At 44.9% G+C, this 144,179-nt stretch overlaps 3 protein-coding genes across 3 annotated transcripts in view; 2 read left to right on the top strand and 1 right to left on the bottom strand.

Moving 5' to 3' along the window:
- The window catches only part of LOC137334066 (copine-9-like), a 346,820-nt gene extending 289,528 nt beyond the window's left edge, over positions 1 to 57,292 (top strand). Inside the window, exons 13-21 of the mRNA XM_067998520.1 lie at positions 9,465 to 9,518; positions 13,840 to 13,901; positions 14,014 to 14,060; positions 14,427 to 14,608; positions 31,322 to 31,449; positions 32,698 to 32,800; positions 35,790 to 35,847; positions 56,243 to 56,316; positions 57,101 to 57,292. Of these exons, the coding sequence (XP_067854621.1) occupies positions 9,465 to 9,518; positions 13,840 to 13,901; positions 14,014 to 14,060; positions 14,427 to 14,608; positions 31,322 to 31,449; positions 32,698 to 32,800; positions 35,790 to 35,847; positions 56,243 to 56,316; positions 57,101 to 57,292 (900 nt within the window). The remainder of the gene's footprint in view (positions 1 to 9,464; positions 9,519 to 13,839; positions 13,902 to 14,013; positions 14,061 to 14,426; positions 14,609 to 31,321; positions 31,450 to 32,697; positions 32,801 to 35,789; positions 35,848 to 56,242; positions 56,317 to 57,100) is intronic.
- Positions 57,293 to 79,400: 22,108 nt separating this feature from the next.
- On the top strand, positions 79,401 to 93,786 carry tma7 (translation machinery associated 7 homolog). Its single transcript, XM_067999094.1, has 4 exons — positions 79,401 to 79,516; positions 82,478 to 82,533; positions 84,942 to 85,029; positions 93,580 to 93,786. The coding sequence occupies exons 1-4, from the start codon at positions 79,501 to 79,503 to the stop codon at positions 93,612 to 93,614; spliced, it is 195 nt and encodes a 64-aa protein (XP_067855195.1). The 5' UTR covers positions 79,401 to 79,500; the 3' UTR covers positions 93,615 to 93,786.
- An 8,072-nt stretch (positions 93,787 to 101,858) lies between these two features.
- Positions 101,859 to 141,781, bottom strand: dnase1l4.1 (deoxyribonuclease 1 like 4, tandem duplicate 1). The gene is made up of 9 exons (XM_067999093.1): positions 141,627 to 141,781; positions 139,400 to 139,509; positions 135,790 to 135,878; positions 132,195 to 132,278; positions 116,471 to 116,583; positions 113,476 to 113,588; positions 110,277 to 110,434; positions 108,387 to 108,483; positions 101,859 to 103,790 (listed from the first exon to the last, which is right to left on the bottom strand). The coding sequence occupies exons 2-9, from the start codon at positions 139,478 to 139,480 to the stop codon at positions 103,734 to 103,736; spliced, it is 792 nt and encodes a 263-aa protein (XP_067855194.1). The 5' UTR covers positions 139,481 to 139,509; positions 141,627 to 141,781; the 3' UTR covers positions 101,859 to 103,733.
- Between the last annotated feature and the right edge of the window lie 2,398 nt (positions 141,782 to 144,179).

Raw genomic sequence — 144,179 nt, 5'->3', positions numbered from 1 at the left:
GGACCCTGTGGCGAGGGTAGTGCCCCCTGCGACGCATCTCTCTCTGCCGTTGCCCTCCCTCCTGCTGTGCAGGTGGATGTGTCACAGCACTGTGTTGTGGAGCTCCACGTGTCAGAGGTGGACGGCTTGGCCGGCGAGGCTGGTGATGCTGTTCTCCCTCCGAGGAGGTCATGCCTGCAGCTACGGCAGCCCCGATCCGGAAGATGTACATCTGAGGGGGTCCGCAAGGTAGGTACATGTCTCTGGACCCCGGGGTAAGTGTGCAAGTTGGTGAATTTGATTGTCAGGAGGAGGGTGGTGGAGGCCAAAGTTTGTCCCAAGTGACAGAGTGGCCTCCTGCAATGAGTGAGGGTCTCCCTCCCCCACCTGTCAAATGGACCTTTGCAGCTGCCACAGGCTGATGGCTGCAACACGTCCATTTCAACTGGGAATGTTTCCCCCAGTACGGGAAACAGTCCTAGTTGTTTCTAAAATCCCACCCCTCCTGACATAATCCCTTAATCAGGTCTGTTAATGACCTGAAATAGCAAGGTAAATATTCTCAAGTGGCACCACGCCGTCTTTAATTGCCTGCGGAAGTCCCACATGCGGGGGCTGCGCGCACACGTCGGCGCGTCTGTGGGGAACCCGGAAGTGGGCGGGTTGGAGCCGGGCTCCCGAGCCGCTCCGGGATTCCCCGATTTTCGGAGACCCCCGCCCGGAACGCACCCGATAGCGGGTGCTAAAATGGAGCCCTTTGTCTCCGATGACTGCTTCATCCTTCTTTTAATTGTCCTGTTAGTGTGATGGGTCAGGAGCACTGAATACAGGCAGGGTAAAAAAAAAATAATTTAATAGAAATTTCACCCTAGAAAACTAGCAAAAGATGACCAACAGCTTGAAAAATGACAACTCCAAAACAGCCCCAAATGCAGGCTTATGACTTGTAAAAACAAATAGTTACACTGAAAATGCTATGGGCTACATGTTTGTCTTAACTTAAACTGCAGGCATACCCGTTATTGCGTTGCAAATAAAAAAGCCTAAATGCATAGTTTGTAGCAGTGATGGATTTATAAACTCTTAAGGAGGATGTGAACACTGAAGGCATGAGATTTATTTTTATGAGGAGAGGTGGTGAGTTCTGGTCTATTATCCTCCTCCCATGAAAAGTTTGATCTTGGCACTTTATTTGCTGTGTGCTTTCCAACATTTTGAGGTTTGTTGTTTAAGCTGAAAATTAAACATCTTTACAAGTCCTGTTTCTTCCACTGGGAATTTAACCCCAGGTCCACTATTTTGAATTGAAACCCTTTACCACACACACACACAATTGACCCAATTCAATTAAGGTGCCTGAAAAATGCTGGAGCAAGTAGTATTAGGATTAGGCTGATCCAAGCTCCATTGCTAACTCTAACATGCCTGCTGCATGTATATGTGTAAAAGTATAAAAGTGTCAATATACCTGACGAAAGACATTGGGCCAGAAATCGCTCCTTAAATAACGGAGAAGCTCAACAGCGCTCTCCATTTTTAGTGGTGAATTGAAGGAGCAAGTTCCCTCATTTGCATAGACGCAGTGAAACGCAGAAATCGTGAACATGCTCCAAGTGGTTCGCTTGCGATGTGACAGCTTCGGATTAAAGGGCCATCGCACGCTGCAATCAGAGAAATCATTGAAAAATCGCAAATTTGCTTATCTGCCCAGCTGGAAAGTAACTAATTACACCACCAAACAGGTAAGCTTAAAAATACCAGGTCTAAACTAAGTTTTAACAGCACAGTAAGTCTTAATAACTGCCAAACAACTAAAAATTAACTTTTAAAAATGTACAGACTCACATTATCCATTATTTTAATAGTTTTTGGTCATTAAATTTTTTTTTTAATTAAAAAATTAATTTTTTTAAAACTTTTCCCTTCTGTCTCTTTAATGCAATTATTTCTTTAGCTTTTTATAAAAAAAAATTAATTTTTTTATTTACAATGACGTACAGAATACTAACTTTAAATGAATGAAGTCTGCTTGCCTGCTTGAGCAATGCCGCCTGAATCTCTGGGCGTGTCTTCTCTCCCTGACAGATTTTGTGGGCGTGTCTTCTCCTCACAGACTTTTCCAGCCGTGCGGCAACTCACGCTGCTCAGAGGCTGGGTTGATAGCGCACATTTTGTTTAAAATTCAAATTCAAGCAATTATACGCCACAGAGTAAGTATTTTCGTTAATTAAATTCGCAGGAGCTGCGGTGAGTGTTGCTTTTCCGTGCAGCGCTATTTCTGGCCCATTAATATTATTGGCTGAAGTACAGCTGGAACTGTAAACTGGAAGTACCTCATCGTTTTGGTTTATATACTGGCATAAAACACCAAAGATTATTTTTCCATATTAATATCTGTTCCATTTAAGCTGTAAGCTCAGTAGTAGCACTCATGCCTATGAGTCAGAATGTTGTGGGTTCAAGCTCCACTCCGGAGACTTGAGCACATAATCTAGCCTGACACTTCAGTGCGGCACTGAGTGAGTGCTGCACTGTTGGATCCTCCTCTCCCTGTCAACTCCAGAGTCTCCCAAAGATCCAATCTTGCCCCCTTCTCTTCCTCATCTCCAAGGGTTAGATTATGAGGAGAGATTACATAAACTAGGCTTGTATTCCATGGAATATAGAAGGTTAGGGGGTGATTTGATTGAGGTTTTTAGGATTTTGAAAGGAATTGATAGGGTAGATAGAGAGATTTTTTTTCCGCTGGTGGGGGAGTCTCGGACAAGGTAACATAACCTTAAAATCAGTTCCAAGCCATTCATGAGGGAAGCTAGGAAACACTTCTTCACTCAATGGGTGGTAGAAGTGTGGAACTCTCTCTCACAAAAAACAATAGATGCTCGCTCAATTGATAATTTTAAATCTGAGATCGATAGATTTTTGCTAGCCAAAAGTATTAAGGGATATGGAGCCAAGGTGGCTAGATGCAGTTAGGATACAGATCAGCCATGATCTCATTGAATGGCAGAACAGGCTCAAAGGGCTGAATGGCCTACTGCTGTTCCTATGTTCCTATTTACATGCTGTCCATTGGCAACATCATCTGAATCAATGAAGTCAGCTCCCATATATATGCTAATGACACCTAGTTCTGCCTGTCCACTACCTCCCTCAACCCCTCCACCCCAGTCTTGGATTAGTCGTATGTTCCTCCAGCTAAACAGTGGGAAGAACAAAGCCAATGGGGGTTAAATTGGTTAACCCCCGAAAACGGGCGTGAGGATCACAGTACACGATTACCCCGCGCCTGGTTGTTGAGATGCAGGCAGCGTGTAACATTCATGCTGCCTGCTGATTTCTATGATTGCTGTGTGCAGCCAGGCCTACCTGCAGTGTTGAGTGGCTGCTCACTAGCAAGGGGCCCACATATAGCAAGTGGCTAGCACCACTTAAAGGCAGCCTGCACCTCTTAAAGGGAAATGGTGGAAGTCAATGGTGAAGTGAATCTGTCAATATAGTGAAGCACTGTGATGATGGGAACTCTGGAATTTTTAATGAACAACAACCTGGCTGCTTAAAGTTTGTAGGACTCTTATATTCTCAAAATATAAGATATGGATCTGAACGGAGTCTGAATGGAGATCAGAAATCGCACATATAAAACACAGATGCAGGTCCCGTCCTTATGTTTACAAACTGTTGAGTCCCTTCAAAACATTGAATAAAGGTTGCTCAGCACTATACACCCCCATCACCCACGTACCAACAAACTCTTTCAATCAGTACTCAACTCTTCCAATCACATGCTTCCTCTCACCCTCACACATTACCACTGTTGAAAGCCACACACCCACAACTCACAGTTCATGCACACTGGCAGCTATTCAAGCATGACAGCCACATTACCTAAACATCTTGCAGGACACTCATCGGCACATGTCCCGCTTTCTTGCAGGAGAAGGCGCATCACAGGAGGCAGCAACTGGCAGTGGTTCCATGGAACATGAACCTGTTGTCCTCTCTCAGGATGACAGCATTCCTATCCACTCCGCCAGTGCCCTTGCTATTGCCTGTCAGCTAGCCAGCCCACTCCCTGTAGAGAATTGAAACTTTATTGTTGGAACATAGGAACAGGATTAGGCCATTTAGCCCCTCGAGCCTGTTCCGGCATTCACTGAGATCATGGCTGATCTATGACCTAACTCCCTATACCCGCCTTAGCCCCATATCCCTTAATACCTTTGGTTAACAAAAATCTACCAGTCTCAGATTTAAAATTAACAATTGAGCTAGCATTAACTGTCGTTTGCGGAAGAGAGTTCCAAACTTCTACCACCCTTTGTGTGTAGAAGCGTTTCCTAGCTTCACTCCTGGAAGCCCTGGCTCTTATTTTATAGGCTTTGTCCCTTCATCCTAGTATTCATGTATAGGAGACCTCCAAAAACAGGTACAAATGCATCAGCAGCCAGAAGCAATAATCCAGCAACTAACCTGTAACTCCTGCATGATCCCTTTAAATAGCCCTGTTGGGGGTCCTCCATGCCGTTTAAGACCTGTTCAGCCCTGTTTACCCCTGTCCTCAGTGACCTATATTGGCTCTTAATCCCACCTCTCCACCCCTCGCACCCCTCCCCCCACACCAATGCCTCAAATTTAAAATGATCACCCTTGCGTTTAAACACCTTCATGGTCTTGCCCTTCCCTACCTCTGTAATCTCCTCCAGTACTACAACCTCCTCTTCCCCCTGTACTCTCTGTTTCTCTGACTCTGGTCTCTTGTACATTCCTCCCTCCCTTCACCCCACATTTTCAGCTATGCTTTTAGCCGCCTAGGTCCCACATTCTGGAATTCCCTCCCTAAAGCCCTCTGTCTCTCCACCTATCTCTCCTCCTTTCAGTCCCTCCTTAAAACTCATTACTTTTGGTTACACTTCCCATTCTCTCCTTTGGCTTGGCAGCCTTTTCTCTTATGCCTCTATGAGATTCTTTGGGGCATTTTTCTACATTAAAGGTGCTATATAAATGCAAATTGAGATAATACTTTCTGCTGGTGGCTGCGATCAATGTCTTGTACTAATCCATCTCTTCTCTAGAAAGAAAATGACTACACTTTAAAAGGACTATAAAGTTCAAGAGGCTAATGTGGCTGAATACTTAATACTTATAATGGCATTTTACGAATAATACAGGAAGCAAAGATTTATCTAAATATAATAAAACCCATTACTCTCACAGCATCAATTGTTAAGTTTTCAATAACTTGTAAGTGCAGCTTCCCCAGTTGCAGTGTGGAATGTGTCAGAGAATAGGGAGGGACAGAAAAGCTGGATTTGACTGTATCCACCCTATTTTCAGACCTGCTTACATTATATGATGGAAGGGACTGCAAGTAAGTGCACATTGTTTTTTGGGATTGCTGCTATCGTGGCTGCATTGTTTGAATTTTAGGCAAGAAGATTTTTAGTCATGATGTAGGAAAGCAAATGGGCATGCTGCTCATCCCCACACATCTTTTGCCAGATCTATATAGCTTTACCACTGTTGGTTCAGTGAGGTAGTGACAGCCTTTTTCTGGGTATTTGGGGGTAATCTTTATTTTCCCTTTTCTGAGTGAGTGCACTGATTTTTGATTGACTAGGCACGATGCAAATTAACCAACTCCATAAACTTCATTTCTGAAATAGACTTCTATACTGCTACCATCGCAATCTGGAAGTTCCTGAAACTTCTCCGTTATTAAACTTACTGCAAAATAGCTAGTTCGACACCTTAGCTACACTGCGGAGTTTAATTTCCTACTCCCTTTCCTCGTTGATAGGAAAATCCCCACCTCTTGTTTTATTCTACTACTCCCTGATGACATCTTCCGTGGTGGAGGATCCGAGATCCCAAACTAAATGCCCTAGTGTCTATCCATGGCCAGTTCTCCAGACTTTCTTGATGGATTTACAACTTTTAGGGTTTTTCCAATGGAAACTCAGATCTCTTCCCAACACACTCCAGTTACTTTTTGGTTCTCCCAACATTAAAGCAGCGATCTGATCTTGCAAAATAACTTGAACTATTACTTTATGACAAATAGCTTAATCTCATAGGATTATCTCTTAGTAAAAGTGAAACATAGGTTTGAAACAGCCTGACTGAACCAAGAAGTCAGTGCCAGGCAGTGGGACTTGATCAGTAGCTAATAGAAATGAACAGGTTTTATTAATGCACCATCCATGGTGTAACTTCATGGGGTTGGTATATTCACAAAACTTTAAAAACATGGTAAAGGCAATCCAGCAGTGTGGTCATAGGTGAACTAACATGCAATGCCACAGAATGAGTGGGCATAGATTTAAACCCATTGAGATCGCAGCCCCTCCAGGCAATCCAAATAAGGTGCTAAGCAGATGTGCTTCCTCAAAAGGAGGGAGGGTGAGTCTTCTAGCATCCAATTACAGAGGTGGCCATGGCCTGTTTGCTTTGCTGGGGAATGGTGCCTTGGTGCAAGACACCTAAAAGAGGTGAGAAAATAATTAATGCTTACGGCTCATATGTAACTATTGTGCTTGTGAGCTGTAAAATCATTTAGCCTTATTGGCATTTTAGCAGAGAAGATGATATTTAAGAATAGGACAAGCTGTGTTAGTGTTGGAGGAATCAATGTTCATTTATTTCAGCATCCCAGCTGTTTACAGCTGCTCAGTAAATGTTGTATGTCTCCCATGCCCATGCCTTGTATTGACAGTGGACACCTCCTGTATAATAGATATGCAAACTTTTACACAATATCTATTGTATTTCAGTTAACTGGCTTGGATGTCAGATGTTTTCATTTCAGTGATTTAACGTATCTCTGTTTGGGAGACCCCTCACGTAATAATAACAGTAAGCAACAAACCTCATATTCATCACAAATTATATTGGCATCTGCCAGGTCTGGTGACAGAAACTTGTGGGACAAACCCAGTGCATTGTCCAGCACTCCAGCACTGAGTATCAGTTGTGTTCCCATTTGCCAAGTCAGGGACACTGCTTATTTTTAACACAGACCATATTGTCTTTCCACCCCTCCCAAAAGCTCTCCTTGCCATTTTCAAAATAATGTTGGTAATAGGTCAAGTAGTCTCTGGATCCCCCAGTTAGGAACCGTGTGGTGCAGCGAGTTAGTTACCTTTCCCTTCACCCCTAGGGCCTGGGTTTAAAACCTGCCTAAACTGATAAGCTGAAAACTTTGTCCCTCAGTCGACTGTGAGGATCTTATGTGAAATGAGGTTGGGCAATTGCAGCCTAGTTCCTAGTGAGAGTGAACCCACATCTCAAAATTACCTATTATTAGGTAACTAATTGGCACAAAACGGACAAATTTATTGAGAGGTCATAAGGTGTAGGAAGTGGAAAAATTCACATTGGTGCAATAGGAGGTGCGTTTCTGAGAAAGACAAAGTTGCTGTCATCAAACCCAGTGTTTAGGCATGGCCAGTCAGGCTAGGAGAATCCATTGGTTGTTTGACTCCACTCCAGCTTTTTGGGTGCACATACAGTTTGATCAAATAACAACAACTCAGCAAGAACATGTAGTCCAAAAGGCCTATAATCAAATAACATTAGATTTGATTAACCTGCAATGAACCTTCACATTACTGAATCCTCATGAGCCAGCATTAACACCCAGCAATGCAGAATCCTCACTAGCATCCGATCGAATGCTGATGGGTTTAAGTGCTGTCCATTTTAAAAAAGGTGAATTTGCAGACTGATGGAACGGAAATGGAGATAGGATATTAGGATTCTCTGATCTGCCTGTTGATAGTATTTAAGATTGGAGAAAAGGACTCCAGTGCTCTTTAGCTGTGTGCTGAGGATTGCTGATCACGCTATAATCTACAAGAATTAAACTGATTTAATATCTTAGAGGAGCACTGTCCCCACACAGCAGAGATTTTCAATTCCTGGGACAGACTACTTTGAGACCTCCATGTTAGGGAAAGTTCAACATGGCAGACTGGTCAAAAAAGTAGAAGCCCATGGGATCCAAGGGAAAGTGGCGAGATGGATCCAAAATTGGCTAAGTGGCAGGAAGCAAAGGATAACGGTCGACGGGTTTTTTTGTGGCCGGAAGGCTGTTTCCAGTGGGATTCCGCAGGGCTCAGTAATAGGTCCCTTGCTTTTTGTGGTATATATTAATGATTTGGACTTGAATGTAGAGGGCATGATCAAGAAGTTTGCAGGTGGTACAAAAATTGGCCGTGTGGTTGATAGTGAGGAGGAAAGCTGTAGACTGCAGGAAGATATCAATGGACTGGTCAGGTGGGCAGAAAAGTGGCAAATGGAATTGAATCCAGAGAAGTGTGAGGTGATGCATTTGGGGAGGGCAAACAAGGCAAGGGAATACACAATAAATGGGAGAACACTGAAGGAACAGAGACACCTTGGACTGCATTTACACAGATCCCTGAAGATAGCAGGACAGGTAGATAAGGTGGTTAAGAAGGCATACGGGATACTTTCCTTTATTAGCCGAGGCATGGAATATAAGAACAGGGGGGTTCTGCTAGAACTGTATAAAACACTAGTAAGGCCACAACTTGAGTACTGCGTACAGTTCTGGTCACCACATTACAGGAAAGATGTGATTGCACTAGAGAGGGGCCAGAGGAGATTTAGGAGGATGTTGCCAGGGCTGGAGAATTTTAGCTATGAGAAAAGGTTGGATAGGCTGGGGTTGTTTTCTTTGGAACAAAGGAGGCTGAGGAGAGATTTAATTGAGGTCTATAAAATATGTGGGGCCTAGATAAAGTGAATAGGGAGGACCTATTTCCCTTAGCAGAGGGGTCAGTGACGAGGGGGCATTAATTTAAAGTAATTGGTAGAAGAATCAGAGGGGAGCTGAGGAGAAATTTTTTCACCTAGAGGTTGGTGGGGGTCTGGAACTCACTGCCTGAAAGGATGGTAGAGGCAGAATCCCTCAACTCATATAAAAAGTACTTGGATGTGCACTTGAAGTGCAGTAACCTACAGGGCTACGGATCAAGTACTGGAAAGTGGGATTAAGCTGGATAGCTGTTTTTCAGCCGGCAAGGACACGATGGGCCGAATGGCCTCCTTCTGTGCCGTAACTGTCTATGATTCTATGAAAGTTCATGTTGCAGCAGACGCCAAAGAACTGATTCTTCAACCAGGCACTCCTGGCAAGGAATGGTAATTACGGGGGTCACTGGTCAGAAAATAATGGGCTTACTGCCTGTGATTTACCATCCATTTAAATTAATGGATGGGAAAGCAGGTGCTGCAAGCCCACTGTTGTGAGTGCAGCTTCTAGCTGGGAGTGCCCGATCAGGCATCAACCCCAACTCTGCTGTGGTATGTTTTTACACAGTACGGTTTTGTATTTTTTTAAATCACATATAGTATTGTAATTAAAAAAATTAAGAAGATTTACCAACAGATGAGACATCGCACCCCACATCTCTACTATCATCACCTGAGAATAAATAATCTTTTATCATCTCCTTTAGGTTTTAAATCCAAGGAAAAAAGGGAAAAAGAAGAAGTATATCAATTCTGGAACGGTGAGTACCATCACAAATAGGTGGCTGAAGCAGGGCTGGAAATGAGTGTGGCCAACACAATAGTGAAGCACCTTAAAACTTCAACACACTTGGGTTGAAATTGTATAAACTAGAAAGCGAGTAAAAACTGATAAAAGGCTTATAATAACATAACCCTGCTTGACTTGTCCGACCTCTCCATTGCCTCTCTTGACCCCACATCTGCCTCTGTACTGTCAGACTGCCTGTCCGACATCCTCTTGGATGAGCCGCAATCTCCTTCAGTATTGGGAAGACTGAAGCCATTGTCCTTGTCCCCCATGACATTGCTGCAGGAGTTCCTCAGGGCAGTGTCCTAGGCCCAATCATCTTCAGCTGCTTCATCAATGACCTTCCCTCCATCATAAGGTCAGAAATGGGGATGTTCGCTGATGATTGCACATTGCTCAGTTCCATTCGCAAGCCCTCAGATAATGAAGCAGCATGCAGCAAGACCTGGACAACATCCAGGCTTGGGCTCAGAAGTGGCAAGTAACATTCGCGCCAGACAAGTGCCAGGTAATGACTATCTCCAACAAGAGAGTGTCTAACCACCTCCACTTGACATTCAACGGCATTACCATCACCGAATCCCCCACCATCAACATCCTGGGGGTCACCATTGACCAGAAACTTAACTGGACCAGCCATATAAATACTGCAGCTACAAGAGCAGGTCAGAGGCTGAGTATTCTGCAGCGAGTGACTCACCTCCTGACTCCCCAAAGCCTTTCCACCATCTACAAGGCACAAGTCAGGAGTGTGATGGAATACTCTCCACTTGCCTGGATGAGTGCACTCAAGAAGCTCGACACCATCCAGGACAAAGCAGCCCCCTTGATTGGCATCCCATCCACCACCCTAAACATTCACTCCCTTCACCACCGGCGCACAGTGGGTGCAGTGTGTACCATCCACAGGATGCACTGCAGCAACTCGCCAAGGCTTCTTCGACAGCACCTCCCAAACCCGCGACCTCTACCACCTAGAAGAACAAGAGCAGCAGGCACATGGGAACAACACCACCTGCACGTTCCCCTCCAAGTCACACACCATCCCGACTTGGAAATATATCGCCGTTCCTTCATCGTCGCTGGGTCAAAATCCAGGAACTCCCTAACATCACAGTGGGAGAACCTTCACCACACGGACTGCAGTGGTTCAAGAAGGCGGCTCACCACCATCTTCTCAAGGGCAATTAGGGATGGGCAATAAATTCTGGCATCGCCAGCGATGCCCACATCCCATGAACAAATAAAAAAATATCTCTGTACCCTTGACACCAATTCCACCCCCCTCCCCATCCATTGTATCAGGCTAAACCAAACTGTTTGCAAGCTCAGCACCCTATTCGACCCTCAACTGAACTTCTGACCCCATATCCTTTCCATCACAAAGACCAATTACTTCCACATCCATAACATTGCTCGCCTCCACCCCTACCACATCCAATTTGCTGCTGAAACCTTCATCCATGCCTTTGTCACCTCCAGATTCAACTTTCTAAAGCTTCCCTGGGCAGCCTCCAATCCTTTGTAAAGTTCAGCTGATCCAAAACTCTGCTGCCCATATCTTATCTTGCAGCATCTCCTGTCCTTGCTGACCTACATTGGTTCCCGGTCCCAGGACACCTTAAATTTAAAATTGTCCTCCTCATGTTTAAATCCCTTCACGGCTTCACCCCTGTCTATCTCTATAACCTCATCCAGCCCGACAAATACCCCCACCCCCTCCAAATACCCCCACCCCCTCCAAACTCTCCATTCCTCCAACTATGACCTCTTGTGCTTCCCCACTCTCTTCAGCCCACCACTGATGCTGTGCCCTCAGTTGTCTACAACCCATGGTCTGAAATTCCCACCCTAAACCCTTGCACCTCCCCCACTCCATAAAATCCATCTCTTTAACCAAACTTTATGTCACCCCTCCTAATATCTCCTTCTTTGCTTCAGCGTTCATTTTTAAATGATGCTTCTGTGAAGCACTTCGGGATGTTTTATCTACATTAAAGGCACCAGATTCTTTACACAGAGAGTGGTGAGAATATGAAACTCACTGCCACATGGAGTGGTTGAAGCAGATAGCATTGATGCATTTAAGGGAAGGCTTGATGCAAATAAAAGGGAGAAGGGAATTAGAGTGGGAGGAGGCTTATGTGGAGCATAAACACTGGCATGGGCCAGGTGGGATGACTGGGCTGTTTCTGTGTGTTAGATTCTACGGCATTCTATGGAATCTATGTAATATAGAAATGCAAGTTATTGTTAAGCTGCAGATATACCCAACATTGACTCACTTACATAAAGTATACAAAGCCACAGTTTGTAGCAGTAGAAGACTTTAAAAATTACTGAAGGGGAAGTGAACGCTGAAGGAATGAGATTTATGTTCTAGAGGAATGTTGGGGCATGGTAGACCCCACCCCAAGGAAATGTTGTCTTTTGATTCTTTATTTGCTGCATTTTGGAACCTACTGTAGCTCTACCTTTCAAGCCAAAAATAATTTCTCCCAGAAGGTTTACAGATATTTTAAATATGAAAATGAATGTAGTCTCATGAACTTCTATATTATTTTATAAGGTGAAGCTCAAATGAACAGATTAATAATGGATAGAAGAATGCCAAACGAACACATTAGCTGTTCATCCACTATTACAATCAATAGTAATTTGCAGCCTATAGTGCTCTCTTATACCTGTCAAAAAGGTTTATTTTCTGCCGCTGTGAACTAAAATCATTGCCTACTGCAGCTGCTGAAAAAAGAAGTACGTGAAAACGTGATTTGCAGCAACTGGTTTACAGAGCTGAATTTTGTGCTCTCAGGTCCAACTGACTGACGGCCACCAGTCTGGGATTTGCAATCTAGGAATATCGGAACAGGAGTAGGCCATTCAGCCCCTCGAGCCTATTCCGCCATTCAGTTAGATCATGGCTGATCTGTATCTTAACTCCATCTGTATCTTAACCTGCCCTAGTTCCCTTAATACCCTTGCTGAACAAAAACCTATCAATCTCAGTTTTAAAATTTTCCATTGAGCTTCAACAGCTTTTTGGGGGGAGAGTTCCAGATTTCCACTACCCTTTGTGTGAAGAAGTGCTTTCTAACATCACCCCTGAACGGCCTAGCTCTAAATTTAAGGTTATGCCCCCCTTGTTCTGGACTGTCCCACCAGAAGAAATAGTTTCTCTCTATCTACCCTACCAAATCCTTTCAACATCTTAAACACATCTGTTACACTCTTTACCAATTATTAATGTCACTGCACACATATCCTGGTGGATGTTCATCACTGTAACACAAGAAGTGCAGCTCTCTCCCCAGCTATTCCACTGTAACAAAGGGACCTCCACCACACGTACGCAAACTCAAAACCGCTTTCAAAGTTTATGGAACAAGTCTAGGCACTGTGACTCATACACAACCAAGACAACAGCCCACATTATAGATCATAACTTAGCATTTCGACATACTTGGGTTAAAATTGCATGATTGCCAAAACTAGATAATAAGCAAAAACTGATAAACCGCTTCAAAGTAGCTGACAAAACCCCAACTAGCTGACAACTCAAAACCGTCCTGAATATGACAAATGAAGACAAGGAGTTAGCCTGAAAGTAAAGTGGGACACTGTAGTGAAATGCTATATATGGGAATTTCAGTGTTGCCAATAACAAGAGAAATTAACTGGAGAAGTTGTGTCTGATGGTGAAAATTGCTAGATTTATCGCAGGATGGTGCCTCAAGAGAAATCACTTGCCCTAACAATGGTATTCAGTGCTTCCTGATAATCAAGGTTATACTAGACCTTGATTATCAGGAAGCACTGAACAGATTGATTGTGAATAACAGTTTCAGAGACTTTGTGACATACTTATTCAAGTTGGTGTCCCGTGTGTACTAATTCCCCCTTTCTAAACAAGGAGTAGCATTGCCCAGTTTAGTACCTTTTATTATACAATGCATGGCGTATTACATGGTATAACACTCCTCTCAGTACAAAGCATCATAAGATAGCTTTTGGGAGATTGCACTTGCCTTACCATTAATGGATGAAAAATGCTGACCTTCACATCTAAATTCCTGATTTGTACTCCTGGCACATGAAAATCTGCGCAAGGAGCACGAATCCCTACAACCTACCCTCGTATCGTATCGCAATGGCATGGAAGATTCACTAGTATTTTGTAATAACACCATGTCATTAGGGGTGTAATAATATCATATAATAATGCTCTTTATGTTACTAGTTCTGTATTAACGTCAAAGCTGTTCTCACTGACAGATTATTTTTCTTTTCGCTAGGTGACTCTCCTTTCTTTCAAAGTGGAATCCGATTTCACATTTGTGGATTACATTAAGGGCGGGTATGGATCAGACATGTACTGTAATACACAGGCTGTTTTATTATGTGTTCTATTGATTGAGTCTGAATTATTTCTTCAGCGTTGAACATCCCTGTTATTGACCCTCTTTCAGAACCCAGCTAAATTTCACAGTGGCAATAGATTTCACCGCCTCTAATGGTGAGTTTGGGAGGGGAATTGACCTCTTAATGCTGTACTTGTGTATTGGAGGAGTGCAATTACATAACACAATGAAATGCAGAAATTATACTTTTGATAAAATGATTTTGGGAGGGGAGGAATGAAACCAGAACAATCAATTTGGGAGGAGGAATAAAACTCTGTACTGCACTAATTTTGTTTGGGCTAAAGTAGAATTCTGTGACATAATTGATTTTGAATAACAACATATATACAATATTATACCTACTTATTCAAGTTATATGATATATATATTATATATAAAGACTTCATTATCCTTGCCTTTATGTAGAGTGTGTTATTTGGCATGGTTCTTTAATATAACATGTTTCTTTCCTCCTGCAGGAAACCCTTCGCAGCCCACCTCCCTTCACTACATGAACCCATATCAGATGAACGCATATGCCATGGCATTGAAAGCAGTCGGCGAGATCATTCAGGACTATGACAGTGACAAGCTCTTTCCAGCATTAGGATTTGGAGCTAAGCTACCACCAGATGGGAAAGTATCTCACGAGTTTCCACTGGTAGGTAAATATTACACTGGAAAGCAACAGTGAGGAAGCTCCATGGAATCTGGAGATACTTTAACACACACTTTAGCAAATAGTGCTCTGAATGCCCAAGTAATCCTGCTCTTCTTCACTGGTGTTACTTTTCACCATTCAATGGAAGAGATGCAGAGTATTATTGCTACATTTGGAGGAAGAACCCTCTTGTTCTCTGTGAATGAGACTCTATGGGGGCAATGCTTGTTTTACACCCCACCTGGTTTAATTTTCCTTGAAGTCAATGGGGAATAACATTGGGCAGGGTGTAAAACCTGCATTTCACCCGATCCTGTGGGTTTCCTGTGAGTTAGGTTAAAATGACCCCCCCCACCATGTTCCCCATCTAGTACCGGACTGAACTTGCAACGTACAATTGTACATGCCATGCAGAGCTTAGCGTTTAGAAGACATTGTAAGGAATACTTTCTTTCTGTCACACTCTATCTCGTGCACTCATGCACTCACAGTTTTATAGCCATGTTAACCCCACTGCTAGTTTTAGAATGCAGTGATGATCCAGGCTCAGGCACGAACTGCTCCACTACTCCTGCTTCTCTTCCCAGAATTTGGAGCAGCAGGGTCTGAGAGACTATTGTGTTCTGGCTGAAAGAACTCCTGTTTTTTTTAAAGGATATCATTGACTTAGCTGAGAATAGTTCATTACTTTCTTGAGGGTTAAGTTCACTGACTTTTGTAGACCTATTTTTTTTAAAAATCCAGTGACTATTTCAGCAAGCTATCAGTAACACAATGGGGGAAGATTTCCTCTGTGCGCAATCTGTTACAAAATCATAGACCACTTTTATACAGATTTAGTTACATACAGCACCCAGAAGAAATCTTCCCTCCGTGAGACTGAAACTCACAATAGTCAAAATTACCACGCTCTGGCACAGCAGCAGAATCTCTATCCTTTTCAAGGCAGTGACTAAATAGCTACTAACTCAGCTCATTTATGCTGTAACTTAACACGGTTGCGTTGCATTCATAGAGCTCAGAGGAGGATGCATGATAAACAGGTCAGTGATGATTCTGCTAAGCTGCTGTCAAAACACTTATCACTCCTTAGCTAATTGTTTGAGTAAATCACATGTATTGAATCTTGTAGATTTATTGCTGTGCCTTTTGTTCTAGTTGTCATTCTGAGTATCCTGTTCTATCACAGTTGTCCTGCTAACCACCCTTAAATCTAATGCCCAATGACTATACAGTTCATCCTGTGCTGAAATTTCATCCCCATAGACACGTTTGCACCGAAAGGAAACCATTTTTAAAATTAGATAATTGAAGTTGAACAGACAGTGGTGTCCCTTTCTCTAAGCTTCATTCTTGATGGGCACAATATGAAGATACAGCTTCTTATACATGATTTCTCTACTTTGTATTATGATTTGGCCATGCCCTTGTAGAGAAAGGTCAGGCACTCGTCCAGAGATAGGCAGGAAGAGTCCCTCCAAGTTATGCTTCTGCAAGTAACCAGCCACTGAGTGGCATTGGCAGAGATGTGGGAACAGGTTGCTATCTTGCCCTGGATGGCATGGAAGGACCAGCAGTGGGGTACTTCTGGAATAGGTACCAATGATATTGGGAGTGGTACAAGTGCAATTCAACTAGCAGTGATGGCAGGATAGATGCCTACAATTCTAGGACTGGCATAGATCCAGTTGTACTACCTGTGATACCAGGACTTTTACAAGTTCAAATTTAGTGACTAGATCTACCTCTCAAGCAAATCATACTAAGATTTATGCAGGTCTCATTGAGTACTAATTAACCATTTGTGTTACTAATGGAAAATAAAATCTTTGTTGTCTGGGGCAGTGAGCTAGATAGCACCTTAAAGAACCAATGAAGTTAAACAGGGAGATGGAAATCAAAAAGCCAGTTAGAACTGGTCAAATTGAATGTCTCGAGGAAAAGGAACCCCAAATTATGCTGCGCTAACAGGTGCAGAATTGAATGCATTTAAAACCAATGCAAGTGGATCCATGTTTATACTACCTGCTTGCATCACTGTTGATTGGAGGGAGGCAGATCTCCATGCATGCAGACTCAAAACATGGCACAGAGCTGAATAATGGCCTTTGCCAGTCAAATTTTTAATGATAGAAGAGAGCTGACGGGGTTAATATTTTCCATTATTAGAAATTGCAAGTGAGAGTGTGAGACTGAGAGTCAGCCAGGTATGTGTGAGTGAGAGCAAGACAGTTAGCCTGGTGTGAGTGGGTGAGAGCTTGAGTCTAAGAGTCGGCCAAAATAGAGATAATGATGCTTAGTTTGAGAATCGCCAAAAGACATAGTTTGAAAGAGTGAATCTGTATGTATTTGTAAGTTGTGAGTTTGTGTGAGTGAGAGTGTGATTAAAATCAAAATTGGATTAATTCCTCTCTGGTGTAATATATACTAACAGATGGAATGGAAGAAGCCAATTAAATTATAAATCCTCATTGCAGTTTGCTTTACCTTCCAAATGTCACGGCACAATCATTGGGATACAGTAATTACAAATAATTACAGTTAATGTTCCCCATGACAGAAAAAGAAGCAATAACATGGGTTTATCAATGCATTATATTCACCCTGAGGAGAGAAATGGTGAGGTTCTATGAAACAGTACTACCACTAAATTAATTTTTGCCTGTGCAATCATTGACAGAATTAATTTCTTTAGAACTTGATAAATTAATCACACTTCCTCCATCAAAACTGTAACATACTGAATTGTAAAAAAATATTATGATTTGAGTCCTCACAGGAAAAAGCAAATTGGAACGCATGAATAATAATTGAAATGATCAGCAATTTCAAAAGCTCGCTAGAGCCCTGCCGACCCTATTTAATCATTCTAGTGCAGTAGCTACTTCAGGGGAATGGAACACTTTACATTTGTTGAACAGCCAAGCCTTGTTAAGCTGCCCCCCCACCCCCCCCAATCCCCCCTGACATAACTCGAATGAATGGAGGTGAAACTTTGTCTGGAGCCATTCTACCAACACCCTACTTTCCCCTCCCATTGCGGGATCTCCCGCTGGAGGTGACGGCGAATTTACAATGCGGCCAATTTTCGTGATGTTTTGCCCACCCCCATTTCCCATAAAAGGGGGCGGAGACTCATTTGCCTATTTTTAGGTGCCTTTTCTTAACATTAAAAAAAAATACAACCTTACCAGGCAGCACAGAGTCCACCGGCCAAGCTGTGCTGTGACTGGCCTTCGGGTCTCCCACAAACTGTTCCTCTTTTTCCCCACAGGCCAAATTCCCAGCCTCTGTAAATATTAATGACCCTGATCATGTAAAAGGAGCCACAGTCAAGGACGCATCCTTGTGATGGTTGGACAGCCCACTCTGCTGAGGATATGCCTGGATTCCGCTATAGAGAAAAATCCGAACCCCTGTGTTTTTTTTATTGTTGGCTACAGAGGCTCAACACTAGTCTCTTGGTAGTTGTTTCTGCTAGGTACAGGAATATGTATTTTGATCTTGCAGGCCGAAGTCAATTAATGTGCGCTTGAGTCTTGGTTTCTGTCAGACAAAAGGGAGATTAATATGTTAATATCATCTGAATACAGACTCATTGGCATTATTCTGATGAATAGTGTCTTTAATAGCTGGGCTAAACAAGATATAAATTGCCAGCCATCGCAGGTATTCAAAGTACTTGGGAGCTATCTTTGTAATTAAAATTGCTACAGTTTGTTACTATCTTTTGTTCTGACATATTTCCGAAAGACCTTTAAATGGGTCAGTCAAATCCTCTGACACAGGTCAAGCATCCTGGGCTGATGATTTTAATTGACAGCTGTTTCTGAGAAGGTGCAGAATCCCTGATTGACTATAATCCTTTGATGGACAGGGCAGAATCCCTGATTGGCTATAATCCATTGATAGACAGGCAGAGGGGCCCAGATTAACAGTTAGTCTACAATCAGCATAGGGTCTGTGTTAACTTTGGCACATTTTCAGGGATCTAGTTATGTTGAATGTTCGCTCAGGAAGAATCTTTGTTGCTTTATATTGTGAAGGATAGTAAACTGCTGTAAATATACTATTTTGCATTGAGTACCGTTCGTTTACCTGTTCTATCGTTAAATAAATTTGTCTCCAGCGAAACATTTCTCCAGCTAAACATTGGGAAGACTGAAACCATTGTCCACCACGAAATCTATACCCTTGCCAATTACTCCATCTCCATCCCTGGCTACTGCCTTAGGTTGGACCAGACTGTTTACAACCTTGGCATCCAATCAATATTGAGCTGAGCTTCTAACGCCATATCCTCTTCATCACAAAGACCACCTACTTCCCATTCCATAACATCACTTGCTTCCATCTCTACCTCAGCCCATCTGCCACCAAAACCCTCGTCCATGCCTTTGCCACCTCCAGATTCAATTATTGCAATGCTCTGCTGGCCGGTCATAAACATCAACTCATCCAAACTCCACTGCCTGTATCCTATCCCACACCAAGTCCCGCCATCCACCAAGCCTGTCCTCGCTGACTTACATTGGCTCCAGGTTCCCCTATGCCTCATAAATAATATTTTCACCTTTGTGTTTAAATCCATCCATGACGTCACCCCTCCATACCTCTGTAATCTCGTACAGCCCTATAATCCCCCCAAGAACATCATTCCTTTACCTCTTGCCTCTTGTGCATCCCCCCTCCCTTTGCCCCACGGTTGCCTTCAGCCACCTAGGCCCCATGCTCTGGAATTCCCTCCCTAACCCCCTTCACCATCAACCTCTTTGTCCTCCTTTAAAACCCACCTCTTTGATCAAGCTTTTGGTCATCCATTCCTAATGTCTCCTTCATTAGCTCGCTGTCCACTTTTTAAATTTTTGCCACCATTCTGATATGCTCCGAATTTCCTAGTCCTTTTCGATTGTTGTGTTTTTAGAATTTTATGCTCATCAAGGCAAAGAATAACAGTGCTGGGTAAATGGAACATTTTTTAAAAATTCGTTCATGGGATGTGGACGTCGCTGGCAAGGCCAGTATTTATTGCCTATCCCTAATTGCCCTTGAGAAGGTGGTGGTGAGCCGCCTTCTTGAACCGCAGTAGTCCGTGTGGTGTTAGGTAGGGAGTTCCAGGACTTTGACCCAGCGACGATGAAGGAACGGCGATATATTTCCAAGTCGGGATGATGTGTGACTTGGAGGGGAACGTGCAGGTGGTGTTGTTCCCATGTACCTGCTGCCCTCCGCCTTCTAGGTGGTAGAGGTTGCGGGTATGGGAGGTGCTGTCGAAGCTTTGGCAAATTGCTGCAGTGCATCCTGTGGATGGTACACACTGCAGCCACGGTGCGCCGTTGGTGAAGGGAGTGAATGTTTAGGGTGATGGATGGGGTGCCAATCAAGCGGGCTGCTTTGTCCTGGATGGTGTCGAGCTTCTTGAGTGTTGTTGGAGCTGGAATCAGGCAAGTGGAGAGTATTCCATCACACTCCTGACTTGTGCCTTGTGGATGGTGGAAAGGCTTTGGGGAGTCAGGAGGTGAGTCACTCGCCACAGAATACCCAGCCTCTGACCTGCTCTTGTAGCCACAGTATTTATGTGGCTGGTCCAGTTAAGTTTCTGGTCAATGGTGACCCCCAGGATGTTGATGGTGGGGGATTCGGCGATGGTAATGCCGTTGAATATCAAGGGGAGGTGGTTAGACTCTCTCTGGTTAGAGATGGTCATTGCCTGGCACTTGTCTGGCGTTAATGTTACTTGCCACTTATCAACCCAAGCCTGGATGTTGTCCAGGTCTTGCTGCATGCGGGCACGGACTGCTTCATTATCTGAGGGGTTGTGAATGGAACTGAGCACTGTGCAATCGTCAGCGAACATTCCCATTTCTGACCTTATGATGGAGGGAAGGTCATTGAAGAAGTTGCTGAAGATGGTTGGGCCTAGGACACTGCCCTGAGGAACTTCTGCAGCAATGTCCTGGGGCTGAGATGATTGGCCTCCAACAACCACTACCATCTTCCTTTGTGCTAGGTATGACTCCAGCCACTGGAGAGTTTTCCCCCTGATCTCCCCTTTAGCACACACTGTCAATATCAAGTAATTACAGTCAAGCAGAACACAGCTGGATTTGGCATAAAGCTTCATCTACATATCCTCAGCATCATCCTTTATCCTCTGTCTCAGAAGAGCCACCCTTTGCAACCCAGGAATGATACTAGCCACCTTGATACCCTCTGTAGCCATTAGACCTCACAGTACCATTATTGTACCTCAATTACCTCCAAATTAACCCCACCCTGCCACCACAGATTAAATAGACACAGCATCTGACACCTTGGGCTCGATTTTAAATGAGCGGCAGGATGGCAGTGGGGGAGATCAATGGGCGCGCGACAAACCCGACTAATAAAAACTTACAGTTCCCCATGCGATCGCGACTTAATTGGCGGCCATTAATCTTGTTTCCGGTTTTGCCATCCGAAAGTTGCGCAGTGGGCAGAATGTGCACCTCCATGACAGGCTGTCAGCTGGAGCATCTGGATTGAAAGGGCCATTGCTCCAAAGGCTTTTGCTGGAGCAAGGAGCAAGAAGACCCAATGGAACAGCATAGGGGCAAGGCTGCTCCAAGATTTAGCGATGCCTCACTTCAGTTGCTACTGGCTGGGGTGAGGAGGAGGAGGGAACTATTTTACCCGGCCGACAGGAGGAAGCGCCCTGCCTCTGCCACCAAGAAGGCCTGGCTCGAGGTGGCAGAAGAGGTCACCAGCAGGAGCAACATATCCCGCACTTGGGTCCAGTGCAGGAAGCATTTCAATGACCTGACTAGGTCAGCAAAAGTGAGTACACTTACTGATTCTCCTGCATTCCATGGTGCACATCAACTCCCCCCAGCCTCCCAACTCATTCTGCACTACACCCACTTAAAGCTCAACCTCAACCTAGCTGCACTTCTTGAACACTTCCTCACCTCCCCCTTTGTGACCCCACCACTACCACTCACCCCATTCCTCATCCAACGTGATATCCCTGTCTTATGCCCTCTGATGCATCTCTTTCATGGTCAGCCTCACCCAAAACAATGCATTCATCAGCTGGCCACTTCAATATCACTCACTCACACATCTGTTCTTTGTCCCCTTCTAGGAGAAGAAAGCGCAAAATGCACACGAGAGGACGAGGACTGGAGGGGGGCCACAACAAATAGTGGTACTCACAGAGGAGGAGCAGGAGGCCCTGCAGATCAGCCGCACCCTCGAGTGCCTGTCCGTCGGGGACGCCGGGACTGGCACCCCACAAACGTCTGGTGACACAACTTTAACATTCATCACACACAACATGAATTAATGTTAACAGTGCTTGGCATGTTGAACGCCTCAGTATGCTCATCGCAACATGACACATCTGTGATGATGCTTAATATTGCCTTCTGTTCTCTTACAGGCCCTTCAACAACCGCAGTGACGGGAGAGGGCGATTCCTCAGAGGACCTGCCGGCCTTTGTGGGCACACCGTCACATCTTAGCAATCCATCCATCAGCATAGATACTCGCACCTCGGTGGGTCCTAGTAGTCAGTTAGTTGGGTTGACACCCGGTGAGTCACCACACACAAGTGAGCACGAGCAGACACTGATGGCAGGGGCAGTTGTGGAGAGTCCGCGTCGATGGCCGCACTCCTCTCCAGGTTCTGCTCAGCTGGTTGCAGATGCTAAACCCCGGGCGCCATCCTTTAAAAGGAGAATGATCGAGGGACAGCAGCACATTTGCGAGGTAATGAAACAGGTGCCACGCACTCTCTACTCAATAGCGCAGAGGATGGAGGACTCCAACTCCTGCATTAGTGGAATGGTGGCACCGGTACGGGAGGGAATCTCTGAGATAGTGTCACGGAGACATGAGTGAATCTCTGAGAAAGTGTCACAGGGACCATGGGTTTGTCCTCCTCCTCCTCCTCCTCCTCCTGCTCCTTCTCAATGTGGATGGCGGATGAGGGGATGGGGCCTTCTCAACCGGTACCCCTCTCTGTTGCGCTATGTTGTACAGGACACAACACGCTACTGTAATGCAACCCACTCTCGCTGGTGCATATTGAAGTGCTCCCCCAGAATGATCGAGGCAGTGAAATCACATCTTGAGCAGCCCCACCCAATGTTCAGTTACAGACCTGGTGGCGATGTGGCTGTCATTGTATCGATGCTGTTGCTCGCTGATGGGGTTTCTCAGAGGTGTCATGAGCAACGTGTGCAAGGGGTATCCCTTGTCCCCAAGGAAGCAGCCCTTAAGGGTGTTCAGTGCATGGAAGAGGCCCGGGAAGTTGGATTCCTTCAGAATGAATGAATCGTGGCAGCTGCCAGGGAATCCGGCGCACACATGGAGGAATCTTTTGCGGTGGTCACAAACGAGCAGAGCATTAATGGAGTGATACTCCTTTCTGTTGATGAACAGTCCTGGCTCGTGTGGAGGTGCTCGGATTGCTATATGGGTGCAATCGATTGCACTCTGTACACGTGGGAAGCCAGCCACAGAGCGGAATCCCACTTCCCTCTCCGTCTGGCTGAGATTGTCCATGGGGAAGATGACGTATTGCGAGGCTCTGCGAAACAAGCCATTGGTGACCTGCCTTATGCACTTGTGTGCAGACAACTGAGAGACCCTGGCGATGTCACCGGTGGCACCCTGCAATGATCCAGAGGCGAAGAAGTTGAGGGCAATGGTGACTTTAACACCGACGGGTAATGAGATGCCACCAGGCCCAATCGGGAGCAGCTCGGCATGAAGGAGGCTGCAGATGTCTACAACCACCTGGAGACTCACTCTCAGCTTCCGTATGCAACGTTCCTTAGAGAGGTCCAGGAAGCTGAGCCTCGGTCTGTCGACCCTCTGGCGAGGGTAGTGCCTCTTGCGACTTCGCACCCTCTGTTGTTCCCCTCTGTGCTCTTGTGCAGGTGCCTGAGGCGCAGCACTGTGTTGTGGAGCTCCAAGTGCCGGAAGTTCACGCCGTGCCTGGCGAGGATGGTGATGTTGCTCGTCCTCGGATGTGCTGGTGAATGCAGCCATCACACCCCCCATCCAGATGGTGTCAGTTTGAGGGAGTCCGGAAAGTTGGTGAATATGTGTAAACAGAAGAATTCTGAGTGGAAACCAAGAATTTTCAGTCTGAACACAAAGATCTCCCAGCCAAAAGTTTGTTGTAGAGAACTGAGTGCCCAGCTGCAATAACTCACCTTTTATCCCCATTTGTCAAACAGGCATTTAAATGTCCAAATGGCTGCCGGCTGAAACATGGCTCCTTCACCATGGCGTGTTTCACACAGCACAGGAAACACGTTCAGGCAGCGTTGAAATCGCTTGCCTTCATTGTAAATTGCATTCATTCATTCTTAAACTACTTTAAATAATTTAATTGCTTGTTTAAATATTGTCATTAAATTCCGGGTTCGGGAACAGCGCGCGCACCCAGATGGCTCTGGGTCATGCGCGTCCCACGGCGTCTTGGAGCGGGGATTTCTGCCCGCTCCTCGAAAAGCCGATTTTCTTTGCCCCCCCCCCCGCAACCCCCGTCCCCAACGCACCCAGACTTTTGTTTTAAAATTGAGCCCCTTGTCTGCTCTTTTCTAGTCTGCAAGTAGTCATTTGAGTCATTAATGGTCTCTTCAGGGAATCCATCTGTTGCCTTTTTCCAAAAAATAACTCCTACACTACTCTATCATTTTGAAATACTGTGTTTCTCACAGTCATAGCACTTACCTACTTTCTAATCCATTACACTAACACACTGTGCCACCCAATTCCCCATGAAAAAGCAGAGTAATTTCCCTGAGTTAAAGCCATATTTCTGAGATAAAAAGACATTCTGAATCAAAGTACCACTTGGTTGCCTAGGGATAAAAGGTCTATTTTGGTAAATTGGAGTTATTTGTATTCTGCAAATGTTGAAGTGTCATGCTTGAATTAGAATTCCTACAGAATGCTCTACAAAATTCTAAAATATGCAGTATAGGATTAAGGACAGTCTTTGTATTGGAGATGAAATTATTCTGGAACCGCCTCCCCGGAGGTGTGGAGACAATTTTAACCTAACCCGCCCATCGAGAAACTGACTGGATTGGGTGCTATGCTGGTTTTACATCCCGTCCAATTTTACTCTCCATTGAAATCATTGGAGAGTAATATTGGGTGGGGTGTAAAACCAGCATTCCACCCAATCCCATGGGTTTCCCATCCAGCGAATTAGGTTAAAATTACTCCCACAGAGTGTACTAGCATCAGACTGGTAGTCTGAGTATTGTATTACAGGGGAGATCTGCGTGTATTTTAAAGGGTTTTGTATCATAGTATCAGAACATGGTGCAGCACATGAGGAGGCAATTTGGCCCATCGTGTCTGTGCTGGCTCTTTGAAAGAGCTATGCAATTAGTCCCATTCCCCTGCTCTTTCCCCAAAGCCCTGTAAATTTTTTCCCTTCAAGTATTTATCCAATTCCCTTTTGAAAGTTACTGTTCAATCTGCTTCCACCACCCTTTCAGGCAGTACATTCCAGATCATAACAACTCGCTGCATAAAAAAAAGTTTCCTCATATCACCTATGGCTCTTTTGCCGATCACCTTAAATCTGTTTCCTCTGGTTACCAAACCTTCTGCCACTGGGAACAGTTTCTCCTTATTTACTCTATCAAAACCGTTCATGATTTTGAACACCTCTATCAAATCTCCTCTTGACCTTCTCTGCTCTAAGGAGAACAACCCCAGCTTCTCCAGTCTCTCCACATAACTGAAGTCCCTCATCCCTGGTACCAGTAAATCTCTTCTGCACCCTCTCTAAGGCCTCGACATCCTTCCAAATGTGTGGTGCCCAGAAGTGAACCCAGTACTCCAGCTGAGGTCGAACCAATGTTTTATAAAGGTTGAGCATAACTTCCTTGCTTTGTACTCTATGCCTCTATTAATAAAGCCCAGGATCCCAAATGCTTTTTCAACTGTCTTCTCAATTTGTCCTCCCACCTTCAAAGATTTGTATATATACACCCCAGGTCTCTCTGTTCCTGAACTCCCCTTTAAAATTGTACCATTTAGTTTATATTGCCTCTTCTCATTCTTCCAACCAAAATGTATCACTTTACACATCTCTGCATTAAATTTCATCTGCCATGTGTCTGCCCATTTCACCAGTCTGTCTATGTCTTCCTGAAGTCTGTTACTATCCTTCACATTGTTTACTACATTTTTGAGTTTCATGTCATCTGCAAACATGCTCCACTTGCCCCAAACCGGTTTGTGAGTGCCACACTCCCATGGGATTCCTGCACTGCCTGCCTGTTCCTCCAAGTATGTCTTGTGGTCAAACACTCTCTCTCTGCCTGAACTCTCTGTAGCTGCAGGTTGACTTGCTCCTGAAACGTGCGATGCACAAAACTCTCAGCTTCCCGTATGCACCGCTGGGACGTCAACCACCCCTCAAGCTCAGAAACTCTGAACTCGAGCAGTTGACGGCACTTCCTGCATGAGTGGCTTTTCAGGACACATGGAATGTTCTGGAGTTCCCACGTGGCACAGGATGTGCAGGCGACTGACCCCAACTGACCCCCCCATGTTAGCTAACAGTTATTTAAACTGTTTGTTTAGCTTTAAGGCTATTTACTGTTTAGCTAACACTAAAAGACTAAACACTAAAATCTCTAACCAATCACAAAAAACAATTGTAAGGAGTCTTACAACACCAGGTTACAGTCCAACAGTTTTATTTGAAATCACAAGCTTTCGGAGGCTTCCTCCTTCGTCAGGTGACTCACCTGACGAAGGAGGAAGCCTCCGAAAGCTTGTGATTTCAAATAAAACTGTTGGACTATAACCTGGTGTTGTAAGACTCCTTACATTTGTCCACCCCAGTCCATCACCGGCATCTCCACATCACAAAAAACAATAACCACTAAAAGCATTGACCAATAATCTAAATACTTAACATTCCTCCTTGTTTGTGACTTTATACTGTGGGTCTCCGCTCTCACCGCTTCCCCTTTACACTGTGAGCCTCCACTCTCACAGCTCCCCCTTTACACTGTGAGCCTCCACTCTCACAGCTCCCCCTTTACACTGTGAGCCTCCACTCTCACAGCTCCCCCTTTACACTGTGAGCCCCGCTCTCACCGCTCCCCCTTTGCACTGTGAGCCTCTGCTCTCACCGCTCCCCCTTTATACTGTGAGCCTCCGTCCTCACTGTTCCTGCTTTATGTTCTGAGCCCCCGCTCTCGCCTCTCCCTCTTTATACTGTGTTCCCCCGCTCTCACTGCTCCCCCTTTATATTGTGAGCCCCCGCTCTCACCGCTCCCCCTTTATACTGTGAGCCCCCTCTCTCATCACTCCCTCTTTACACTGTGAGCCTCCATTCTCACCGCTCCCTCTTTATGTTGTGGGCCTCTGCTCTCGCCAATCCCGTTTTATACTGTGGGCCTCCTCTCTAGCCGCTCCCGCTTTATGTTTTCACAAATATTCAGCACACATACACACCCTAGACCCTCAGCATAAAGCGGGAGCGGCAAGAGCGGAGGCCCCCAGCATAACACTTATAGTGGGCAGAATCCGAAGGATATCATCATCTACCCTCAGCCACGTGCTCGTGTACTTTTGTGGAATCTGATCCTCTGAATTCATGTTCGTGCAGAGGGGAGATCCATTTTTCTTTTTCCTATTACTTTTCACCAGTCACCTTCCCCATTCTCCTCATAGCCTTTAACTCACACTATGGTCGGTGAGGTAGCCCTACATTCTGTTGTTTTCTGCCACCGTAATAGGGAGAGGGACCAATGCTGCACCTTGGCATCAATAGCTGGGTTGGAATGGGTTGCAGAGAGACTGAGCTGGGATTGGAGCAGAGAAACAGAGCGATAAGATGGACAAGTCAAAAAATGGAGTGTGGTTGCTGAAATAAAAAATGTTAATTTAGAATCATAGAAAGGTTACAGCACGGAAGGAGGCCATTCGGCCCATTGAGTCCGTGCCAGCTCTATGCAAGAGCAATCCAGCTAGTCCCACTCCCCCGCCCTATCCCCGTAGCCCTGACATTTTTTTACTTTCAAGTACTTACTCAGTTCACTTTTGAAGGCCATGATTGAATCTGCCTCCACCACCCGCTCGAACAGTGCATTCTGGATCCTAACCACTCGCTGTGTAAAAAAGTTTCTCCTCATGTCACCTTTGGTTCTTTTGCCAATCACCTTAAATCTATGCCCTCTGGTTCTTGACCCTTCCGCCAATGGGAACAGTTTCTCTCTCTATCTACTCTGTCTAGACCCTTCATGATTTTGAATATCTTTACCAAATCTCCTCGCAACCTCTCTGTTCCAAGGAGAACAACCCCAGCTTCTCCAGTCTATCCCTGTAACTAAAGTCCCTCATCCCTGAAATCATTCTGGTAAATCTCTTCTGCACCCTCTCTAAGGCCTTTAAATCTTTCTTAAAGTGCAGTGCCCAGAAATGGACACAATATTCCAGTTATGGCCGAACCAGTGTTTTATAAAGGTTCATCATGACTTCCTTACTTTTGTACTCTATGCCTCTATTTATGAAGCCCAGGATCCTGTCTGCTTTTTTAACTGCTTTCTGAACCTGCCCTGCCACCTTCAATGATTTGTGCACATATACCCCCTGATTTCTCTGTTCCTGTACCCCTTTTAGAATTGTGCCCTCTAGTTTATATTGCCTCTCCTCATTCTTCATACCGAAATGTATCACTTCACATTTTTCTGCATTAAATTTCATCTGCCACGTGTCCACCCATGCCACCAGCCTGTCTATATCCTCTTGAAGTCTGTCACTATCCTCCACAATGTTCACTACCCTTCCGAGTTTTGTGTCATCTGCAAATTTTGAAATTGTGCCCTGTACACCCAAGTCCAAGTCATTAATATATATTAAGAAAAACAGAGGTCTCAGCACCGACCCCGGGGGAGCACCACTGTACACCTCCCTCCAGTCCGAGAAATAACCATTCACCACTACTCTCTGTTTCCTGTCACTTAGCCAATTCTGTATCCATGCCGCTACTGTCCCCTTTACTCCATGGGCCGCAATCGTGATGATAAGCCTACCATGTAGTACTTTATCAAACGCCTTTTGAAAGTCCATATACACCACATCAACAGCATTGCCCTCATCTACCCTCTCTGTTACCTCATCAAAAAATTGTATCAAGTTAGTTAAACACTGTTTGCCTTTAACAAATCCCTGCTGATTTTCCCTAATCAATCCACATTTGTCCAAGTGACCGTTAATTCTGTCCTGGATCATCGTTTCTAAAAGTTTCCCCACCACAGAGGTTAAACTGACTGGCCTATAATTGCTGGGTTTATCCTTACACCCTTTTTTGAATAAGGATGTAACATTTGTAATTCTCCAGTCCTCTGGCACCACCCCCGTGTCTAAGGATGTTTGGAAGATTATGGCCAGCTCCTCTGCAATTTCCATCCTTACTTCCCTCAGCAACCTAGGGTGCATCCCATCCGGACCAGGTGATTATCTACTTTAAGTACAGCTAGCCTTTCTAGTTCCTCTTCTTTATCAATTTTTAGCCCATCCAATATCTCAACTATATCTTCCTTTACTGAGACTCTGGCAGCATCTTCTTCCTTGGTAAAGACAGATGCAAAGTACTCATTTAGTACCTCAGCCATGCCCTCTGCCTCCATGAGTAGATCTCCTTTATGGTCCCTAATCGGCCCCACTCCTCCTCTTACTACCCGTTTATTATTTATGTGCCTGTACAAGACTATTGGATTCCTTTTTATGTTAGCCGCCAGTCTATTCTCATACTCTCTCTTTGCCCCTCTTATTTCCTTTTTCACTTCCCCTCTGAACTTTCTATATTCTGCCTGGTTCTCACTTGAGTTATCAACCTGACATTTGTCATACGCCCCTTTTTGCTGCTTCATCTTATTCTCTATCTCTTTTGTCATCCAGGGAGCTCTGGCTTTAGTTGCCCTACCTTTCTCCCTTGTGGGAATGTACCTAGACTGTATCCGAACCATCTCCTCTTTGAAGGACGCCCAAAACTCCTAACCCTCTTTGCCCCGTATATTATTATTATTATCCCAGTATATATTAGGATAATTGAAGTCCTCCGTTATCACTAATCTATAGCTTTTGCACCTCTCTGCAATTTCCCTGTAAATTTGTTCCTCTATATCCTTCCCACTAGTTGGTGACCTATAGAATACACCCAGTAGTGTAATGGTACCTCTATTGTTTCTTAACTCTAACCAAATAGATTCTGTCCTTGACCCCTCCAGGACATCCTCTCTTCCAGCACTGCAATATTCTCCTTAATCAATACTACCACCATGCTCCCTCCTTTCTTTCCTTCCCTATCTTTCCTGAACACCTTGTATCCAGGAATATTTAATACCCTATACTGCCCTTTTTTGAGCTAGGTCTCTATTATCGCCACAACATCGTATTCCCATGTGATTATTTGTGCCTGCAGCTCATCAACCTTGTTTACCACACTTTGTGCGTTTACACACATTTACTGCAAACCAGTCTTAGACTTTCTTGTACTCTCTCTTAGTCTGGTCCCACCTAATACCATACTATTTCCAAGTCACACACCATCCCGACTTGGAAATATATCGCCGTTCCTTCATCGTCGCTGGGTCGAAATCCTGGAACTCCCTTCCTAACAGCACTGTGGGAGAACCTTCACCACACGGACTGCAGCGGTTCAAGAAGGCAGCTCACCACCACCTTCTCAAGGGCAATTAGGGATGGGCAATAAATGCCGGCCTCGCCAGCGATGCCCACATCCCATGAACGAATAAAAAAATATTTCTTGCTCTAGTGCTATCTTACTCTCCAAATCCTTTGTGCTCCTTGTTTCTCCTTTCCAATGCAACATTCTGGTGCCCATCCCCCTGCCAGTACACATTAGCGCTTGCATGCAAGTAACTTGTTTAGAAACAAACAAAATTGTATTACAGATGAAATGATTGGCTTGAGAGTTCAGGAAACTAGCACACAAACAAAATCCTTTATGCACAAGCAAGTTGCTTGCAAACGGGCATCACTGTATTTTAATTAGCTGATTGTGAATTGTATCATAATAAATCCCTCATAATTTAAATGTGACTGGCAAATTCCAGATTCTGGCAAGGTTTTAGAATCCAGTAACATAATAATCACAGGTTTCTAGATTCCAGTACACAGAGCAATCACGTCGTTCTGGAACTCAGCATACATGGTTATCGAATGCAATGCACAGACTATTCACAGGGTTCCAGAATTTGAAACACACAGTACTCAGGAGTAATCACCGGGTTCTAGAATCCAGCACACAGAATTCTAGGGGATTTTCCTGGGCCTTCTCCTAGGCACGCTGGATCACTTGGTTGTACCTAAAATTGAAAAATCAGGCGGATTGGAATGCACGCCTGTAAAGGAACCTGCCCAATTTTCCTACATTTAAATTAATGGGGGGGGGGTGGAAATTGGGTAGTTTCCTTTACAGGTGGGTGTTCAGACTCATCTGATTTTCCCATATTCACCGACTCAGTCGATCCAGGGCGCCTAAGCATAGACCCAGGAAAATTTTACCTCTAGAATCAAACATTTCCTGCAACCACAGCAGTCAAGAATCCAATACACAGTGCTGATAAACTCGCAGACACGTTCAGTGTTCAGGTGCTCTCTGTTAGGATTCTTACAATTGCTGTCCTGTCTTAATATGACTGTCCTGTCTTCCTTCAGAATGCAGATGCAGAGAACTCAAACTGCAATGGGATTGATGGGGTGTTGGAGGCATATTACCAGAGCCTGCGCACAGTACAACTTTACGGACCAACCAACTTTGCACCAGTCATCAATCAGGTTGCCAGGTAGGGATGTTAACCCAATGTCCTGATCATAAAACACTCCATGTGTTACTGAAATGAATTCTTTACCCTCTCTGGCACAAAAGAACAGAAAGTCTTCATACACCAAATAAAACTCCAGCTGTTAGTTATCTATTTTTATTTATTTAGAAAGTCAAAATGAATGTGTGGTTCAGTCACAGACTTTATTCAGCATCAAACTGTTTTGAGTTTTATTCTGTTCATGGTGCATTATAAATGACTTTCTCAAGAATCCTGTTGTGTAACTGGGAGCGAGTACTGATGCTGTGTCTTTTTTCACTCCTACCTTGATCACACTCAAAGTAATGCTGGACACTTCCCTCGAGCAGAGCAGGAAGGAAAGTCTATCTTACACATGCAAATAATGAAAAAAAAATACATATTTGTAACTAATGATGTTGGTACTTCCACTGCAGTAATTCAAGGTCTAACACTGACCTAGATCACATGAAGTCTCAAGCCATTGCTGATTGGAGGCTCTGTAACAACTCAAAGTTGTTTGCCATCAGTACTGTCCACAGCTACTGCTTTTTGCTGTACACACTGACTAGGATGTTGCTTCTCTGCTCCCTGATCATTCTGGGTGACAGTAGCTGGCAGTAGTCACTTAGTTTCCATCAGAGCAGGCGGTCCTGGCAATGCTGCAATCGCCCCACTTACTTCAGGTGCTGCCGTGACCCTTCAGGTCACCTTTTCTCCAGGTGGTCAGGCATGTGCGACATATGATCCAATCACCACCTCTGACTGAGTAGTCCATGCTTTGGTGAATGATGTGGAGATGCCGGTGATGGACTGGGGTTGACAATTGTAAACAATTTTACAACACCAAGTTATAGTCCAGCAATTTTATTTTAAATTCACAAGCTTTCGGAGGCTTCCCCCTTCGTCAGGTGAACGATGTGAAATGAAATCCTCGAAATGAAATCGCATTTATAATTCACAGAACAATGCTTGGTGAGTATTTCAAAAGGCAATTGGACATGTACTTGGTGAATGATAATCCACTAACCTAGTACTATTCATAACGTAACCCAGAAGCTACTAGTGAGCCACCTTCCCCTCACTGTGACTTTCACGTTGTCTGTAAGGCTCCATCACTGTCTGCCAGCTCTGGGATGTTTCTGGAGCCAGGATACACAGTATGTCAATAGAGGCTCATGTTTGGAATGTGGCTCTTGACAAAATGCTAGTAAGTAACCATGCTCTAACCCACATGTGCTTGTGTTCTAGGTGTGCAGCACCAGTGACCGATGGCTCTCAGTATTTTGTGCTATTGATTATCACAGATGGGGTGATCTCAGATATGGTACAGACTAAAGAAGCCATTGTTAATGTGAGTAGTAATTACTAGGAAAATAGATATAAAGACCTGGAACGCACTGCCTGAAAGAGTGATGGAACCAGATCCCATAGGAACTTTCAAAAGGCAATTGGACATGTACTTGAAGAGAAGTCATTTGCAGAGTTGTGGGGGAAAAACTGGGTGTGCGACTAGATTGAACAGCTCTTTCAAAGTGCCAGCTCAGGCACGATGGGCCGAATGGCCTCCTTCTGTGCTGTAAGATTCTACGATTTTATGATCGAGGCCCCGTCTATCTGTTCAGGTGAACATAAAAGATCCGATGGCAATATTCAAAGAAAAGCTGGGAGTTCTCCCAGTGTTCAGGCCAACACTCATCCCTCAACCAACATCACCTAAAACAGTTTAACTGGTCATTCATCTCATTGCTGTTTGTGGAATCTTGCTGTGTGCAGGTTGGCGGCCACGTTTGTCTACATAACAACAGTGATTACACTTCAAAAGTAAACAATTGACTTTAAAGTGTTTTAGGACATCGTGCCCCACCCACCATATTGGATGCTAGGCGCCCATTTTGTGCCTGAAAAACATCGAATTTCTAGGCCCTTGAGAATGCAAGACTGCCAGATTATTAACTAAGAGACCTGAGTTTGAATTCAGTTTCAACTACCTCTACATGGAGCTGTTCCATCCCTAGCCTGGCTGACTGCATTGGCCTTCCTCTTTGGGAGGTTGGAGTGCTCATTTGATAAACCTCAGGTCAATCATTTAAGGTTGTTAGAGAAAACTAGATGGGAAGGAGGTCTGTGTCATAATACTAGCATGTGACTCAATCCAGGAGTGCCATTATGGATGCCATGGACTGTTCCATCTCCAATCAAAGAAGATAGAAGGGAGGAAGAAAAAAGTCAGTTAGAATTAGTGAGATTTGTTACTGATACCATAGAACCATCAGAAAATATATAAATTGCCATTGTGCAACTTCTGCATCTGAGCCAGATGAGAGCATAAGGCCTGTGATAAACCGAAATTCAGTCAAGGATGTCTTTCACTGCACACTAACCAAGAAGTCACTCCTCTTCAAGACACAATGAACAGTAGGAAGAAGGAAAGACTTGCATTTATACATCACCTTAACAAGTCATTCAGAAACATCTCCGAGCACTTCACAAGCAATGAATTGCTTTGACATGCAGTGACTGTTGTTGTATTGTCCACTGAAGCTTATGATTCTCATCTTAATGCCACACTTTTTCCCCTGGACAATTTCCATCTTCCCCATTTTCCTTCCCTTTGCTAAGTTGATAGGCAGAAACTAAAATCATGCTTGGAAAAGAAAGGGATGCAAAAAATTATTTTACAAATCTGCAATTTTGTTTTGCACAATCAAAAGTTGAGTCAGCATCTGTTTAGGTATTTGTTCTTCACAGATTTAAGCATTGAAACTAGTGCTATGGAGTTTATTACAATCATTCAAGGACACTGATAAATATGGAGACCGAAAATACTTTAATTAATTAGACTTAAAAGAAAAAAGATTGTGAAGAAGTTGTTTATTTGGAATAGAAGGAAGTAAAGCCCTAAGCCCTGATTTTAACCTAACACCCCCAGCGGGAACGGGGCAGGTTCAGGTCAGATGCCCATTGACTTCAATGGAGAGTAAAATTGGACATGATGTAAAATGGGTGTTCGATCCGAACAAGCCCCTTGCCGGGTACGTCAGGTTAAAATTGGTTGTACGGGTTCTAAGCCACATGGGTGGTTTCATTTTCAGGTCGTCACCCCAATGTCTCCTGATCCATTCCTACATTGACTTAACCCTCCTATGGGTGTTTTTCATACAGCTACCACCCGCTTTCAGTTCCTTGTTCTGGGCAAGGTATGTTGATATGAGCAACTTGAATAATAAATTGCACAGGCTGGAATCTAATTGACAGGTGCAGGTGGCTTATATATAGATTAAAGGATATCTTGAGAGTGAATTGTAGCCTGGGCTCTATTTGAAGGATTCAGATGGTTTAAATTTAGAATAATAATAGATACCTGAGAGTGAATTTCAGGCTGGAATCTCAGGCTGTGATTCTGGAATCACCTGTGATCCAGGAATCATCTCCTGCAATTGTTTCTGTGATGTCGGCTATTTTGTTAGAATATATAATGTGGAATTCATGGTTGGCAGTAATCTTTCTTTAGCCCGTTTTTTGCTATCTTTGGCTGTCATGGCAGATGCAGATAGTCATCATACTGCAGGTCATCGATGCATGATAGCGCCCTCCTGAAGGATGGGCGATCGTGAGGGAATCACTGCAAGTTTATTAAGTGATAATTCACGTTTGATTATTGGGAAATAAGGCATTCAGGGTATTTTATAAGAAGAATGGGCATCATGAACTGATGATTAATGCAAAATAAACCACTGAGGGACATCAAGCCAATACTCGTGTGCCAGAGGGCCAAGTTTTAAAAAATTATTTCCCGGGATGTGAGCCTCGCTGACGAGGCTGGCATTTATTACCCATCCCAGTTGAGAAGGTGGTGGTGGGCCTGCTTCTTGAACCGCTGTAGCGGTTTGATACAACTGAGTCACCCACATTGGTGTGGGACATTGGAGTCACATATAGGCCAGACCGAGTAAGAACAACAGGTTTCCTTCCCTAAAGAAAATTAGTGAACCAGTTGGGTTTTTATGACAATCCAACAGCTTCATGGTCACTTTTATTGGTACCAGCTTTTTATTTCCAGATTTTTTAAACGGAATTCAAATTCGCAAAGTGCCATGGTGAGATTTGAACTCATGTTCTCCGGATAATTAGTCTAGGCCTCTAGATTACTAGTCCGTAACATAACTACTATGGTACCATACCTGTAATTTTAAAATTATTTTTGGCACAAACATTAAAATAAACAAGAATCAAGTTTAAAAGATTAATCAACTCCTCGCCTATCTGCGGTTTGTATAAGAAAGCTGCATAAGATTGGATTAATTATACTGCCTCATCTTCTACTACTTTCTTTTAAACAGGCCTCAGTCCTTCCAATGTCAATAATTATTGTTGGAGTGGGACCTGCAGAGTTTGATGGTGAGTATTCCTTCAGTATTGCTAGAGTTGGGAATCACTTCAGCAAATGTCCCAGGATCACTTGTTGTTATGGATAGGTTCAAATCTGTACATTGGTAGATCAAATCAACTGAACACTCAACCATTGTGTTTGGCAGAAGCTTCAGAAGACATTTCCAGGGGCAACGTGGTATATTGTAACATACTGCCATACTGCCACATTAAAGTTTTCCATCAGGGTCATTTTTAAAAAGATGGTAGCCATCCATCGATCAGGAACCCTTTGAAAGACAAGTCTCAGAGAAAGTTGCTTCTATGGGGGGGCGTCTGAACAATAAAGCTCCTTTTATAGAGGGTGTCTCACCATTCGCTCTCCACTAGAAGGTGCCTCACCACTGGCCCTCCTTTTATAGACAGTGGAAGTGAAATTCAACGTTGGTAGGTGTGCAAAACAGGCAGTAGCAGATCGGCTGCCCGTTATACACCACGCCCGATTCTCCTTTCCATACTTCAGTGGAGAGAAATTCTGGCATAGTGTATAACAGGCAGTCTATCCACTATGCACTAATTTGAATTTCACCCCCGGTATCCCACCATCTGCATCTTTTTTATAGAGGGTGTCTCACCATTACCACTCCTTTAATGAAGGAAGTCTCACCATTAGCCTGCCTGTTAAAATTCTTACAGTTGCAACAAAATATCCTGATTAACTTAAATTCTTTTTCCTGTTTCCATTTTTAATATATGTGTTTTTCACTTTCCCGATTTTCTCTCCGCCTTCCCTGAAGTGTGAGGTAATGCATTTAGTGTGCATTTAATGTAAGAAGTGTGAGGTAATGCATTTGGGGAGGGGAAACAAGGCAAGAGAATACGCAATAAATGGGAGGATTCTGAGAGGTGTAGAGGAACTGCAGCAACTCGCCAAGGCTTCTTCGACAGCACCTCCCAAACCCGCGACTTCTACCATCTGGAAGGACAAGAGCAGCAGGCACATGGGAACAACACCACCTGCACGTTCCCCTTCAAGTCACACACCATCCCGACTTGGAAATATATCGCCGTTCCTTCATCGTCGCTGGGTCAAAATCCTGGAACTCCCTCCCTAACAGCACTGTGGGAGGACCGTCACCACACGGACTGCAGCGGTTCAAGAAGGCGGCTCACCACCACCTTCTCGAGGGCAATTAGGGATGGGCAATAAATGCTGGCCTCGCCAGCGATACCCACATCCCATGAACGAATAAAAAAAAAAGAACAGAGGGACCTTGGGATGCATGTCCACAGAACCCTGATGGTAGCAGGAAAGGTACATAAGGTGGTTAAGAAGGCATATGGGATACTTTCCTTTATTAGCCGAGGCATAGACTATAAGAGCAGGGAGGTTATGCTAGAACTGTATAAAACACTAGTTAGGCCACCGCTTGAGGACTGCATACAGTCTGGTCACCACATTACAGGAAAGATGTGATTGCACTAGAGAGAGTACAGAGGAGGTTTACAAGGATGTTGCCAGGGCTGGAGAATTTTAGCTATGAAAAGAGATTGGATAGGATGGGGTTGTTTTCTTTAGAACAAAGGAGACTGAGGGGAGATTTAATTGAGGTGTATAAAATTATGAGAGGCCTAGATAAAGTGGATAGGGAGGACCTATTTCCCTTAGCAGAAGGATCAGTGACCAGGGGGCATAGATTTAAAGTAATTAGTAAAAGGATTAGAGGGGAGTGGAGGAGAAATTGTTTCACCCAGAGGGTGGTGGGGGTCTGGAACTCACTGCCTGAAAGGGTGGTAGAGGCAAAAACCCTCAACTCATTTAAGAAGTTCTTGGATGTGCACTTGAAGAGCAGTAATCTACAGGGCTATGGACCAAGTGCTGGAAAGTGGGATTGGGTTGGATAGCTCTTTATCGGCTGAACGGCCTCCTCTGTGCCATAACTTTCTATGATTCTGTGAAGACTCTGGCTCTGATGTTCAGGTCCAAGGGCACCACCAGCCCTCTGGTGCCTTGCCCAAGTGGTCATTCTTGATTGATCCTGGTCAATGAGTGTTGGCAGACTACTTGACCTTGGGGAACATTATAATTGAACCCAATACTATTTTCACTCAACATGTGCACTTTCCAGCAGGAACATTTCCCCTTCCTAACTCAGGAGATACCAAGGCCAGTTGTCGCACATGACTACTGCCCTGAAATCGGCTAACAGCATAGACCAGGGATTGAATCTCGGACCCTAATTGAGGTGTGTGGCTCACTACCACACCAAGTGATGCATTGACCTACTTAGCCATCAGAAAGATCCTGAATATGTTTTGTTATCCTGTAAGTGGCAGTTTGGCTCAGTAGTAGCACTCATGCCTCTGAGAGTAGGTTGTAGGTTCACTTGTAATCTAGCATGTAATCTAGCTGACACTTCAGTACAATACTGGGGGAGTGCTGCTTTGTCAAAGATGCCAGGGACGATTTTCATCTGGAATGCACATCAGACGGGCGGTGCGCAAGGTATATGCTATGCCCGCCCGATGGCTCTATCGAGAGGCCCCAACCATTTTCATGGTTGGGACTTCATCCAAATATTTTGGGCGAGCTGCCAGCATTCAATGATCCCACATAGGCAGCTCGCCACTGGGAATTGGGGTTGGGTGCAGAGAATCCAATAGCTCCTCCACGGAACCAGCTTGAAATCAGGCCACGAAGGGGGAGAACAATCCGAGGGGTGGTTACTGAGTGTTCGTCAGTGGGCCTGAAGGTTTTTGTGGGGTCAGGAGGAGCATTCAAGCTTCACCTGGCCCTTCAAAAATCGCTGTCATAAATCTTTTGCACCTGTTTTCTAAGCAGCCTCCGGCACGACCTTTAAGGACCGTTGGCTAGGCTGCTCAACGCCAGAAGACAGAGCATGCGTGACGCATCCGCTGCCTATTTGTACACAAAAATGTCATTGGGGTCCTACAACCAGCACAGGACCCTGATTTAAATAAGACTCCCGCCTGTTTCGGGCAGGAACACTGGAACTCATTTTGAGGCTAGTCTGAAAATCGCGGATGAGATTACGAACTCACCATGTGGACCTCTGCAGATGGAAACCTATATTTTACAATTTGATGAGGAAGTTCACTTAGACTCCAACATGCTATTCAAAGCACCTCCCTTATCAGAAATCACAATACAATTCCATTCTTAGATTACCTCATCATATTATAGACCTCACAATATGTAATAGTAACGAAATATGAGCCTAGAAATTGCTGTTTGGGATTTTACCATTTGGACTTAAAACATTTGTATGACATTCTGCAGTGCACTATTTTAATGGAGGCTTTAACCCATTTGAAATAGTAGCTGTGGCATGGATCGATGTCTGGAAGCAGAAATTGGATGTCCCACCAGTACTCTGCCCACTTCGTGCACAGTTTCTTGGGGTGAGACCAGTGGCAATGGAAGCCTCGGACTCAACCACGTGAGAACTTTATTTTAAGTATGAATTTGGGGGCATATCCATCCTGCATGCCATTTCTGGCCATTCAGGCATGCAAGGTGTCAGCTGTAAATTACACTTGTGAAATAAATGACCGCCGTTACTAGGAAATAATAACTATATAGAAGATATAGAAGTTATGTTAAGTTAAACGTATTTCAGCTATTTCTTACCTGTTTCTCTGTTTTCTCTTTCCTGCTGGCACTTAGATTTCTCTGAGCAATTGCACCAATTGTTGTAAATGAATTATTTTTCCCCTTGCAACGTTATTGGTATCAATAGGTTTTCCAATAGGAATTCATCTATCTGAGGTGTTTGGAAGAAGAGAAGAACCAATGGAAGATGCCAGGCTGCATGAGAGATGATCAGTGTCCAACGCACCAATATCTTCAGACACAGGAGGCCAGACCAGGCTTTTGCAGATGATTGGTGATGGTGGAGGCTCCTCTTCCTAAAGGAAGCAGGGACAGCAGACCCAGTGGCACCGCTAGGATATGTGAATGCCTAGCTCAATGTTGGCTGGTTCTTCGGAAGCACCCCAATCAGAGTATATCATGCTTTCTGTGAAAGAAAGTATGCTAGGTGATCAACAGCCAATGTGGCCTGATGCAGAACTTGGGATGTCTACCCGGCAAGAAACATGAGGAATTGTCTTTGTCCGCAAAGAGGCAGATGCATAGTGGCTCCATCTATTGCAAGGACACCTGAAGCTACCTTGCAGCATAACATAGCACAGCGCTGGCACATTCAGTGACAGTAACAGTCAGCTGTGCCCTGAAACTTAGCTCCAGCTTCTTGCAGACATGCTGCAATGCTGACCTACGGGGATGGTGGTGTGATGTTTCACAGAGGACCACCACCCTCGCAATCCCATCCATTTCAGCTGCCATCCAACAGGTAATTGGGTGCTGGGCTGCTCCATTACTTGCCTGCAGGCTCATGCCCGTACATTAGGTTTCCTTAACCTTCATTTTGTCTGTTTTTTCTTAATCTCCCGCCCCTTCAGCCTTGATAATGGGTTGAGATACCTTTTGAGGTGCTCCACAAAGGCTTTCAAAATTTTTGTTACCCTATTGTCACAATTCCCTTTAATTGTTCTCCATTTAAATTTTGTTTACAAACAATGTTCTCCTACCACGCGTGTGCTCCTATCTGTACCTAAGTTATGCTAATGAGCTAACTATGGAAAATTCAGTGCGAAAAAAACCCTTCCATTTGGAGTCTTCCTAAAACTCACCTAGAGCCAATGAGCTCTAAACTATGCCAAAAGCAGAAAATTTAGGCTTACAGCTCTTGTTGGAAATCCTTGATCTGTCCTCCATAGGGGGAATGTTTAACCACAGATTTCCTGTCACTTTTTGGATTTTCAGCTGAGTTTATTGATAACTCTGCTTATCATTTTTAGCCATTTTTTAGAACCAGTGGCCAGCCACGACTTCCAGGCCTCCCCTGTCATCGCTCTTGCTCAATATTTTTTCCTTCTATCTTTGCGACTCTTTCTTTAATTCTTCACCTCTGTTTCTGTCACTCTGTATTTCTTTGTCACTTTGCATCGATTTGTCACTGTCTCTGCCTCACTGCATTTCTTCTCACCCTTATTCTAATGCTCCACATGTCTCCCTTTTTCTTTGTCGCTTTATCTCCCTCTTATCCTTTCTACACTGCAGTATTCTTTCTGTAACTTTCTCCTTCCTATCCATTCGTATCTCCTGTTTCTCCATTAATTTGTCTCCCTCCTGTTATTCTACATATAGTTCCCAACTTCCCGTGCATTATTGCCTATGTAACTCCTCACTCTACATTTCTACTTTCAGTTTGGAACTGGGGAAGAATATAGACCTGCCGGCCTTTTTGGCTCGCGCTTTATGTCAGTGAGGGAAAGCAGCCTGTTTTTGAAGTTCACTGATAGCCTGGAAACAAACTCTCTGTGCAGAGTATTTCTCTTCTCTCTCAGAGCAGCAGGTGTAATCAGCTGGTAGCTCTCGCACAAATAACAACCATTTTTAGACATTTTAATTCGATTTGTTGGCTCCCTGTCTGGGGCTGCTGTACCATTTTAGTGGCAGCCTTCACATGAGAATGGAGCAGCAAGCTGCTATTTTTTTGCTTATCAATTTTGTGTGACTGTTTTGATGAAAGAGTAGACAGTTTGGCTGCCTTCCAGCCAGACTCTCTTGTATCACAGCACAGAAGGAGGCTATTCGGCCCATCTTGCCTGTGCCGGCTCTTTGAAAGAGCTATCCAATTAGTCACATTCCCCTGCTCTTTCCCCATAGCCCTGTACATTTTTTCCCTTCAAGTATTTATCCAATTCCCTTTTGAAAGTTCCCTATTGAATCTGCTTCCAACACCCTTTCAGGCAGTGCATTCCAGATCATAACAACTCGCTGCGTTAAAAAATGTTCCTTCATGTCGCCTCTGGTTCCTTTGCCAATCACCTTAAATCTGTGTCCTTTGGTTACCGACCCTTCTGCCACTAGAAACAGTTCACTCTTATCAAAACCGTTCATGATTTTGAACACCTCTATCAAATCTCCTCTTGACCTTCTCTGCTCTAAGGAGAACAACCTCAGCTTTCCCATCTCTCCACATAACTGAAGTCCCTCATCCCTGGTGCCGTTCTAGTAAATCTCTACTGCACCCACTCTAAGGCCTTGACATCCTTCCTAAAGTGTGGTGCCCATAATTGAACACAATACTCCAGCTGAGGCCTAACCAGTGTTCTATAAAGGTTCAGCATAACTTCCTTGCCTTTGTACTCTATGGGGGTTAAATTGGGCTGCGCAGCACCTGTTTTGTAGGCGCTATGCGGACAACTAAGCCCCGAAAATGGCGTTCAAGATGCGCGTGCATACTTCCGGTGCGACGTGCGCAGGATGCCATCTTGGTAAAGGTGGCTGCACCTAACGAACACCGGAAGCATGTAGAGTAGGGGGATTATGACGTAAATCAGTGTGCAACGCTGATTTGAAGCAGCCGGCTGCATTTTCGAACTCCCTGCTCCAGCCAATGCACTGTCCTAACTTCCCACAGCTGAACAGAGTTAAAGGGCATGAAGGACCCCCTCCACCAGCACCATTTAAAGGGAGCATGCAGGAGTTACAGGTTAGTTACTGGATTAGTTATTCTGGCTGCTGGTACAATTATGGGTGTTTGTAGAAGTTTCCTATACTTGGAGAAATTTGCAATATTATATATAGAGTGGTCTGGGTGGTCATGCATTACTGTTAGTGGCATTTAAAATAGTGTGCTGAACAAAGTTGCTTCCAGACGTGGGTGTCCTGCTAGGGCTTCCGCTGGGAATTGAACATGACTGAGAGCATGCAGAGAGACCACGCAGAGCAGGACAAGCAGCTAGAAGAGGGAGGAGGAGGAGGAGGCGCAGGGTACTCAGCAGGAGGCCATATCCAACAAGGGCCTTCAGGGACCAATTCTCTTACCCCAACTTCAGTGACGACCAGTGCATCCGACGGCTGTGGTTCACTAAAGAGGTCGTGACTGAGATTTGTCAACTGTTGCAGCCACAGCTGCAACCTCAGAGCAGGGCAAGGACAGCATTGCCTGTGGCTGTCAAGGTAACTGTGGCGCTTAGTTTTTATGGCTCTGGCTCCTTTCAGGCTGCTGCTGGAGATATAAGCAACATCTCGCAGTTTGTAGTGCACTGCAGTATAAGGGAGGTCACTGAAGCTCCGTACGCACACAGAAACAGATTCATCATGCCCTCTTGACAGAGAGAAGCAGCAGGAGCGAGCACAAGGGTTTGCTTGCATAGCAGGCTTCCCCATGGTGCAGGGTGCCATTAACTATATACATATTGCCATGCATGCTCCACATCTGGACTTGGCCATATTCATGAACAGAAAGGGATTCCACTCCCTCAATGTGCCGCTGGCGTGCAACCACACGCAACACATCATGCAGGTCAATGCCCACTATCCTGGCAGCAGTCATGATTCCTTCATTCTGCGGCAGTCCAACCTGCCACCGATATTTCAACCAGCATGGCAAGTCGAAGGCTGGCTACTGGGCGACAAGGGTTATCCCCTCGTGAAGTGGCTCATGACTCTGGTCCAGAACGCACGCACACGTGCACAGCAGGTGTACAACGAGGGCCATGCTGCCACACGGAACATCATCGAGCACACCATCGTACACCTCAAGCAACGCTTCCATTGCCTGGACCACTCTGGAAGAGCCCTGCAGTACTCAACTGAGCGGGTATCAAGATTTATATGCTGCATGCTGCACAACCTCGCCATTTAAAGGGGACAGCCTGGCATTGACCCCATGCTTGTCTTCCTCCCACTGTCTCTTGAACATATGTCTGGAGGGCCTCCTGCCCCCCGCGGATAAAGGATGTCCTCCATCTGTCCACCTCTTCCACCAAGTCCTCTAATGCACCGTCCGAGAACCTTGGTGCACGCTCTCTCGCAGGCGCAGCCATTCCTCACTATCCTGCAGCACAGAGTTAGTTGCCAAATGAATTCTAGCTTTTCCTGCAGCCACAGTGCACCTCCCCTTTAAGAGGTGCAGGCTGCCTTTAAGTAATGCTAGCCATCCCGATATCGGGGTCCCCTGCTGGTGCGTGCAGCCAATCAACAGTGCAGGTAGCACTGGTTGCATGCAGCAATTGTTTAAATGATCAGGCAGCACGAATGTTACATGCTGCCTGCATCGCAACCAACGGACGTGGGTTAATCGCGTACCGCGATCCCAGCACCCGTTTTCGGGGGTTAACCAATTTAACCCTGTAAGTATCTTAATAAATCCCAGGATCCCATATGCTTTTTTAACAGCCTTCTCAACTTGTCCTGCCACCTTCAAAGATTTGTGTAGGTGCACCCCCAGGTCCCTCTGTTCCTGCACCCCCTTTAAAATTGTACCATTTAATTTATATTGTCTCTCCTCACTCTTCCTACCAAAATGTATCACTTCACACTTCACTGAGTTAAATTTCATCTGCCATGTGTCTGCCCATTTCACCAATCTATCTATGTCCTCCTGAAGTCTGTTACTATGCTCCACACTGTTTACTACATTTCCGAGTTTCGTGTCATCTGCAGATTTTGAAATTATACCCTCTATACCCAAGTCCAGGTCATTAATGTATATCAAAAAGAGCAGTGGTCCTAATACTGACCCCTGGGGAACAGCACTGTATACTTCCCTCCAGTCTGAAGAACAACCGTTCACCACTACTCTCTGCTTTCTGTCCCTTAGCCAATTTTGTATCCACGTTGCCTCTTTCCCTTTAATCCTATGGGCTTTAATTTTGCTAACAAGTCTATTATGTGGTACTTTATCAAATGTCTTTTGGTAGTCCAGGTACACAACAGCAACCACACTCATCAACCATCTCTGTTACTTCATAAAAGAACTCAATCAAGTTAGTCAAACACAATTTTCCTTTAACAAACCCATGCTGACTTTTATTTATTACCTCATACTTTTCCAAGTGCCAATTAATTTTTTTCCGGATTATTGTCTCTAAAAGTTTTCCCATCACCGACGTTAGGCTGACTGACCTGTAATTGCCAGGTTTATTCCTCTCCCCTTTTTTGAAGAGGGGTGTAACGTTTGTAATGCTCCAATCCTCCGCTACCATCCCCATATCTAAGGAGGATCAGAAGATCATGGCCAGCGCCTCAGCAATTTCTGCCCTTACTTCCCTCAGTAACCTAGGATGCATCCCATCTGGACTGGGTGACTTTTCTATTTTAAGTACTGCCAACCTTTTAAGTACCTCCTCTTTATCTATTTTTATCTTATTACTGCTATTTGTACATTTGCAGGTACGAATGACAACTGATACAGGACTCCAATTAATCTACAACTCTAGAAGGATAACCCGTCTCTCCACTTAATCTATTTTTATTGTCCTTTATATACGCAGTTGGGTGGGGTTGATCTATGGGGCATTCTGCTAAAAAAAAATGTTTGACTCTTACAAATGTAGATGCGAGCTTTCACCAAGCAACAGGTAAAAACATGAGTTCTAGAAAACAAGAGCATTCACTGTTTGTTGGTTATGATGTTAGAAACATGCCGATCCATACTCACTCCAGCCTCGATTGTGAATGTGACCCTCGATTTTCATCTGTTTTTGGGTGATAAAAACAGGGCAGAATGTGTTCTTAATGGCTAGTGCCACAAAAAAAACTGTACTTGCACTCTTCTATCCCCAAAAAATGTCTGTTCCCTTTAAGGCCTGCTCCGTCACATTAAGTGGAGTCAAGAGGGCGTGGCTAGCCCGTCCATCCCATTCCCTACCATTCTCACCCCAAAAACTCCCCAAATAATTACTGCCACTATATCAAAGGTGGGAAGGGCTGCTGCAATGTATCCCTGAGGCAGGTACCTCACCTAGAAGGCTGTTTTCTGTGCTTCTACTGAAGTTTGGTGTTTCTTTGCCTGCCTAAAGATCTTTTTAGTACTTCGGGTTTTGAGTCAGGATTTTTGTTGCTATTTTCTCTCGGCTCTGCTCAAAGTATTGCTGTTCACTCTAGCCATGGATTTCTCAGTGGGAATACCTTTATTTTCATATTATGAAGAGGAGAAGGGGGAAGACATGGAATGGAATAGGTAGGAGGCTCTTAGAGTCAGCCATCACCAAAGATATATTTTTCCTTGATGTAGACACTGACTCACCAAGGTCTACAGATCAAGAAGGCATCTCCATAGCACGAGGAGGGTGTACAAGAAGGACAAGAAGTGGAATAGGAGATCCAACAACCAGCTGCCAGAGCAGGGGGAGCACAACTGATAGCCCAGAATTTTCAAGAACTAAAGGTTGACTCACCAAATAAATTCACTGCGCACCTATCTGTTCTCCCCTCCCCAACTCCCCTCACAAGTCCCTCAATTTCCTAGACTTCTTCCAAGGTTCTTCCCTTGCCATCATCCAAGTCCCAAAATTTGAAAGCGTACACATAAATGGACGCACAACTCTGTGTTTACTTAAAAAAACAACATTCACCAGAAAAGTCCCAACAAAATCCATTCTCCTTTTCTACAGCTACTTGACACTGTGACTGCCCTTGTGCCAACTAACTTGCTTATTCTAGTTCCTAATCTACCACTCCTATAAAGTGCTCCCAGAGTGAGATGAGGTTGAGCGATGGGTGGCTGGGATGGTTCCCCAGGAGCCTCTGAGACCTGAAGTGACTCATCCCAGGTTAGCTGCTATTCCAGAGGCGCCAGCTGTCAGAAGTCTGACACTTGTAGTAGCAAGGGGAACCTGACCAATGTCTGAAGCTCCCTCACGTGAAGGCATTGGAAAGGGTGTTAAGGAAATGGGTCCATTCTAGAGAAATAGTGACATCTGCACCCACTTCTTGCAGCCCACTTTTGCTGGGCAGAGGCTTAGAGGCAGTACTGGTCAATGTCAGCACAGACTGAATAGTCCCAATCTGGTCTTTGAAGCCCTGTGAAAGTATCCCGTTCAAAGCATCTGTTGCAGCATCGTTAGCTGTCACCCCCAAAGCCATAAGTGATGTTAGAAGCTCTTCCTTGCATCCTGATGCTGCAGGAATCGCCCAGGCTGTCACAGTCGCCAGGGTGTTCTGCAGGTCGTGGGAAACTTCCTGCAATGATTTGCAGATTCAGGTAGAAGTGATGATGCTCTTTAATTGGTTCAGTCTTTTAAAGGGTGCACCAGACCTGTATTTCCCTCCCTTCCAGCGGCATTAAGCCGATGAAGGACAATGTTTTGGCCTCTAAACCCACCCTGCATTGATGAATATAGCAGCGGGATCGCAGCGATTTCACATTGGCAGCAGTTAGGACCATCCAGCCACAAACCCCCCAAGAAGGGGAATCCAGGCTACGAGTGTAGAATTAATTCAGAGCACGCTGATCCAGATTCACTTCAGATTTGATTAGGAATATGAGTTTAGATATAATTAGGGACATGCTGATCCAGATTCAGTGCAGGCCTGATTGGGGATGTGAACAGGAAGTGAATTAAGTTTTTATTTTCACCAGATCATGATGAAACCGGAGTGGTGTTCCACTGCACATCAGGGCCAATATTTCAACCGACCTCAAAGCTGCTGTATTATCCAAAGTTCAGAATAACTAAGACACAAGGAGCACACTGATCGAGAGCCAGTTCAGGTTTGATTAGGAATGTGAGCTGGGAGTGAATTAGCAGCACACTGATCCAGAGCCATTTCAGGTCTGGATGTGAGCTGGGAGTCATTTATCAGATGAGCAAGTAATCTCTTTCCATTGGCTCAGCGAAGTTTGGAAACACAGCAGGTGTGGGCTGTGTGGAGCAGTGTGCTCACATAAAGACATTTGCAAAAAGGCCCCTTCGTTGGCTCAGTGAATTTTTCCCGTAACGGAGGCATATAGTGTTTGGAGGTTGCAGGTTTAGTACCTCATCTGCGCTGAATTAGCTGAACTCAGTTATAACTGGGGTCAAATCAGCCAGAAATAAAAACAGAAAATGCTGGAAATACTCAGCAAGTCAGGTGGCATCTGTGGAGAAAGAAACAGAGTTAATGACCCCGATATTAGGAGGGAGGCGGGTTGGCAGCGGGGGGTCGACGGGGCGTGTGGGTAACGCGCCCAGTGAATTTGGTGTGCTCCCACGCGATCGCAGCCTAATTGAAGGTACTTATGCGTGCTTCTGGGTTTCCCGTTCCAGACCTGCGCAGCAGGTGCACTGCACACCTGCATCACAAGCTGTCAGCAGGAGGAGCCCTATTTAAAGGGGCAGTCCTCCAATGCTCCTCCTGCAGCAAAGAACCAATTTTGGAATATGGAGCAGGCCCAGAGGCAAGGCTGCTCCAAGGTTCTCTGACTCCTCACTCCAGGTACTGCTCGATGGGGTGAGGAGGAGGAGGAGGGAAATTTTTTTTCCATCGGATGGGAGGAGGTGGCCTCCCTCCGCCACCAAGAAGGCCTGGCTGGAGGTGGCCGAGGAGGTCAGCAGCAGCGGCAATGTGTGCCGAACCTGGGTCCAGTCCAGGAAGCGCTTTAATGACCTAACCAGGTCAGCCAAAGTGAGTATACTTATGCATTCTCCCACACTCCGTCTTCCACATCACCTCCACCACCAAACAACTCCTTCTGCACTGCCACCACAACATCACTTCTCACATCCACTCAACCATCATCCTCACCTTGCCTGCACTTACTCACCGCCTCAGTTCCCATTCGAACACTACCACGCAACCCAATCCTCATACAATCTCATGGCTATGTCTCACACGCACCCTCCCATGCATCTCCCTCACGCTCACCCCCACCCACACCAATGCATGCAGCGGGTAACCAAGCAACCATCACTCAATCACGCTTCTGTGTTTTGCCTTGATAGGAGAAGAGATGCCAGCAAGCCCAGGAGAGGGCAAGGACCGGAGGGGGCCCTCCACACCAGGTGGTCTTAACAGACGCGGAGCAGCAGGCATTGGAAGTAAGCCGGACACTGGAGTGCCTGTCCGTGGCGGACGCCGAGACTGGGAGTGCATAAGCGGCTGGTGACAGAAATCTAACACTCAGCACTCATGATAGCGAATAATCTTAGCATCACTTGGCATCTGCAGCACCTCAACATCTGTCCACATGCTTAATATTGCTTTCTGTTCCCTTGCAGGGCCATCTGTGAGTGCCATGATTGCAGAGGGCGATTCCTCAGAGGACCTGCCGGCCTCTGAGGAATCGCCCTCAGAGGTGCCAGTACATGTGAGCACGAGCAGACCCTGGTGGCAGGGCAGCTGTGGAGAGTCCGCGTCGGTGGGAGCACTCTTCTCCAGGCTCTGCTCAGCTGGACCCAGATGCTGAACCCTGGGGGCCAGCCATGAAAAGGAGAGTTATCGAGGGCCAGCAGCACATTGCCGAGGTATTGGAACAGTTGCCACACGCACTCTCCACAATCGCACAGAGGATGGAGGAGTCCAACTCCTGCATGAGTGGAATGGTGGCACAGGTACAGGAGGGTATCTCCGAGATAGTGTCACAGGGACGTGAAGGCATCTCTGAGATAGTGTTGCGGGTAGCTGCGGGAATCTGCGATGGAGGAAAGGCTAGCCTCTATCGAGCTTCAAGCACGGCTCAACAATGTGTCCATTCAGGCCCTGACAACGGCCGTTCGGATTCAGGGTGAGCAACATTCTGCCGCCTTAAACAGGCTGACAGATACCTTACAACTGGCCTTCCAAGGCTTCACACAAGTCCTCCAAACTGTCATCCAGCAGGGTGGAATGAGTGATCTGGGCCTGGGCCAGGAGAGGGATGATGGGTGAAAGGGGACATGGAAGTGGGGACGCCACTCAAAGTACTCCCACGTCTCACCCGTTGCCCCCCTCTCAACCAGTTCACGCAATGCTGCCCCCTCTCCAGGTGGCCGAGTCTGCCCCTGCACAGGTGCAGGTGGAGCAGTCTTTGGAGAGGCCCTCATGGGCACCGAAACCCAGAGGGCGTCTGCACAAAGCATCTCATCGGTCAGGGCATGGACAAGAGCAACCTGCCACTACCTCTGCTGAAGCCACAGGGGTAGCACCACGTGGGGGTACCCGTAAATGTAAGGCGATGGTTTTGTGAGCATAAAGGGGATGCACAAGGGTGTAAGACAAAATATCATGTTTTTGATTTACTTTTGTTTGTTTTGCAAAAAAACATAAAAAATTGTTATCACCACTACTGCCACGTCTTTGCAAATCTTGTCTGGTTTGTACAATAATGCCCTTTCCTGAGGATCACCATGAAGACCCACAACTGATGACACCCATTGTGTCACTGCAGAGTGGGTGTAGGTGCATTTTCAGGCCTCTTTTGTGCAGACGACTGAGAGACGCCGGCGATGTCCCCGGTGGCACCCTGGAAGGATGCGGAGGAGAAGTTGTTGAGGGCAGTGGTGACTTTGACAGCGACAGGTAAGAAGATGGTGCTCGGGCCAGCTGGGAGCAGCTCGGCATGAAGGAGGCTGCAGATGTCCACGACTACATGTCGAGTGACTCTGAGCCTCCGTGTGCACTGCTCCTCAGAGAGGTCCAGGAAGCTGAGCCTCAGTCTGTAGACCCTATGGCGAGGGTAGTGCCTTCTGCGACGCATCTCTCTCTGCGGTTGCCCTCCCTCCTGCTGTGCAAGTGGATGTGTCACAGCACTGTGTTGTGGAGCTCCACGTGTCAGAGGTGGATGGCGTGGCTGGCGAGGCTGGTGATGCTGTTCGCCCTCCGAGGAGGTCATGACTGCAGCTATGGCGGCCCCCATCTGGAAGATGTACATCTGAGGGGGTCCGCAAGGTAGATAAATGTGTCTGCACACCGGGGTTGAGGTTCCAAGTTTGTGATTTTTTGTGTTAGGAGGAGGGTGGTGCAGGCCAAACTTTGTCCAAAGTGACAGAGTGGCCTCCTGCAATGAACGAGGGTCTCCCCCCACCACCTGTCAAATGGACCTTTGCAGCTGCCACAGGCTGATAGCTGCAACACGTCCATTTCAACTGGGAGTGTTTCCCCCAGTACGGGAAACACGCCCAGTTGACCTGAAAATCCCACCCCTCCTAAAATATCCTCCAAATCAGGTCTCCTAATGACCTGAAGTATCAAATTAATTGGATTTAAGTGGGATCCCGGCGGGAGTCCCGCATGCGGGGGCTGCGCCCGCATCTAAGCGCATCATTGGGGAACCCAGAAGTGGGCGGGTTGGAACCAGGTTCCAGACTCGCCCCGGGAGTCCCCAATTTTCGGAGCCCCCCCCCACCACGAACGCACCCGCTCGGACATCCGAAAATCGAGCCCAATGTTTCAGTTCGATGACCTTTCATAAGAACTGGAAGAAGTTAAAGATTTAACAGTTTATAAGCAAGTACAGAGCCAGGGAAAGTTGGGGGGGGGAGGAGTAGAGTGGAGGAAAGAACAAAAGGGAAGGTCTGTGATCGGGTGGAGGGCAGGAGTGATTAAATAACAAAAGGGATGATGGTGCAAGGCAAGGAGGGTGGTAATGGGACAAGTAAAGAAACAAAAGATGGGTCCAGAGGAGCTGTAAATGGCAACAGAACCATTACCAGCAACTGCAGTCTGAAAAAATAGGAGCAGTGGCTATGCTCTGAAGTTATTGAAATCATTGTTGAGTCCGGAAGGTTGTACAGTGTCTAAACAAAAGATGAGGTGCTGTTCCTCGAGCTTCCCTTGAGCTTCATTGGAACAGTGTCGGAGGCCGAGGACAGAGAGGTCAGAGTGGGAGTTGGACAGGGAATTAAAACGACAAGCGACCGGAAGCTCAGGGTCATGCTTGCGAACCGAACAGAGGTGTTCAGCAAAGAAATCATCCAATCTGCGTTTGGTCTCCCCAGTGTAGAGGAGACCGCGTCGTGAGCAGCGAATACAGTGTACTAAATTGAAATAAGTACAAGTAAATCGCTGTTTCACCTGGAAGGAATGTTTGGGGCCCTGGACGGTGGGAAGGGAGGAGGTGAAAGAGCACGTGTTACATCTCCTGAGCTTGCACGGGAAGGTGCCGTGGGAAGGGGAGCAGGTGTTGGGGGTGGTAGAAGAGTGGACCAGGGTGTCGCGGGGAACTCAGATAGGAACTCTGCAGCCAGAATTCTCTACCTTGTTTGCCATCTTGCAATCCCTCCTGAAATTGTGTGTTTGTGGACATCAGATAAGGATAGGATTAAGGTTACCGTTAATCTCTCTTACAGTCAAATAACCTACTGCCACTTACTGTCAAAAGATGGTGCATGATTAGTGCTAACTTTCGTGAGGTATCATAAGACGCCTGACATTTTTTAAAATTTGTTCATGGGATGTGGGTGTCGCTGGCAAGGCCAGCATTTATTGCCCATCCTTAATTGCCCTTGAGAAGGTGGTGGTGAGCCGCCTTCTTGAACCGCTGCAGTCCGTGTGGTGACGGTTCTCCCACAGTGCTGTTAGGAAGGGAGTTCCAGGATTTTGACCCAGCGACGATGAAGGAACGGCGATATATTTGGAACCATATCCCTGCAAGGAGTCAGTGCCTTCAAAAGAGGAGAGAAGAAAAAAAGATATTCAGAAAATAAGACTATGAAGAAAGGTGTGAAAGTTGATCATTTTTCTTTTCAATTATTTGATTTTTTAAAAGAGGTGAAACTCCCTCCTGAACCTGGTTACAACAGATTCCATTGTCGCACACCTGTCATTGTAATACACCTGTCACTTGATCAAGAACTAAAATTCTATTAAGATGTGAAGGAGCAGGGTCTCAGACCTTGGTCAGACAAACCATCCAGTATGAATTACTCTAATTTGCTGCACCTTGTAACCTGCTGCGGCTGTGCTGTGCTGGTGATCTCTGATGAACTTATTTGATGTGTTCTGATTGCACAGATTCATACAGAATATCCAAACATGCTGCCCTGAGGAAATTTCATAACGTGACATAAGGATTAGGAAGGGAACAAGCTAAGTAGTTCATAACTGTCCCGGAGCAAACTTCCTGGATGGTTTCCACTTGCAGCAGCTGTATGTGTTTGACATGCTCCCGCGAGGCCCTCAGCCCAGAGTTGTCTCCCTGGTGTCACTGAGTAATTCTGAATGATGTTTGCCTTGCCGTCTGTTTCTTTGAGTCTGTATGGAATTTATTCATCATGGGCATTGCCGTGTTTCACGCTGCTTTTTAATAGTTATGTGGAAAACCCAGCATCAATATTTATTTAATATTTATCAAATCTTTTTGCCCCAGAAGCCGAGAGGTTTATTGCCCATCTAAGAGTATGCTTACTTGCAGATATAATTTTTTTTAACTGTTGGTTGATGTTTCTGACTTGGCTATAACAGTTTATTTACATTTTGCAAAACATATTCCTCCAATTTATCTCATTTCACTCAGCCCTCCTCTCTTGCAGGTGGCAATTATGAAGGGCTTTGATAAGGTAAATAGGGAAAAACTATTTTCCACTGGATGGTAGTCAGTAACTAGAGGGCATAAATGTAATATTGTCAACAAAAGAATAATGGAAGCAGTTAGGAGAATTTTTTAGATAGAGGGTTGATCGGACATGAAATGCTAGACATGGAAACTGGTGAAAGCAGAATCCACTAACAGCTTTCGAAAGGAAAGTGGATGAATATTTGAAAAAAATTAAAAGGTATGAAGAAAGGGCAGGGCAATGGGACTAATGGGACTCTTTTAGAAAGCTGTAACAAACATGCCTCTTTCTGTCCTGTAAAATTCTGATTCTGTTCCATATATGGTGGGATACAGTTCCACTATGTCCCTCATGTGGTCTTTTTTCACTTGCGAATCGAGACAGTGACTATCAGTGGGCTGCAGGAACCATCAAAGCTAGGCCTGAACTTGCTCGCAGCTGATATCGAGGAGGATATCGTGCTCCTTATAATCCATGAATCCTGATTGACTTTTCCTGTTCCTCGGCTAAGGAATACTGCACCCAACAAAGTGCTATTCCTACTGCTGCTCTAGCTCAAAGCAGGGATTGAACCTGGAATTTTCATGCCCTACATAGATCGGTAGAACAACATGGGCTGCAATCACCCACCGAGCCATTTGGACAGGGTGTTCAATCCATGCATCTATTGAAAATGAAGAGCTTGCTTGTTTTTTGAGGCATAATGATCCAGAACTTTATTTTTGTAAAAGTATTCTTTTTGCTTTGGTTGGACAGTTTGAAAGGAATTCAATAAAATGTTTAAAAATATATATATATATCCAATCCCCTGTAGAAAACTCCTACTGTTTGAGGCTTGATAATTGTATGGAGTGGAGAGGGGGTCCTGAATTATCCCAAGGATTGATTATGTGTGTGTATAACAGGGTGTGCGTATGTTTGTGTGTATATTTATGCATGCATGTACGTGCGTGTGTATATGTGCATACACATATGCACTCTTATGTGGAGGGTCTCAATTTTCCTGAAGATTGTTGTCTATCTACTTTACCCTGTGGAGTAACTGGTGAAAGTCAGCCAAAAAAAAAATCAATGCATCACTCTTATCAACATTTTCCTATGTGCCTTTAAAAATATTTCTGTGGCCTATGACAAACAAAATAGAACCAAAGAAAGTATGGGAATGTTGGGCCAGCAGTGCCGTTTTCTAAATAATAAATCAATACTCCTACTAAGTTTTCCACAAATAATTGTATATTATTTACATTAAATTTAACATTGATTGCACATTTTAGTGAGGTGTATTGCAATCAAGTACAAAAGATCTATAAGAGAATAAAAATAAAAACGTTAATAGTTGACCTGAGCACCTGAGGCCATCTGTATTTAACTCCCTTCTGTCCAATTGGGAATTTTTTATATAATCATTTTTAAATAACATAAAAATTGCAAATAAAAATGTGTTTTTTAAATGTAACAACATTTTTTAATAAAAGGATTCCATACTCTAGTATTTTTTTCTCATTTTCAGAATGAAATTAGAAAAAAAGTATTCAACAATGTATGATGTTAATAATTTATTTTATTTAGGCCTTTTAATGCCTGATGCTGGTGGGGCCGTAAAGTCATCGCAACTTCCCCCACCCGCCCAATAATTTATACAAACTGTACTGAGATATTACATTACGTTAATTGTTCTCCTGTGATGCTGCTTGTAGTGAGTCAAAACCAGGTGTAGTCTTCAGGTGAGGGGGGTAGAGGGCAGAGGATTATTGTACCATGTTGTTCAGGTGCAATACAGTCCCCATTTTAAAGTTAATTATTCTCATCTCAAGTTTACATAGTCCTTCAATTTAATACCTTTGGCTCAGTGGTAGCACTCTCATCTCTGAATCAGAAGGTCATGGTTTCAAGCCCCACTTGAGAGATTTAAGCACATAATCTAAGCTGATGCTTCAGTGCTGTAGTAGCTGAGGTGCCACCTTTGGCTTGTGGCATTAAATCGAGGCCCCGTTTCCCCTCTCAGGTGGACATAAAAGATTCCATGGCACTATTCGAAGCAGAGCAGGGGGAGTTCTCCTGGTGACCTGGCTGACATTTATCCCTCAACTGACATCATTAAAACAGATTATCTGGCCATTTATCTCTTTGCTGTTTGTGCAACCTTGCTGTATGCATATTGGCTACCACATTTCCATATATTACAATAGTAACTACACTTCAAAAGTACTTCATTGGCCATGAAGTTCTTTGGGATGTCCTGAGATTAATGGAAATGAAAATCAGACAGTCAATCCTCAACACCAGTTTCATGCCTAGATTGCAAATTGAAAATCTACCCCAAGGAATTTCCCTGCTGCACAGGTTAAGGAGGTGGTAGATGCAAAATGGAGATGCCACAGTGCCACCGCTCGCAGGAGGGTATAATTACAACATGACAAGTTTACATTGTAAATGTGGGCAGAGGAATTTATAATAGAATGTGCACTGATGTAAGGTTTTTAATATAATATGGATTATATCCCAGTTCACGTGAAAAGCTAAATAATATTAATTGATAGCATTTAAGGTGAAAATTCTGAAACTGAAAGCACTTTTACATATTACCATTGACCAAATCAATTCCCTTTGTCCAGACTGACACCCTTTTCGAAGAGAGTCAGAAAATTGGGAGAGACTAGAAAAGCAAATAGATACTACTGGTTGGTTGCCAGTACATTGCAAGGCAGTATCCATCCAGAGTTTCAGCTGACACCATAGACTGTAAGAATGGAGCTTATGTTTGAATTGAATCCTGACATTAAATTACTAACTCCATTCCTCTGACTGGCTTCTGGTGATATATTTCTACTGTAAATGGAGTTTGGTGAATTTTTAATAAAAGATATATTTTCACCAGCAATGTCTTTGTTGCCATCTTAAATGTGGCCACTTCACATGATGTTGTGCACCTGGAAGGTAGCGGGTTTGTCATATTGAAACATATATGATATTGGGTCTTGATGGTAAATTAAACAACAAAATTCACTATACTCCACATTAGGTATTCTTTTCTATGAGGTGTAATTAGAGCCTTTAAAAAAAATCCTTTATTTTTCTCTGTTTTTTGCAGCTATGGAGGAACTGGATGGAGATGAAGTTCGAATCTCCTCTAGGGGGCGTATTGCAGAACGTGACATTGTCCAGGTAATAATAGTTACACTAAGGATATTAGGCCAGATTTTCCTCTATTGGTGCCCAATATGCACAGAAGCAGCTGCCCATATTTTTCCTCCACTGGGATATTTGCATACTGCACTCCTGGCTGCTGAGATTTACATCTTCTGGCTGCTGCTTGGAGCCAGAAGAAATTTTGAAAATTGCCTGTATTGTCTTCAACCTGCAGTGGGGTTGGGCTCCAGGATTGTCCTGGAGGCTCCAGGAATTGAAGATTAATCCCCAGGACACTGCTGCCAGCAACCCAGGAGAAAAAGCATAGGGGTATTAAAAAATCTGTGTTTCATTTTCTTTGAACAGTTATAAAAATATTGAAGATGGGAAAAAAAGGTTGTTTTGACTGACAGTCGCGAATCATCCAATCGGCTTTTCAATTGGCATGGGAAGGCGGTGCTCCGTGAGGATGGATGTTTTGGGTGACCAATGGCGGGAGTGTGGGGGTGGGGCAGTTGAAGGCAGGAGATCATATGATGAAACCTCCAGGAAGAGATGCAACCAAAGTTGGCAACCCTAACCTGCCTCCTCCGCCCCCCACCAGCCCCCGGGACTCCTGCAAATCTTCTAGGAGTAAGCCTCTGCACCCAGATTCTTCAAGAACTCTCTGCTGTGGCATCCAATGAGCATACATGGGGGAAGTATGAGGCAGGAGGCCGGGGACTTATTCAAATGGCTGTTAGGATTGTTTTCATTGTGTTATATGATACAATCTTACCTGGCACCATTCTTACCTGTATTGCCATGATTTCTCTTTCAGTTTGTCCCATTTCGAGATTATGTCGATCGTTCTGGAAACCAGATTTTGAGTATGGCTCGACTTGCCAAGGATGTTTTAGCAGAAATCCCAGACCAGCTGCTCTCCTACATGAAGACAAGAGACCTAAAGCCACGGCCAGCCCCTCCCTCTTACACATCTGCCTCACAACAATCATTTCACACGAGGATCTGAGGAAGTCCACTCTCTCTTCGATCATTGTATCTATAGACTGCTTTTAATATAATTCCTATTTGAACTTCTATGTGTGTGTGTGTGAGCGAGAGAGACCGGCAGGGGTTGGACATGCCCTCCTTCCATTGTAGACACATTGGCCGTATTTATTCCAGCTGCTAATGTCATCGTGGTGCTCATGGTTGACTGAATGGAGATAATGGAAACTTTCTGGATGAGACCCATCTATCATTTTGAGTTTGTGGCTTTGTAACAGCTACATCCTCTCCTGCCTCCAAATCAGACCAAATATCATTCTATGCTTTACTCTGTCCTGCTCTGAGCAGCCACAAATAATCATGCTTCCATCCCCCAAATGGCTGGAAATGAGCTATCAACATTTGCAAAGTGTTACAATCCTATTTGATTTAATACCAGTGGTTGCAATGACTATCATCACTGCAACATTGTAAAACTGGGTTCTGATATCAGTTTTTGAAGAAGAGGCAATTCAAAATCTTCGCTTTTTTCTTGATAACTTAGCAGTGATTTTGGACTTTGTTGAGATCAATGTGTTCTAGAGAGCAGGGAAACCTTATTGGGTGGGAAAGCAGAATTCAAGTTTCAAAGCAGATCAGTGCTATTGACTTCAAATCTTGTGGACCAAACTCCTCCTTGTCTTCTTGGAGGTAAACTGTTAAAGCACTAACCCAGGTTTCAAACACCAGAAGGTCAACATTGTCCTTCTTCACAGTAATGAAACGTGAATACACACAGGTTGATGCAAAAATCTCAAACTGCACACATCATTTGAAAGTAATCATTAGACATCACCTTCATCTAATTTCTCCCAGTCCATCTGCAGCAAGGCTCCATCATTGCTTTAGTCCTCCATAATAATCTATCTATCACCTTCTATTGACATTGTTGAAGACTGATATTCTCATTGGGTTCCACCCACCCCCCTGCATGCCATATTGTCATCCCCAAAACAGAGAGTAGGCAGATAACCTGTATCCTGGTCCCTTTGCCAGTATCACTGAAAAACCAACCACTGGGAGAGGCATAAAAATTACATGGGGTTGACTTGCCCTCCCTGAATTCCACCTCCCTGAATTGTAAGGAAGAATCTCTCTGGCTGGCTGGTTGGTACAATCAACGACCCCGTTCTGTTCCAAAGCATGGCTCAAATCTGGAACTTGGCTTGTAGAGATTCATGAGCCACACCACTTGGCTCCACATCTTGTTGGTACACCAGTGCTCTGTATAAACTTCCTGCTGGTGATTGTTTATTATCTTAAATTTTCTCCTTTCCCAATCAGCTGTACTGCACCCCAGGCCAAGATGTCAGACAGTTGCCCTTCCCTCCTTGTGAAGAAACCCCTGACTCCTGGTTAACCCCTCCCCTTCTGATGGCATGGAGATTTGGATCTCATGAAATGTGAAATCACAGCTCCAAACTTGTAATCTTACCATGATATACTATCATGTGTTGGAAATCCACTGTGCCATCCAATGTTGTCTAACCCCACTGTGCTTTCAAAGGTTCCTACAATAGGCTCTTTGAAATGTAGTGTTCGGACTCCCTGGAGATAGATGCTGTTAGGATGCATTTCTACTCTAGAACTATGATCCTGGGAGCAGACTGCTTTGTGAATGGTTGCATGTTCCCTGTGGACTGGTCCACATGTGCAGATTGCATCACTCTGCAACAAAGCATTATGGGAAGTACAGTTTGAAACTTCAGTTTTGCCCTACTAATAAGACTGATGCAAATCAGATCACAAGGTGAAATGAAGGAAAGGGAGATCTGTGATTGATCTGGTAAAGATGGAGCATAAGCCAAGCCCTGTCATTCTGTGATGTAGCACATCAATACGATGCCAACTGAAGGGCATGCCAAATAATATTTGTGTTTTTCATTATGAACCTATTAAAAAATATAACGGCAAGAGCAATTTATTACAGCTAAATATTTTCCCTCCCTCCTTACTTGAGGGCGTTGACTCTTGCTGGGTTACATATCTACAGAAATCAGACAAGTGTCCATTATTCTTCTGTGAACCTAGACAGAGTGTGAGCAGACTATTTCAAAGGGGAGCACAACAGCCACGCTCAATCCTGTCCTCACCCACCTTCCACACACACAAAGGTTCCCCCATGCAACATTTGGAAAGGTTGACAAATATATCAAAACACAATTTTCAGCCTTTCTAAAAGGCTAGAAGATTCCCTCCCCCCCCCCAACCCCCACCCCATCCTCCAAAGCAACCATTAACCTTTAAGTGTCCATATCCCTTTCATTTTTCACTAGGAGCCTTTAAGGACTGCCAGGTTGCATCCAACAATGTGACTCCTCACACTGTGTGCTTGGATCAGTCGAATTATTCCCTTGTCAGGCATTCACTGAAGTGGGGTTTACGCATGTTAACTGCTAAAATATTACTCAGGTGTCAGATTATATACGCAGCAGAAGACATTTTACAGGAATTGTATCTGTCTCCTGTTGAATATTTATCTGTATTTATTCCTTTCCTTCAGCTGAAATGTTAAATCGAGGAACCACCTGCCTGGTCAGGTAGATGTTAAAGACCCCATGCAAGTATGTGAAGAGCAGGAAACTTTCCCATTGGCCTAGCCAACATTCTTCTCCAACTAGCCCAACCAAAAATGACGTTGGTGGGACATTGTTGCCTCAGTTTGGCTGCCACATTTACCTATATAACAATAGTCGCCACACTCCAAAAGTAATTGATTGTGTGAAGCATTTTGAGGTGTTTCAATAATTTTTATCAGACTTCTTAAATGCAAAGGTTTTTTTTTTATGTTCCGTAGATTTGCCAAATGTATAATAGAGAAAACATTTGATCAACCGCAGTGCTGTCAGAAACCTCCAGAGCCGTGTGTTGCCATAAAATACGGATATTCTATGTTTGCAGGAGCATATACAGCTACAGATAGGAGCAATTTTAACTTAACCTGTCCATCAGGAAACTGACGGGATCAATCAGGTGCAATGATAGTTTAAGTCCCCGTCCGATTTTACTCTCCATTGAAGTTGGTAGAGAGTAATATTGGGTCTTCCACCCAATCCTGTAGGTTTCCCGCCCGGCGAGTTAGGTTAAAATTACCCTCAGAATGTTACTTTGGTGTCACTCCAGGACTTGAGCACATGATCTAGATTGACACTTCAGTCCTCAGGAAATGCTGCACTTCTGTAGGTGCCAATTTTGTGAATGAGAGAGTAAACTGAGGCGTCACCTGATTCTTCAGGTAAATCCCATGGCATTATTTGAAGAAGAGCAGGGACTTCTGATATTCTTTCTCAACAACATTCTTTCCTCAAGAAACAGAATAACTAATCACATATCTCATTTGCTGCTTGTGGGACCTTGTTGTACATAACTGCCTGTCATGTTTGCCTATATAACAGTGATTGCACTTCAAATGTAATTAATTGGCTGTTAAGCACTTTGAGGCATCCTAAGGACATGATAAGGTGTTATATGTGCAATATCTTTACAGACAGGAAAATAAGAAATGCTTGTAATCCACAGGGATATATATGAAACAAAGAGACAACACTTTTGCATCTAATATAGTCCCTGTATTCTACAGAAACATACATGTCCATGTTGAACATAGGAAGACCATCAGCAAAATGACACATTGTTTTCTTTCCAATTCCATATTAGCTGCCTTGTTTCCAAAATCTTAAAAAGTCTTTGGGAAACTTCCCCCAACAACCTAGTAGGTAAAGGCATCACATTAAATCATACAAGTCAAAGATTGCAGTTTTGTCTTCTAATCTCGCAGATTTGAGCCAGGCAACACTTGGGGCTCTACCGAGCTCCCAGGCTAGGGAGCTGAGAGAAATCAGCCAAAGTTCCTGTTACTGATTGGTATCCACTGACACCTGCTGGAAAGTATGTTGGATGGGGATAGGATCAGGCTCAGATGTGACATTCCCCCCCCCCCACAGTCGAATAGACTGCTAACATTCACTGTCTAAGCCGACGCATAATGAATGGCCACTTGGGTGAGGCCCTAGGAGGCTATGTAGAAGCGTAACCATGGAGAGAGTCAGCCCTCTCAGGAGAGGTAGGGAGGAAAGGAGGGAAAATTGGAAATAAAAAAGATAGCTTTGGTGTGCCTCACTCAAATGACGTCACATAGCTGAATAAATTGTTTGAGACACTCAATCCTTTGAGACTTCTGTACTAGCAATATATTGTAGAAGCAATATTACTATTTCCAGACTTTACTGGGTGTGTTTTCACTTTTGGGTCCGCATACGGGGAAACAATCAAGGATTTACAGGAATAGCAGTGTGGAAAAGCGACAGGTTCAGGAAAATTCTGGTCATGCGGCAGCTGCATTGGTGCTGGTCAAATATAAGGAATCTTACAACACCAGGTTATAGTCCAACAGTTTTATTTGAAAATCACAAGCTTTCGGAGGCTTCCTCCTTCGTCAGGTGAAGTGTGGGGTTCCTTGAAGGTTACTGCATTTATAGTCAGAGAACAATACCTGGTGATTACAGATTCTCTGACTATAAATGCAGTAACCATCAAGGAATCCCACACTTCACCCGACGAAGGAGAAAGCCTCCGAAAGCTTGTGATTTTCAAATAAAACTGTTGGACTATAACCTGGTGTTGTAAGATTCCTTACATTTGTCAACCCCAGTCCATCACCGGCATCTCCACATCCTGGTCAAATATGTTAGCGTACAGACTGTTTGAACGCTGACACTGTTGATGTGCCAGTGTGCTAGGCCCATAGAACCCAGGAGAGGTTTGTGCTTGTGTTTCTCTTCACATGGCTGAGTTCCTGGTCTCAGTCTGGCTGCTGGGAAGTGTGTGGAAAGAAGAACCTTGCAGAGTGAGGTGAAGAGCGTTCCTAGCAGGAGAGGGAAGGTCTACGGATGGGTTACATTTTACTACTCTACAATTTCTAGTGGCTGGTTCAATTGCACAGTTGGCAGAGGCTGGTGTACAGGTTGTCTTTTCACTCATTCAGCACTGAGAGATCTGAAATAACGAGAGAAAATATACAAAAAATAGTGTCCCTGAAATTCCGATAGTTTGGCAGGGTGGAAACTAGGCTGATCTATTTTGGGGGGTGGGGGGAGAGGGTTCAAATTTGGGTCGTAGATTAGATCCACCAGTTTTATGCCCCATTTACATTCCACCATAAATTGCACCGGAAATGAGAGTGGGAGAAAGATACCACCTTAACAAGATCATGGGGTTAGGACTGAATGATGTCATCTATCCTAAATTCCATAATTTCCACCCTAGAAAACTGCCTCAGATATGTCACTATAAAACAGGGGTATTTTATAATAACAGCTGACAAAAGCTTATGCTGGATTATTAAAGGCGATTTGCAGTGTTTCATAGTGGTATTGGATAGAGAGTCATAACTACTTTACGGTTTTTCTTTGGCTTTTATTTTGCTGTTTATGTCTGAGGCCCTAGTTTCATTTGGAAGTCTTCATTGAAACTATTTTTGCTTTGGGAATTTCCCTAAGATAAACAGAAAGGCTGTAAAATGGGTTTCCCTATGGGGATGTCCTACTTTATAATTTATATGTTGGAGAAAGTAGAGGAGGAGGAAGCACTGCAAGAGATCTACACTCTCATGCAGGTACCTAGCCTCCAGTGTGTATAGACCCAGAAGATCATTCCTAAATATATCCCTGGACCTATGTCTCAGATGACCTCTGTATTTTGAAGAACATATGCAGAGGTTCCTGGAGCTGCCACTTGCTCCAGGATGCTTTGCATTGTAGAGAGGCCCTCTCTGATGTTGCTACCGCGGATGACTATCATTGATACCATCTCCTACACATTTTCGGAGAGGCTTTGCAGTTCCTTCGAGTGATTTTGATGTTCTGCTAGCATCATTCCTTTCATGGGAGGACACCTGAGATCTTCATCCGAATGCTCTTCATCCAGGAGCTAGCTTTTCTTTAGCCTCCACTCAGGAACATTATTCTCATTTTCACTACCTCTTCCTCTGGCTTCCTTGTGCATCACCCAATGTCCACTCTTCATCTAAACTAGATCACCCCAAGTGAGACTATCTGGGCCGATGAGTGTGAGGGAGAGAATAAATGATGCAGTAGGCAAATTTGTTCTGCTGCAATTGTAGGTCCCGGCGATAGTCCTTACCCCCCCCCCCCCCCCCCCACCCCCACTCTCTGTGGAATCTTTCTCGCTTCTGGCTTCTATGGAGATAAAAAGAATGAGAAATGTAACGAGTTTCCTGCTGTCTGTTTTTTCTATCCTGTTAGTCTTATGTAAAGGTCTCTTCAGAGTATGAGCCTCGAAAAAGAGAAACTATTTCTGATCTTTGACCATTGGCACTTGATCAGCACAAATTGCCTAAGGGTGCAGGGCATCCCACATCTCTTTTCCCTACAGCATTAGCTGAGTGAGTTCCCAGGATTTCCATTGCTCCTTCTCCTGTGGTATTAAGTACACATGTCTGCTATTCCTCCTCCTATAACCTGTCATCCTCAGTAATTGTGCACAATCTTTTCCTGCATGACAAAAGAATGCTTGTCACTGTCAGTCACAGACTTTCTCATTTCACAACTATTTGATAATTTTCCTCAACTCTATTATGGGATCCCCGCTGGGATAGTAAGACTTCAATGGGCATGGATGCATTGCAGGTTACTGCAGTCATTTAATTTGAGTCTCCCATGTGCAAGTGTCACTAAAGTGGATTTAGTGCTCAGGGTGATACACTCGGGTTTATGAATGAGCTTTTGGGATAATATATTGGTCTACTTACTGAAATGTCCCAAATATACATTAATGGCAGTTTGAAACCATAACACCTACCTGTGCTGACCTTGTGAGGTCATTAAACTTTTTCCTGCTTTGGAGGAGTCCTGTGGTTAGGGAGTTGCTACTCAGTGCCTGTACTATTTCCTTTCACATGGTTCTTGACTCTATATTTTCTGGTTTCTTGCAATCCACACCCACAATTCTGCCTAATTTTAGCTAATTGATGTCGAACATCACTCTCAGTGAAGTTTGCAACTCTTCCTTTGATTTCTCTGCCTGGTATCATTTTCTCTTCATCATGCCTGCATTATCCCCTCTAAGGACAGTACAACTTTAAATGCTGATGCTGCCTTCAAACCTCTCCCTGCTTCATGAGTCTCCCTAGCATAACCAACCAATTGCTGGTGGGATTTGCATCATCACCCCTCTCAGCAATATTAAAAGGAGGTGCCCCTGAAATTTCGAACAGTGTCAGGGCCAGGCGGCGGGTGGAGGTGTGCCGTTCTGCCACGTTTCCGATGGCAAATCGCAGAACTTTGGGCTAGTATATTTGCACAACTGTTGCAAAAGATATATACCAATTAGACAGCTTCTGCATCTAAGTATAATTATCCTGTCATGGGTATAGGCCAGGAGACAACCCTGAGACATACACTAGTCGATTGTTCTTAAATGTTGTGCAGTATGAGATTTGATTCGAATTGTTCCTTTTTAGCTCTATGTACAGTATCCCAACTTAGTTGCTGTGCAGGTATCCTTTGGACATCCTTTTCCTGAGCATGCTCACTGTGTCTTTCCTGTTCCATTGCACTATAGAATCAGCAGCACAGCGGAGGCACTAGAACCAGTACATTCTGTCATTGAAGGGCCCTTTATTGAGGTGATAATGATTCTCATTATTGCCATGTTGGGACTAAAGTATTTGAACACTTTGGTACAAAGATTACATTGAGTCCTGTTCTCCACCTCATTGTATCTCTCAGAAGTGATGTTCTGTACTGTTCTGAAGAAGAAAAAAGAAAGGATTTGCATTTGTATAACGCTAAGCAATGATTCAAACTGCAAAGCACATTCCTTCATTAAAGAAATTCTCCTAATTTGCATGTATGTGGGTGTATGGGGAGATGCCACTCTGTTTTGCCCATAAAGGGTAAAGGTTTGGGGCTCAGCTATGATATCAGTCATGGTCAACTGGCTTGTGGGTATTCTCTGTCTGCCCATAAATGAAGAATGGACAATTAAGTGAAGTACTAGATGGCAGCCAGTACCCATGGAACTGAACTCCAGCATAAATCTGCATCTTCTAGGAGAGAAAATTGGACTGGAGAAAAAAAAAGGAATTAAAATGTATATATATATAACTGGAGTGTTCCTTACTGTGTAGCTGTGCATTGCAGGTATAACCACCAGAGGGCACTTGGTCCTTCTAAATTGTGATTCCTGAACACTGGAAGAACAGAAGAGACAGAGAACATTGTTACTGCAACAGCACCATCTCCAGGTCTGATAGATTCAAATGAACATTTCCTTTTGAATAAGATGCCACCACAATTGTCATGATTTACACAAGCGTTCAAAGAGCACTGTTTCTTTACCCCCTTTTCTCAAAAGTGTACCATGAAAAAAATAAAAATTGATCACTATGTGTATGCATATGTTCACACAATTAAAAGTCTTGTGTCTGGCCTGTGTCGTAGGGTGTCAAACTTAAAATGATATGAGGTACGTCACATCTCAAAAGTTGTAATTGGTTCAGGTAATCAATATGTGTTAAGGTGATCGTACTGACATATAAATATCCCATCACTGCTGGACAGGTAGAAAAAGCTACCACCACCAATCAGGAACCAGCAACCCCTCAAAACAGATCAAAATGCTAATTTTGTTCTTAAAAACTATCCATCAGGAAGCAGTAACTGCCCTCCCACAAAATAAAATCAAATTGCTCAATTATTTTCAACACTACCAATCATGAAGCAGCATTATCAGAAACCCAAACAATCAAATTACTCAATGTTTTCTAACTTGTTTGAGTGGTTATATTATTTTCTTAGCCAGCTGACTATATCCATTCAAAATAATATTAATAACACAACAAACGCATATAAACTTAAATCATTCATGAAAAATTAAACTTGTCCATAAAATTGTCTTTGTCCTGTTGGAAATTTGGCCAATATATTTTACCCTTAGAGACCTAACCTCTCTCTGGGCCTGGGGCTGGAATTTTCTTCCTTTCCTGGAATTTTCTATCATTCTTTGACACTTCCTGTTGTTTCTCAAGCTTCTATGCATAAGTGATTTTACAGGGCTCTGTACATCATGCATTACCTCGCTGTCCAGTGACATCACTGCAAGCCTTCCAGCAGCTAGTCTGGTTTATGGTATATACAATCCCCTCTCACCTGAAGTCCTGTTGTGAAAATGATCAAAATTTTGTACAACCCCTATCCATTCATTTCACGTTCTTTGTAGTGAATTCAGAACCAGACAGCACCTGTGGATGTTAGAATGCTGCACTGTTCTGCATTTGAAAATAATTATGAATATGAAACCATAATAAAGTGGACAACATATTAGTGGAGACCTTTTTCTTTAGTTGTATCAAAGATGATGATTTCAATCATTCAATATTCCATTATAATTCTGTAACTCACTCCCAGTTATCCACTATTACATTTTCAATCATCCAAACTCCTTGATCAGATCATTCAAATGTCTGATATCCTCAATGAAATATGGAGTTTCAAGACTGAGGAATGCAACAGAGGAAAGAGTAATGGGATCAAGTAAAGATCGCCTTCAAACCATTGCATCTGTGTAGCAGGTAAGACGAAACTGCCCTGTGTCAGCATGTAGGATGGGAAAGGGGGATGATGCATCAACACGGTGAGTGAAGCAAGGGGTGCAGTGTACCAGTGTTCTGTGTCTATGTGTGAGGTACACTGTGTCAGTGTTCTGTGTCTGTGTGTGGGTACACTGTGCCAGTGTTCTGTGTCTATGTGTGGGTACACTGTGTCAGTGTTCTGTCTCTGTGTGTGGGTACACTGTGTCAGTGTTCTGTGTCTGTGTGCGGGTACACTGTATCAGTGTTCTGTATCTGTGTGCAGATACACTGTGTCAGTGTTCTGTGTCTATGTGTGGGTACACTGTGTCAGTGTTCTGTGTCTGTGTCTGTGTGCGGGTACACTGTATCAGTGTTCTGTATCTGTGTGCAGATACACTGTGTCAGTGTTCTGTATCTGTGTGTGGGTACACTGTGTCAGTGGTCTGTGTCTGTGTGGGTACACTGTGTCAGTGCAGTGTCTGTGTGTGGGTACACTGTGTCAGTGTTCTGTGTCTGTGTGTGGGTACACTGTGTCAGTGTTCTGTGTCTGTGTAGGTACACTGTGTCAGTGTTCTGTGTCTGTGTGTGGGTATACTGTGTAGTGTCTGTGAGTGGGTACACTGTGTCAGTGTTCTGTGTCTGTGTGTGGGTACACTGTGTCAGTGTTCTGTGTCTGTGTGCGGGTACACTGTGTCAGTGTTCTGTGTCTGTGTAGGTACACTGTGTCAGTGTTCTGTGTCTGTGTGTGGGTACACTGTGTAGTGTCTGTGTGTGGGTACACTGTGTCAGTGTTCTGTGTCTGTGTAGGTACACTGTGTCAGTGTTCTGTGTCTGTGTGTGGGTACACTGTGTAGTGTCTGTGTGTGGGTACACTGTGTCAGTGTTCTGTGTCTGTGTGTGGGTACACTGTGTCAGTGTTCTGTGTCTGTGTGCGGGTACACTGTATCAGTGTTCTGTATCTGTGTGCAGATACACTGTGTCAGTGTTCTGTATCTGTGTGTGGGTACACTGTGTCAGTGGTCTGTGTCTGTGTGGGTACACTGTGTCAGTGCAGTGTCTGTGTGTGGGTACACTGTGTCTGTGTCTGTGTGTGGGTACACTGTGTCAGTGTTCTGTGTCTGTGTAGGTACACTGTGTCTGTGTGTGGGTACACTGTGTCAGTGTTCTGTGTCTGTGTAGGTACACTGTCTCAGTGTTCTGTGTCTGTGTGTGGGTACACTGTGTCAGTTTTCTGTGTCTGTTTGTGGGTACACTGTGTCGGTGTTCTGTGTCTGTGTGCGGGTACACTGTGTCAGTGTTCTGTGTCTGTGTGGGTACACTGTGTCAGTGTTCTGTGTCTGTGTGCGGGTACACTGTGTCAGTGATCTGTGTCTGTGTGTGGGTACACTGTGTCGGTGTTCTGTGTCTGTGTGCGGGTACACTGTGTCAGTGTTATGTGTCTGTGTGGGTACACTGTGTCAGTGTTCTGTGTCTGTGTGCGGGTACACTGTATCAGTGTTCTGTATCTGTGTGTAGATACACTGTGTCAGTGTTCTGTATCTGTGTGTGGGTACACTGTGTCAGTGTTCTGTGTCTGTGTGTGGGTACACTGTGTCAGTGTTCTGTGTCTGTGTAGGTACACTGTGTCAGTGTTCTGTGTCTGTGTGTGGGTATACTGTGTAGTGTCTGTGAGTGGGTACACTGTGTCAGTGTTCTGTGTCTGTGTGTGGGTACACTGTGTCAGTGTTCTGTGTCTGTGTGCGGGTACACTGTGTCAGTGTTCTGTGTCTGTGTAGGTACACTGTGTCAGTGTTCTGTGTCTGTGTGTGGGTACACTGTGTAGTGTCTGTGTGTGGGTACACTGTGTCAGTGTTCTGTGTCTGTGTAGGTACACTGTGTCAGTGTTCTGTGTCTGTGTGTGGGTACACTGTGTAGTGTCTGTGTGTGGGTACACTGTGTCAGTGTTCTGTGTCTGTGTGTGGGTACACTGTGTCAGTGTTCTGTGTCTGTGTGCGGGTACACTGTATCAGTGTTCTGTATCTGTGTGCAGATACACTGTGTCAGTGTTCTGTATCTGTGTGTGGGTACACTGTGTCAGTGGTCTGTGTCTGTGTGGGTACACTGTGTCAGTGCAGTGTCTGTGTGTGGGTACACTGTGTCTGTGTCTGTGTGTGGGTACACTGTGTCAGTGTTCTGTGTCTGTGTAGGTACACTGTGTCTGTGTGTGGGTACACTGTGTCAGTGTTCTGTGTCTGTGTAGGTACACTGTCTCAGTGTTCTGTGTCTGTGTGTGGGTACACTGTGTCAGTTTTCTGTGTCTGTGTGTGGGTACACTGTGTCGGTGTTCTGTGTCTGTGTGCGGGTACACTGTGTCAGTGTTCTGTGTCTGTGTGGGTACACTGTGTCAGTGTTCTGTGTCTGTGTGCGGGTACACTGTGTCAGTGATCTGTGTCTGTGTGTGGGTACACTGTGTCGGTGTTCTGTGTCTGTGTGCGGGTACACTGTGTCAGTGTTCTGTGTCTGTGTGGGTACACTGTGTCAGTGTTCTGTGTCTGTGTGCGGGTATACTGTATCAGTGTTCTGTATCTGTGTGTAGATACACTGTGTCAGTGTTCTGTATCTGTGTGTGGGTACACTGTGTCAGTGGTCTGTGTCTGTGTGGGTACACTGTGTCAGTGTAGTGTCTGTGTGTGGGTACACTGTGTCAGTGTTCTGTGTCTGTGTAGGTACACTGTGTCAGTGTTCTGTGTCTGTGTGGGTACACTGTGTAGCGTCTGTGAGTGGGTACACTGTCTCAGTGTTCTGTGTCTGTGTGTGGGTACACTGTGTCAGTGATCTGTGTCTGTGAGTGGGTACACTGTGTCAGTGTAGTGTCTGTGTGTGGGTACACTGTGTCAGTGTTCTGTGTCTGTGTGTGGTTACACTGTGTCAGTGGTCTGTGTCTGTGTGGGTGCACTGTGTCAGTGTTCTGTGTCTGTGTGTGGGTACACTGTGTCAGTGTTCTGTGTCTGTGTGTGGGTACACTGTGTCAGTGTTCTGTGTCTGTGTGTGGGTACACTGTGTCAGTGTTCTGTGTCTGTGTGTGGGTACACTGTGTCAGTGTTCTGTGTCTGTGTGCGGGTACACTGTGTCAGTGTTCTGTGTCTGTGTAGGTACACTGTGTCAGTGTTCTGTGTCTGTGTGTGGGTACACTGTGTAGTGTCTGTGTGTGGGTACACTGTGTCAGTGTTCTGTGTCTGTGTAGGTACACTGTGTCAGTGTTCTGTGTCTGTGTGTGGGTACACTGTGTAGTGTCTGTGTGTGGGTACACTGTGTCAGTGTTCTGTGTCTGTGTGTGGGTACACTGTGTCAGTGTTCTGTGTCTGTGTGCAGATACACTGTGTCAGTGTTCTGTATCTGTGTGTGGGTACACTGTGTCAGTGGTCTGTGTCTGTGTGGGTACACTGTGTCAGTGCAGTGTCTGTGTGTGGGTACACTGTGTCTGTGTCTGTGTGTGGGTACACTGTGTCAGTGTTCTGTGTCTGTGTAGGTACACTGTGTCTGTGTGTGGGTACACTGTGTCAGTGTTCTGTGTCTGTGTAGGTACACTGTCTCAGTGTTCTGTGTCTGTGTGTGGGTACACTGTGTCAGTTTTCTGTGTCTGTTTGTGGGTACACTGTGTCGGTGTTCTGTGTCTGTGTGCGGGTACACTGTGTCAGTGTTCTGTGTCTGTGTGGGTACACTGTGTCAGTGTTCTGTGTCTGTGTGCGGGTACACTGTGTCAGTGATCTGTGTCTGTGTGTGGGTACACTGTGTCGGTGTTCTGTGTCTGTGTGCGGGTACACTGTGTCAGTGTTATGTGTCTGTGTGGGTACACTGTGTCAGTGTTCTGTGTCTGTGTGCGGGTACACTGTATCAGTGTTCTGTATCTGTGTGTAGATACACTGTGTCAGTGTTCTGTATCTGTGTGTGGGTACACTGTGTCAGTGTTCTGTGTCTGTGTGTGGGTACACTGTGTCAGTGTTCTGTGTCTGTGTAGGTACACTGTGTCAGTGTTCTGTGTCTGTGTGTGGGTATACTGTGTAGTGTCTGTGAGTGGGTACACTGTGTCAGTGTTCTGTGTCTGTGTGTGGGTACACTGTGTCAGTGTTCTGTGTCTGTGTGCGGGTACACTGTGTCAGTGTTCTGTGTCTGTGTAGGTACACTGTGTCAGTGTTCTGTGTCTGTGTGTGGGTACACTGTGTAGTGTCTGTGTGTGGGTACACTGTGTCAGTGTTCTGTGTCTGTGTAGGTACACTGTGTCAGTGTTCTGTGTCTGTGTGTGGGTACACTGTGTAGTGTCTGTGTGTGGGTACACTGTGTCAGTGTTCTGTGTCTGTGTGTGGGTACACTGTGTCAGTGTTCTGTGTCTGTGTGCGGGTACACTGTATCAGTGTTCTGTATCTGTGTGCAGATACACTGTGTCAGTGTTCTGTATCTGTGTGTGGGTACACTGTGTCAGTGGTCTGTGTCTGTGTGGGTACACTGTGTCAGTGCAGTGTCTGTGTGTGGGTACACTGTGTCTGTGTCTGTGTGTGGGTACACTGTGTCAGTGTTCTGTGTCTGTGTAGGTACACTGTGTCTGTGTGTGGGTACACTGTGTCAGTGTTCTGTGTCTGTGTAGGTACACTGTCTCAGTGTTCTGTGTCTGTGTGTGGGTACACTGTGTCAGTTTTCTGTGTCTGTGTGTGGGTACACTGTGTCGGTGTTCTGTGTCTGTGTGCGGGTACACTGTGTCAGTGTTCTGTGTCTGTGTGGGTACACTGTGTCAGTGTTCTGTGTCTGTGTGCGGGTACACTGTGTCAGTGATCTGTGTCTGTGTGTGGGTACACTGTGTCGGTGTTCTGTGTCTGTGTGCGGGTACACTGTGTCAGTGTTCTGTGTCTGTGTGGGTACACTGTGTCAGTGTTCTGTGTCTGTGTGTGGGTATACTGTATCAGTGTTCTGTATCTGTGTGTAGATACACTGTGTCAGTGTTCTGTATCTGTGTGTGGGTACACTGTGTCAGTGGTCTGTGTCTGTGTGGGTACACTGTGTCAGTGTAGTGTCTGTGTGTGGGTACACTGTGTCAGTGTTCTGTGTCTGTGTAGGTACACTGTGTCAGTGTTCTGTGTCTGTGTGGGTACACTGTGTAGCGTCTGTGAGTGGGTACACTGTCTCAGTGTTCTGTGTCTGTGTGTGGGTACACTGTGTCAGTGATCTGTGTCTGTGAGTGGGTACACTGTGTCAGTGTAGTGTCTGTGTGTGGGTACACTGTGTCAGTGTTCTGTGTCTGTGTGTGGTTACACTGTGTCAGTGGTCTGTGTCTGTGTGGGTGCACTGTGTCAGTGTTCTGTGTCTGTGTGTGGGTACACTGTGTCAGTGTTCTGTGTCTGTGTGTGGGTACACTGTGTCAGTGTTCTGTGTCTGTGTGTGGGTACACTGTGTCAGTGTTCTGTGTCTGTGTGGGTACACTGTGTCAGTGTTCTGTGTCTGTGTGTGGGTACACTGTGCCGGTGTTCTTTGTCTGTGTGTGGGTACACTTCTCAGTGTTCTGTGTCTATTTGTGGGTACACTGTGTCAGTGTTCTGTGTCTGTGTGTGGGTACACTGTGTCAGTGTTCTGTGTCTGTGTGCGGGTACACTGTGTCAGTGTTCTGTGTCTGTGTGTGGGTACACTGTGTCAGTGTTCTGTGTCTGTGTGGGTACACTGTGTCAGTGTTCTGTGTCTGTGTGCAGGTACACTGTGTCAGTGTTCTGTGTCTGTGTGTGGGTACACTGTGTCAGTGTTCTGTGTCTGTGTGTGGGTACACTGTGTCAGTGTTCTGTGTCTGTGTGGGTACACTGTGTCAGTGTTCTGTGTATGTGTGCGGGTACACTGTATCAGGGTTCTGTATCTGTGTGTGGGTACACTGTGTCAGTGTTCTAAGTCTGTGTTGGTACACTGTGTCAGTGTTCTGTGTCTGTGTGGGTACACTGTGTCAGTGTTCTGTGTCTGTGCGTGGGTACAATGTGACAGTGTTCTGTGTCTGTGTGGGTACACTGTGTCAGTGTTCTGTATCTGTGTGTGGGTACACTGTGTCAGTGTTCTGTGTCTGTGTGTGGGTACACTGTGTCGGTGTTCTTTGTCTGTGTGTGGGTACACTGTGTCAGTGTTCTGTGTCTATTTGTGGGTACACTGTGTCAGTGTTCTGTGTCTGTGTGTGGGTACACTGTGCCGGTGTTCTTTGTCTGTGTGTGGGTACACTTCTCAGTGTTCTGTGTCTATTTGTGGGTACACTGTGTCAGTGTTCTGTGTCTGTGTGTGGGTACACTGTGTCAGTGTTCTGTGTCTGTGTGTGGGTACACTGTGTCAGTGTAGTGTCTGTGTGTGGGTACACTGTGTCAGTGTTCTGTGTCTGTGTAGGTACACTGTGTCAGTGTTCTGTGTCTGTGTGGGTACACTGTGTCAGTGTTCTGTGTCTGTGTGTGGGTACACTGTGTCAGTGTTCTGTATCTGTGTGTGGGTACACTGTGTCAGTGTTCTGTGTCTGTGTGGGTACACTGTGTCAGTGTTCTGTGTCTGTGTGCGGGTATACTGTATCAGTGTTCTGTATCTGTGTGTAGATACACTGTGTCAGTGTTCTGTATCTGTGTGTGGGTACACTGTGTCATTGTTCTGTGTCTGTGTGGGTACACTGTGTCAGTGTTCTGTGTCTGTGTGTGGGTACACTGTGTCAGTGTTCTGTATCTGTGTGTGGGTACACTGTGTCAGTGTTCTGTATCTGTGTGTGGGTACACTTCTCAGTGTTCTAAGTCTGTGTTGGTACACTGTGTCAGTGTTCTGTGTCTGTGTGGGTACACTGTGTCAGTTTTCTGTGTCTGTGTGTGGGTACACTGTGTCGGTGTTCTGTGTCTGTGTGCGGGTACACTGTGTCAGTGTTCTGTGTCTGTGTGGGTACACTGTGTCAGTGTTCTGTGTCTGTGTGCGGGTACACTGTGTCAGTGATCTGTGTCTGTGTGTGGGTACACTGTGTCGGTGTTCTGTGTCTGTGTGCGGGTACACTGTGTCAGTGTTCTGTGTCTGTGTGGGTACACTGTGTCAGTGTTCTGTGTCTGTGTGCGGGTATACTGTATCAGTGTTCTGTATCTGTGTGTAGATACACTGTGTCAGTGTTCTGTATCTGTGTGTGGGTACACTGTGTCAGTGGTCTGTGTCTGTGTGGGTACACTGTGTCAGTGTAGTGTCTGTGTGTGGGTACACTGTGTCAGTGTTCTGTGTCTGTGTAGGTACACTGTGTCAGTGTTCTGTGTCTGTGTGGGTACACTGTGTCAGTGTTCTGTGTCTGTGTGTGGGTACACTGTGTCAGTGTTCTGTATCTGTGCGTGGGTACACTGTGTCAGTGTTCTGTATCTGTGTGTGGGTACACTTCTCAGTGTTCTGTGTCTGTGTGTTGGTACACTGTGTCAGTGTTCTGTGTCTGTGTGTGGGTACACTGTGTCAGTGTTCTGTGTCTGTGTGTGGGTACACTGTGTCAGTGCAGTGTCTGTGTGTGGGTACACTGTGTCAGTGTTCCGTGACCATGTGTGTAAGTACACTGTGTCAGTGTTCTGTGTCTGTGTGTGGGTACACTGTGTCAGTGTTCTGTATCTGTGTGTGGGTACACTGTGTCAGTGTTCTGTGTCTGTGTGTGGGTACACTGTGTCAGTGTTCTGTGTCTGTATGGGTACACTGTGTCAGTGCTCTGTATCTGTGTGTGGGTACACTGTGTCAGTGTTCTGTATCTGTGTGTGGGTACACTGTGTCAGTGTTCTGTGTCTGTGTGTGGGTACACTGTGTCAGTGTTCTGTGTCTGTGTGTGAGTACAGTGTGTCAGTGTTCTGTGTCTGTGTGGGTACACTGTGTCAGTGCTCTGTGCCAGTGTGTGGGTGCACTGTGTCAGTGTTCTGTGTCTATCTGTGTAGGTGTGGTGTGTTAGTGAAGTGTCTGTGTGTGAGTACAGTGTGTCAGTGTTCTGTGTCTGTAAGGGTACTGTGCGTGTCAGTGTGGGTACACTGTGCCAGTATTCTGTGTCTGTGTGTAGGTACACAATGTCAGCACGGTGAGTGACAGAAGCGGTGCATTGTATCAGTGTTCTGTGTCTGTGTGGTTACACTGTGACAGTGTTCTGTCTGTGTGTGTGTGTGGTTACACTGTGTCAGTGTTTGTGTGTGTTTGTGTGTGGTTACACTGTGTCAGTGTTCTGTGTCTGTGTGTGGGTACACTGTGTCAGTGTAGTGTCTGTGTGTGGGTACACTGTGTCAGTGTAGTGTCTGTGTGTGGGTACACTGTGTCAGTGTTCTGTGTCTGTGTGGGTACACTGTGTCAGTGTTCTGTGTCTGTGTGGGTACACTGTGTCAGTGTAGTGTCTGTGTGTGGGTACACTATGTCAGTGTTCTGTGTCTGTGTAGGTACACTGTGTCAGTGTTCTGTGTCTGTGTGTGGGTACACTTTGTGGGTACACTGTGTCAGTGTTCTGTGTCTGTGTGGGTACACTGTGTCAGTATTCTGTGTCTGTGTGGGTACACTGTGTCAGCGTTCTGTGTCTGTGTGGGTAAACTGTGTCAGTGTAGTGTCTGTGTGTGGTTACACTGTGTCAGCGTAGTGCCTGTGTGTGGGTACACTGTGTCAGTGTTCTGTGTCAGTGTGTGGGTACACTGTGTCAGTGTTCTGTGTCTGTGTGTGGGTACACTGTGTCAGTGTTCTGTGTCTGTGTGTGGGTACACTGTGTCAGTGTTCTGTGTCTGTGTGTGGGTACACTGTGTCAGTGTTCTGTGTCTGTGTGCGGGTACACTGTGTCAGTGTTCTGTGTCTGTGTGTGGGTACACTGTGTCAGTGTTCTGTGTCTGTGTGTGGGTACACTGTGTCGGTGTTCTGTGTCTGTGTGTGGGTACACTGTGTCGGTGTTCTGTGTCTGTGTGTGGGTACACTGTGTCGGTGTTCTGTGTCTGTGTGGGTACACTGTGTCAGTGTTCTGTGTCTGTGTGTGGGTACAATGTGACAGTGTTCTGTGTCTGTGTGGGTACACTGTGTCAGTGTTCTGTGTCTGTGTGTGGGCACACTGTGTAGTGTCTGTGAGTGGGTACACTGTGTCAGTGTTCTGTGTCTGTGTGTGGGTACACTGTGTCAGTGTTCTGTGTCTGTGTGTGGGTACAATGTGACAGTGTTCTGTGTCTGTGTGGGTACACTGTGTCAGTGTTCTGTGTCTGTGTGTGGGCACACTGTGTAGTGTCTGTGAGTGGGTACACTGTGTCGGTGTTCTGTGTCTGTGTAGGTACACTGTGTCAGTGTTCTGTGTCTGTGTGTGGGCACACTGTGTAGTGTCTGTGAGTGGGTACACTGTGTCGGTGTTCTGTGTCTGTGTAGGTACACTGTGTCAGTGTTCTGTATCTGTGTGTGGGTACACTGTGTCAGTGTTCTGTGTCTGTGTGTGGGTACACTGTGTCAGTGTTCTGTGTCTGTATGGGTACACTGTGTCAGTGCTCTGTATCTGTGTGTGGGTACACTGTGTCAGTGTTCTGTATCTGTGTGTGGGTACACTGTGTCAGTGTTCTGTGTCTGTGTGTGGGTACACTGTGTCAGTGTTCTGTGTCTGTGTGTGAGTACAGTGTGTCAGTGTTCTGTGTCTGTGTGGGTACACTGTGTCAGTGCTCTGTGCCAGTGTGTGGGTGCACTGTGTCAGTGTTCTGTGTCTATCTGTGTAGGTGTGGTGTGTTAGTGAAGTGTCTGTGTGTGAGTACAGTGTGTCAGTGTTCTGTGTCTGTAAGGGTACTGTGCGTGTCAGTGTGGGTACACTGTGCCAGTATTCTGTGTCTGTGTGTAGGTACACAATGTCAGCACGGTGAGTGACAGAAGCGGTGCATTGTATCAGTGTTCTGTGTCTGTGTGGTTACACTGTGACAGTGTTCTGTCTGTGTGTGTGTGTGGTTACACTGTGTCAGTGTTTGTGTGTGTTTGTGTGTGGTTACACTGTGTCAGTGTTCTGTGTCTGTGTGTGGGTACACTGTGTCAGTGTAGTGTCTGTGTGTGGGTACACTGTGTCAGTGTTCTGTGTCTGTGTGGGTACACTGTGTCAGTGTTCTGTGTCTGTGTGGGTACACTGTGTCAGTGTAGTGTCTGTGTGTGGGTACACTATGTCAGTGTTCTGTGTCTGTGTAGGTACACTGTGTCAGTGTTCTGTGTCTGTGTGTGGGTACACTTTGTGGGTACACTGTGTCAGTGTTCTGTGTCTGTGTGGGTACACTGTGTCAGTATTCTGTGTCTGTGTGGGTACACTGTGTCAGCGTTCTGTGTCTGTGTGGGTAAACTGTGTCAGTGTAGTGTCTGTGTGTGGTTACACTGTGTCAGCGTAGTGCCTGTGTGTGGGTACACTGTGTCAGTGTTCTGTGTCAGTGTGTGGGTACACTGTGTCAGTGTTCTGTGTCTGTGTGTGGGTACACTGTGTCAGTGTTCTGTGTCTGTGTGTGGGTACACTGTGTCAGTGTTCTGTGTCTGTGTGTGGGTACACTGTGTCAGTGTTCTGTGTCTGTGTGTGGGTACACTGTGTCAGTGTTCTGTGTCTGTGTGTGGGTACACTGTGTCAGTGTTCTGTGTCTGTGTGTGGGTACACTGTGTCGGTGTTCTGTGTCTGTGTGTGGGTACACTGTGTCGGTGTTCTGTGTCTGTGTGTGGGTACACTGTGTCGGTGTTCTGTGTCTGTGTGGGTACACTGTGTCAGTGTTCTGTGTCTGTGTGTGGGTACAATGTGACAGTGTTCTGTGTCTGTGTGGGTACACTGTGTCAGTGTTCTGTGTCTGTGTGTGGGCACACTGTGTAGTGTCTGTGAGTGGGTACACTGTGTCAGTGTTCTGTGTCTGTGTGTGGGTACACTGTGTCAGTGTTCTGTGTCTGTGTGTGGGTACAATGTGACAGTGTTCTGTGTCTGTGTGGGTACACTGTGTCAGTGTTCTGTGTCTGTGTGTGGGCACACTGTGTAGTGTCTGTGAGTGGGTACACTGTGTCGGTGTTCTGTGTCTGTGTAGGTACACTGTGTCAGTGTTCTGTGTCTGTGTGTGGGCACACTGTGTAGTGTCTGTGTGTGGGTACACTGTGTCAGTGTTCTGTAGCTGTGCGTGGGTACACGGTGTCAGTGCTTCTAATTATTTTCTCTTCATTTGGATATTTAACAATTTCATCTTTAATTAAAGGTTCTAAAATGTTCCCTACCACCGATATTAAACTAACTGGCCTGTAATTACCCAGGTTAGCTCTGTCTAACTTTTTGAAAATGGATATTACATTCGCCACTCCAATCCTCCGGCACATATCTGCTCTTAATAGACCCCTGAAATATACCTCGGGCTTCTGCTATTTCTTCCCCCTCAGCCATGATCTCATTGAATGGCGGAATGGGCTCGAAGGGCTAAATGGCCTACGCCTGTGCCTCTGTTCCTCAGGATCCTTGGACATATCCTATCCTGCACTTTATTTTCCTTTAGCCTAACGAACTTCTCTAACATTTTCCTTTTTATTTTAATATCCCTCATCTCACTTTTAACAAAGCCCCCAACATCCTTCTCTTTTGTAAACACTAAAGGGAAGATACTGTTTAGTATCCCCATCAATTTCTGCTTATCTTCTACCATCTCACTATCCTCTCCTCCCAGGGGCCCCACCTCACATCTAGCAATTCTCTTGTTGCTGTAAAATTTGTAGAATGCTTTACTGTTCCTTTTAATATTTTTGAGGTTCTCTCCTCATATTCCCCACTTGCTTTCCTTATCCCTTTCATATAATCTTTTTCCTTATTTTATCATGTTCTCAATGTTGGGTCGAGAAGGCGAGACGATCAGACCTAATTTTCCATTTATATGTTCTCGTGTATCACTTTTATCATACCTGCATTACCCATGTGCTCCCTTCTTCCATTTTGGTTTGTTTCTAACCTCTTTATTTTTTCATGGCATTCTGAAGCTTGAATTGTCTCACATCAAAATAAGCTACATGTTTAAACTGAAATTGTTGTCATTCCAAATGAGTAAAACTCATGGGCATTTAAAGAAAATAAAGGAAGCATAAAAACAAGGGCGATTTTTAAAAAAAAAGTTTCCGTGGCTGGAAAGTCTAGAACTAGGGGGCATAGTCTCAGGATAAGGGGTCGGCCATTTAGGACTGAGATGAGGAGAAATTTCTTCACTCAGAGGGTTGTGAATCTTTGGAATTCTCCACCCCAGAGGGCTGTGGATGCTCAGTCCCGGAGTATAACCAAAGCTGAAATCCATAGGTTTTTGGACACTAAGGGAATCAAGGGATACGGGGAAAGTGGAGTTACTATTTCCTATATTTCTCCTATATCTTATGTTAAATAAGGGAATTAAAAGTGGATCAAAGTAAGTACATCCTGAGGACAAGGCGCTGTCATCAACCCAAGTTCCTTCTATCATTTAAAAAAAGGGGCAGCAGCGTCTTGCAGAAGAAGCAATCAGCTAGGGGCCCCGCTAGGTGGCGCTGTGCCGTGCTGTCACGTGATTGCAGTCGTTTGTTCGGTCGGTCAGGCGGGCGCAGGGCTCCTATCTCCCTGGGTCCTTGTGAGTGAGCAGCGCGCGGTAGCGAGAGAGAGAGAGAAGATGTCGGGCCGAGAAGGTGAGGCGATGGGCCGGGGACTGGGGACTGGGGAGCGGGGAGCGGGGGCCGGGGACCGGGGGACCGGGGACCGGGGGCCGGGGAGCGGGGAGCAACTGTACAGCGAGATGGAGACCGGCCCGAGAGCGAGGGCATGACTGGAGCTCCGGTGTGGGGAAGGCCCGGCGTGTGTTACATCCCCCCCCTCCCGCCGAGAGAGGGTGAACTCACCCCCCCCCCCCCCCCACCCGCCGAGAGAGGGTGAACTCACCCCCCTCCTCCCGCCGAGAGAGGGTGAACTCACCCCCCCCCCCCCCCCACCCGCCGAGAGAGGGTGAACTCACCCCCCTCCTCCCGCCGAGAGAGGGTGAACTCACCCCCCCCCCCCCTCCCGCCGAGAGAGGGTGAACTCACCCCCCCCCCCCCCTCCCGCCGAGAGAGGGTGAACTCACCCCCCCCCCCCCCTCCCGCCGAGAGAGGGTGAACTCACCCCCCCCCCCCCTCCCGCCGAGAGAGGGTGAACTCACCCCCCCCCCCCCTCCCGCCGAGAGAGGGTGAACTCACCCCCCCCCCCCCTCCCGCCGAGAGAGGGTGAACTCACCCCCCCCCCCCCCTCCCGCCGAGAGAGGGTGAACTCACCCCCCCCCCCCCTCCCGCCGAGAGAGGGTGAACTCACCCCCCCCCCCCCCCCCTCCCGCCGAGAGAGGGTGAACTCACCCCCCCCCCCCCCCCTCCCGCCGAGAGAGGGTGAACTCACCCCCCCCCCCCCCCCTCCCGCCGAGAGAGGGTGAACTCACCCCCCCCCCCCCCCTCCCGCCGAGAGAGGGTGAACTCACCCCCCCCCCCCCCCCTCCCGCCGAGAGAGGGTGAACTCACCCCCCCCCCCCCTCCCGCCGAGAGAGGGTGAACTCACCCCCCCCCCCCCTCCCGCCGAGAGAGGGTGAACTCACCCCCCCCCCCCCCTCCCGCCGAGAGAGGGTGAACTCACCCCTCCCGCCGAGAGAGGGTGAACTCACCCCCCCCCCCCCCCTCCCGCCGAGAGAGGGTGAACTCACCCCCCCCCCCCCCCCTCCCGCCGAGAGAGGGTGAACTCACCCCCCCCCCCCCCTCCCGCCGAGAGAGGGTGAACTCACCCCCCCCCCCCCCTCCCGCCGAGAGAGGGTGAACTCACCCCCCCCCCCCCCTCCCGCCGAGAGAGGGTGAACTCACCCCCCCCTCCCGCCGAGAGAGGGTGAACTCACCCCCCCCCCCCCCCTCCCGCCGAGAGAGGGTGAACTCACCCCCCCCCCCCCCCCTCCCGCCGAGAGAGGGTGAACTCACCCCCCCCCCCCCCCTCCCGCCGAGAGAGGGTGAACTCACCCCCCCCCCCCCCCCTCCCGCCGAGAGAGGGTGAACTCACCCCCCCCCCCCCCCTCCCGCCGAGAGAGGGTGAACTCACCCCCCCCCCCCCCCCTCCCGCCGAGAGAGGGTGAACTCACCCCCCCTCCCGCCGAGAGAGGGTGAACTCACCCCCCCCCCCCCCTCCCGCCGAGAGAGGGTGAACTCACCCCTCCCGCCGAGAGAGGGTGAACTTAACCCCCCCCCCCTCCCGCCGAGAGAGGGTGAACTCACCCCCCCCCCCCCCCCTCCCGGGAAAGGCAGCAATGTCCGTGGGGAGGAGACCTGAGGTGGGTGGGGTTTCCTGTGAGGGAATATTCCCCCTCTCCCTTTCCCCACCGGAGTGTGTCTGGGGCAGGGAATGGTGGAAGGAGCCCAAGGTGCCTCAGGCAGCTGTCCACTCTGGCCCATTCCCCAAACGCATCTCTTTTTGATCTTTGTGCTTCAGATCTATCTCTTGCTTCACTTGCAAAAATCTGTTCTGCAGGTGCCCAACCAGTTAGTATCGAGCCCCATCTTTGAGGACTGAAGGGGACTGAAGAAAGAGTGAGGTGGATGAGTTGAGCATGAGGGTGGAGTGGGAGTTCTTCATGTTGAAATATTTCAAATAGACAAGTTTTAAAGTACTTGAGGGCAGTTATACTGCTGGCCCTGGTTGTGGGGAGGAGACCTGAGGTGGGTGGGGTTTCCTGTGAGGGAATATTCCCCTCCCTTTCCCCACTAGAGTGTGTCTGGGGTGGAGAATGGCAGAAGGAGCAGCAATTGAACCTATCACTTTCCTGGTCTGTGACTGTACATGTGATCCGTTTGCCAACTTAACAATTGGAGTGGGCCTTGGCTCTACTAATGGAGCTTTTGCATTACAAATTGACATTGGCTGAATCCAAGTGATTGTACAATCATTTCTGCATCTTATTGGGTTGCTTATGCTGTATCCAGAATCCATAAGTAAGAAAGAAAGAACTTGCATTTATATAGTGTGATTCATGTCCTCAGGACATCACAAGATGCTGATCTAGTGCCTTTCACAATGGTTGTGAAGCGCTTTGGGACAATGAATTACTTAAGGAATGTAGTTACTGTGATAATATAGGGAAATGTGGCAACCAATTTGCACATAGCAAGGTCCCAGTAACAGCAATGAGATAAATGACCAGTTAATCTGTTTCAGTCGTGTTAGTTGAGGGACAATCAAGAGCTAGGACAACTCCCATCTTTTTGAATAGGCCATGGGATCTTCAATGCCTACCCAAGAAGGCAGACGGGGCCTCGGTTTAACATCTCATCTGAAAGACAGTGCCTCTGATAATGCAGCAGTCCCTCAGTACTGCACTAATGTGTCAGCCTTGATTATGTGTGCAAGTCCTAAAGTGGGGGTTGAACCCATGATTTTTTAACTGAGGTGAGAGTGCTACCACTGAATCAAGGCTGACATGAACCAAAAAAATGGACAGGAACCTTAAAAGCACATTCCCCAGTTTATGCAGCAACAATCCCAATGTATAAATTCCACAAGTTTATAGCATCAGTACTGACTTGTGATGCTTTCCTGTTGTCTTTTAATTTCCACCTCATATGTTCCTTTTGTTTTCCTTGTGCTTATAGGAGGCAAGAAGAAACCATTAAAACAGCCTAAAAAATCAAACAAGGAAATGGATGAGGTCTGTGTATCTTATTGTATAATGCATGGTCTCTGGGTCTAAACTTGCCAGAAGTTAAATAGTGGCACCACATTTTGTAATGAGCCAGTCTTGCTGCTTAGTGCCATGATCTGTTTCTTTCAGTAAATCACCGACAGTACATCCAGATTAGGTGGAATAATTTGTTACAAATGGACATAGTTACTGGGCAAGAATAACCACTTTACAAAGGTCAGACAAGGAAAGCCATTTGTAGCATCTCGTCATCTTTCCATGTAAACCGAAGGTCTGCCCTCATTTTGCACCCCTATCACAGCATCTAACTCTTAAATCATGCTCTTGACCTTCCAGATGTTGGCCATTGCCTGAAAAAGTTGCATCTTGACTTGAGTATTGACCGTGCCTTTAATTAGTTTGTACCCATGTCCTCTTCTTGCAAGTTGTTTAACTTAAAGTAGTGCTTTGGATTTACCCTTCCTGTTCCACTTAGGATCTAATGTACATCTATAAGCTTCCCTCACATTGGCTCTCTGACATTAGCCACATTACCCTTTCCTACATCACTAGGGTTTGGTTGTTTCCGTTGTGCCTCGGTGACCGTGCCTAAAGGGTGGCTGGACCAGAGCACTGTACAGTTTCAGGATGATTGCCTCAGACATATAGCATACTGAATGTAGCTCAGCATTCTGCTAGTTTTATTGATTCAAATGAATAATGGACTAAAACCAAACCAAGATTATCACTGAGAATCTTCATATCAACGTAAGTGACTAGATTGGGGAGGAGGACGATCCAGGTTCACCATGGAATTGTGATACATGGTTAACCAGTCTTCAATGCTTTTTGCTGTCAAAGCACAACGCAGAATGAATTTACAAATGGTCTGTGTGGGCTGCTGACAGAATCTTTTTTCTAAGTCCTAAAAATAGCTATTTCTGACTCTGGTTACATGGCTATAGTGCATGCAGTGTCACATGGATCAGCAAATCACTTTGCTAGAACTGCACTCCATCCTGGAAAATTTAGATGACTGTTTATTGAGTCATCACATAAATCGCAACACTTGGCATGCCCAAATCGTTAGACAGCAGCAATCGATAAAGTGAACAGAATGCTGAGCTATATTTGCCGAAGAACATTAGTGAACCAGTTAGGTTGCAGAGTGTGGGAAATTTTTGTTTTCTTTCATTTTTTAAGCTTGCTGCCAGGACTGCAGTAGGGAACACTACAATTAGCCTCGGGGCTAGGGAAAGGCAAAATACGACCCAGGGTTCTACTGATCTCTTTCTAGTGACGTGCGTCGATGTTGGGTGTCAGGCACGAGCTTGGTTGTGATGCTCAACCTCAAGTGCCCACACAGACTGCTGATACCTACTGTCTGGTTGCAGGCATGAGGATAGGCAGATTGGATGAGGTATTGGAGGGATGACCAAAAGCTTGACCAAGGAGATGGGCTTTGAGGGGGGTGGTGCGGTCGTTAAAAGTGCAGAGAGGTGGAGAGGTTTATTTGGGAATTCCAAAAGGTAGTACTGAGGCAGCTGCTGCCAGTGGTGAGGTAAATGTAAGGAGTCTTACAACACCAGGTTATAGTCCAACAGCTTTATTTGAAATCACAAGCTTTCGGAGCTTTCCTCCTTTGTCAGGTGAGTGTGACGAAGGAGTGTGTCTCCAGACTTTAATGCTCACTTTGGTGGCCAGCCATTCTCCATAAACTCCAACTTGTCCAAAATTCTACCACATATATTCTCTCCCAATCACCCATCACCCTCACTGACCTACAAAATGTCTCCTGGTCTCCCAATGCATCACATTTATAACCCTTGTCGTCCTCTATAAATCTCTCCATAACCTTGCCCCACCCTATCTCTTCAATCTTCTCTAACTCTCACCTGATGAAGGAGGAAAGCTCCAAAAGCTTGTGATTTCAAATAAAGCTGTTGGACTATAACCTGGTGTTGTAAGACTCCTTACATTTGTCCACCCCAGTCCATCACCGGCATCTCCACATCAGTGGTGAGGTAAAGCGAGGGGGATGCACAACTGGTCAATGTCAAAGAAACGGAAAGTTCAGCGGATACACAGAGAAGATTGAAGAGATAGGGTGGGGCAAGGTTATAGAGAGATTTATAGAGGAGGACAAGGGTTATAAATGTGATGCATTGGGAGACCAGGAGACATTTTGTAGGTCAGTGAGGGTGATGGGTGATTGGGAGGGAATATATGCGGTAGAATTTTGGACAAGTTGGAGTTTATGGAGGATGGCTGGCCACCAAGGTGAGCATTAAAGTCTGGAGACATCAACAGCATGGATAAGCATTTGTGCAAATAACTAATTATTAATTCAGCTAGATTACATTGTGTCTGCAGCCAGCATGTTCAGTGTTTGCTGTAGAGTCACATATCCTGAATGACTTCCCTTGTCCTTGCAGGATGATATTGCTTTCAAACAGAAGAAGAAGGAGGAGCAGAAAAAACTTGATGAGATGAAAACGAAAGCTGCAGGCAAAGGGCCACTCAGTGAGTAACTTGATTGCTGTGGGTTTGAAAAAACTTCACTCCAAGAAAATAAGTTTGACAGCAAATGAAAGCTGATATCCAAACTATCATGTGTAACAAGACAGGTCAGAAAAACACCCCTCTATCCCACCCTTTCATTTAAACCCACTGGGGAGGAATTGTGCTTTGTGACCTTGGACCGGCCCGGTTGTTGTAGGAAACCATGATCACATTGGCTCTTAAGTGTTTTTTTACTGCATTCTGTAACGCTGCTATAAAGCATGTGTGGTACTATGGGTGGTCAACCAATATCATTATCATTAGATTAGTAATGGGCATGTTTTGGACTGATGAGCACTGAATGGGATTGACCAATATGAAAGAAGAGTCAAATGGCCAACAGTAGTCTCTGGCTCCTGTATCTGCACTCCAACGTGCATGGTGGACTAAAGCACAATCTAGTATGTTATGTTTGAGTATAGGTGGTTTCACCAACTTAATTTAGGACAGTGCAACTGATCAACTTTTAGTGGTTGTATTATGCATAGAATTACGTAGAAATTACAGCACAGAAACAGGCCATTCGGCCCACCAGTCCATGTCGCAGTTAACCCTCCATGAGCAGTAGTCCTATTCCCTTGTGTCTGCTCTGTTCTCGTTTCCCATTATTCCCCTTTCCTCCAACCACCTGTCTAACCTGTTCTCAAATGTTGACATGATCTCTGCTTCAATCATTAACTCCAATAGTGCATTCCATAGCCCCTCAATACACTGTAAAATCTCAGTTTCTCCTGATTTCTGTCCTCAGTCTTGCATTTTAATCTTGAATCTATGCCGTCTTATTCTAGACCCCTCAATCACTGAAGAATGTCTGTTTCTATCTACTCTGTCCCATCTGTTCATAATTTTAAACATTTCTATCAATGAAATGGGTATTACATTGGTCACTCCAGTCCTCCGGGACATATCCGCTTGCAATAGAATCCTGAAATACAATTTCTAGGGCTTCAGCTATTCTCCCATTTCCCTCAGGATCCTTGGATATATCTCATCCAGTACTTTGTCCTCCTTTAGCTTAACTAACTTCTCGTTCTTTCCTTTTATCATAATATCTTTCATCTTACTTTTAACCAACCCCCCAACATCCTTCTCTATTTTGGGAAGTACTTGTTAAGTTTCTCTGCCAATTTCTGCTTATCTTCGAGTAAATCACTATCCTCTCCGCTCAGGGGCCCCACCTCACACTTAACAATTCTCTTGTTGCTGACTTATTTGTGGAATACTTTACTGTTATTTTTAATAATTTTATGTTCTCTTGTGCTCCCTCCTTGCTTTCCTTACCCCTTTCTTAACCTCTTCCTTATTTTCTTGTATTATCTCATTTTTACCATGCCTATAAGCTCCATTTGCCTTCAATTTTCAGTTTGTTTCTAACATCTTTACAGCATTCTGAAACTTGAAGTAGTCTCTTTTTTAATGGTATATATTCTGTAAATTTGCAGTCTCCCTTTTTAAAAAATATCCCATTGTTGATCTACAATCCTGTGCCAATTTCTCGTTCCACCTAACCTCAGCTAGCTCACTCTTCATCTTTCTAATGTCTGCTCTATTCCAAATTTGCTTCCTTTGTTTTTGTACTAACTTTTCCCCCTTTCTGTTTGGACCTTAAACCGTATCATATTATGGCCACTACTCCTGCATTTAATTCTTCTACCTGATCTACTTCATTATTCATAACTAGGTGTAGCACTGCCTCTCCCCTTGTAGGCATATAGACATGCTGCTTGAGGAAGGAGATCTGCACAAGTTTCCTTTTTTCCATTTACTCCATCCCTGTCCCAATCAGTAGAAAGAACTCTCATTTATATATTGCCTTTCATGACCAATGGGCATCTGAAAGTGCTTTTACAGCCAATGAAGTATTTTTGAAGTGTAGTCAGTGTTGTAATGAAGGGGAACACAGCAGCCAATTTGCACACAGCATGGTTCTACAAACAGCCATAAGATAAATGACCAGCTAAACTGCTTTTTTTTTGTAGTGGTGTTGGTTGAAGGATAAATAATGGCCAGGACATCGCGAGAACACCCCTGCTTTTCTTTGAAAAGTGCCATGGGGTCTTTTGCGCCCAACTGAGAGGACAGGCGGAGCCTCGTTTTAACCTCTCATTCGAAAGATGGCGCCTCTGACAGTGGAGTGCTTCCATAGTACTGCACTGAAGTATCAGCCTGGATTATATGCTCAAGTCTCTGGAATGGAGCTTCAGCTTTAAGACCTTCTGACTCTGAGGCGTGAATGCTGCCACTGAGCCAAGGCTGACATCTAACAGATGTAGGAGGAAGCAAAGGCCGAGGAAGGAAAGAATTGCATAGTTGCTGAGTATTGGGGAAAAAATAGTTAGAGTAAGAAGCGGTGGGATAAGCTTTGATTTTGCCATTGAGAAGTTAGGTATCACCAAAACTAGGTCAGCTTATTTATAGTTTAGGAAGATGGAGAGATACTACGATAAATATTAATCCCAATTTATTTATTATTTACCCAGGCACCAATCTCCAGTTGAAGGTGCAAGCCATAAGAGATAGGAGCAAGAGTAGGCCATTCGTCCCCTTAAGCCTGCTCTGCCATTTAATGAGATCATGGCTGATCTGATTTTTACCTCAACTCCACTCTCCTGCCCTTTCCCCATATCCTTTGACACCCTTGCTGATCAAAAATTTGTCTAACTCAGCCTCCACAGCTTTTTGGGGTAAAGAAGTCCAAAGATTCACAACCCTCTGGGAGAAGAAATTCCTCCTCATTTCCGTCTTAAATGGGCGACCCTTATTCTGAGACTGTGCCCCCTAGTTTTAGATTCCCCCATGAGAGGTAACATCCTCTCAGCATCTATTCTATCGAGTCCCCTCAGAATCTTGTATGTTTCAATAAGATCTCCTCTTGTTCTTCTAAACTCCAATGAGTATAGACCCAACCTGTTCAATCTTTCCTCATAAGACAACCCTTCCATACCCGGAATCAACCTAGTGAACCTTCTCTGAACTGCCTCCAATGCAAGTATGTCCTTCCTTAAATAAGGGCACCAGAACTGTATGCAGTACTCCAGGTGTGGTCTCACCAACACCCTGTACAGTTGTAGCATGACTTCCCTGCTTTTATACTCCACCCCCCCCTAGAAATAAAGGCCAATATTCTGTTTGCCTTCCGGATTATCTGCTGCACCTATATGTTGACTTTTTGTGTTTCGTGTACGAGGACACCCAGATCCCTCTGTACTGCAGCATTTTGTAGTATTTCTCCATTCAAATAACATTTTGCTTTTTTATTTTTCCTCCCAAAGTGGATGACTTCACATTTTCCCACATTATATTCCATCTGCCAAATATTTGCCCATTCGCTTAACCTGTCAATATCCCTTTGCAGACACTTTGTGTCCTCATTGCAACTTGCTTTTCCACCTATTTTTGTATCAGCAGCAAATTTGGCCTGTAAGACACTGTTCCTTCATCCAAGTCATTGATATATATTGCAAATAGTTGAAGCCCCAGCACTGATCCCTGCGGCACCCCATTAGCTACAGATTGTCATTTTGAAAATGACCCTTTTATCCTAACTTTGTTTTATGTTAGTTAGCTAATCTTCTCTCCATGCCAGTATATTACCCGCAACACCATGAGCTCTTATCTTGTGCAGTAATCTTTTATGTGGCACCTTATCGAATGCCTTTTGGAAATCCAAATATACTGCATCCATTGGTTCCCCTTCATCCACCCTGCCTGTTACTTCCTCAAAGAATTCTAATAAATTTGTCAGACATGATTTCCCTTTCATACAATCAAGGAGAGTCAACATGGTTTTATTATGAGTCTCCAAATGTCCTGCTACTACTTCCTTAATAATGGATTCCAGCATTTTCCCAATGACAGATGTTAAGCCAACTGGTCTATAGTTACCTGCTTTCTGTCTCACTCCCTTCTTGAATAGGGGTGTTACATTTGCGGTTTTCCAATCCGCTGGGACCTTTCCAGAATGTAGTGAATTCTGGAAGATTACAACCAATGCATCCACTATCTCTGTAACCACTTCCTTTAAGACCCTCAGATGCAAGCCATCAGGTCCAGGGGACTTGTCAGCCATTTCCTTGTTTTCCATTATTATTTCCCCAGTCTCATCCTCTAAGGGACCAATGTTTACTTTAGCTACCCTCTTCCTTTTTATATACTTGTAGAAGCTTTTACTGTCAGTTTTTATATTTCTTGCTAGTTTACTCTCATTTTATTTTTTTCCTTTTTATTCTTTTAGTCATCCTTTGGTTTTTAAAGTTTTCCCAATCTTCGGACTTACCAGTAATCTTTGCCATATTGTATGCCTTTTCTTTTAACCTGATACCATCCTTGACTTCCTTAGTTAGCCATGGTTGGTTCACCCTTTTTGTGGAGTCTTTCCTCCTCACAGGGATATATTTTTGTTGTGAGTCATAAAATATCTTTTTAAATGTTTGCCACTGCTTATCTGCCATCATTCAATCTAATCTGTTTACCCAGTCCACTTTAGCCAATTCCGCCCTCATTCCTTTATAATTGCCCTTATTTAAGTTTAATACAGTAGTTTCAGCCCCAAGATCCTCGCTCTCAAACTGGATGTGAAATTCATCATGTTATGATCTCTGCTTCCCAAGGGATCCTTTACTTTGAGATCATTAATTAATCCTGTTTCATTACCCATTACCAGATCCAAAAAGGCCTGTTCCCTGGTTGGTTTCCCGACGTATTGGTCTAAGAAACAGTCCCTAATACACTCTATGAACTCCTCCTCGGCTATTTTTGCCAATTTGATTTGTCCAATCTATGTGAAAGTTAAAATAGCCCATGATTATTGCATTACCTTTTTTACAAGCCCCCCTTATTTCCTGATTTATATTTTGCCCTACAGCGTAGCTACTGTTGGGGGGGGGGTCTATACACTACTCCCACCAGTGATTTCTTTCCCTTGCTATTTCTTACCTCCACCCAAATCGATTTGCCATCTTGATGATCTGAGCCAAGATTATTTCTCACTATTATACCAATTTCATCCTTTATTAACACAGCTACCCCACCACCTTTACCTTTTTTCCTATCCTTCTGAAATGTTAAATAACCCTGAATATTTAGCTCCCAACCTTGGTCATCTTGCAACCACGTCTCTGTAATGGCCACAAGATCATACCCATTTGTTTCTATTTGTGCCATCATTTCATCTATCTTATTACGAATGCTGCGCACATTCAGATAAAGAACCTTTAATTTTGTCTTTTTACCATTCTTTCCTACCCCGGCCCCATTTGCTAGTCCATTCTTATGTTTGTATGCTCTGTCCTTTCCTGACCCACTCTGTTTATCATTACACCCATCACTTTACTGTACTACTTCCTTGTCTTTTCTCTTTATCAATCTAAACTTTGCGCCACCTGAGCCCTCCCTCCCCCCCCCCCCCCCTGTTTAGTTTAAAGCCTTCTCTACCGCCCTAGTTATTCGGTTTGCCAGAACACTGGTCCCAGCATGGTTCAGGTGAAGCCCGTCCCAACGGAACAGCTCCCTCTTTCCCCAGTACTAGTGCCAGTGCCCCATGAATGGAAACCCACTTCTCCCACACCAATCTTTGAGCCACGCATTCATCTCTCTGATCTGATTCAACCTGTGCCAATTTGCTCGTGGCTCCAGGTAATCGGAGATTATCACCTTTGTGGTTCTGCTTTTTAATTTAGTCCCTAGCTGCTCAAACTCCCTCAGCAGAACCCCTCTCTTAGTCCTACCTTTGTCGTTGGTACCTACGTGGACCACGACAACTGGATCCTCCCCCTCCCAGTTTCTCTCCAGCCCTGAGGAGATGTCCTTAACCCTGGCACCGGGTAGGCAACACAGCCTTCGGGACTCTCTCTTTTGGCTGCAGAGAACAGTGTCTATCCCCCTAACTATACTGCCGCCTACTACAACCACATTCCTTTTTAATCCCCCCCATTTGAATGGCCCCCTGAACCATGGCACTGTGGCCAATTTGCTCATCCTCCCTGCAGTCCCTGCACTTGTCCACAAGGGCTGCAAGAGCCTTGTATCTATTGGACAAGTGCAGAGGCTGAGGCCTCTGCAATGCTACCTCCAGGATCCCCGTACCTGCCTCACTTGCAGTCACACCCTTCTGTCCCTGACCACGTGCCAAGGGGCGTGACTGCCTCCTGGATCAAAGTGTCCAGGTAACTTTCTCCCTCCCTGATGCATCACAATGTCAGCAGCTCGGACTCCAGCTCCTCAATTCGGAGCCGAAGTTTCTTGAGCTGCAGATGCTTACCACAGATGTAGTTGCCGTGGACAAAACTGTCCAGTAGCTCCTACATATTGCAACTGCAACATATCTCCTGCCCTGTCATAACTCTTATTTAATTGATTACTACAATGCCAATCAAATTATTTTTTAGGTTGAACCAAGTACTGGCCTTGTTTAATTTATTAAATTGTTTATTTTTAAAAAAAATTTAGTTTTATGCTATGTTACTTAGCCCACTGTCTTAAGAAAGAAGAAAACAGAAGAGATACTCACCACCAACCAACCACCTACCTACCTTACCTGTGTCGTCACACTGCAGTTTTGTTTTGTTGCTGTGACTCGCTCTCGGTCCGCTCCTCTCTGCTGACTAATCAAATGCACCTCACCCCTTACTGCACCAAATTCCCAAATATAGACTCTGTCGAAACCAGACTCCGTTGATAGCTGCTACACCATGCTCCCTCACTCCGTGCGTAACCTGCTCCTTGGTCTCTGAAAACGCAGCCATGAATGCAGAGTTGGAGCCTTTCAGACAGTGATGTGTTTAATTCCCCAGAATTGTCATCCTTCAGCTGTAAATATTTCATGATCTTAGTTACACTGAGTGGGTAATTAAAATCTCCTAGGATAATTTTGTTATTCCTTAGCCTCTCCTTGTTTTGTCTACAGAATTTCTCTTCCAGTTCCCTGCCACAATTAGGGGGTCTGAAGTACAACCCCACCAATGTAGTAATCCATTTTTCATTTTGGACTTCCAACCATATTTACTCTGAACCTTTTATGGTGTACATCTGTCCATTCTCCAGTTTGTATTCCCTCCTATGCCAATATTGCCTCTCCTCCTCCTCCTGCCCCTCCTTTAAAAAAAATAATAACCCAATGTTTAATTTCCACTCCTGCCCAGTTTTCAGCTAAGTTTATGTTAGTGCTATTAAATCAATGTCCTTCTGTGACATCATTGTAATATGTGGCTCGGTGGGCAGCACTCTCGCCTCTGAGTCAGAAGGTTGTGGGTTCGAGTCCTACTCCAGGGACAAGCGCAAAATCAAAGCTGACACTTCAGTACAGTACTGACTGAGCACTGTGCAGTCTTTCAGATCAGATGTTAAACCAAGGCTCTGTCTGCCCCCTCAGGTGGACGTAAAAGATCCCTGTGAAGACGAGCAGGGGAGTTCTCCCCAGTGTCCTTGCTGACATTTATCCCTCAACCAACAACTAAAAACAGATTATCTGGTCATTATCACATTGCTGTTTGTGGGACTTTGCTGTGCAACTTGGCTGCCATGTTTCCTACATTACAACAGTGACTAGACTTCAAAAAAAAAGTATTTCCATCGGCTGTAAAGCACTTTGCGATGTCCTGGGGTCATGAAAGGTGCTGTATAAATGCAAGTCTTTCTTTCTTTTACTTGTACTTTTTTTAATTAACACTACTCCTTTTCCCTTGATTTTCTTTTGTCCAAACTAATGCCTCATCTCCTTGGTCTTTTCCCTGCTTGCAACTAGTTGATTTTGATTTTCCTTCTCTAATTTCATTTGCATATTTACCTCATCTGTTTCCATCCTCTTTATTTTTTTTTTTCTGATTGTTTTTCCTTGCCACCTTTCTTTCTATTTAAAATACTCTTCATTTCCCTATTTATCCATTTTGCTTCCTTAATAGCTCCCTTCCTATTCAGAACGAAGTCCATCCTTGCAGATTAGTTCCTTTCTCCAAAGAACTGGTGCCAATGCCCCATAAAACAAAAACCCTCTTCCTGACATCACCCCTTCAACTATGGTTGACTTTCTAAATCTTACAATCCTTCCTTATTTTAGCACATGGCTGGGGGTGTAATCCAGTGATTAATGTGAGGCAGTGAGTAATGTAGCTCTGCACATCTGGAAGTTCCCAACTGAGTTAGCTGCTCTCAGCCAGCGCAGTGTTTGGGGTGCTACAAATGGCCTTAGATTTCCTGTGTTGGAGAGGCGAAAATCAAGGCAAGGTTCCAGTTCCTGCTTGGTGTCCAATGAACCCTCCAGATGTGTGGGCAGGATTGGGCTCAGCTGTGATGCCCCAGTGGTTGGATCAGTTTCCAACACTCAAATCTGTGCTCAATGTGTGAAGAATCGCCACTATGGTGGGGTACCAGAAGATGACTGATGCCTATGGAAAAATACCCCAGCAAGGAGTAAGTTGTCTTCAGGAAAGAGGGAGCAGAGGAAACGTTCTTCAGAAAGGAAGAACAAAACTAATACTTGTGAGTTTATATAGATGGTGTTCTTTTTCTCTGCAGTTGCTGGAGGCATTAAGAAGTCAGGCAAGAAGTAACAGGGAAACATTGGAACATCCAAAATTAACTGTGCCGACGCTGCATTACTCGCCTATTTCCAGAGGGTGGAAGACTACGTTAGGAACCAGCTTTTTGTGACTTTTTGTTTAAGCTTTCTACCTTTCCCTGTAAATTGTATATTTGTTTAAGACCAATAAATTTTTTTCCTGATTTTTTTTGCGTGTGTTGTCAGTAGGATTTCACTAGAATGTAATAGGTGTATTTTTTTTGTAGTGTTTTCATTTGAGCAGTAAAACACAGAGCAGTGCAGTTACAAATTTGTCCTTCCAAACTTAGCTTGTGTCTAGAGACCATTTTGAGTTGTGTAACAGTAGGCTGAAATAGTGGTGGGAGCAATTTGAGGAGATGAATTAAAGATAGCAGAGCACATGTGAAAGTGTATTGGTACTCTTACACTAAGCCTAGTGATAACGTCAGTCTCTGATTGCTCATCATCCAATTTTTCACCAGGTGTAACTCTCTGCGATCTGTTTCAGCAGATTTGAACTATATCCAGCCCAGGTTATATGGACATACGGTCCATTGTAGCCTTTGGGCCATTTTTGAAGGAGTTGATGTTGCTTAACATGCCTCAGTGCTAATTTACTATCCATTTCCAAGAGGGGTTGGCAGGTGATGTAACTCAAAGCTTGGGACAGGCAGAGGCGATGGGCCTGGAGAGGTTCAGGGCTTGTTGGGTCTGAGCATTTGCTGTTGGCAGCATCGTCCTGGACGGATACAAAGAATTTGATTCCAGCACCAGATGGAAGGAGGCAAGGGATGATCTGATTATCATCCATGGAGAAAAGCTTTGTTGCAGTTTTCCTTATATAATTGGTTTTCACTACAAATGTGTCTAATAGTGATGAATAAATATTGGATTGGCTCCTCATTGAATTAAAATGACTGTCCTTGAGTTGTAGCATTGATTTCTTAATTCATGCAAAGATTTTTTTTTAATTTGCTTTTGTCATATACAGAATTTGAGGCCTTCCTTAATCTGATTTCATGGATGTTGTGATTTCTTTTTTTAAAAAAGCTACTTCTCAAACTGGCAGAAGATTGAATATAATATACACATTTTAAAAGGTTTGGGAACTGTCGACCAGCACACCCACAGGAATCATTTATGTATTCCTGGCTGTTCTTTGGCAAGAATTACAAGTGTACAGCAGTAAATCTGGGAAGTCTGCACTTGTTTTTATGATTGTATTAATAAAATTCCTGTCAATTCTTGCAATTGAAACCCAAGATAGAACTTGATGGAGGTCTTTGAACACTATTTTCTGGACTTGTAATATGTCAGCGTGGAAGTTTATATCTACAAGAAATATTGCCACATACCAGGAATGAGAAACGCCATCTGAATTTTGATTCCCTTTGGAGCAGAAGGTAGAAAGAGTAGGAGTGGGACACGAATAGGGACACTGATGATTAAGTCAAATTATGCTTTTATTACGGGGGAATCCTGGATTCTTGGTGTATTGGGGATTGTTACACTCGAAAAAAGAATAGGTCATAGCCCTGTTCAAGAACTTTCTGCCATGTGTGGGTCAGGTGATAATGTTCCACCACCTGTGCTAAATAAGGCTTCATTCTTCTAACATGAAAAGGGGACAGAAATATAAGAGTCACTAATAAATCCAATAATGAATTCAGGAGAAACTTCTTTATCCAGAGAGTGGTAAGAATGTGGAACTCGCTACCTCAAGGAGTAGTTGAGGCGAATAGCATAGATGCATTTAAGGGGAAGCTAGATAAACACATGAGGGAGAAAGGAATAAAAGGATATACTGATAAGAGTGGGATGAAGTGGGGTGGGAGGAGGCTTGTGTGGAGCATAGACCAGCTGGGCCGAATGGCCTGTTTCTGTGCTGTAAATTCTATGAATGTAAAACAGAAAAACACTTCCCTATATAATACTTCAGTTTTTGTTGGTGAATTTTCTCCCTTGTAGTACCACCTTTCTTCCAGCAGGTGGTATTGCTGCATCATCCAAAACTTGAAATAATTTTGCTAAATCCAGCAGCAACAGAGTCGGGCAGAAAATTGCACTATCTGCCAGGCAACACACAAACCGATTAAGACTTGCATTTATACAGTGCCTTATCGTGTCTCATTAGTATCTCAAAGCACTTCACATACAATGGATTACTCTGAAGTGCAGTGACTGTTCCTCCTAATAGTCTTTACAGCTTTAATTATGTTTCTTACAAAGTAAATTTAAGTATACATTTTGATGATGTCAATTGGAAATTAAACTTTTACTGCAGCTACTTTTTCAAAGATAGAAAATTTAAATTTAGGCATGGTACAGATAAGTACCATGCTTACAAAAAAGTTTATCTAAATGATTTGCATAAACAGGATATTTGATGGAAGTCTGTGTGACAGGACTTTTTATATATGCTTGAGATATAGGTATTGCTGCCTATCCCTAGTTGCCCTTGAGAAGATGGTGGTGGTGGGTCTTCTTGAACCACTGCAGTCCTTGCGAAGGTACTCCTAATGCTGTTAGGCAGGGTGTTCCAGGATTTTGGCCCAGTGACGATAAAGGAACAGCGATAAATGTCCAAGTCGGAATGGTGTGTGACTTGGAGATGACAGTGTTCCCATGCACCTGCTGCTCTTTATTCTAGGTGGTGGAGGTTATGGGTTTGGGAGATGCTGTCGAAGAAGCCTTGGTGAATTGCTCCACTGCATCCTGTAGATAGTACATACTGCAGCCACGTTACGGCGGTGGTGGAGGAAGTTGGTGGATGGAGTGCGATCAAATGGACTGCTTTGTCCCGGATCGTGTCGAGCTTGAGTATTGTTACAGCTGCACCCATCCAGGCAAGTGGAGAGTATTACATCACACTCCTGACTTGTACCTTATAGGTGGTAGAGAGGCTTTGGAGAGTCAGAAGATGAGCCACTTGCTGCAGAATACCTAGCTTCTGACCTGCTTTAGTAGCCATGGCATTTATGCAGCTGGTCCAATTGAGTTTCTGGTTACCAGTCCCCTAGGATGTTGATGCTGGGGGATTCAGCAATGATAATGCCATTGAATGTCAGGGGAGATGATTAGGATCTCTTGTTGGAGATAGTCATTTACCGGCATTTGTGTGGTGTGAATGTCACTTGCCACTTAACAGCCCAAGCCTGGATGTTGTCTGGGTCTTGCTGCATGTGGGCATAGACTGCTTCAGTATCTGAGCAATTGGGAATGGAGTTGAATGCTGTGTGATTGGCAGCAAACAGCCTCACCTTTGACCTTATGATGAGAGACGGTCATTGATGAAGTAGCTGAAGATAGTTGGGCCTAAAATGGTGCCCTGAGGAACTCCATAGCAATATTAGAATGTAGGAACAAAACGTCTATAGGTATCTTCTGGTTCAAACTTGCACATTCTCCCTGTTATTTGACTCTCATTCAGGACCTGTGCAAATTATCTCTCATGCCTTGATGCCAAGCCTGCAATGCTCTCCTTTTGAGTCTGAAATTTATCCTTTTTGTCTCTGAATTCATTGTCCAAGTTCTCCTTCACTTGTAGGTAAATTACTTTTTTGTGAATTTTGTGGTCAAACTTTTTAAAAAATGTGTTCTAGTTATGTAGGTGACATTAGCAAGGCTACTTTTATTGTCTAACCCTAGTTGCCCTGTGAAAGTGGCATGCCTTCATCCTCAACTGCTGTAGTCCTTGTGGTGATGGTCCTCCCAGGATAATTGACCCAAGGGTGATGAGGGAATGACAATATATGTCCAAGTCAGGATGATGTGTGACTTGGAGGTGTTCAAACTGTGCTTATCCTTCTCAGTGGTAGAGGTTGCGAGGGAAGGGGTTGCTGTTGAAATAATGGCTTGGAATTCATTCCCATTTTTGACACCTAGGGATAAATTATAACTGCAAAGCCGGGTATGGAGTGGGAGGGATGTTAAGATTTACGGGTGCGAAACCCGGAAGGTAAGTGGGCGACGCGATCTTAATGAGGCCAATCAATTGCACTTCTGGGTTTCCTGCTCAGCAGCCAGCCTGATTGACAGCTGGCTGGCTGTCGGGCAGGAAGGCCTGCTGCAGCGGGCCGCAGCTGGGGATCGGAGAGAGGGATCATAGGCAGGGAGAAAGATTGGGGGGGCCGAGAAAGAAGATCGGGAGGCCGGGAAGAAGATCGTGGATTGGGAGAGTTTTAGAAACCAGTAAAGACCGACCAAAACAATCGATAAAAAGGGAGAAAATAGAATATGAAAGTAAACTAGCAAGAAATATACAAACTGATTGTAAGAGCTTCTACAAGTATATAAAAAAGAGAGTAGCAAAAGTAAACGTTGGTCCCCTAGAGACTGAGACAGGAGAAATTATAATGGGGAATCAGGAAATGGCAGATGCGTTAAACAAATATTTTGTATCTGTCTTCATAGTAGAAAGCACAAAAAGCACACCAGAAATAATAGGGGCTAATGAGAACGAGGTACTTAAAGTAAATATCAGTAGAGGAAAAGTACTTGAGAAACTAATGGGACTAAAAGCCAACAAATCCCCTGGATCTGATGACCTACATCTGAGGGTTCTAAAGAGGTGACTGCAGAGACAGTGGATGCATTGGTTATGATCTTCCAAAATTCCCTAGATTCTAGAACGGTCCCAGCGGATTGGAAGGTAGCAAATGTCACCCTGCTATTCAAGAAAGGAGGGAGAGAGAAAACAGGGCCAGTTAGCCTAACATCAGTCATCGGGAAAATGCTGGAATCCATATTAAGGAAGTGGTAACTGGACACTCAGAACATCATAATATGATTAGGCAGAGTCAACACGGTTTTATGAAAAGGAAATCGTTTTTGACAAATTTATTGGAGTTTTTTGAGGATGTAACTAGCAGGGTAGATAAAGGGGAACCGGTGGATTTTCAAAAGGTATTCGATAAGGTGGCACGTAAAAGATAAGGGCTCATGGGGTTGGGGGTAACGTATTAGCATGGATAGAGGATTGGTTAACGGACAGAAAGCAGAGTAGGGATAAAAAGGTCATTTTCAGGTTGGCAGGCTTTAACTAGTGAGGTACTGCAAGGATCGGTGCTTGGGTCTCAGCGATTTACAATCTATATTAATGACTTGGATGAAGAGACTGAATGTAATGTATCCAGGTTTGCTGACTGTACAAAGTAAGCTGTGAGGAGGACACAAAGAGTCTGCAAAGAGATATGGACAGGTTAAGTGAGTGGGCAAGAAGGTGGCAGATGGAATATAATGTGGGGAAATTATTCACTTTGGTAGGAAGAACAGAAAAACAGAATATTTTTTAAATGGTGAGAAACTATTAAATGTTGGTGTCCAGAGAGATTTGGGTGTCCTGGTACAAGAAACACAAAATGTTAGCATGCAGGTGCAGCAGGCAATTAGGAAAGCAAATGGCATGTTGGCCTTTATTGCAAGGGGGTTGGAGTACAAGTTAGGAAGTCTTACTACAATTGTACAGGGCTTTGGTGAGACCTCACCTGGAGTACTGCCTACAGTTTTGGTCTCCTTATCCAAGGAAGGATATACTTGCCTTAGAGGCTGTGCAACGAAGGTTCACTAGATTAATTCCTGGGATGAGAGGGTTGTCCTATAAGGAGAGATTGAGTAGAATGGGTTTATACTCTCTGGAGTTTAGAAGAATGAGAGGTGATCTCATTGAAACATATAAGATTCTGAGGGGGTTTGACAGGGTAGATGCTGAGAAGTTGTTTCCCCTGGCTGGAGAGTCTAGAATTAGAGGGCATAGTTGCAGGATAAGGGGTCGGCCATTTAAGACTGAGATGAGGAGGAATTTCTTCACTCAGAAAGTTGTGAATCTTTGGCATTCTCTATTACAGAGGACTGTGGATGCTGAGTCGTTGAGTATATTCAAGGCTGAGATAGATAGATTTTTGGACTCTAAGGGAATCAAGGGATATGGGGATCGGGGGGGAAAGTGGAGTTGAGGTTGAAGATCAGCCATAATCTGATTGAATGGCGGAGCAGGCTCGAGGGGCCATATGGCCTCCTCCTGCTCCTATTTCTTATGTTCTTATCGGAGGTCACTGGAGGTTGTGTGAAGAGTCAAATGTAGGTGGGCTTCCACTATCACGGGAAAGTCCACCAAAAGGGAGGGTTGGCCGATCACGGGGATCCTGTCAGCCAGGTAGGCTTGTTGAGCCTGGGTGAAGCACTCCTGCTCCTCCGGGCCCACAAGCAGTGCAATAAAGGCACTCACCTCACTCCAGCCCTTCCTGCTTTCACCTGACGTGAATGGGAAGCGATGGGAAACCCGAACAGGGAATAATAAAACAAATTTAACCTTACAACACACAAAATATTAAGTACCTCAAGTATCCCAATGAGGTACATTGCCCTTTTAACTATCGGCCCGCCGGCTTTAAGTGGGGGCAGGATTCCTGGTGAATGCTCTCCACATGCAGACAAACCTGCCTGGGTTAAACCCGGAAATGGGCGTGTTGGAGCTGGGATGCAGTCTCGCTCTGAAAACGGAGGAATTTTCCACCCCGCCCGCCCCCAACCCACCCGTTCTTGGGGGTTAAAATTTACCCCCCACCCCGGTGTCAAAATCAAACACTCAAGTCAAGCCCTACTCCGCACCAAAATGAGGGAAGATTTCGTCTGTACATTGTGTAGTGAATTCATAAAAATGTTTATAAAGAATGTGTTTATGATTTCACTACATTTGGTGCACATAGGAAATATCCCCCCTCCCACTATACCTTTACCCCAGAGAACTTCCTACCAGCCATCTTCATGACCTCTAAGTAAACATTGCTAACTTATTAACTGGCAATTTGGGGCTGTTGGGGCATGTTTGCTAGTAATTAGGTTGAGGTTGCCCAAATTCATTTCAGATGCAGTTCTTAGCAGTAACTTTCTTGTCATTGGTCTGGGCTGGATTTGAACTCATTCCTGGAGGTGAATTGATTGTGCTCATTTCCCAGTAAGCATGAAGCAGTCACTCATCAAATACTTACGTGTCTTAGATCTCTTGTGTGTTCCATTAAGAACAGATTTTGTTTGTTTTGCCTGTCTTTTTACCTTAATAATGTAAGTTCTCAAACCATTCTTTTTCCCTTTTTTTTAAACCCTTTCCAATATCTGTCTTTCCACAAGAAGGGTGAACAAAACCAGACACACTGTTCAAGTGTGGTTTCAGCAATATTGTATAAATCCAGTACAACCTCCTTCTGTACACTAAATGCTACGCTCCCAGGGTGGGTATGTGCTAAAATGGAATAAGGGATGGAGAATCAGCCTTATCAGCAATCAGTGCTCCCTTTTAAACTTAGCTCTCTGCTAGCAGTGTGGGAGAACTGAATTCACCCTTTAAATCTCGTATAAGGCTGTTAACATTCTATTTTCTTTGGTAATCACGGTCATACACTGACAACAGACTCAATGCTTGGTTACGACCCCACTCAGCTTTTTCCTGCTCCACTGGTATACTCTTCACTGTCTAGTCAGTTTTTTTTTTCATGATGTTACATATTTCATTATTAAATGTAATTTGCCCGTAGTCTACTCAGATGCTATGTGTCTGTTGAACTGGCACCCATTCCCTCAGGATATCTCATCTTCTCACAAACAAAAACCTATAACTGGCAGATTTACAAATGGAAGGAAATACCGCCACTATTATAATGCCACTCTCCGTCACTCAATAATCTAATTTGGGTGTTGACCTATAGAACAAAAAAAAATCCTCACACGCTAACCTCCATCAAGAATCATCTGTGCGTGTACCTGTTTGTATAGTTGAATCAGAATGAAGACTATGCAAAATACCATTGTCTTATTTGCACACCAGCATTACAAGTATGAGTGTAAATTAGGATGGATGTACAGTGGAGTTTTTTTTTTAAGACTGCTGTGATTGTTTACCACAATCCCAGTTCACAAAAAAATACTCCCAACCATAATACACAACTGGCCTGATTTTGCAGTTGGATGTCAATCTTGTTCCAACAGTGGGTCTAAATTCCTTAATAGCTTCAAGTCTGTAAACTTTTAGCACTAACACCTCTTTTTGGAGTTACCAGAAGTTGGGGGATGAAGTAAGTCTGAAATACTTTTGTTTTCCACACCTCTTGCTCTATGGGATTAACACTTCATTGTATTACGATTGTATATGATCCATAATTTTTAAACCATGCACCATCACCATACAGTAAGGTATGAGGTAAAGAAGTGTGAAAAAACAAATTAAGTACACACTGGGCTGAATTTGAATTTGTGGAAATTTTACAGTTTAACTCAATAGTACAAAAATGCAAACACGACATTACTCGAATATTGATGATGCTATGCATAATAATACTGTGTTCCTGATTAAGTCATGTGCACATCTCCAGGTTGAGAGGAATGAAGGGATCAGCTTTGTTCCATGTTATAGTAAGGTAGGTGAGGTTAAAATGGAGTCTGTTTAAATTTAAATATGACATGGTTTGTGATATACGCTGAAACTGATTTTGCTTGTATCACACATGAAGAAACCTGACTGATGGAATAGTCTTGGTTGAATATTACTTGATGTCATGTGACTTCTGGCCATTAGTGATTGTGTGTGTGTTGTCATGTGACCTGTCACCAGGGTCGATAAGCATCGGCATGTTTTTTTCCTAAATTTATTTTTTTTAAATGTTTTTGTTCCCGGTGCTGGCAATGGACCAACTTTCCACTTTTGACATTGCATAGTAAAATAGTGTCCTCAATTTTAACTATTTGTCCCTGAGTTTTAGGGTCAGTGTCCCTGATTTTCCAGTTTACTCTCACCTCTGGAAAGTAGTTAAAGAGCAACCTTAGTGGTCACACCTGCCCACTGTCAGCTAGCAAGTGATAGATATCTGCAGGACCCACGAATGAGGAAAGAAATAAAATACATTAAAAAAATAGGGGGAAGATGACAGTGCAAATTGTTGCACCTCTAGCAACCCATTGATGCAATGAAGGTTCCCATCTGCAGTTCCTCAAACAGTTGCTGATTTTGTGGAGGCACTGAGCAGAGGCTAGTTGCTTTTTAACAAGGGGAAAAGTTAAGGAGAGTTATTCAGAAACATAACTGATACTTCAGTGACTCAGATGATTTCCTCCAGGATTTGAGCATAGCTTTCTCCAGCATAGTCCTACAACTTCAGTTTGCATTTCAGGCAATTTGCTGTTGATCCTGAATTCAGTAAGGGCAGACCTGGTAGTTGATGACATCCAATGTTCCCTGATTGAATAATGGTAACGTTCTAGCATGTAACGCAACATCAATTAGGAGCAGTAGGAAGGCGTGAGTTCCCGATTTTAGATGATCATAAGGGAGTGGTGGTTGCAGACAAAGACATTAGCCTTGGCAGAATGCTATTTCCCTTTCCCTGACTCTGCCTTTATTTGGTGTACAAGTGCATCTCACCAATAGATTGCTCTCCTAACTGATTCAACCCAGACAGCCCTGATTGTATGGAACATCAATTAAATCATTTGAGCACATGCTTGCACAAATGTGTCACACAATAAACTTTAACTTTAGACAGCAAGTGTTGTAAAATATATGTAAAGATGACAAACACCTCATCCCAGTATGACAGTAACTAAGTCCAGGAATCGGTGCAAGAATTCATTGGACAGTCACAAGCTTTTATATTTGCTAAGGGGTCCTTGGGGGAACAGTGCTCAAACAGACCCACAAACATTGCTCAAACAGACCCACAAACATTGCTCAAACAGACCCACAAACATTGCTCAAACAGACCCACGAACAGTGCTCAAACAGACCCACAAACATTGCTCAAACAGACCCACGAACAATGCTCAAACAGACCCACAAACATTGCTCAAACAGACCCACGAACAATGCTCAAACAGACCCACAAACATTGCTCAAACAGACCCACGAACAATGCTCAAACAGACCCACAAACAGTGCTCAAACAGACCCACGAACAATGCTCAAACAGACCCACAAACAGTGCTCAAACAGACCCACAAACATTGCTCAAACAGACCCACAAACATTGCACACTTCACAATGACTCAACTGTTAATTCAACTTTAGTACTATTATGTCAGCCGTTTTCTGTTCAGTGCTGCCGTCGTCACTGATTCTATCCAGATCAGGTTCATTTCTCTCCTACTTGGCCAATTTGAGCTCCACCTCAACAGGGTAGTGGTCACTAACATCCAAAGCCTGATCATAAAGAAAAAGATTTTTATTATCAGGATACTTTGTGCATTATCATTTAATTTACCCATCCCCACATTACACACCATCTGACCAAGACATGGGGCATGTAAGCTGCTCCCAGTCTTCCGCCAATAGTGCTTTTCATAGAATCGTTATAGCTCAGAAGGAGGTCATTCGGCCCATCGAGTCCATACCAGCTCTTTGTAAGAGCAGTCCAGTTAGTCCCACTTCCCTGCTCTTTCCCTGTAGCACTGCAAATTTTTTCCCTTCAGATATTTATCCAATTCCTTTTTGAAAGCCACAATTAAATCTGCTTCCACCACCCTTTCAGGCAGTGCATTCCAGATCATAACTACACGCTGCATAAAAAAGTTTTTCCTCACATCGCCTTTGGTTCTTTTGCCAATCACCTTAAATCTGTGTCCTCCGGTTGTCGACCCTTCCGCCAATGGGAACAGTTTCTCTTTAGTTACTTTATCTAAACCTGTCATGATTTTGAACACTTCTATCAAATCTCCTCTTAACCTTCTCTGCTCTAAGGAGGACAATCCCAGCTTCTCCAGTCTATCCATGTAACTGAAGTTCCTCATCCCTGGAACCATTCTAGTAAATCTTTTCTCTAAGGCCTTCACATCCTTCCCAGATTTGGACACAATACTCCAGTTGTGGCCAAACCAGTGTTTTATAAAGGTTCAACATAACGTCCTTGCTTTTGTACTCTATGCATCTATTTATAAAGCCCAGGATCCTGTAACTGCTTTTTCAACCTGTCCTGCCACCTTCAAAGATTTGTACACATATACCCCCAGGTCTCTCTGTTCCTGCACCCCCTTTAGAATTGTACCATTTAGTTTATATACCTTTCCTCGTTCTTCCAGCCAAAATGTTTCACTTTGCACTTCTCTGCGTTAAATTTCATCTGCCATGTGTCCACCTATTCCACCAGCCTGTTTATGTCCTCTTAAAGTCTATTGATATCCTCCTCATCGTTTACTACACTTCCAAGTTTTGTGTCATCTGCAAATTTTGTAATTGTGCCCTGTAGACCCAAGTCCAAGTCATTAATATATATCAAAAATAGTAGTGGTCCTAGTACCGACCTCTGAGGAACACCACTGTACACCTCCCTCCAGTCCGAGAAACAACCGTTCACCACTACTCTCTGTTTCCTGTCACTTATCCAATTTTGTATCCATGCTGCCACTGACCCTTTATTCCACGGGCTTCAATTTTGCTGACAAGCCTATTATGTGGCACTTTATCAAACATCTTTTGAAAGTCCATATACACAACATCAACTGCATTGCCCTCATCAACCCTCTCTGTTACCTCATCAAAAAACTCAATCAAGTTAGTTAAACACGATTTGCCTTTAACAAATCCGTGCTGGCTTTCCTTTATTAATCCGCACTTGTCCAAGTGACTATTAATTTTGTCCTGGATTATCATTTCTAAAAGCTTCCCCACCACCATGGTTAAACTGACTGGCCTGTAGTTGCCGGGTTTATCCTTACACCCTTTTTTGAACAAGGGTGTAACATTTGCAATTCTCTAGTCCTCTGGCATCACCCCCGTATCTAAGGAGGATTGGAAGATTATGGCCAGCTCCTCTGCAATTTCCATCCTTACTTCCCTTAGCAACCGAGGATTCATCCCATCCAGGCCGGGTGACTTATCTACTTTATATACAGCCAGTCTTTCTAGTACCTTCTCTTTATCAATTTTCACCCCACCCAGAATATCAACTACCTCCCCTTTTACTGTGATTTTGGCAGCATCTTCTTCCTTGGTAAAGACAGATGCAATGTATTCATTTAGTACTTTAGCCATGCCCTCTGCCTCCATGCATAAATCTCCTTTTTGATCCCTAATTGACCCCATCCCTCCTCTCACTGCCAGTTTACTATTTATACGCCTATAGAAGACTTTTGGATTTCCTTTTATGTTAGCTGCCAGTCTATTCTCATACACTCTCTTTGCCCCTTTTTCACCTCTCCTCTGTACTTTCTATATCCACTCTGGTTCTCACTTGTATTATCAACCTGATATGACATAATTTTTTTTCTGCTTCATCTTATTCTCTATCTCTTTTGTTATCCAGGGAGCTCTGGCTTTGGTTGCCTGCCAATCTTTGATTCCAATTTACCCGGGTCAGATCCGTACCCAACCCACTGAAATTGGCTCTCCTCCAATTAGCATTTTTACTCTAGATTGCCCCTTGTCCTTTTCCATAACTAATCTAAACCTTATGATACTATGGTCACTGTTCGCTAAATGTTCCCCCACTGACACTTGCTCCACTTGACCCACCTCATTCCTCAGAACCAGATCCAGCAATGCCTTCTTCCTCGTCGGGCCGGAAACATAGTGATCAAGAAAGTTCTCCTGAACACACTTCAGAAATTCCTCCCCCTCTTTGCCCTTTACTCTATTACTATCCCAGTCTATATTAGGATAGTTGAAGTCCCCCATTAACACTACTCTATAGTTCTTGCACCTCTCTGTAATTTCCCTGCAAATTTGTTCCTCCATATACTTCCCGCTAATTGGTGGCCTATAGAATACAGCCAGTAGTGTAATGGCACCTCTATTGTTTCTTAACTCTAACCAAATAGATTCTGCCCTTGACCCCTCAAGGACATCCTCTCTCTCTCTCCCGCTCTGCAATATTAATCAATACTGCCACCCCCCCCCCCCCCCCCCCCACCTTCTTTCTTTCCTTCACTATCTTTCCTGAACACTGTATCCAGGAATATTTAGGACCCAATCCTGCCCTTTTTTGAGCTAGGTCTCCGTAATCACCACTGCATCGTATTCCCATGTGGCTATTTGCGTCTGCAGCTCACCAATCTTATTTACCACACTTCATGCGTTTACACACATGCACTCTAAACCTATCTTAGACCTTCTCGTATTCTCTCTTCGTCTGATCCCACCTAATACTGTACTATTTCTCACTCTACTGCACCTTGTTTCTCCTTTCTAATGTTACATCCTGGTGCCCAACCCATGCCAAATTAGTTTAAACCCTCCCCCACAGCACTAGTGAACCTCCCCGCAAGGACATTGGTCCCAGCTCTGTTGAGGTGCAACCTGTCCGTCTTGAACAGATCCCTCCTGCCCCAGAACTGGTCCCAATGCCACAAGAATCTGAAGCCCTCCCTCTTGCACCATGTCTCTAGCTACACATTAACCTGCCTTATCTTCCTATTTCTGTACTCACTAGCGCGTGACACTGGTAGTAATCCAGAGATTACTACCTTTGAGGTCCTGCTTTTTAACTTCCTCCCCAGCTCCCAAAACTCTGACCGCAGGACCTCATCCCTTTGCTTTCCAGGATTATGTCAGGATCTAGGATAATATGAGTTAACTCTCCTTCTGATCTCTCTCTCCCTCTGTGGAAACACATTGCTTCTGCTTGGTATTTCCCAAGATGGCTCGATAGAGATCAGGATCCAAAAAGCTGTTGCCTTGCATCGGAGAACAGAATTTTGAGGAAAGACTGGAAAAACCTGCACTTTTCACCCATGAAAGGGGGCAACTAAGAGAAGATCTCATAGAGGTATGTGAGATAGTAAACATGATAGAAAAAGTCAATTGGAGCACTGTTTCAAGTTAAACCATAAAAGTAGGACAAGGGAGTTCGGGTTCAAACCACACTTAAACATGGGCCGAATACAGGATGTGGTTAAACTCAACTTCAAAAAGCAACTACTAGTGAATTGTTGTACTTCCTGCACCAACCATTCTTATTGTGATATATAAGGGTGATTCTGTGCTCTCTGGATCGGAGAGCCAGGGCTATAATGGGACAGCCCTATCTTTGACCCGTGCTCCCTGCGAGCGTGGCTTCTCTGCTGCAAAGGTGGAATCGTTCCTGTGATTGCCACTTCGGTGCCAGATTGTGAACAGTACTGTCCTTGGGTTTCCTGCCTACAATGCACTGGGTCAAGACTAAAGGGACAATTTTAACTCAGGGCGGGAATCGGGGGTGCGGGGGCCAAAGTGGTCAGCGAACCTTCTGGCACCTCGGAGCGTTGGGCCCGGGAGATTTTAACATCATTTGCAAGCCCCGACTGACTCCCACCCAAAGCCTTCAGGAACAATGTCCCCGCCGGTGGGTGGGAATGAAAATTGGTAGGTGGGGCAGACCGGCGCCGGAGACCCACGGCACACAGTCCCCAGCAAGATAAGTAGGGATGGGTGGGTGGGGGGGCAGTCGGCAAGTCCCCGATTGAGGGAGCCCAGAACAAGAGAGGCCCAAAGTATCCTGCTCGTGGTCCTTTAAAAATGTTTAAAAACAGGCTTACGTGGACCTGGCCAGAGACCGTGTGAGCTGTATTCGTGCCCCCAGTTAAAATGGCGTGCGCTTCCCAATGATGTCATTGCCATTTAAATTAGACCCCCGCTCCTCTGGGGCAGGCGGCCTTCCCGTGCCTGAAGACAGGTAAGTAAAAATGGTGTGGTGAAAATGGTGAGAGGCAAACCCCTCACCTGCCGTCTTAAACCCCCCCATGCCAGCACTGATCCCACCAGGCAGCAGGGGTTAAAATCTGCCCTTAAAACTCACTTCACGAGATCTATTACCATCTGACCTACCTGCTCTTCAGTCAGATTTAGTGCTTCCTGGAAGTTGAAGGCCTTTGCGGAATTTGGAACAATCCCCTGATAAAACGTATCCCCGTAAACAACAATCCTGTCGAAACAGCCACAGCCATAATTAGAGACAGTGCCAGCAGCAGTGTAAACAGAGAATTCACTGTGGACTCCACACACATCAATAGAAAAACTGCATTCCAACAGGAGACTTTATACAGGAAAAGGAAGAAATATTGTTAAGGGATACGATCTTATCCAAGCCTGATTCATTTAGAGTGAGATGCACTCATTTTGATTTAAATCTGACATAATGTATGTATTTCACTCTTGAAAGCAAACACAGCTTCATATTTTTAAATGGATTTCTGATCCATCTTATTCTTTTTGTTCATGAATCTCATTCCTTATATTTCCCCAGTGTTGACAGCTCAATCTCCTGCAACCCAGGGCTAGTTCAAGGTTTTCCCACTTGAAAATGCCTTTAAATGTCTTGTCCCTTTGCGTGGAATTGTGTTTGAAGTTTCTGATATGAGCCCTCTCCCCATCTATAACCGAGGCAGTTAGGACTTTTTGTCATTTAGTTACTTAAAGCTTGGTACAGGGTTCCCAGGCAGGGTGACTATTGCTGTCCCGGTGGAGAAAGACGACAAGTAGAGGTGAAGCGTATTTTCAAAGGAGGGAGAGAAAATTAGTGAGCAAATCAACCAGGGCTGCACTGGCACATCTAGCAGCTGGCTCAAGAATGGCGATCCCAGGTTGGGGTAGGGGAAGGCGCAAGCTGGCTGCTTCCTCTCTCGTGCTAGGAAGGATATATAGGCCGTACAATTTTAGTTTGGCTCAATAGTAGAATTCTCACCTCCGAGTCAGAATGTTGAGGGTTCAAGCCTGAGTCCAGAACTTGAGCACTAATTTAAAAATGACGCTTCAGTGCTGTACTGAGGGAGTGCTGCATTGTTGAAAATTCTGTCTTTTAGACGAGACATTTAAACTGAGGCTCCAAGTGCCTGTTTTAGATGGATGTAAAAAAAAATCCCGTGACACTATTCGAAGGGCAGAGGGATCTCCCAGTATCGCTTATCAGAAACAGTGGTGGAAGCAAAATACATAATAGCTCTTAAAATGGAAGTGGATAAATATCTGAAAAAGAAAAATTTTAAAGGATACGGGTAAAAGACGGGGGAATGGGACTAAGTAAAAAGCTGTTTCAGAGAGCTGGCATAGCTGCAAAGGGGCTACATGGCCTCATGCTGTGTGCAAAATTCTATGATTCAATGAGTTAAATTAATTATGGGGAGTGAGGAATTTATTGCATATAGCATAACAGATGGCAAGCAGTGAGTCACATAAAGAATATCGCATGCTGGCAGTAAGTTTTATTAAAGGTGCCTTCGGGAAAGAGAGCCTGAATGAAAGTAATAATATTACAGTACTCTAACCACCGACATGTTTTTAAAAAAGCAATCCATGGAGAAAAGGCCACTGAATAATACATCAACTTGTTGCTGGCAGTAACTGTTCGATCTTCTTTTGATGAGAGGGTGATGTTGGGTATACAAAGCAACCAGGAAGCAGACCGAGGAGGTAACTGACCTCGGGCAGCATGCACTTCTCCCATGAGTGCCCTTACTTCAGCCAGGTTATCAGAAAGAGATGACCAGTGGAATCCAGGCAATTCTGGGTCAGCAACTGGGAAATTAGTCACACAAAGCTACTTTCACACCTTTTCATGGTCAAAAATCTCAGCTGGAAAATTATTAATTGGGGGGAGGGGGTCTTAAAAATGGGGGAAGAAAATAAATGTAAAAGTTGGTGGGTTGGGTGGGGGAACCAAGCAAGCAATGATTTTATATAGACCCTATGCTCTTTCCAGGCTTGTGATTTGTGCTTCACCTGTCATAGGCCTCGTCTGTCTTTAGCCTTGCGGTAGTGTCCTCATCGTCTCCAATGAGCCAGTGAAACTTCCTATCTTTTCGGATCCGGATTGTTTTCATTTTCTTCTTCGAAACGTACCTTCCATCAGCATTGAAATCTCCAAGTATCATGACGTTCTGTGGAAAGAGGAAGCTGTCAGGTGAGGTGTGACCTGATTAAAGTACGCGCCCCCCACCCCGCGTAATGTCTTATTAAATTAAGTCAGTTGAACCTAGAAATGACTGTTAGTGATGTTAACGGGTGGCACTTAACGTGCTTGTATAACATTTCTCTGCTCACTATCTTAATGCAATAACTCATTAGGTTTAAATGGGTTAATTCCTCCCCAAAAAGAGAGGTCATACAAAAGCATTAAGCATGCTCCTGCTAATACATTAACAGTTATTTCCAGGCTCATATGTCTTATTTTTAGTGATGTTTAAATGAAACTGTAATGTTTCCATTCTTCCACTGTATTTTCTCACCGTAGATCATTTCTTTAAATTGTTTTAAGTAGTTACTTCATTGGACCCCTAATGCAGCCGATCCTAACTCACTATCATGCTTGACAATGTCCTATATGAAATGGTGCCAATATTGAGGAGTAAGATTTAGGATGATGGAGTTAGATTGATTGCTAACCCATCAAGCCAAAGGGAGTTGAGTTTTCCTGATGGCTAAGTCCTGAAATGCACCACCTTGTGTAATACTGAGCCATACAGATCAGGAAGGGATCAGGAGGTATCAGGTTTGATCAGTGGTCAGTGGTGAGTTTGCCTATCTCAGCTGGGAGTGGCGTTAGAGATGCTACAATGAACTTTGGTGCCTCAGGGATTAGGCAAAGGGGAAAATAAGCCAGGGTTTATTTGCCTGATCATCAGCCAATGATTCCTGCTGGAAAATGCACTTGTGTGGAGGACAGGACTGGGCTCATCTATGATGCTCCCTGTGTACTGTCAGGCAGCCTGCTGACATTCATCTTCTAGGCTAATCCATGAAGAATGGTTACTTGGAGTATTTGTGATTTTACTGTTAACAGTGCCAATTAAGGAACTAAATGTGGTTGCTGGAGTTCTCACTGGGAAGGAGACAAGAGTAGATGTGAGATTGTTGATCCCTATTTACCACTAAAACCACCTTCTATTGTGAGTTCTGAATCAACAGTGATATGTGTGAGCCCCACCTCAGGTGTAATTGTCACACCAAGGCCAATTCTGAAAGATGTGAATTTCATTTAACCTCTTCTGTCCTCCCCCTTTGCAAATCTGCATCCCCCCCAAGTTTGCCAGTTGCCCCCTCCCGTTTACTGGTTTCGCTGCCAGTCTGCAGTTTCTACGCTCCCTCTCTCCCATATTTCCCTCATTGGTTTCTCTGATTCGAGTCTGCAGCTTCTGCCCCCATCTGTCATTTCCACTCCAATCTATTAGTCCCTTCCGTCCTTCTTTCTCCGCCCCATTCTGCTAGTACCGCCTTTTCATTATTCAAAAAAATTGTTTCTGTCTGTGTCTGCCCACCCATTTTATGCATGATCTGATTGATCGATCAACCTGAATTTTCTCCCACCTCCTTGGCCTACAGGGCTGTTGATCAGTGAGTGGAAGTCAGGACAAAGCCCCAGCCATGTAGGCCATCAGAGGGGCTCTGGCACTGATTCTTGACATTATGGTATTCAGATCACCTGCAACCTGCACTCAGTCTCGTAGATGCTTATTCTAGATGAGATAGACAGGACTCAGAAACTGTACAGTGCTCTAGTCAGACCACAACTTGAGTACTGTGTCCAGTTCTGGGGACCCAGACACAGGAGACATTCAGGCGTTGAAGGCAGTGCGGAGAAGAGCCATAAGACTGTCAGCGAGCTGAGCTATGAGGAAAAACTTGAAAGCGTTTTCAGCCTGGAAAGGAGGAATCTGAGTGGTTTATAAGATAGTAAATGGTATGGAAAGGATAAATTCGGAACAGGTTTAAACTAATAAAAGGTAACTTTTGTACTAACCAGGAATTTCTTCACTCAGAGTGTGGTTGATACTTGTAATGGGGAGGAATTGTAAAGTGCTTCAGGGTGGATGAACTTATGTCAGATGAATGGTCCTCCTAATCCATAATTACCTCATGATCTTGTGAACTACAAGAGGGTAATTGGAACCAGATTTCACTGGTTATCAATTAGCAGGGAGCTGTCAATCATTGCAGGGAATTTGAAAAGAAGCAGCACAAACAAGGCTGAGGGAAAGAATCAGAACTAAAGAAGAAAGCACCTCAGGAAAGGTTGAGGGACAAAGAGATATAGAAAATAGAAGAAACCCAAAATCAGACATGGGGACAATTGAAGAGAAAAGAAGCAAACAAAGAGAGCTACAACAAAAAGGAGCAAGGAAAATTAGAGAGGAAGGCATCTTCATGAGATGAAGTTATTGAGAGATTGGGAAAGTGACAAGAATGTTTATACATCAGATTGGAATGAAGAAAATTCTACCACAAGCTGCATTAAAATGGCCAGAGAGTGTGCATGTAATGGAATTCCAAACAAGAACCGTTCCTGTACAGCGAGTTTTTCTTAAATTCCTATAGGCTGTATAAGAGGGGCTGATTGTAGTTTTATAGTCCATCATTAGATGGTACCCTAATTTTCTATTTTCATTATAAAGGCTCTCAATCATTACCATGTATTTTACTAAACTTCCTGCACGTTACAATCCAGAGAGAGAGGGAGGAGACCTCCACCCGTCAGAGTGGCTGGTTTCAAACCCAGGTCCCGGAAGTGCAAAGACTGATTGTGTTCTGATCCACTTTGCCACCTCTCCAAGTATCATATGCAAATATCATATCTGAACAGCAAAATTTGGTTCCAGAGGCAAAATATACTTTTGAGATAGGAGAGGAAATGGGACACTAGGTTAGAATGAGTCCATTTTCAGAGTCCCTGTTCAGCAAAATAAGGGGTAATGTATTCACCATATAATTAAAGAAGTGAACACATGACTGCTGTGAGATTGCTGCTGGTCATTGTGTGGTGGCCATTTTCAGACATATGGGAGCAGGGCAGGTTAAAGTTACTGATGTTGATAAGTAACTTGTCATCTGATTGCATTGCTGTAAAATTGAATACGTAAGTGACACCTTCCTGCATAATTTTGCTGTCTAAAATATATAAATGTGAATAAATTTGAAAACATACCTCAATTTTCCAGTCATTTTTGACTTTCAAAAAGACATCATAGAGTTCGTCAATTTCTTTGACTGAGTCTTCAGGGGTTGTGTGCTGAGGAATGAGCACAAAGTCTTGCACAGCTGAGAGCACATGGAAACGCAAGCTAAAGTCAGTATAATATCGGCAATAAAGACCAGAAAAATCTCAAATAAAAATACATTTTTAAAAATTGCAAACGTACAACTGGAAGTGAATAGGGAGAGAGATAGAGAGTGAGTTTGGAAAAATAATTAAGTGTAAAGTTCATTTCTCAAATATCCAGTGCTTAATAAAACTCTTAAGTACTGGAGTCTCAACTTCAGCTTCATGATTCTACAGACCTTCAGGTCCTATGCCCCATTCCCTTTTATTACCCTTTCACCTATGTTGCACTGTCTCAAATATACCCAATAGACCCACTAGAAAATGGCAGACAAGCTATTTAAATACTACACAGGGAAATCCTGGCATTGTAGACCCATGAAAATGTTGACCTATAAATCTGCCACTGAATTACAACCTCCTGTTGCAAAGTATAATACAAGTTTACAGCAATTATCCAGGCTCACGGTTTTGCTGATCAGAAACCACTGGATCTTTGCTGTTGCAGTTAATAGGAGCTTTTACTTTGCAGGTCTTTTTGGTCTTGCCTCTTTCTTTTCCTCCTTTTATCTTTGTCATCGTGTACAGGTAGTGCTGTTGGGCCTTAACGTTTAATACGGAGACCTAATTGTCGAGTCTGTGTTAATATGGGTCTTGTAAGCCTATGATGCTGCCGATTCCCTGCAGGTTGAGTCATTATTACGTGGATGTGCAGCCAATGGTTGGAGAGGTGAAAATCTGTTGTCAGCTGCATTCCTCTAGTGTAAAAATGCTGTAGCACCTGAATAGCTGCCTTATAATGTAAAATTTAACATGTAAATGACTCCTTACATAGTTTTGCCTTCCAAATTATGTGAATTATGCATTCTAAGGGTTTCACTGCATTGCAGCCATGGTTATACACACAGTAGAGTAGATGGCTACACAACCATTCCCTTCCCTCCAGTGTGGTGTGTAAGAATATTGGAAATAGGGAAAAATTGACATTTTTCTTAATGCTACTAACCATCTTGCTCTGCAGGCACTGCTGTGTATTTTCCTGAGTGTGTGGCTTATTTTGCTGAATTGTAAACTGTTAACCTTTGACTAGTGACTGACCCTTGTTACCCTCATTGTGGGGCAAGGCAGCTATGTGGTAAAAGAGGAACAATGACCCAAAAAACAGAACAATAATCCAAAGATTAAGACCAGGACAATGACAAGATAGCTAGACGAGTGCAGTCAAACAAACTGGCCACATTGAAAAACAACCTTGCACGGGTCTTGTGGTTAGATGAGTAACGTTAAAATAAGCTGACCTTGAATTCTGTGAAAAACAACTTTGTTAATCTATAAAGGTCTTATCAATAATAACTCCATATATGGTGTGAGGTTCCTGCTGGGGGGACATAAAAACCCAACGTCTTTTGAGCTCGGGACAGAGGAATCAGCAAAGAGCATCTGACTATTGGAAAACTATCTCACGGTTGGAAAACTTGGAACAAACACGTCACTAACTTAATTACAAACTCTGCCCAGAGATCAAACAAGGGAATATTGTTTTGATCTTCGTTGTCTAATATTTGATTGATTTAAACTATTAATAAATGAGACATTGATTACTATTTAGTGTCATGTCCGAATATGTTTCAGGTGATATCTAAAGTTAAAACCTATCAATCAAGCAGATGGCTGCACAACCCCCTCAGTACAGTGATATCTGCAGATTTCAATGTTCAGTGCTGTTCTCAATGGTTCTTGATGCAGTTTAAAAGAAACTAGGTTTGCAAATCATAAGAACTTAAGTGAAGGAGATATGGCCGTTTGGCCCATCTCTCTCTAGGAGCCTGATCCTCTAAGTATCCAACCGTCTTTTGAACACTCCCAATGTTTTTGTCAGCACTGCTCTGCCCTGTAGATCTTTCTGAAGCTTCCTTCACAGAAGGGCGATTTGAGAAGTGATCAAACCACGTTTTCTGCATGTTTATATCAGACAGTAGTGTGATGTGTCCGTATAATTCAGAGAATGAGTGCAGCAAAAATAAAAAATCATTGAAAAACTGAAAGTTAAATATTAATCATGTCTACATTTTGGACCTCTTAGAGTAGAACATTGAGCTAGTACATCTAACATTTAAAAAAAATGAAACCAAATTTTCATAACTCTATTCTTTAACATAGACAAAGTAGGTCCACCCACCTCCCAAAATAATGTTGGATTTTTGGGGGTAGCAGCACAGATTTCTATGTTGTGTATGTATGGGGGAAAAATTAGATCACCATTTATTCCTGCCTCACCCTTAAACTCCACCCACCAGCCTGGTTGGGGACTGATAAACTCACCCAACTGTTACAGTTTTGAATGACAAGATAGCTCTAGGACTCCAACCCATGGCTGCCTGGTTAAAGAGGAAGGACTTTACATCTCTTCATCCCTTTGGGATAGTTTTGAAAGTAAAAAAGAACTTGCATTTATATAGCACCTTTCATGACCTCAGGCCGTCCCAAAGTGCTTTACAGCCAACAAAGTACTTTTGATGTGTAGCCACTGTTGTAATGTAGGACAATTTCTAATTAAAATAACTTTTAATATTTTTTGGTCACTCTTTTATCACCTTCTCTTTCCCATTGCCCATAACAGGAACGTGGGCAGGGAGACTGATACTTGCCTTACTCCCAATGCTGCTTTTAATATGAATGCAAGAAGGCATACAAGAACAGTGTAGAATGACTTGCCCTGTTGTTTTTTTTCCTACGCCTCCTCCATTTTAGCAGAAAGCACTGACTTCATAGCATCTTTAACTATATTGCTGAGATCACCTGCATGCATATGGAGAGTAGCAGTAATGGTTTAACTGTGATGGCTTCCCTCCTGTGGCTGTGGAACAGTGAAGAACTTTACCTGTAGTTGCAGATTTGAACTGAATCACGAATGGTTCCCTGGAGAAAGCATCCTCATCACCTGGCTGCATGTCGTTGTATTGAAAGAGTCTTTCCACTTGCAAGATATCATCACTACATGGAGAATACATGAATCAGGTCAGCTGGTTAAGTGTGTTAAGCAGTAGAGAACCAAACTATACAGACTAGGAAGATCCCAGTTTTGATCGTTGAGTTAGGAGATCTCAGCTGGTCCAGTGGTAGGTATGCTACAATTTGGCTCAGTATGTCTCACTAGGGAGTCCATGTTTGTCTTTATAAAATCTGATTTATTTACTTATTGGAAAAGTCCTCAGTCATTAGTGATCACCACATCGTCTTTGGTCTATCAGAAAACTTCTAGTTCCCCCTCGAGTGTCTGGATGTCCCTTCCAATAACATCTTTTTAAAAAGAACAAGTAACAGGACTTTCTAGAACATAACATACACATTTTTAAGCAGTGTTGTCCTTTCAGGGTTGGGGGTGGGGGGATCTCCCTCTTCCTGCGATGGACAAATAGGAGGTGCTTAATTCTGGATATTAATTGTTACATCATCTGGTTCATAACCACTAACATTAATATTGTGTTCAATATTAGGAATATCTTTGAGCAGTTATATTGGAACCAAGTCTCTGAATCACAATGCAGATGAGTGGCTTGAATGAGGGTATTAGTTTTCCTCGCTCATTATTTCTCACTAGGATGTAGTCACCAACTTTGATTTTACTAGCTTTGGGCTTGACATTTTCAATTGTCATATTCCTTAGCATTGTAATCCTTCTTCACAATCTTATTATTCTGCTTGGAAGTTATAGTGCGAGGCACTGTGATTCTCAATTTATGATGGAATAAAGTTGCAGGACTTCACCTGCGCTGGAGTGTTGTGTCAAACGGCAGGAATGCTCAAAGTTGCTGCCGCCAAGATAAGCCACCCAACTGAGCAGTCTGGGATACAATGTTTGATGGTTCTCATAAAGCTTTCAGCCTCAGCATTTGTGGCTGGCCATTGTGGCGGTGGTCTGCAAACTGCTGCAATTCTGAACTCAGGAATGGAGATCCATTATTTGACTTTAGCGTCTCAGCAATTCCATGTACTTCAAAAATCTTGGCTAGATGTGGAATAGTGGCTCTTGCCGCTGTAGATTTGGTTAAGAAAACTGCTGGAAATTGGGAGAAATTATCGACTAAAGGGTAATATGACATGGGGTAATTTTCACGTTCGGCAGCAATGGAAAACTGATGTCAATGGAAAGAAAAATCGCAGAGTGTATAATCAGCAGCTGATCCACTGTCACAGTTATCCACTGCTGCCAAAAGTGAAAATCGCCCCCATGGTCTCCTGAAGGTGCAAAAAGTCAACACTTATTCTCTGCCATGGTTAACAGGTAGGTCTTAACAGTTGTCGCCTTACGGCTAGACATCTTTTTAATAGCCACTCCTGCCTTACTATCTATGCCTGGGAACCACATTCTGATTTTCAGAATGCACAATATTGCAGTATAATTATGGCCACACTCACGCACGACAAGTGGCGGATTGGTCAAAGAGAGCTTGTAGCATCTGTGGACCCATGCTGCAATATGAGTCAGTGCCTTGAGGAGGGAAGGAGAAAATCGGCAGGATGGGAAGATGTGCTGAGATCATTTTTAGACATAAGATGATAAATGTCTCCAGTTGTTTTATATTCTACAAGTCATAATGACTACCAACATTAGTGAGCACACGGGGAAATTTTACGTTTACTGCCCATATTCTCCTGCCAATGCTCTTGGAAAAGTATCTGTAATCTAAAATTTGTGCCGGTAATAGGATTCCACAGTAATCAATCGTAAGTTTATTTCAGGCATAAATCTTTATTTCTTGGGCACAAGCATCATCGTGTATCAATGACATAGAGGACACGGTCAGGTGGCAATTGCATTCACAGCTGTACCTGGCACAAAAAACGACCAAGAACTGAATGATTTCAGGAGTATGTTTTAACAGCGTATATAGAAAAATACCCTTCAGTGCATAGTGCAGGAATGGTGTGTATCAAGCAGAAATATGCAGTGTTCTAAAATGGGAGGGTGTGATTTTCTTTTTCCCTCCTCCGCCCCCCCCCCCCCAAATTTGGCTGTATTAGGTGGGGGCTGTGTCTTGCCACAGGGAAAATCATGACTATTTCTGAATGGAGTGGGTGTGATGACATCTAAAGAATTAAAATTTAAAACAATTAAATATCAGGAAGAAAGGACATAAACTATCAAAGCTATCTAAATAGTAAACTTTGACATCTATATTAAAAAAAAACCTACATCTACATGCACTTCCTATCAACTTTTCCCATTATAAATTCCTATAACCACATTTATAATGGAAACTGCCTATGTAAACTTGTCATACTGTAACCACACCCTCTCACCATTGGAGGTGTCACATGAATTTATATTGGAAATCTAAGAATAAGGACAGAATGCATAACTTTAAAATGGGGGGCAATTATCCCCCACCCTCTAACCCTGCTTCACCTGTACACAACACTTGGTATCGATTTCCCCATGTGCAACACCTTGCGCGATCAACGTGTATATAATTTTTAAAAGGCTGGTGCAGTAATTAATGTTATTTTAGGGTACAGTTCTTAATATCTGTGTACCATAAATGAAATCTATGATAATCAAGTCTCAATCTCTCCCAACGGTGGCTTTAGTTGTGGCTGGCAAGACTGTGCATTGAATAAATTAAGATTTTCAGGTAGGATGAATCACTCAGGAAACGCGTACATGCCTTTTGAAGTCGGTGAGAACATGGAGTTTCTAATGATGTTTTCGGCATACATTCACAAAGACATGCCACAGTAAAATGGAACTGACACTGAGCTGTATTTTGGAAGTCAAATTCTCAAGAACAGCAGGCCAATTACTTTGGCAGCTGTGACAAGGACATCCCAAGCTTGCATGTCCCAGCTGGTAAGAGATTCAAGCTTCAGATAGCAAAGTCTGCAAGAGATGGAATGATAATTGTCTTTTTAGTTTTAGGATACTCTCCTGTCCTTTTATGATTCTCTTTTAATTAATTTAGGGGCACGGTATTTTGAGACACATGATTGGAGGGGCTCGCCGCATTTGTGGGGATGGATGGGGGTACAGGAGTTGGGGGCACAGGAGCACATTCATGCTCTGAAATAGTTTGAGCTGTGGTTGCATGAAAGTAGTAAACACATTGTTGGAACTATCACGTGTGCTATAAATCAAGGGTGTCTAACCTGCTGCCCTAGGGCCATGTAAGGCCATGAGTCCTGACAATCTGGCTCTTCGAGCCCAGGCGACCTAGTCCTATTTGTGCTTTTATCTGGTTTTTTTATTCGTTCATGGGATCTGGGTGTCACTGGCAAGGCCAGCATTTATTGCCCATCCCTAATTGCCCTGGAGAAGGTGGTGGTGAGCCGCCTTCTTGAACCGCTGCAGTCCGTGTGTTGAAGGTTCTCCCACAGTGCTGTTAGGAAGGGAGTTCCAGGATTTTGACCCAGTGACGGTGAAGGAACGGCGATATATTTCCAAGTCAGGATGGTGTGTGACTTGGAGGGGAACGTGCAGGTGGTGTTGTTCCCATGTGCCTGCTGCTCTTGTCCTTCTAGGTGGTAGAGGTCACGGGTTTGGGAGGTGCTGTCGAAGAAGCCTTGGCGAGTTGCTGCAGTGCATCCTGTGGATGGTACACATGGCAGCCACAGTGCGCCGCTGGTGAAGGGAGTGAATGTTTAGGGTGGTCGATGGGGTGCCAATCAAGCGGGCTGCTTTGTCCTGGATGGTGTTGAGCTTCTTGAGTGTTGTTGGAGCTGCACTCATCCAGGCAAGTGGAGAGTATTCCATCACATTCCTGACTTGTGCCTTGTAGATGGTGGAAAGGCTTTGGGAAGTCAGGAGGTGAGTCACTCGCCGCAGAATACCCAGCCTCTGACCTGCTCTTGTAGCCACAGTATTTATAGGGCTGGTCCAGTTAAGTTTCTGGTCAATGGTGACCCCCATGATGTTGATGGTGGGGGATTCGGCGATGGTAATGCCGTTAAATGTCAAGTGGAGGTGGTTGGACTCTCCCTTGTTGGAGATGGTCATTGCCTGGCACTTGTCCGGCGCAAATGTTACTTGCCACTTATGAGCCCAAGCCCGGATGTTGTCCAGGTCTTGCTGCATGCGGGCTCGGACTGCTTCATTATTTGAGGGGTTGCGAATGGAACTGAACACTGTCCTTATGATAGAGGGAAGGTCATTGATGAAGCAGCTGAAGATGGTTGGGCCTAGGACACTGTCCTGAGGAACTCCTGCAGCAATGTCCTGGGGCTGAGATGATTGGCCTCCAACAACCATTACCATCTTTCTTTTTGCTAGGTTTGACTCCAGCCACTGGAGAGTTATCCCCCTGATTCCTATTGACTTCAATTTTACTAGGGCTCCTTAGTGCCACACTCGGTCAAATGCTGTCTTGATGTCAAGGGCAGTAACTCTCACCTCACCTCTGGAATTCAGCTCTTTTGTCCATGTTTGGACCAAGGCTGTACTGAGGTCTGGAGCCGTGTGGTCCTGGCGGAACCCAAACTGAGCATCGGTGAGCAGGTTATTGGTGAGTAAGTGCCGCTTGATAGCACTGTCGACGACACCTTCCATCACTTTGCTGATGATTGAGAGTAGACTGATGTGGCGGTAATTGGCCGGATTGGATTTGTCCTGCTTTTTATGGACAGGACATACCTGGGCAATTTTCCACATTGTCGGGTAGATGCCAGTGTTGTAGCTGTACTGGAACAGCTTGGCTAGAGGTGCAGCTAGTTCTGGAGCACAAGTCTTCAGAACTACAGCCGGGATGTTGTCGGGCCCCATAAGCCTTTGCTGTATCCAGTACACTCAGCCATTTCTTGATATCACATGGAGTGAATTGAATTGGCTGAAGACTGGCTTCTGTGATGGTGGGGAAATCGGGAGGAGGCCGAGATGGATCATCCACTCGGCACTTCTGGCTGAAGATGGTTGCAAACGCTTCAGCCTTGTCTTTTGCACTCACGTGCTGGACTCCGCTATCATTGAGGATGGGGATGTTTACAGAGCCTCCTCCTCCCGTTAGTTGTTTAATTGTCCACCACCATTCACAACTGGATGTGGCAGGACTGCAGAGCTTTGATCTGATCCGTTGGTTGTGGAATCGCTTAGCTCTGTCTATAGCATGTTGCTTCCGCTGTTTTGCATGCATGTAGTCCTGAGTTGTAGCTTCACCAGGTTGGCACCTCATTTTTAGGTACGCCTGGTGCTGCTCCTGGCATGCTCTTCTACACTCCTCATTGAACCAGGGTTGATCCCCTGGCTTGTTGGTGATGGTAGAGTGAGGAATATCCCGGGCCATGAGGTTACAGATTGTGCTGAAATACAATTCTGCTGCTGCTGATGGCCCACAGCACCTTATGGATGCACACTTTTGAGCTGCTAGATATGTTCTGAATCTATCCCATTTAGCACGGTGGTAGTGCCACACAGCACGTTGGATGTCCTCAGTGCGAAGATGGGACTTTGTCTCCACGAGGACTGTGCGGTGGTCATTCCTACCAATACTGTCATGGACAGATGCATTTGCAACAGGTAGATTGGTGAGGACGAGGTCTAGTAAGTTTTTCCCTCGTGTTGGTTCGCTCACCATCTGCCGGCTATGTCCTTCAGGACTCGGCCAGCTCGGTCAGTAGTGGTGCCACCGAGCCACTCTTGGTGATGGACATTGAAGTCCCCCACCCAGAGTACATTCTGTGCCCTTGCTACCCTCAGTGCTACCTCCAAGTCGTGTTCAACATGGAGGAGGACTGATTCATCAGCTGAGGGAGGACGGTAGGTGGTAATCAGCAGGAGGTTTCCTTGCCCATGTTTGACCTGATGCCATGTGATTTCATGGGGTCCAGAGTCAATGTTGTGGACTCCCAGGGCCTCTCCCCCCTGACTGTATATCACTGTACTGCCACCTCTGGTCGGTCTGTCCTGCCGGTGGGACAGGACATACCCAGGGATGGTGATGGAAGAGTCTGGGGCATTGGCTGAAAGTTATGATTCTGTGAGTATGGCTATGTCAGGCTGTTGCTTGACTAGTTTGTGGGACAGCTTTCCCAATTTTGGCACAAGTCCCCAGATGTTAGTGAGGAGGACCTTGCAGGGTTGACTGGGCTTGGTTTGCCTTTGTCGTGTCCGGTGCCTAGTGGTGCGATGCCGGGTGGTCCATCCGGTTTTATTCTTATTATGACTTTTTTTTATTATTCATTGGTTTGTCCTGTCTTTTTGGAGCTGGAGGTTTGGAAACGGGTGTTTTTGGCACTGTTGCCTTACTGTTGGGTAAGTCCAAAATCTGAACACTAAGTTCTGTCAGGTATTAAGAACTTGAAGTATATGCAAATTAATGGCAATACAAATTTAAACTTGCATGTTACCCCAAGGCTCTGTGCTATACGCCTACAGAGACAAAGCCAAAGACAAAAACTTGGAAACCCCCGGTATAAATTATAACATACATACATCTAGTGTCAACAGTGAGGTTAGCAACATGTTACGTCTTCTCTAGTTCCAAATCTTCTTGAGTCTGCACAGGTATTGTAACTAATAGCTAATGCAGACAAAATAACCCAATTAGGCATCTCTGAATTTGTGCCTATTATGTAATAATAAAAACCGGTCTGTCTGCCTGTGAGTCATAACCCTGGTCATTAGATGTGAATTTCTCTGGTGAACTTGGTAATTATTCAAATCTATTTGGACCCTGCTGCAAGTGATTGATTTTCAGCTTGCTATACGATTCATTGGGTTATAAATGAAGTGTGGTAGCTCGAGAGATAGAAAGCTTGACTCCCATTTGAAAGATCTAGCAGCTTCAGCAGCAGAGCTTCAGAATCCTGGTCAGAGACCCTCGTTGGCTCCAGCAGTATGGAATGACAATCCTGATCAGAGAGCTCTGATGGCTCCAGCAGTAGAGAGCTGGAGTCTTGGTCAGGGAACTCCACTGGCTCCAGCAGTAGAGAGCTGGAGTCTTGGTCAGGGAATCCCACTGGCTCCAGCAGCAGAGAGCTGGAGTCGGGGTCAGGGAATCCCACTGGCTCCAGCAGTAGAGAGCTGGAGTCGGGGTCAGGGAATCCCACTGGCTCCAGCAGTAGGGAGCTGGAGTCGGGGTCAGGGAACTCCACTGGCTCCAGCAGTAGAGAGCTGGAGTCGGGGTCAGGGAACCTCACTGGCTCCAGCAGTAGAGAGCTGGAATCGGGGTCAGGGAATCCCACTGGCTCCAGCAGTAAAGAGCTGGAGTCGTGGTCAGGGAATCCCACTGGCTCCAGCAGTAAAGAGCTGGAGTCTTGATCAGGGAATGTCACTGGCTCCAGCAGTAGAGAGCTGGAGTCGTGGTCAGGGAACCTCACTGGCTCCAGCAGTAAAGAGCTGGAGTCTTGATCAGGGAATGTCAATGGCTCCAGCAGTAGGGAGCTGGAGTCGGGGTCAGGGAATCCCACTGGCTCCAGCAGTAGAGAGCTGGAGTCGTGGTCAGGGAATCCCACTGGCTCCAGCAGTAGAGAGCTGGAGTCGGGGTCAGGGAACCCCACTGGCTCCAGCAGTAGAGAGCTGGAGTCTTGGTCAGGGAATCCCACTGGCTCCAGCAGTAGAGAGCTGGAGTCGTGGTCAGGGAATCCCACTGGCTCCAGCAGTAGAGAGCTGGAGTCGTGGTCAGGGAATCCCACTGGCTCCAGCAGTAGGGAGCTGGAGTCGTGGTCAGGGAATCCCACTGGCTCCAGCAGTAGAGAGCTGGAGTCTTGGTCAGGGAATCCCACTGGCTCCAGCAGTAGGGAGCTGGAGTCGTGGTCAGGGAATCCCACTGGCTCCAGCAGTAGAGAGCTGGAGTCGGGGTCAGGGAATCCCACTGGCTCCAGCAGTAGAGAGCTGGAGTCTTGGTCAGGGAATCCCACTGGCTCCAGCAGTAGAGAGCTGGAGTCTTGATCAGGGAACCCCACTGGCTCCAGCAGTAGAGAGCTGGAATCGGGGTCAGGGAACCTCACTGGCTCCAGCAGTAGAGAGCTGGAGTCGGGGTCAGGGAATGTCACTGGCTCCAGCAGTAGAGAGCTGGAGTCGGGGTCAGGGAACCTCACTGGCTCCAGCAGTAGAGAGCTGGAATCGGGGTCAGGGAACTCCACTGGCTCCAGCAGTAGAGAGCTGGAGTCGGGGTCAGGGAATGTCACTGGCTCCAGCAGTAGAGAGCTGGAGTCGGGGTCAGGGAACCTCACTGGCTCCAGCAGTAGAGAGCTGGAGTCGTGGTCAGGGAATGTCACTGGCTCCAGCAGTAGAGAGCTGGAGTCGGGGTCAGGGAACCTCACTGGCTCCAGCAGTAGAGAGCTGGAGTCTTGGTCAGGGAACTCCACTGGCTCCAGCAGTAGAGAGCTGGAGTCGGGGTCAGGGAATCCCACTGGCTCCAGCAGTAGAGAGCTGGAGTCTTGGTCAGGGAACTCCACTGGCTCCAGCAGTAGAGAGCTGGAGTCGGGGTCAGGGAATCCCACTGGCTCCAGCAGTAGAGAGCTGGAGTCGGGGTCAGGGAATCCCACTGGCTGCAGCAGTAGAGAGCTGGAGTCGGGGTCAGGGAACCCCACTGGCTCCAGCAGTAGAGAGCTGGAGTCGGGGTCAGGGAATCCCACTGGCTCCAGCAGTAAAGAGCTGGAGTCGGGGTCAGGGAACCTCACTGGCTCCAGCAGTAAAGAGCTGGAGTCGGGGTCAGGGAACCTCACTGGCTCCAGCAGTAAAGAGCTGGAGTCGGGGTCAGGGAATCCCACTGGCTCCAGCAGTAGAGAGCTGGAGTCGGGGTCAGGGAACCTCACTGGCTCCAGCAGTAGAGAGCTGGAGTCGGGGTCAGGGAATGTCACTGGCTCCAGCAGCAGAGAGCTGGAGTCGGGGTCAGGGAACCCCACTGGCTCCAGCAGTAGAGAGCTGGAGTCGTGGTCAGGGAACTCCACTGGCTCCAGCAGTAGGGAGCTGGAGTCGGGGTCAGGGAACCTCACTGGCTCCAGCAGTAGAGAGCTGGAGTCGGGGTCAGGGAACCTCACTGGCTCCAGCAGTAGGGAGCTGGAGTCGGGGTCAGGGAACCTCACTGGCTCCAGCAGTAGAGAGCTGGAGTCGTGGTCAGGGAACTCCACTGGCTCCAGCAGTAGGGAGCTGGAGTCGGGGTCAGGGAACCTCACTGGCTCCAGCAGTAGAGAGCTGGAGTCGGGGTCAGGGAACCTCACTGGCTCCAGCAGTAGAGAGCTGGAGTCGGGGTCAGGGAACCCCACTGGCTCCAGCAGTAGGGAGCTGGAGTCGGGGTCAGGGAACCTCACTGGCTCCAGCAGTAGAGAGCTGGAGTCGGGGTCAGGGAACCTCACTGGCTCCAGCAGTAGGGAGCTGGAGTCGGGGTCAGGGAACCCCACTGGCTCCAGCAGTAGAGAGCTGGAGTCTTGATCAGGGAATGTCACTGGCTCCAGCAGTAGAGAGCTGGAGTCGGGGTCAGGGAACCCCACTGGCTCCAGCAGTAGAGAGCTGGAGTCGGGGTCAGGGAACCCCACTGGCTCCAGCAGTAGGGAGCTGGAGTCGGGGTCAGGGAATGTCACTGGCTCCAGCAGTAGAGAGCTGGAGTCGGGGTCAGGGAACCTCACTGGCTCCAGCAGTAGAGAGCTGGAGTCGGGGTCAGGGAATCCCACTGGCTCCAGCAGTAGGGAGCTGGAGTCGGGGTCAGGGAACCTCACTGGCTCCAGCAGTAGAGAGCTGGAGTCGGGGTCAGGGAACCTCACTGGCTCCAGCAGTAGAGAGCTGGAGTCGGGGTCAGGGAATCCCACTGGCTCCAGCAGTAGAGAGCTGGAGTCGTGGTCAGGGAATCCCACTGGCTCCAGCAGTAGAGAGCTGGAGTCTTGGTCAGGGAATCCCACTGGCTCCAGCAGTAGAGAGCTGGAGTCTTGGTCAGGGAACTCCACTGGCTCCAGCAGTAGAGAGCTGGAGTCGGGGTCAGGGAACCTCACTGGCTCCAGCAGTAGAGAGCTGGAGTCGGGGTCAGGGAATCCCACTGGCTCCAGCAGTAGAGAGCTGGAGTCGGGGTCAGGGAACCTCACTGGCTCCAGCAGTAGAGAGCTGGAGTCGGGGTCAGGGAATGTCACTGGCTCCAGCAGTAGAGATGCAATCCTGATAAGAAGGACTTGGACTAGAATTCCAGCCTTCACACATCTTTTATAACTATCAGTTCTGATCACTAGAAAAGGAAATAGTTCCAGAGGACTGGTGGGCAGCTAATGTTATTCCTATCTTTAAAAAGGGAGCTAGAACAAGTCCAAGGAACTATAGACCAATTAGCTTAATGTCGGTGGTAGGAAAGATAATGGAATCTTTACTTAGTGTATGCCTTTTTCTTTAGTTTCAATTTTGCCCTTATTTCTTTATTCATCCTGGACTCTATTGATCTTTGTTTTAAATGTTTCCCACTGCTGTTTTATCTGTTTGTTTATCAGTAAATTTTTCTAGCTTATTTTCCCTAGTTCTGTTGTCATCCACTAAAAATCAGCTTTTTTCCAATTTATTACTTTGGTCTTTGCTATGAAGATACTGAAAAAGTTCGTGTGTGATGAGATTGTGACACAACTTTCTAACGTCACCATTGAAAGGCACCCTCACCAACACCTCCGTAGTGTGTTTACCAGTCCCATTAACCCCAGCAGCAGCTAGGTAGGCCCATTTGAAAATGGGTCTTTTGCATTGATGCGGCTGCTGGAGTCCACACACTACAAGAGCCAGCATCTGAGGGGCAGTGTAAAAGCAGCTTATGACTGGCTTGCAAGACCCCTTCAGAATACCTCACACACACACACCATCCTTTTATGACAGAATACCTGTGAACACAAGAAATCCTCATAACTCTCTTGACTGTCATAACTGCTCCTGACTGCTCTCTTGGATTCAGTCACTTTCCCCATTTTATCACCTTTGCCTGTGCTCGGCTCTTTTTATGTTGTTTGGTACAGTCAGTACAATCTCTAACATGACAATCTCATCACTAACAACTGGACAAAAAATAAATACGGGGTGAGAGGGGGGAGTACCCTCCTGTATTTTATACTGTTGTCACTGCGAAGTGATGTTTGCAATTTATAATAATGAGTTGAGTGTCTCAGTAACCTGACATGATGGCATGGCCTCCATTATAACTGCTCCAGGTAATGCTTAAACCCACGTTACATCACCTGCCTTCTAATTCCACACAATACCAGGAGTTAGTTTGTACCTCTCAATCAGCCCCTCATCTGGAACTGACTGCATCCCGGGTCTGCCTTTCAGAAATATCTGACAACACTTTACATTTTTCTTTCTTTTTGAATATTAAAAATTTCATTGAAGAATTTCTTGGATGAACATGCTTGCATTTCCCAACCCAGTTAATTGGCCAATTATAAGCAGACGTAGCACTTAAACTGTCAGCTCTCTGCTAAATGCTACAAGAATAATTGATAACTTCTTTTTAACTTTACATTTTTAGTTGGTGAGAAATTCTTGCTGTTCTGCCTTTGTGTCATTTAAAAATTGCACAGCAAGCAGTTTATTATTCCAACATTGCAGCAGACTTTGCAAGGTTGTGATAAATCTTTAATCATTACATCACATGATTAAATAGCTGGCTCCAAAGTAAGACGATCAGCAGCAAGGCTTTTCGAAATCTGAACTGATCTAAATCAGGCCTGTTATGGAAGTTCCAAACCGTTTTGGACTAATGGAAGATTGTTGTCCTGGCCAACATTCCTCCCTCAACCAGCACCAACCAAAATAAAGATTACCTGCTTATTTATCTCATTGCTGTTCGTGGGATATTGTTGTGTGCAAAAATGGCTGCTTTGTTTGCCTACAATGCAACAACAGGAATAGATTTTCATCTGTACCATGTGAGCGTAAATTACTGCCTGCGTAAAGGAGAGAGAGGAAAATCGAGCAGGGAGAATTGCATGTCTGTAACGGAGCCCACTGGATTTTCTCATTATTTCAATTACTCCATTGCGTTTTAAAGTAATGTATTGAACATGAAACATTTTCAGATGTTTTGAGTGATGTTCAGTAATAAGAAGAAAATTGGATGGAACCATTGGCAACAATTGTCATATTAGGATAAGACTCCCATCCCTCTCCCTGGCCAATGTCTGAGGCTGAACCAAACAGTTCGCAACCTTGGCGTCCTATTTGACCCTGAGATGAACTGCCGACCACATATCTGCTCCATCACCAAGACTGCCTACTTCCACCTCTGTACATCTCCGCCCCTGCCTCAGCTCTTCTGCTGCTGAAACCTTCATCCATGCCTTTGTTACCTCTAGACTGGACTATTCCAATACTCTACTGGCCGGCCTCCCATTTTCCACCCGCCATAAACTTGAGCTCATCCAAAACTCTGCTGCCCGTATCCTAACTCGCACCAAGTCCCGTTCACTCGTCACTCCTGTGCTCGCTGACCTACATTGGCTCCCGGTCTGGGAACACCTCGATTTTTAAAATTCTCATCCTTGTTTTCAAATCCCCCCATGGCCTCACCCCTCTCTATCTCTGTAATCTCCTCCAGCCCTACAACACTCCAAGATCTCTGCGCTCCACCAATTCTGGCCTCTTGCGCATCCACAATTTTTAATCGTTCCACCATTGGTGGCCGTGCCTTCAGCTGCCTAGACACTAAGCTCTGGAATTCCCTCCATACACCCCTCTGCCTCTCTATCTCTCTCTCCTCCTTTAAGATGCTCCTTAAAACCTACCTCCCCTGTTCTAATATCTCCTTATGACATCAAGGCAGCATTTGACTGAGTGTGGCACCAAGGAGCCCTAATAAAATTGAAGTCAATAGGAATCAGGGGGAGAACTCTCCAGTGGCTGGAGTCATACCTAGTACAAAGGAAGATGGTAGTGGTTGTTGGAGGCCAATCATCTCAGCCCCAGGACATTGCTGCAGGAATTCCTCAGGGCAGTGTCCTAGGCCCAACCATCTTCAGCTGCTTCATCAATGACCATCCCTCCATCATAAGGTCAGAAATGGTGATGTTCGCTGATGATTGCACAGTGTTCAGTTCCATTCGCAACCCCCTCAGATAATGAAGCAGTCCGTGCCCACATGCAGCAAGATCTGGACAATATCAGGCTTGGGCTGATAAGTGGCAAGTAACATTTGCACCAGACAAGTGCCAGGCAATGACCATCTCCTACAAGAGAGAGTCTAACCACCTCCCCTTGACATTCAATGGCATTACCATCGCCAAATCCGCCACCATCAACATCCTGGGGGTCAGCATTGACCAGAAACTTAACTGGACCAGCCACATAAATACTCTGGCTACAAGAGCAGGTCAGAGGCTGGGTATTGTGCGGCGAGTGACTCACCTCCTGACTCCCCAAAGCTTTTCCACCATCTACAAGGCACAAGTCAGGAGTGTGATGGAATACTCTCCACTTGCCTGGATGAGTGCAGCTCCAACAACACTCAAGAAGCTTGACACCATCCAGGACAAAGCAGCCCACTTGATTGGCACCCCATCCACCACCCTAAACATTCACCGGCGCACCGTGACTGCAGTGTGTACGATCCACAGAATGCACTGCAGCAACTTGTGGAAAATTGCCCAGGTATGTCCTGTCCACAAAAAGCAGAACAAATCCAATCCAGCCAATTACCGCCCCAACAATCTTCTCTCGATCATCAGCAAAGTGATGGGAGGTGTCGTCGACAGTGCTATCAAGCGGCACTTACTCACCAATAACCTGCTCACCGATGCTCAGTTTGGGTTCCGCCAGGACCACTCGGCTCCAGACCTCATTACAGCCTTGGTCCAAACATGGACAAAAGAGCTGAATTCCAGAGGTGAGGTGACAGTGAGTGCCTTTGACACGAAGGCAGTATTTGACCGAGTGTGGCACCAAGGAGCCCTAGTAAAATTGAAGTCAATGGGAATCAGGGGGAAAACTCTCCAGTGGCTGGAGTCATACCTAGCACAAAGGAAGATGGTAGTGGTTGTTGGAGGCCAATCATCTCAGCCCCAGGGCATTGCTGCAGGAGTTCCTCAGGGCAGTGTCCTAGGCCCAACCATCTTCAGCTGCTTCATCAATGACCTTCCCTCCATCATAAGGTCAGAAATGGGGATGTTCGCTGATGATTGCACAGTGTTCAGTTCCATTCGCAACCCCTCAAATAATGAAGCAGTCCGAGCCCGCATGCAGCAAGACCTGGACAGCATCCAGGCTTGGGCTCATAAGTGGCAAGTAACATTCGCGCCAGACAAGTGCCAGGCAATGACCATCTCCAACAAGAGAGAGTTTAACCACCTCCCCTTGACATTCAACGGCATTACCATCGCCGAATCCCCTACCATCAACATCCTGGGGGTCACCATTGACCAGAAACTTAACTGGACCAGCCATATAAATACTGTTGCTACAAGAGCAGGTCAGAGGCTGGGTATTCTGCGATGAGTGACTCACCTCCAGACTCCCCAAAGCCTTTCCACCATCTACAAGGCACAAGTCAGGAGTGTGATAGAATACTCTCCACTTGCCTGGATGAGTGCAGCTCCAACAACACTCAAGAAGCTCGACAGCATCCAGGACAAAGCAGCCCGCTTGATTGGCATCCCATCCACCACCTTAAACATTCACTCCTTTCACCACCGGCACACAGTGGGTGCAGTGTGTACCATCCACAGGATGCACTGCAGCAACTCGCCAAGGCTTCTTCGACAGCACCTCCCAAACACACGACCTCTACCACCTAGAAGAACAAGAGCAGCAGGCTCATGGGAACAACACCACCTGCACGTTTCCCTCCAAGTCACACACCATCCCGACTTGGAGATATATCGCCGTTCCTTCATCGTCACTGGGTCAAAATCCTGGAACTCCCTTCCTAACAGCACTGTGGGAGAACCTTCACCACACGGACTGCAGCGGTTCAAGAAGACGGCTCACCACCACCTTCTCAAGGGCAATTAGGGATGGGCAATAAATGCCGGCCTTGCCAGCGACGCCCACATCCCATGAACGAATTTAAAAAAAAGAAACTTGCCAAGGCTTCTTCGACAGCACCTCCAAAACCCGCGACCTCTGCCACCTAGAAGGTCAAGGGCAGCATGCACAAGGGAACAACACCACCTGCACATTTCCTTCCAAGTCACACACCATCCCGACTTGGAAATATATCGCCATTCCTTCATGTCACTGGGTCAAAATCCTGGAACTCCCTTCCTAACAGCACTGTGGGAGAACCTTCACCACACGGAATTCAACGGTTCAAGAAGGCGGCTCACCACCACCTTCTCAAGGGCAATTAGATTATGGGCAATAAATGCCGGATTCGCCAGTGACGCCCACATCCCATGAACAAATAAAAAAAATGTGGCTCAGTGTCAAATTTTGTTTGATAACCCTCCTGTCAAGCGCCTTGGGACATTTTACTACATTAAAAATGATTCCCAAAGAAATTCCGTACCACAATAATTCATGAATTCTTTGGGTAATTTTCTACACATTCCGGTCCACATTGTGGTAACTGGTTTATTTTTGAAGGGGGAGGGTCCTTTCTGGACAGTACTTTACCTCCCCAGGCCAATTGATACAACAAAAATTCATTTAAAATGTTTTATCAGCCATTTGGGTTCACGGTCCAGTTTACAGTCTTCTCTGTTGTTACTTCACTCACCGATAAATAAAAAGGTACTGCTCCTTGTACTTTCCTCGTCCCAGTGGTTTGCTTAGTTTGGAAGAGTAGTGGCTTTCGGCCTGTCTGCAGATGTGAAAAAGTGGAAAATTAAACACAGAGAGTTGCAGATAGCAGTCAGGCCTCTCCAATCTATGTATTAAAATCCTTGAGTTGGTAACGCTATTATGCTGCCAGTACATCGTAATCAATGAATATTGCTGTAACAATAACACTTATTATTCTTACTCACTCCATAGGAGGAATCCCAGCATTCCTACATTAAGGTAATTGGCAAAAGAACCAAAGGTGACATGAGGGAAGACTTTTTTACACAGCGAATGGTCATGATCTGGAATGCACTGTTTGAGGGGGTGGTGGAGGCGGATTCAATTGTGGCTTTCAAAAGGGAATTGGATAAGGAAAAAAATTTGCAGGGCTACGGGGAAAGGGCGGGGGACTGGGACTAGCTGGATTGCTCTTGCAGAGAGCGGGCACGAGCTCGACGGGCCGAATGGCCTCCTTCTGTGCTGTAACCATTCTATGATTTCAACAGTGACTACACTTCAAAAGTACTTCATTGGCTGTAAAGCGCTTTGGGATGTCTAGAGGTCATGAAAAGCGCTGTATAACTGCTAGTCTTTTTTTCTTTATAGTTGGTGATGTAACCTCTCTCAGCCTGTTGCAACAACACAGCTGGGACTCTCCTCCATGATCCTGCTCAAAATTGGCAGGCATCGCGAGGGAAAATGATGGAAAATTCATGCAGCGAGGCCTACTGCTGCCTTACAGCCCCGACTGGAATATTCCTCCCTCCACGTCACAAGACCACCATTCTTCCCAGCATGTAATTGGCGGCAGAGGGTGGAGCAAGGTCCTGGTGGATTTTCCTTGCGTCCTCCCATGCTACCACTGCATCCACGGGGAAGGTGGCGGTTGGCCCTGGGAAGCAGTAGCAATGGCCCTGAGGTGCCCCCACGGAGGGAGAGCACCTTGTAGTGGCCTCCCCCTCCTCCCATCCATCCCCAGTGACTTGCATTGTTGGCCTTGGTCTCTGCCAAGTCCTACATAGCAGTAGTTCCTGCCATCTTTGGGGTGCTTTTGCCACTTTAATTCTGTCCCCACCTCTTGTGGTGCCAGGAAAAAGGCCACGGGATATTCACTAATACCATTAAAAAATATACACACTGACGGAGGCTGGATGAGAAGGGTGATAGAACATTGTCCTTTTATCTGACACCTGAATGTGAATACAACTCAGATTGAAGGGATACAAGAAAACAAGAACTTGCATATTTATTGTGCTTTTTACGACTTCAGGACACCACAAAGCACTTCACAGCCAATCAATTATTTTTGAAGTTTAGTCACTGTTGTGTAAGCAAACGTGGCAGCCAATTTATGCGCAGCAAGGTCCCACAAGCAGCAATGAGTTAAATGACCAGATAATCTGTTTTGGTGGTGTTGGTTGGGGGATAAATTTTGGCTAGGACATTGAAAGAACTTCCCTGCTTTTCTTTGAATAATGCCATGGTATCTTTTACATTCATCTTTCCGAAGGAAGACTAGGAGACTTAATTGGTTAAAACACTATTCTTTCACCTTCAGAAATCCAGCCCCCATAAAATATGTGAGTAGAAATGACTGATTTTGGTTTAAAAGTATGGCCTAATTTCACACATGGCACTCTTTGAAAATGTGTGTCCATATATTTAACTGAGTTGGAAGGTATATGTCACTTGCGGTATCTCCCTTCTCCTGGCAGCTTTCAGGCAGAAGGGATACAGGCCTCCTTTTACTGAAGGAGGATCCGGTAGCTCAGTCAACTAGAACACCTCTCAGACCTAGGTTTAACTCGAATCTAGGATCAAATCCAGACCAAAAGGAGTAATGGAGGAATGGTACAGTTTATTATTTTAACCTTGATACATAGGGTAAAACAAATGCCAAACCAAGGATGGAAAATGTGTTTTTTTCCTCTCTGTTGTAAGTGAAATGAGTTGCAGAATCTAAAATCAGAATAACAGTCCCATTGTACTTATTGTCCTGCACAAACATATGAGGTTATACAAAATACATGCAGTTGAAATTGTTACACATTGTCTATATTAAACCTGGGCTACCTGATCACAATGGGCCACAGCATTAAGGTACCTTCATGCAAATGGTAAGCTAGAGCATGCATTCACCACCTAACAATCCAGTAATGAAGCAGTCAAAGCATAGACTAACAATTGTGCCCATCAATTGTGCTGGAGTCTGTATCAGGACTGTCTCAGTCAGATGTTCCTTTTATCCCAACATTTCCAAGTAGAATGTTTAACTAATGATGCTTCGTCCCTGCAGTAACCGATTAGTGACCCAAAGCTTTGTTCATTTTAATGTGGCTTCAGTGCTTGAGCTCCTGTTTCGAAGCTTCTTTATCAACAACCACTTCCTGTTTGAGTCTGACCCAGTTCTTGTCCCTGACTAAAACGCAGAAGAAGCAACTAAAGCCAAAGCATGAAGTATGTTCAAAACCCTTAGATTTTATTATGTTGGGGATTAATCAGAATGCTACTAAAAGGGCTAAAGAAGGCCACTCCTCTACCCACCCCCCCAAAAAAAAATTCCTATAAATTATTCCAAAGAAACTGATACTAAACCAATCAGTTTGCATAATGCAGCACCTGCTATCAGAACATGTAAAGTTCTCGATACACACACCGTCTCAAAGCAGAACAGGATCCTGGGTCATGAAATTTTATGTGTTCATTTTTGTTTTTACCTGGGGCAATGGTCACATTGGGAAAGTGGCACAATACCATTGCCTTAATGGAACAGTGAGGGGGAAGGTCAAATCCAGGGGTGACTTGTTCTCCACCCACCTCCACTACTAGGCAGCCACAGAAGTAAAAGTACATGCACATCAATGCACAACCATCTTAGTGAAAAGGGCAGAAATGGTGGTGTGACAGAATCAGTTCAGCATCTTTAATGCTATTTTCCTAGTACAGTTGCGTCAACAGAAAGACTACAGATGATTCAAGGGGGGTCATTTTCACTTAGTGGAAAATTGCTGATAGCAGGGAGATCTCCTGGTGTCCAGGCCAACATTCCTGCAACAAGCAACGTCACTAAAAGCAAATTAACTGGTTATTCATCTCATTGCTGTTTGTGGGATCTAGCTATGCAGAAAATGGCTACTACATTTGCCTACATGATAACAATCACTACATTGCTAAGTAATTTATCATTATGAACTGCTTCAAGATATTTCTGAGACGTCGTGAGGTGTTATATAAATGCAAGTATTTAAGCTTGAGCTTTTTTTTGTTCTTAGGATGTGAACAATACTGGGTAGGTTGCATTTATTGCTTATCCTTAGTTGCCCCTGACAACTGACTGGTTTGCTAGGCCACTTCAGAGGGCAATTAAAACTCAACCACATAGTTTGGACTAGAGTCCCATGTAGGCTAGACTTGATAAAAGTGGCAGGCTCTCTTCCCTGAAGGACATTAGTGAATCAGTTGGGTTTTTATGACAAGTTACCAGATTTATTAAGTTCTAGAACCATAACTACCATACATAAATAGTTTCGGTTAGTGACAGCACTTACTTATTCAGCTCCTCCAGCAGCGTTACAGTGGCTGCTCCTGACTTGTCAGTGACTTCCATTATTAAGGTGATGTCATAGCGCAACAGAATCTAAGCAAATATAATAATTGTATGATATTATCACGTAGCACAATCTAACACTTTGAAATAAACCTCTCGATCAGTACTTTTAAAAAGTTGTTTGGTCAAAAGGAACACAGCAGGATAGGGGCATTCAATGGGTCTTACTATTTGTTGGTGAAATACATCCCAAATCTAGTTTAAAAAAAAATTCTTTTAATGTAAAAACGCTGCAGGCATCTGCCAATCTCGCCATGTACCTGGGCATGAGGAGTCACATGAGAACAGTCTAGAATTACCCACCAGTTTTTACTTAATTTTCTCCCCACATTTCTGTGGAGAAAGACATAGCTCCAAGATGGTATGGCTAGCAATGAGAATTTGGAAGTGAGGCAATTCTCTGTGATTGACTTAGTACCTAATACCTGAACTAGGCAGGTCCACAATATTCTGGAGCATTGTTGATGATTGACCAGTGAGCCTGGCTTATTAATGAGACCTGAAAGGGTAGACGTAACTAGGGCTGGGATTCCTCCCTCTCTGCTCTAGACAACCCTGTTAGACAGTGTTGTAAAAGGTAGTGTGGTTCTGGCTAGACAAGCAGCAGATAGCTATCCAGTGCTCTTGTTGCCTCCAGATTCGATTACTCCAATTCTCCCATATGCAGCCTTCCATCCTCCACCCTCTGTAAATTTCAACTGGGAATTGAAAATCTTGAAGTCAATGGAAATAAAAATTGGGAGAGATGTAAAATGGCTGCTGATTTGTTATCGCCCACTTTACGTTATTGCACAAAGTCAAAATTACCCTCACTGTTTCTTTTTATTTCTTGAGTTCTTTGTGTTTAATCAATCTCTCTCATCTTTCATTTCTTTGTCCATTGACCTTCTTGGCCTTGCTATTAAATGGAACTTGCACACCTCCTCCATTGCTAAAGTCACATCCAAGAAACCCTATTTCATCTTCCATGCCAAAATCTTCCCCATAACAATTCTTAACACTCTCTGAAGTTATTCCTAGACTTGAATACTGCACATTTATTGGAGAGAGACCTTCTAAAGCCTCTCCCACTCTCTGGACTGGGTACAAAATAAAATGTTTTCTGATAGGGGATGCCTCTTTCATTTCTAGCCAGTAATCAATCAATCTCTAACCCTCTCTCTCTCTTTCTCTCTGTGCCACAACCTGCCTTGTCTCATAATGTATACCAATGATTTTGCTTCTACCTGAAAATTTTTGGGTGCTTGACCATTGGCACAGAAGTAGACATATACACAAACAGCCGCAATAATGTGTATGTACCTGCATGAGAGAGACAATAGAAGATCAGTATATACACAGTAGTAGAGAAATATGCACACGTTTAGAGACACTGATATATGTACACATAAATCTTGTACACGTTGTCCTACATTGAGTGTGAGAGAAAGAGACAGACACATACAGTAATGAGCAGAAACAGACATTGACACATGCACAAAATGAGATTCAGAGAAAGAGACACACAATGAGGAAAAAAAAATGACAGGGACACAAACATACACACAAATGCACCGAGAGCCAGATACACACACAAAACAGAAACACATAGTGAGAGGGAGAAAGAGGCTAGGTGCAGAAGTGAACCAATTCATAAAGAGGTCTGACTTCCATTCTTTGATTGAAAAAAAACATTAATAATCCCACAATTTATTATAATCTCCTCATAGCAACATTCTTAATTACCTTTCTATAATTTACATTACTGAGGTTGCAGATCCTAAATGGTTAATTGGGTGCTCACAAACAGGAATGTTATTTTTCCACATAATCTAACCTGTTCGAGCTTGAATCTGAAGGTATTGCAGCCAGCAATAATGGCATCTGTGACATCGCTGCTGTTTCTTTTAAAGTGGTCTGTTGAGGTGGGGGGAGGTGGGATTGAGGGTTGGAATTCTAACTGTATGGTCTCTGGGGAGGGGGAAGGTTTGGAATTGGTACCTCATCTCCATCGGGATGGCTTGGAACCTTAGAGTGGAAACTCGACGGATAATTTTAACTCCCCCAAAAACAGGTGGGTTGGGGGCGGGTGGGCAGTAAAATGTGGATTTTTGTAGCGGGACCGCATCCCGGCTCCAACACGCCCACTTCCGGGTTTGACCCAGGTGAGCTTGGATGCGCGCGCACAGCAGATACCGGGAAGTCCCGTACCCACTTAAAGCTGGCGGACCGATTACTTAAGGGGGCAATGTACCTCATTGTGATAGTTGAGGCACTTAATTTTTTGTGTATTAGAGATGTAAAATGAATTTAACCTGTTTGGGCCTTCCCATCGCTTCTGATTCACGCAGGTGGGAAGGGCCGGATCCATGAGGTGAGTGCCTTTATTGCTCTGTTTGTGGACCAGGATGAGCCGGAGTGCTTCATTCAGGCCCAACAAGTTCACCTGATGTGATCAGACCCCCGCAATCGGCCGACACCCCCCCCCAAATTGGGGGACTGGACCCCCCTCCGATGCTGCCCCTCCCTTCCCCCGATGAACCCCCCCCCCCCAATCTTCTCCAAGGCCCTTCCAATGTCGTTCACATCCCCCCACCCCTCCGATTTCTTCCAGCATCTCATCCTTTGCCGGTCTTCTCTTTGCTCTTCTGCTGCTTCTCCTCCTTACGGCTACTTTCTTTAATTTCACACAATAACCTGCCTCACACTTCTCTTCTGAGTCTCCCATTGCTTTATTTTGCTTGTCTCCTCTCTATCTCTGCTGTTTTTCTACCTCTGCCTTCACTCTCTCCCACTATGTCTCTTAGAGTAAAACATTCCTCCAATCCCAGCATCTTTTCATGACCTGTACTTTCCCCTTCTCGAAAATGATTCCACAAATTACAATTTATCCCTGAATTACCTTTAATCCCAACCACCAATTTTTAACATTTGTAGTATTTTCAATAAAGATAGGTTCACTGGGGGAGCCCCAACAGGTATTGAACTGTTTGACTGCCAAAAGCTCTAGAACTTCAGGCTCCTGAGCTAAACATTTTTGTCACATTTTAGCTCACACGCAGCGACAGTGAAACAAGTTTTCATATTAGTGTTAAAGCCGCTCAGATATTAGCAATAATATTACTACTGTAATATAACTATAAACTACTAAAATATTTACATTTTTTTTTAATCACACATTGACTTTTCCAGTCTTCTCTTGTTTTTTCTTTAATTTTGCTGTTTAAACTTTAGTCTTGTTGTTTCTAAACGATACACCCTATTTTAACTTTTCTGGGTTCTTTTCTTGACTCATTTAAAAATGATTGACGGCCCGCGATTGATCTCCCTCTCCGATTCGTGGCTCCTTTCCCTCCCGATAGGAAGCCAGCCTGTCAATCTGACTGTCTGGCACGTGGGAAACCCGGAAGCAGAAATACTTACCTTCGATTGAGTTTCGATCGCCGATTACAACGCACTCAATTCGCTTCCGGGTTTCCCACACGAACACCTACCCACCCGCTCAATTCCCGGCTCCGTGCTAAAATCGTGCCCTTGGTGCACAATTTCCGCCATAAAATAAATGTTGATACCTTGACAATTGTTGAGACAACTTCAGGTTTAGAGATTTTATTTGTCCCAAACCGCTGGATATTAAATGCAGCAATCTTCATCTTCACTCACAAGTGTTTGATTCAGGATTCTAAAAACAAAAAACATAAACATGTTCTCAATTGGTGGAAAACTCTTCTTGATCGTTCAAGTAAATTGCAACATCTAATTCTAAAAGGAACTTTATTTACACCCAGCGTGTCCAATGTATTAACTTTCTCTCCCTCACTCAGCTTCGAGAAGAGTAACAATTAGGTTTTGTGAAGCCCAAGACTGATGCTCCTAATAATGCAAAACAGCCTCAGTTAAACAAAACCATATCCATCGCTCTTGGTCTTCACTGTTAGGCAGAGGTCACAGATATATCCTCACTGGAACATTGCCATGCAAAGTGGACACCCACCTATTGCTGGGCTGGTAGTGTGTGTTTAAGCTTCCCTGGGGCTCAGTTGGCAAAACAAGTACAGAGCCTACAATGAAACTTAGAAAAATGACGGGCAGGAAAAGACCAGCTGGTCCATCAAGCCTGCCCCAGGCTCAGGATGCCTGGAGCATCATAACGAGGTACTTCCTACTCCTTCAGTAGCCATGTAATCTTCTGGGTGAGGCAAAATAACAGAAAAAAACCCAGGACCAATAAAGGGGGGAAAAAATCTGGAAAATTCCTCCCCGACTCCCTCAGGCAATTGAAACCAGTCCACGAGATCACATTGACCATGTGCACATTAACTGTTAAACCATTTACCTTTTATATGATGTGATCTCTTCCCCAACCAAGAACCAGTCCAGCTCCCTCTTGAAGGTAGCACACTCCACACCAGCCGCCAATGGTTAAGTACGAATGTCAGGATTGCTTGAACTATAACAGCCACTATAGAAGGGGCATCGACAACTAGTTCATGGGATCCGCCAATATGATGGTGTATGGTGCTTCAGTTACTATTTGGTCACGATATCATTAAAATAGTCAGATTTGTAAATTTTCATAGGAAACCAGCTGGCTATATAAAAGAAACCAATTCTAGAATCTGCAGGATATTACTGAAGCACTGCAGTAATAGCACTAAAGCAGGGGTAGAACAAAGATGCAACAATAGTGATATCAACTGTTCTGGGGGACTCCACAGTTATGTTGAGAAAATAACTAATTGTGATGCTGCAACATACCTCCAGTACTGCGTCCAGTTTTGGTTAACCGGACACAAGGGAAACATTCAAGCCTTGGTGATCGGAGACAGTGGCAGAGTTTCTGTGTAAATGATGCTGATGCTGTTGTTACCGCACTCCTCAGTGGTTAGGCATATATTTCTGTCTCCTTCTTCCCTGGCCCCACCACATACTGCGAACTCTGCTTGGTTTCGGTGAGTGTTAACACTTGCTTGTTTTTAAACTAACACGAAGGTCTTCAATAAAATTCACATGCCATGGAATACACATGGGAGTAGTTTTACAAACCACAATTTGTACGGTACAAGCTTTTAGAAGAAAAAGGACAAACATCATCAGCTCTCTTTGCTATGTCAAGCGATTTAACTTAGGCTACGTTTTGTATGTTTTCTTCCCTTTGGCGAACCTTTCTGTTTACCTGAGCTCTTAGCAAGAGGAAAAATCATCCCATAATTATCATAGGGCACAAACTGGCACCTCGTTATTAAAGCTTTCACCAGTAGTCCTGTACTTGATCAGATCCAGTCCGGAGTCAAGTTTTTTTTCTACCAGCCCCAATGTCTATTAAGTGAGAGAATCAGGTTTCATTTATACAGGGTAATGCATTTTCTCTGTGTCTTGAATAAAATGACCTCAAAATCTGATACCCTTCTGTCGAAAAGGGAAGTAGTTTCAAGCTGAGCTCCGTTTAACATTTGCATTGTGTTGGGTTTCTCTCTATATTACTCAATGTTTTCCGAAAACTGTACAGACTAATTGTTACCTGACTTGCAGATAGCATCCAATCCCCTATCACAGCAATATTGAAGACAAAATTGTTTCTTTAACAAGAATCAGGAGATTGCCTGTTGTTCTTTGTTGTTAACAATTCACTGAGAAGGTTGTGTTCTCAGAAATCACTCTTTTCAAAGCTTCACATTCCTGAAAGTATTCAGCTGTGGGGAAAAACAGGTAACTTCCCGAATTTCATTAAAAGACAAATTTTTACCCCCCTACTAGTACTAATGAATTAAGCAAATAAATGAAGGAAGGGTTCCTTACTTGTCCCTTGCTGGATCTGCTCTGTATTCCTTTGGATGAGCAACCTAAGGCTGTGTTGACTTTGAGCAGCAGTTGAAAAAAGGTAGAACCTGATAGATGAGTCCTATAGCTGGAAGTGAAAAAGCAACAGCTCTGTGACTGTGTCTGTATTAGATAGCTAAATGAAGTGGGCGACGCCTGAGGAATTTGTGTGCCGTGCTAATGTATTGTCTGCAATAAACCACTTCCTCTAGAGCTGGGACCAGAAACTCAGTCACCCATTGCACAGTCACGCAATTAAAAAAGAAAGTTACCTCTCATTATTTGAAATATTGAGAAAAAGGTCTTTGAAAACACAGGTAATTCCAATTCACAGCAATCCTAATATGAATAAGTTCCAAATATGGACAACCTGCTCAAGCTCCTCTGATGACACAGTGGTGTGGTACTGAGGGATATGCAGGGAATCTCATGTCCATGCTCAATTTTCTGATCTTAGCCGAGGCAAATTGTTTCGTGTTAACTTTTATCTACATAAACTTTAATGTTGCAGCCCCAAGATTAATGACATCAATGTACAGTTTCTGTACATTAGTCTAGTTTAAACTAAAAGACATTTAAGCTGGAATTGGATAAGAAAAAAATATAAAAGGGTACATAGAGAAAGGAGGGAAATAGTATTGGAATAGCTAGCTCCCATGTGGTCAATTGGCCATTTCCTGTGCTGAAATTTCTATGATTCTACAGCCCCTCAATTTAAAATATATATATATAGTTTGCAGGGATTTCTTTATTTTCCCTTACTAAGGATTTCAGCGATTCAATTAAAATAACACATTTGTAAAATAGTTAACTCAAGGAGCATACCTCCTGAATTATAATTTAAGATATATTTTCTAAGCGGCACTTAATGTGCTTATACCAAATTTCTGTGTAAAATAAATGGGCTAACACTTTTAGATTAAAATATCTCAGACAGGAATTTAGTGCAAGCACATTAAGTGTTGGTATGAAAAATATACTCTATGGATTATTCCCACAAGCTATTGGACTATTAATGATCTGATGGTATGCTCATCAGTTTTCCCACAACCACTGAAGTCCATTACCGAAGGCTTTATAGCAATAACATTAACACTCTCCTTTTCCAGGGTGCAGCATCATCAATAATATTATTTATCATGGTTTCACTTTAACTGCTGATAATTTCCATTTCAGGTTTTAGATTTCCTCGGTTCGTGGCTCTCGTTCTCAGAACAACTATCTGCCCTGGAATCAATCAAAGCTGTGTTATTCACGACTTTTAAACATTCATGTTAATCTGTGATTTTTTTTGTTTTAGAAGTTTCCAAATAACACAAGTTAATTCTTGCAAGAATCATAGTGAGAGACAAAGCTAAGCCTTACGTTTTGTAGGAATGTAACCAAACAGATTCAGATATGAGTGTACAGTTGTCAAATGATCTGAGATAGGCGTTTTTAAATTCTAAGGACAGAATTTCCTTACATAAGACACATTATTAAATAAGATTTTATTCAGTCTTTTTGTGGAAGGAGATGAATCTGAACTGACCTCCAATTTGGTTTTGATAGTTTGAAAGTTATTCTCACTTATCTAATTTCTCTTTAAAATGCTGCAGGCTTCCGTCATACTAATTAAGCTCAAAGTGGTGAGAATTCAGCGTAAAACCTGGAAATGGATAAGAATTTGTGTGAGAGGTAGAAAGCAGTGGTTTCTCGTCAGTGGAATTACCTCAGGATTTGGGGAAGTGTCGAGTGGGGCGCCCAGGGGTATGTTTTGGGACCTCTACTGTTTCTAATTTACATCAGCGACTTGGATTCAAAAATTCAATGCAAATTGATCACATTTACATAAGGTTCTGAGGAGATGGTTCTGGGAACTACAAATCAAGTTGGATGAAATACATAAGTTTATGGAACAATGGCACTTGAAATTTAATATAGACAAGTGTAAAGTACTGCACGTAGGATGGCCAACATAAATACACTATGATTGGTGTCAAAATTGCTAAAGATGTACTTGAAAAAGGTCTAGGAGACTGGGACTTGACACTCAACATGTATCTGTTAAACTCAAATTGAGCTGCCAATCAAACATACATTCAAATACAACCGTACGATGCTTGTATTTGAACTGAATGGCTTGGCCCCTTCCTCAGATATCTGCCACCTGAGTTCCCACCTCTTCTTGCCAACTTCCCTCCCGTTTTGGATAGGAAGTCAACTAGCGGCATGTTAATGAGGCCCACTTGTTAAAATCAGCTGGGCCTCTTGCTGACGCTCCTGGACGGGCCACTTTCCTGCCCCGGGGTTAAAATTCCACCCATATCTAGAGATGATGTCTTCAAGGGGCAGCATATAGATGAGGAAGAGGAGAGGGCTAATGTGGGGGCAGGAAGAGAAGCCACTGCTGGAGATGCTCAGGATGCAATTGGTTCGGTAAGAGTGGAACCAAGTGAGGGCATTCCCACCGAGCTGGACAACAGAGGAGAGGTGTTGGAGGAGGATGGTGTGTTCAAAGGATGCAGAGATATCGAGGAGGAATAACGCACC

This window comes from Heptranchias perlo, chromosome 17 (assembly GCF_035084215.1).
Source record: "Heptranchias perlo isolate sHepPer1 chromosome 17, sHepPer1.hap1, whole genome shotgun sequence".
Lineage (NCBI taxonomy): Eukaryota > Metazoa > Chordata > Chondrichthyes > Hexanchiformes > Hexanchidae > Heptranchias > Heptranchias perlo.
Note: the sequence above shows the minus strand (reverse complement) of the source record. Positions and strands in the feature narration are given on the sequence as shown.

Coding starts and splice junctions, on each gene's coding strand:
- tma7 (XM_067999094.1), top strand. Junction 82,534..84,941: donor CAAACAAGGAAATGGATGAG/GTCTGTGTATCT, acceptor TTGTCCTTGCAG/GATGATATTGCTTTCAAACA. Junction 85,030..93,579: donor TGCAGGCAAAGGGCCACTCA/GTGAGTAACTTG, acceptor TTTTCTCTGCAG/TTGCTGGAGGCATTAAGAAG.
- dnase1l4.1 (XM_067999093.1), bottom strand. CDS start 139,480: ATGAAGATTGCTGCATTTAATATCCAGCGGTTTGGGACAAATAAAATC. Junction 132,279..135,789: donor CTGCTGGAGGAGCTGAATAA/GTAAGTGCTGTC, acceptor TCACATCTGCAG/ACAGGCCGAAAGCCACTACT. Junction 116,584..132,194: donor CAGTACCTTTTTATTTATCG/GTGAGTGAAGTA, acceptor TTCTCCATGTAG/TGATGATATCTTGCAAGTGG.